Genomic DNA, 144,179 nt, shown 5'->3' with positions numbered 1-144,179 from the left:
GCCTTTAAAACATCTGAGTACACAAAACAGGAGATTAATTCAAGCTTGATCAAATATCATAACGAAGCTTATATGCTGATAAATTCATAATGTGAGTACACACAAATAACATTACCATTAGTTTTATTAAAATATAAGCACAGGAGAAGGAAAAGTGTTATACTGGAGGATTTTTATTATCATCATTATTTGAAGTACTTAGTAAATGATATGTAATACTACTGCAGCTAAGTTATTATCAGGAACTGAGGGAATTAGGTTGGAAACAACAAATGTTCAAGTCTTAGTGCCTCAGGATTCAAGATATATACAACTATTTTCCCTCATTTTGAACTGTATTGAAGATGCATTACAATGCCTATATTTTACATGATGTAACTGTCAAAAATTGTTTCCTTAAAGACAATAGGAAGACAGTATTTTCAGACTGTCTTGTTTACCCTCATAAAACATGATAGGACCAAATAGTGAGATGTATGCCAGTTTATTGCTGAGTCAGATACTTTCTTTCTTTAATAACACAAAGGCAGCCCTTTGTGTTATTAATAACACAATTGCTATGTTTTAATAACATAGCAATTAAAACACTAAAACAAATAATACAACTAGCAGGACAAAGATTGCTAAGGCTTAAAAGTTCACCCAATGTTATGACTGTAAACATTACAGCCATAAAGTCAGGAGAAGCTGCCACACTTCAGTTATAAAGCAGGAGTCCCGATTTTGGGGTGGGTGGGTTGGTGGCCACATCTGAAATTTTGAAAGAGTGTCATAGGAGCTCTCACAAAATGATTGCCCAGGGCACCTTGTCCATTCACAAAATGGCTGAGATGGTGGGTGTGGCTCATCAGAAAACATCCATTTCCTGGATGGCAAATTGGTGAGGCTAAAAGAAAAGTAATTTGCCTAAGAACCTAGGTACATGGGAGAAAGTGAGGACTGAGCTCCACTGTACCCACAGTTTTCTACTGCAACACCCATTTCACAGAAAGCAAACTGATGGGGCTCAGAGACAAGTAGCTTGGCCAAGAAACAAAGTACAAGGCAGAGGTGGGGTCTGAGCTCCAAATGCCAAATCACATATTCAGTCCTTCTTTGCCATTTCAAAGAAGGTAAACTGGTTATGATCAGAAACACACAAAAGCAAAATGCACACATAGCAATAATGCTAAAAAACACAGGACAATCGCACACCTTTACACCTTTGCACTTTTACATTTCATTCATCTTTACACCTCTCCTCTCCTGAGCACCAGCGTATCATTGTTGTTCCGTTGAGATGCACTCCCCAGATCTCCTTTGTACCTCCACCTACAGTTCATTGGTTGGTGGTAGTTGGGCACCTCACCCTCCCAAGTAATCAACATGGGGCACTCTTGGTCTTCAGTAACAAGAAAAGGAAGTAGCTTCTCTTGTTACTGAACTCACTTCGGGAAAACTCTGGCCTTAGCTAGGCAGGGCTGTATCCTGGGGCGATCCCTTGGATCGTCCTTGTGCATCCACATGATGCACAGGGGATCCCGAGATCAAGGAGGGATGATCCCTCCCTTGCCCTGGTATCTCACCCTCCACTTTAGGCCCGTGTGGCCGGGCGTTGTGGTTCCTCTGGCTCCTTGTGGTTTCTCACCCACACCCGTCAGGGATGGAGTGGGGGGATTTTTTTTTTTAAAGGACTTCTCTTTTGCGCATGAGTGCTTGTGCGTCCTGTCGCTTAAAAAACCCCAAAATGGCGGTCGTGACACCTCTCCTTCTGAGGCCATCACATGCCACATGTGAACAGAAGGGGAGATCTCCCGATAAAAATATTGTGGGATCTTCACCCCTCCATCACGCTACACTGCTAGGTCTAGCTGAGCCTCTGTCTCTCTCCTATGTACTTTTGTGGTTATTCCCTGTTGCCTAGGCTATGCCCATTCCCTTCACCCTGCCTGGAGGCTTTGGAGCATGGACTGGAGAGGGTTGCAGGGTTGTGTAAATCCCATTGATTTCAACTGCATTTACATCCAATTCATACTAAAATCCCATGCATACTAACCTTTGAGTAAACCCCATTGAACAGAGACAGACTTACTAAAATGGGGTTTACTCAAAGGTAAGCATGCATGTGAATTGGATGTAAATGCAGTTGAAATCAATGGGATTTACTCTTGGGTAAGGGAACCAGCAGGTCGCTATTCTATAAACTTGGAAATGCACAGTTAGCATGATCAAAGGATTGATCCTTAGCACTTGCAGACTACCAGGAAAAGGACAAGGGGGAATTTTAAAAATCCTAAAAAATCAAGGGATTTTTAAACTTGGCATGCTCATTTAAACTTGGCATGCTGCAGACTCTACTTGAGAGCTATCACTGTGCCAATTTTGATATCTTTATCTTTAAAAATGAGGGTGCTGTGGGCAAGGAGGGTGCATTTTCCACATTTCTTTTAAGGTGAAAATGTACCCCTGGTAATGCATACTCAGGAGGAAGAAGGTAAGAGTTAAATGGAACCTCCCTCCCCCTTCATGGTTGAGTGGAGAATCACACCGCCCTTCCCTATTGTTAGCAAGACAGACACACACACCCCAACAAAGAACGGGATGGTCAATAGAACGCAGCGACAGAAAAACACAGGAGGGAGGAGAGCATTTATTTCACAGGGAGGGAAAATAATCCAGACTTTCTGCACTCCAAAAAGAAATGAAACATGGAGGATAAGAGCTGAAATGAGTGCAGGACGTGGAAGACATCATGTGGGTATTGGGCGGCAAAACTTCATACTAGGCATGGAGAGTGTGCGTTAAATCACTGGCGTGGTGAAGCCCCCCCCCTCTCTCTCTCACACACACACACACACAACACAGGGCCTGTTCATACAACACACTAAGCCATGGTTAGGCTGCTAACCCTTTTGCAGCAAATGGTTAGTGAGCATGTTTAAATTGTGGTTATGTAGCCACTATGGTTGGGAATGGTTCACATGACACTTTAGGAATGGCTCACATGACACTTTATGCCACAATGTTTAGCTCAACATGCTTAACCACTGTGGCTTAGCTGGTCATCTGAGAGAATCATAGAGAAAGCACGGTCAAAGCATCCCCCTGCTCCAGCTACTCCCTGCCACCTACAACTTCCCTTTTCCTTTACATACTGGACTATGGCTACCCAACTTTTTTTCTTTTCTTTTCTAAGAATACCTCTGGAGGTTGACACTTCATTTTGCAGATGCTAATTCAAAGGAAAAATAAAAACAGGTCTTTAAAGATGAAATAAAAGCCATGGAGGTCCTGGAGGTGTCCATGGTTGGAGATCCCCAAGTATAGACTCTAAAGCGGGGTAGCAATATTACTGAGCCTGTGGAAGCATTTGGCAATTTGAGAAACTGTCCTGGGCACCACTACAAAACGTCTGCCATAGGAGGCATGGCTAGTCACAAAGGACAAGTAAACAGAACGACTCCTTTGAACCCACCATTGTCAGTGCCAAGTGCTATTTCATAGAAGTTCTTTATTTCTTCCCCTTCTGCCAGCCAATTGATTCCCCGCGTCTCTTTTTCAATCTAATTCTGGACCACCACTGATTCTCTCTCTCTCTCTCTCTCTCTCTCTCTCTCTCTCTCTCTCTCTCTCTCTCTCTCTCACACACACACACACACACACACACACACAGCACATTTCCCCAGAATTTCTCTGAGCTCCACTGAGTAGCCCAGAAGCATTCATGGCACATAAACTTGGCAGTGGCTGGAGGTAATGAAGTAATTGAAGTAATTCTAGCTTCTTATAAGAAAAATTATAAATTTTCTTATAAATTTTGTAAACAAAAATTTAAAAAACTAGGATAGGTAAGGCACCACGCCAGGCACCAGCTAAGGTGTCTAGCACATTGGTGCCTGTGGGTGGGGGTGGAAGAACTCATCCGCCTGCTCCTCAGCGGGCGCTCACCCCATCACCACTGTCCACCTTCACTCACCAGGGTTGCCCGCCCTCCTGCTAAAATTGTGCACTTCTGCCCCTGCGTCAATGGCGGGGGGAATTGCATAATTTCTGTAGCCTCCATAAATTGCACATTTCCTTCCCCCCCACACCCCACTGTGCAGTCATAATGGCCCCATTTATACAAGGGTAAAGACGCAAAAACCAGGAGTGCCCAACTAAGTCCAGGGGGCACAGAAGTGTGTGTGTGGGCGGGGGGGTCCACCAGGCGAGTGAGTATATCACTGACTTGTGTTATGTTTCAGTACCTGTACGCAAGCTTTCTTCATGCATTCACCTGAAAGCATGAGGGTTTTCTGGGTGAAGGGCTGCACATGCTGTCTCTTTTGCACACGTTCAGCTTGTCCTGACTTACTTAACAAAACTAGCTCTTCCCGACCAACGTCTCATCCATATACTGATACTCTCCATCTTTGCCCATCTAGTTAGCTCTGTGGATGGAACAACTAGCCCTTCTGAAAAGCATTCCATGGATATTTTGGACTTCCGATGTAAATGTGGCTTCCAACATCACTCCCATGCAATTTCACTCCCATGCAAGAACTAACAGCACATCTTCATGATGCATGATGTCCGCGAACTTCCCTCCAGGCAAGCAACTCATCATGCGGTCAACAGGCCTGTCACGAACCCACTTTCTAAGTAATCACATCTTCCCACAAACAAAATAAGAAATAACTCTGAAAACATGATATAGTGATCCTGGTTAATACAATTTCTTAAGATGGATATAGATTCTGTGCATGTGGGTAATATAAAGAAATAACCTAATATTTTTATATATATATAATTTGCTGCCTGTATTTTAATCATATTGATCTAGCTTCACTATATGCAAAACAATGCCCTGAATACTGTGCAAGAATGACCTCTCCAACTGATTAATGACCAATGTTGATCGTAGCAGGCATAGTTCCATCTGGTTGTCATGGTGGCAGGAAGTCAGGGACTGACCTCAGTGGTCAAATGATAAAGGCATTTAAGAAACGGTGTCTGTCTGAGTATCCTGAAAATGAAATAGAGAAATTCTTGGGAGAAAACAAAAAGATGTGGAGAACTAATTAGATTCAGTTGCGCTATAGCTGGGCTTAGCTATATATGCTGTTTTCTTAAACCTTGTGCTTTTCTAAAGAAAATCGGCACTCTTGCTGTGTAGCATCACACAGCTGAGCCTGGAATGGCGCATGAAAGGGCTTTCAGTACAGGAATACTTTAGGGGCATGTCTAGACCAGGGGGGTGGAGGGGGAGGATCTCGTGATATGCTGAGTGCAAGATCCTCCCCCTCAGTCTACATGTGGTGCATGACGTCCCGGGAGGAAGAGGATGTTGTGCCCGCCAGTTTGTTTGTTTGTTTTTTCCGAAAATGAGCGCAGGAGCGCTCCACCAAAAAAGGTAATTTAATTTTAAAAAAAAACACCTCCCACTCCCCCACCCCTCCCCCGATGGACACAGTTCCTGGCTCCTCACAGTTACTTGCGAGGAGCTGGGACAGACTGAGACGGTCGCCCACACATCCTGCGGTCTTGGGACCATTCTGGGACCACGGGAAAAAATGGGACAAAAGTGTAGGGCAATCTCCCAGGGAAATGCAGGGATCTTCCCTCCCTGTCCTCGGGATCCTCTGTGCATCATGTGGACACACAGGGATGATCCCAGGGCGATACCCAGGATATTGCCCCATCTAGCCATGCCCTAGGTCAGCCTTTCCCAACTTGGTGCTCTCCAGATGATTTGGGCTCCAGGCAGTTTGGAGCTCCACCTACTTTAAATAAGACAAAGCCTGGACCTATCCCACTATTTCTATTGTATTCATCAGTGGGGTTATTGAAGTGAGCAGGGCTCCCTGAGAAGAAAAGGAAAAGGGGTTGGATAAAAGAAGCAGGTTTCATCTCCTATTTCTTCAGTCACTGTAAAAAGGCAGGGTAAATCTTCAGGTTGCAACCTGGTATCATTATTCTTCAAAAGGAGTTTACCAAAGTACACTTAATCGACAAACTAGAAAAGAGGGAATACCCACTAGCAGAATCTCTGAGAATCACACACAATACTTCAAATTCTGGTGCTAATCACTCTTAATTCTAAACAGTCAATGAAATGCCACAAAAGAGTTGTCTTTTGTTTGAACTTCCATTACGTCAGTACAAATGCATAAAGTATTAACTGAGTGCAATCCTATACATGTCAACTCAGAAGTAAGACCCATTTGAGAGCTACTTTGGCTCCAAGCCTATACCTATTTACCTGTGAGTAAGTCCCATTGAACTCAATGATGTCCCAATAAAATTCAGAAAACCCCTCCCAAACTGTAAAAAGAAAGAAAGAAAGAAAGAAAGAAAGAAAGAACCTGTAATTTGGCCCGCAGGCTTTTTCAATTTGTGAAATACAAACATCTTCAGTATCATGTGCTTCAATGCCATGTCCTAAAAATCTTCAAAACCATTCCAAATGCTCAGCAGGATGCTGGTCAGTAGACCCATTTATTTTAGTTTTATAATCAGCAACCAGAGAACTCAGTACAATAAACACAAAACACTTTCATTAAGCAGCATGACAAAACATACTGGTTTCCTGGTAATATGAAATCACCACATAAAATCAGCTGCAAATGCATTTCATCATCATCATCATCATCATAATTTCTTACCCACCTCTCCATTTTGATCAAGGTGGGGAACAACAGTAAATATAAAATAAATAAAACTGAATTAAGAACATAATATACATTGTTAAAACATCCTAAAAACATTCTAAAAAGTTCCTAAAATTCCACTGGATAGGCCTGCCGGATGAGATCAAACTTGAGAGCTTTCTTAAATGCCAATAGATTATCAAGTTGACCATTCCACAGTCTGGGAGCAGCAGAAGAGAAGGTCCTCTGGGTAATACCTGTCAGCCTAACTTTGACTGACTGAAGTAGATTCTTCCCAGAGGACCTGAGTATGTGGGGTGGATTGTATGGGAGAAGGCAATCCTGGGGGGAATCCGCATGTCATCCTGAGATCGCTTCTAAGCGACCCCAGTGCGGCGTGAAAGCGAGTGTGTAACTTGCCTTTTGAAGAGCCGATGAAGAGACGTCCTTCCCGCCCCCGCCCCCGCCGCCACCCAACTCCCTCCTCGCCGGCTGGGACGGAAAGCTCGGGGGAAGAAGGCGGCGGGGGCGGGAAGGACGTCTCTTCGTCAGCTCTTCAAAAGGCAAGTTACACGCTCGCTTTCACACCGCACTGGGGTCGCTTAGAAGCGATCTCTGAACGACGTGCGGATTCCCCCCTGCAGGTAGCCTGGACCCAAACCAAGCAAAATTTTTGTTCATATTACGTAGCTACTATACGTGACTATTTATAATACATTTGTTATGGGTGCATCCTATGCATGCTTAGACAGAAAAATGTCCTCCTGCATGCATGGAGTGGAATGTATCCTAAGCCTGATTAAATTTACTTAGAACTTTTTCATTACTGCCTTATCTTGAAAAGACTTCAAGGCAACTTTACCACATGTTGGTGCTCCATTTGGGGGTGGGGACATGTTATTATGCTGGGTGAGATTAATGCACAATTTAAATCCTATTCTTAAATCCTTAGAGTCTACTCTAAGTAGAACTAACATTGGATACAACTCTTTGTAGATATCTAATCACTGATAGTGGCTGGCAACGATATTACAAAGGAACAAAACATAAACTTATTGAGGAAGATGTGGAAGTTTTCAATGATATTATTGGAGATGTAAGGACAATTTGGCACTCTGTAGAAGACACTTGTTTTCATGGGGGCCTTTTTGTCCCATTCCCCTATTCTAAGAGGCCTGGATCCAAAGCCCAGATCCACCAGTCTCATGGATAAGGCAAAGGAAGTGCTCTGAATGACAAGCTGCCCTACAAGCTTCCATTCATTCCACATGAAGTTGTGGCCAATTTAATAACCCATTTAAGTTATTATTATTTATTTATTTATTTATTTATTTATTTATATAGCACCATCAATGTACATGGTGCTGTACAGAGTAAAACAGTAAATAGCAAGGCCCTGCCGCATAGGCTTACAATCTAATAAAATCATAGTAAAACAATAAGGAGGGGAAGAGAATGCCAACAGGCACAGGGTAGGGTAAGCAGGCACAGGGTAGGGTAAAACTAACAGTATAAAGTCCGCACAACATCAAGTTTTAAAAGCTTTAGGAAAAAGAAAAGTTGGTGTCCCTGCTTTGTTCCTTTCATCTGTTGCATTGACACAATTAGATGCTGCAACACACAAAAAGAATAATCTCTCTGCTGCCTCCGCCCTGCAGATTCCTTATTGTGCTAAATGCCATTTCATATCTGTTGCCCATTTTATTATTCAATGATGATATTAAAGGACAATGGGAAAAGAACCTACATACACTAAAACATCTTTTTTGGTCTATAACCACTGTATTAGTTAATGAAAAGAACCAAAGCAATTATATTCCCATAATTCAAGGCCAAAATTGCTTGGCTAGATGCTGTTATATATTTTTAAGTGCACTTTTAATCCACTGAGCATTAATGTGTTCCAGAGAACACTACTATTGATCACAATGTTTTATGCATGGTTCTGAAGCTACTTAAAACTCAGGTGCTTAAAAGAGTAATTGGGTTGGACAAGCCTGGCAATTTATACTGTATAATATACCTCTTTGGAGCTTCCTTCCATTCTGAACTCAAGTTTTATTTCTTTTTAAGGTTGCAATCCTACACACATTTACCTGGAATAAGTCCCATTGAGCACAATAGAATTTACATAGGATTGCACATTAAAATATGAACTTGATGTTCTCCACACTGTTTTAAAAAGAGACAATGTACTTTCCCCCTGTAATCCATTCAAGTATTGGGGGTGGGTGGGACTATTTAATTTGCTTTTTAACAGGAGATGTTACAGTCCCATTTACTTTAAAGGGGCTTTTAATAATTAACAGACCAATTAAATGCTCTGTATTGAGTCTTTACCAGTAATGATGAGGTTGGATGAGATATAATTATTGGGTTAGATCCAAAGTTTCCCTTTCTCTAACAGTGGGAGCACCTATTTGATGGAAAGAGTCTTTCTCACCCCCTCCTTCCTCCCGGGAGTCTCTGTGAGTCATTTGCATGCACAGGGACTCGGCCGTGACCAGCCCGGATTTTCAGGCTGGTGTTAAAACAGGCTAAGAAAAGGAACTTGAAAATAAAACTGCCAGTATCATACTGCCTTTATACAAATCTATGGTGTGAACACACTTAGAATACTGTGTGCAGTTCTGGTCACCAAACCTAAAAAAAGTTATAATAGATTGATTCAACAATATTTACATCTCGTATATACAATTCTCATATTAGGTCCTGGGCAGCACCATTTAGGATTAAGTCCAGGGTTGCCTCCCCTCTGGTCGGTTCCATGACCAACTGTTCCAGGGCACAGCCATTTAGGACATCAAGAAATTTAACCTCTTTGTCATGACTGGAATATGAATTTGTCCAGTCAATGTGAGGATAATTGAAGTCACCCATTATTACAACACTTCCTTGTTTGGAGGCCTCCCTGATTTCATTCTCCATCTCAAGGTCACTCTGAGCATTTTGGTCTGGGAGACGATAGCACGTTTTGGGGCCCTGCATTGTCACCCACAGCACTTCTGTGGAAGAGTCTTCCCCGTTTAGGTGCTTTAGTCTACTTGACATAATACCCTCTTTGACGTAGAGAGCAACACTGCCCCCAGTACGCCCTTCCCTGTCCTTCCTGTAAAGTTTGTATCCAGGGATGTATCCCACTGGTTCGCTCCATTCCACCAGGTTTCTGTAATGCCCACTATGTCCAGGTTCTCCTTTGAAACCAAGCACTCCAATTCTAACATTTTGGCTCGAAGGCTTCTAGCATTTGCTAGGACCTCATGACCTATACAGATATGTCTGCCATGTCCCTTTTTTCCTGTTGCACTTTAGCCTCTTTGATTGGCTATCATGTTCTATCGTGTACTCATGGCCTATTTGCTCCCCTTCTACATTGGGACAATCAAAAACATGTTCAGATTCATCTCCTTCAGATGATTTAACCCAAATCGGATGCTTCCCAGCTTCTGTTGGCTTTCCCCCAGGATTTAGTTTAAAAGCTGCTCTGCCACCTTTTTTATGTTTAGCGCCAGTAGTCTGGTTCCATTTTGGTTTAAGTGCAGCCTATCCCTCTTGTACAGGCCTGGCTTGTCCCAAAACATTACCCAGTGCCTAAAAAATCTGAACCCGTCCTCCCTGCACCATTGTCTCATCCACACATTGAGACTTCTCAGCTGTGCCTGTCTAGCTGGCCCTGCACATGGAACTGGTAGCATTTTGGAGAAAGCTACCTTGGTCGTCCTGGATTTCAACCTCCTGCCTAGCAACCTAAATTTGGCTTCCAGGACCTCACAACTACATTTCCCCACATTGTTGGTACCAACATGGACCATGACAACTGACGCCAACTCAGCACTGTCTACTATGCTATCTAGATGGTGTGTAATATCCACAACTTGATTCCCTCCCTGTTATTTAGCTCTCTACTGTAAGTTTGTAAGTGGTTACTCCTCTGCAATTTAGCTCCCTTTGCTGTGGCCTTGTTTTGGCTTCAGAAGCTGTTTATGAATTTTAGATTATAAATGATTACCTCAGATAATTAAATAGTTAGATAAATAAGTTCACTTACCTTTTCTTGTCCAGTTGCTTAACTCTCTTGTATCCTACACTTTGTCACTGGGGCTCCTTGTACTCAAAGAATACTTTTTTTTAGGGACCTTCCCCTTGACCTCCCCTGTTGAACTCCCCCTGACAAACTCCTGTTTGCCCTCCCTGTTCACTCGAACAGATCGCTAGCTCTCTGTGAGCTGGCTTCCTTTTGTTGCTTCTAGTTCAGATGGGGCAGCTCCTCTTCTCTGCTCAGCTAGGAGTCAGGAAGCAGAATGAGGCCCACTCAGTGTCTTACAGCAATCAGGCCAAACCCTTTCAGGCCCCTCAGGCACAGCAGCAGCTCTCAGGACACGCCCCTTGACTCAGCTCTCAGGAGCACACAGCAATAACACAGTCTCTTTGAATTGGCAGCCTCCTGGATTTACTTGAGGCCTCTCTCCTCCTGCTTTTGACTCCTTTTCCACTACCTTCCCCCTGACAAACTCCTGTTTGCCCTCCCTGGTCGCTCTCTCTCTGGGAGCTGGCTTCCTTTTCTAACTTCTAGTTCAGTGGGGCCCTTACCCCTGCAGACCCTAGAGAAACGCCCTTCCCCTATGTCCCTGCACATGGCCACAGGGAGGGAGTTGCAGGCGGGGCGGGGGGGGGAGGAGAGACATGCCTGATCACCATTGGCTGGTGAATACAGTGGCACCATCAGTGGGGTGGAATGGCAAAGCCTTTATTAGGCGGCCACACCCACTGTAATGCCTCGTCTCATTTGCAGCTCTCTCCCTGTATGCAGTGTGGGTTCATCTGGTCGCCCTTTTGGGGGAAGGGTAGGAATTTTTGGGCCACAGTCTGATTGGCCGGGGCTATGGGTCTTTTTGCCTACTTCACATTGTAAGTTGGGAGAGAGCGTCTTAGGAAAGATTCTTAATTTGGCGACAGGTTAATTTGGTCACAATTTTTAGGCAGGTAGGGGCAGGCACGCTTAGAGGAAAGGGATGGTGAACATTCTGTGGCACTGTTCTGGTGACAGATGATGCCTGAGGCCTTCCACTAAGGGTCGTGCGGGATAGGGCTTACCTGTGAGGCCAACTCAACTCACTCCACCCAGTTTTGGGTGGTGGTGGTGGGGTAGTGACGTGGGAAGGCCTGTACTCCCCAAAAGGGGTATGGCCTGGGGTGGCGATCGTAAGACACCACTCATCAGATATAGAATGTTTTCACCCAATACAATACCTAGCATAATTGCTGATGTAGATTAGGGCCCGCCCAGACTCCTTTTGCAGATCATCAATAAATGTGGCCCAAATTTTATACCATATATACTTGTCTCTTCTCTTTATTTCCCCCTCCCCCCTGCAAGTGTACACTCCACAAAGATTGGTAGTTTTGACATGAAAATTGAAAGTGGAAAATATTCTGCCCAGCCCTACCTATATGTCATTCGAAGACATCATTTATTTAGAAATACTATCCTGCTACTGGGATGACTCCAGTATGGGCAAGAAAGAGAAGCAAGCATAGGTTGAAGGGATAATTGATTTCAAATACTTGCAAGGGTATGCAAAATGATGAGTACAGTGTCATTTTTAAGAAAATCGAAGTAAAATAGACACTGAACAAATCTTCATTCACAAGCTTAGTTTCTTCACTGATCTATTGGTCCACAGTTTTCTCAGCCTTCCTTTTACTCTTGAACTATTGGTATATTGCTTTATAGAACAGACTCTGCTTAAGTGAACATTCAGAGTTGAATCCCTTCCACACTAACCGAGGCCATTTCTACACCTGCCTTTTCCCCCGGGATCGTCCCGGGATCATCCCTGTGCATGCAAATGACACACAGGGGATCCCGGGAGCATGCAGGGATGATCCCTCCATATGCCTGGGATAATCCTTAGGTGTAGAAAGGGCCTGAGTTAACTACCTTATCCATTTCTCCCACGTTTAACTGTAGGAAAATCTGTTAATGCTGTATATATTATTTCAGTATATTGTTGCTGTACTTCCTCCCTCCCCCTGCCTTGAAATTAACCAGTAAATCATTAATGAAATTAAATGTGCCAGTGCCTGATGAACTGCTAAGGCAGCTCTGCTGATTAATTTTTTGTCAGCATTGCTATTATAATCAACCAAGGTAGTAACATCAGATGGATTAAGGCTTGGAATGCAAGACTTGTGTTATTAATATTGTAAGCTACTCTGTGCTCTTTTTGGACCAAGGGTGGGGCATAAGAATACATGTATTTTGCATATAGCTGTCACACAGCCAGGTTCAGTAGGTATGGTTGGGCACTTCTCAACAATCCACACCCAGGCACGGGACCACTGACAAGATCCTCAATTTCTTTCCTCCTCTTTGCCATTGCAACCTGCCCGTTCATCTGACTCTTGCTCTGGAGCAGACAATGGTGGTGGTAAGAAAGAGGAGAAGGAGGTGGCACTGCCTACTCGCTCACTGGCTCTCTGCCTGTCAAGAAACTAAGTGGAGCAACGGTGAGAAAGTGGATGAGAAACAACAGCAGCTGATGAAACAGGTGTTGAGAAAGCAGACTCACTGGGGGAGGGGGCTTGTTGAGGGTGTGTTGCCCAAAGGTCCTCAAAACCTGGAGCTGGTACTGCACACAGCATCATAGGACTTATAGTGATTAAGTATGCAAAGCATTATTGTACACATGTAGTTCCAGTTTTTGTGCATGTGCCTGTCATCAGAGATCTGAGAATACAAATACCAGAAGGATACATCTATTTAGCATGAGAAAACTTTATTCTTCTTGGTGAAAATGACACAGTTGGGTGGAAGTATAATAATTTAAGAGCCCTGATGTGTCAGACAGTCATTCTTCTGAGTCCAGCATCCTCTTTCCAACCATACCCTACCAGATGTTTCTAATATGTCCACTAGCAGCACAAACAGACTGGAGATGGCCAAGCTGCAGGGCTTCTACCACACCTTGGATCGCTCCTTTAGAGGTTCTGACTGGTTCTGACTGAAACCTGGAGAAGATTAGTCACCCTACGGACATCTGAGCCACTAGCTTTCACTGTTAAATAGTCCACACAATATAAACCACAAAATATTTACATTTCAATTCAGTGTAAATTTATAAAATATAACACGCTATACTTTTCTGTTTTGCTGGAATCTAATAAAAGGAGCCAAAAGTTACAAAGAAATCTGATGCCTTCCTTCCTTTCTTCTCAAACAGTTTAGCCATCAATGCATAGTAACATGCATAACCATGTAAGCTACCAGCTCAAGGTCTCTAGTTTTTAAAATACATGGGTATGTTGACCAATGCTGCAGTCAAAATGAAATCTGCAGGGAAATTTTGCCAGCAAATTCTTCCCAGAGGGTATTGTCAAGAGCTTTAAGAGGAAGCAAGAGCCACTTTGAAAAGTCTTTGTCCCTCGTCCAAAGATAATTGCAAGTATCAGCAGAATAACAGAAAAGTCCAAACTTTTGCATTGAAAAAATTATCCAAATTCAACAGTAACTAGATGGATTTAGCTCTTTCCTTATAGCATTATATTTTGCTCTATATCTGAAGACAATCCTCAAACATCCACTGTCCATTTATCCATAAAACTTTGTTGTAGACTGTCCAATTTCTGATTACATCCAGAGCATCATTTCTCTATAAGAACAATCACTGTTTGTTTCGTGATATTATTTGAAAACATTTCTTCCCCGTTACATCTGAAGAGTTCTAGGCAGATGTGGTACAGTGCCTGCAACAGTACTGCATTAAGTGAGGAGTTAATATTTGTAGGAGGGGCCATGTGCCTTCCTGAGGTACTGTGGGAAGAATAACACTTTGTTGATGATCATTACTGTTCAGGTATCTCTAGGCCTCCATTTAGGAATGAACCAGTAACAAAATATATATATAATAAAAACCTTTCAATTACAAGTTAAATATTCTTTGCTTTTAATTGAAAGTTTTTTTATTATATACATTGCTTTTGTTACTGAATTATTCTTAAATTGGTTTTAAAATTAATTGATATTTTTATGAACTTTGTATTCTGATAAAATTGTATGTTTTACATTGTGAGCCTACAGTCTTGAATTGTAGACATTAATACATAAATAAATAAATAAATAAATAGGACCCTGATTGGAGCAGACATGCATAGGATTGCATGGTCAGTTAATTCCTAACTTGTCTGTTTTTACCAGAAGCCAGAGAGCACTACTGAATCTTTATTACAACAGCAGCTTACTGTGAAGTCAATTATTTAACAGTTAAAAACATCCCTCCAATTTACCACACAACATAACATAAAACAACATAACATAACATAAAACACCAATTAAAACCGCAAATTAAAATTACATACTGAATGCCTTCCTAAAATGGAAGGTTTCTACAAAGTTCTGGAAAGTCATTACTGAGAAAATGAGATGGGTGTCTTGCAAGAGAATTCCAGAGCTTAGGCAGAAAACCATCTCTGTTTCCCAAAAAAACACTTTAACAGACCTTCCTGTGTATAATTATGCAAGGAAGACAAAAAAGAGGATGACCAAGGAAGTGGAAGCAAAAATGTAGGTCATAACTGTAAAGTTGAATTTTGCATATATTGATTTATTCAAATTTAATGAACCCCAGAAAATACTTTTAATGTTTACTTTGCCCATGGCTGATTCTAATTAACCTTTCCCACATTCACATGTCTGACAAATGTAGAGAGCTACAGTGCTAAGTGCTTTCTCACCCATGATTGACTTTAATTAACTTGTTCCAGACTCAGAGTCCTGGTAAACTTGGAGGACTTTCATTTAATTGCCTTCTCCCAGATTTACTTATAACTAAGAGAAATATTGAAATGCAAACATTCTAACTGCATTGAAAAAAACCTAGAAAAATACAAATCACCGATTTGTTGCTTTATAATACAAACTGCACTAAAAGACAATAAAGTTCAACAAGGTTTCATGTTGTTGTTGTTGATGATAATGATTGTGGTGGTGATTATTATTATTTTAAAAAACACACCTTGGGATTCCCTTGACACTGAATTGTGCTTATTTTTAGAATTGGATCAGTCTTACTTGTAATAGACCCACTGAGATAAATGGGAGTTGTTAATCATGACTAACTTGTCCCATTTATTTTACTGGGTCTTTTCTAAGCATTAATAAATCTGAACAAACCAACAACATTGAATGGCAATTTCTATTTCTGATGAAAAACCATTTTAAAATCCACATTTTTCATGTGGGATATGGAATTGAATTGATTACCACCCTAAATAAGAAAATGAAATGAAAGATGTAAGAAGGAAAACTCTGTAATCGACCAAGTGTGTGGAGGGATATAGAATAATAATTTGTGTATAGTTTTATTTTTTTTTATTTTTTTCTTGTTTTTTGAGTTCATTGTATTGACAATAATAATGATGATGATGATGATAATGATAATGGGAAAACCTAAAATAAAATAAAGAATTGAACTGATTAATTGATATAGTTAAACTGCCTTCAAAAACATACTTCCTAAAGAGTTCATGAATTAATTGATATTTATTTATAAACATGTATATACCACCTTATCTGCTAAAAAGCTACCAAATTGGTATACAACAATTTAAAGCAATTTTAAAAAGAAAAAGAAAGTGCCTCTCCTGCATATTTCATTACCCAGGCAGGTTCATAATGAGACAGGTGGTTCTGCAGATAGCCAAATCCTAAGCTCTTTGGGGCTTTAAATGTTAATTAAAACCAATACATTGAATTGTGTCCAGAAAGCTATGGGCAACTAGTGCAGGTCTTTCAAGGCAGGTGTAATACATCCCGATGCATTGCACAATATAGATGAGGAGGGGCAAGGGATGCTTATCAAATCTGCAGATGACACAAAATTGGGTGGAATAGCCAATACCCTGGAAGACAGAAGCAAACTTCAAAGCGATTTTGATAGGCTGGAGTGCGGGCTGAAAACAACAGAATGACATTTAATAGGGATAAATGCCAAATTCTACACCTAGGAAAAAGAAACCAAATGCAGTTACAAGATGGGGGACACTTGGCTCAGCAATACTTCATGCAAGAAGGATCTTGAGGGATCTACACTACTGTTTTAAAGCGCTTTAAAGCACTTTGAAAACGTTTTGAAAACTGTTTATGCAGGGTGTCCTAGGCAGGATCTACACTACTGCTTATAATGGTTTAAAATGGTTACAACAACTGTTCAGGCCCAGGACACCTTACAGATACAGTTTTCACACAGTTTTAAAAGTGTTATATCCTGCTTGGTGTAGATCGGCCCCTGGGCCCCAACAGTTGTCAAAACTGTTATAAAGCACTTTAAAGGAGTAGTGTAGATTCTGCCTTGGAATTGTTGTAGATCACAAGCTGAATATGAGCCAGCAGTGTACTGTGGCTGCAAATAAACCAAATGCTATTTGGGCTGCATTAATAGTATAACTTACAAATTATGCGAAGTTCTGTTTCCCCTCTATTCAGCACTGGTTAGGTCTCATCTTGAGTATTGCGTCCAGTTCTGGGCACCACACTTCAAGAACGATGCAGACAAGTTGGAGGGGGTTCAGAGGAGGGCAATGAGGATGATCAGGGGTCTGGAAACAGGAGAGACTGAAAGAACTGGGCATGTTTAGTCTTGAGAAGAGAAGGCTGAGGGAAGACAAGATAGCACTCTTCAAATTCTTGAAAGGTTGTCACACAGAGGAGGGTCAGGATCTCTTCTCAGTCATCCCAGAGTGCAGGACATGAACTAATGGGTTCAAGTGACTGGAAGCTGTGACGCCCACTCTCCACTGGGTTTACTTCTGAATCACTTTACTTCTTTTGTGATTCCAAAGGACCCAGCTCAGGTATACTCATCAGGGCTAGAGATGCCAACTCTGTCCCTGTGGTGTGCCTACTTCTGCTTAGGCCCCCACAGCAGCACAGATCAGCACCTTTGACCCAATCTTCTCCCTTCCACTGCCACTATATGCTTACCTGTACCCTTCCCCAGGTATTCCAATGTCCACACCAGGTTTAAATGAACGTAATTTATTTAACAAGATTATTATGCAGGTTCAAAGCTTTTTGGTTTCTCTCAGTGATAAGTGTATGGTTTCAGAGCACAAAGCGTAATGGTTTCATAGGTTACTTCACTTTAATGTTTCACAATATATAACTTCAAGTACTCCTACCTACTCTACCCCTTTCCAAACTACACTGTTCTCATTCCCACACTCTACTCCACCAAAACAACAAACACGTAGACCCTTCCTATCTCTATCCCAAAGCATTCCATTCCATCTCTCCTCAGAAGCAGCCTATATATTCTCTACAGTCCTTCGACTCCTCCCCTTCTCACAGCCAATCCAGATGCTCTACACAAACATCCAATCAGTACTCTCCTTCCATCCAGCAATCGTTCTCCTCTCTATGGTTCATATTTACCAATCTGCAACAACCATACAGTGAGTACTTACTTAAAACTCTGCAAACCTTAATGAATTATTATATTTTATAACATAGGCACCAGCAGTAAAACATCACAGAAGCCAAATTCTGGCTTGACATCAGGAAAACTTCCCTAACTATAAGAGTAGTATGACAATGGGACCAATGGCCTAGGGAGGTTGTGGGCTCTCCCACACTAGAGGCATTCAAGAGGCAGATGGACAGCCGTCTGTCAGGAATGCTTTAAAGTGGATTACTACTTTGAGCTGGGGGTTGGACTCAATGGCCTAGTAGGTCCCTTCCAATTCTATGAGTCTATGGTTTTATGATTTATTTGTTATTTCTATTTAAATCCCACTCTTCATTAAAATCTATATCTTAGGATGGGTAATGACAACATCAAGTTGTACAAATCATAAATGTATGATTTAATCTTGTAGAATTGTTTAGGAATGGGGAATCTCGCATCATTGCTCAACATTGATCAAGATCATATTTGATTACTGAAACAACAGAAGGAATAGAAAAGAGCTTGGAATGGCTTAGATAACAGAATTCATTCTATGCCACAGAATAAAACAGTGAGACTAGATTTAATGGTTTTTACACTTGTGTGCCTCCTTCATTCAAGTTATTGATGACAAAAGCCTAGAGATATATCCTATATTTAATTAGTTCCATTTTATATTCTGACACTTTAACTTACAGTTGATCATTCTCTAAATGATCTTCCTTGTCTATCTTTAATGCAAGCAAATGGCTCCAACAGTTGGTAATTAATCAGAAGTTTGAAAAATGGAGGAAGGATACTTTTCTTTAAAGAAGAATAGTAATTTCAGTTGGCTGGAAAATGAAAGATAATGTCATTGTGTGAAATTTTCCAAGTAGAAAATGTAAAGTGTTATTTGCAATGAGAATATATAAGCATATTTCACTTTTGTAAATATAACAATGATCCATCCATGAACCAATATTTTGTTTGTTTAAGTACATTAAAAATATGTGCTCACCCTGGTGCATTGGAGAAAGGACTCATTAGCATGAAAGTGGGCAATACAAAGCACACAAAATAATTGACCATGGCTCCAGTGGAGGCTGGTGGCTCCGATGTAAACCTGCTCCAGGATACAGTCAGAAATAAGCAGAACTCTAAAGAAGCTATCCAAGGTGCTTTGCCCCACTGACATCAGAACCACTAGCCTCCATTGCATGGCTCACTTATGTTTCAGAAGTTAGTGCCTACCTCTGAACTAGGCAAAGGGCTCACAATTGCCAAATTATCATTTTTAGATTGGGACGTATTAGATCTGTAACATCTGAGTTGGTATATGTGGCATGAGTGTGGTTAGAAAAAACTACATAGCCTTATATTTTCTTGTTGATCCCATTCAAGGCAAGTGAGGAAGTGGTGGCAAAAATAGCTTAACAGAGGTCCTGTTCACATAACCATTTCAGACGATGTAGTCATAATTGTCTAACAGCTGTTGCTTCCATCTGCCTCAGCCAATGGAGTGAGAGTAGTGTGCATGAATTTAGGACTGAGTTCGACATGTTGAAGTGAAAAAGGCACTGTCATGCCTCTACAGACACTTCTAAAGTTACACCAGAAGCCAGACCAAGCTGAATTAAACATATTGGGCAGTATGAATGAATGAATAGTTTGTTTGTTTGTAGCACAAAGACCATTACAAAATATTTATTTATTTATTTATTTATTTATTATTTTTAATTACATTTATATACCGCCCCACAGCTGAAGCTCTCTGGGCGGTTTACAACAATTAAAAATAGTAAACATTAAAAGTATACAAAAATTTAAAAAACATAAAAACAGTATAAAAACAACAGTATCCATTTAAAGAATTGCTCACATATAGCAACACACATTATTTGAAATATTCAAAATATTCGAGGTACAATCCTTGCTCAACCAAGGAGTCAGTCAGTGGGTCACTCTAGGGGTGCTCCATTTATCTGTAGCACCCACCATTTGCTATCGTGACAGTAACATACATGCCAAAGTCACAAGGTTAATTTCAGTGATTACATTATAACCTAAAATACTAGCAGTCAATATCTGGCACTATCAGATAGGTGGGATCTCTGATGATAGTTTATACAATACTATTAAATTATTTGCCCCCCCTTACAATCTGCGCAGACTTCATTTAGAAAGTTATTTCTGATTTTTTGGGCAGCAGCCGCAAACTTTGCTACCTTGATTGTGATTACTTTACTATGGTCCGCCAGCAGATCGCAGACTGATCGTAGTGTGCCAACCCGCTCTTGCTAACAATAGTTCCTTTAAAAACACTTCTTGATTTCTTTGTACAGAGGGCAACGCAGAAGATAATGCACTATGGCCACAGCTAGACCTAAAGTTTATCCTGGGATCATCCAGGGTTCGCCCCTGCCTGAGCACTGGATCCCCTGTGTGTCACCTAGATGAACAGGTTTGACCCCTGGATGATCCAGGGATAAACCTTAGGTCTAGCTATGGCCTAGGTCTCCGATCTCCCCAGAGCCACAAAAACAGATCCGCTGGGCATGGAGGACTTTTTTATACTTCCCCTCCAAGAAAGCAGAGGGCATTGTCTGAAAACGAAGGGCAATAAAGGCCTTTCTTAGGGCAGCAAATATTTTGAAAGGTACTGTTCTTTCTTAATAAGACTAAACCATGGAGAGAAGGCCTGTAATTGACTAGCTATTGCATTTCCTTGGGCATCAGCCTCATAGATTCTATCTCCAATACTCCTTTTGTTATTAGCTAGCAGTACCTGCACCTCCTTGGCATAGAGCTGGGACAAAGTTAACCAGTTATGTGCCCATCCACCCTTTTTCAACTGTTCATTGAAACATTGTTTAGCTAAATTATTTTCATCTAGATTCATTAACTTTTTCCCATACAGTATAATACTCTTGTGGAGTCTTGACTTGAAGGAGGGCAAATCCACCTCCATTCTTAATAAGGCAGTGGTAACCCCTACTGGAAGAGCTAACAATTCCTTCAACACCATGTTCTCTATGGTCTCTACTGATGAAATAGAGTCTTGACCCCATAATTCCGCCCCATACAATAGTTGAGGGAGAACTTTGGCTACAAAAAGCTTCAGGCTAGGTGCAACCAAGGAGCCTCCTTTGTGTCTTCCATAAGATAATATTGCTTTAGCTGATCTTATAGCTGAGTACTTAGCTGCCTCCACTTGGGTTTTCCAACCCCCATTATAGGAGAAGTATATTCACATATTGGGCAGTATCCAATTGGACACTAGTGCTAATGAAGATTATGTTGCAATAGTTTAAGGGATATCTAGCACAATATCACAAGAGCGTTAGCTGGTGCAATGGTTCAACCCCCTCCCCCGGAGAAAATCTTGTCACATCAGCTAATACTATTAGCATTGCACTAGAGGTTCCTTATGCTGGTAAGACATAATTTTGTTTTTATGCTGTGTAGTTTTATTGATTGTTTTAGCTTTCTAAATTGTTTTTAACTTTTTTTTATGCTACCTATATTTTTTTAGTGAATGTTTTCATCTTGTTTAAATTGTTTTAAATTTGTATGCTATCTAGGGTATTTTTTTGATAGACGGGGTATAAATTGAAATCATCATCAACATCATCATCATCATCTTCCTTAATGCTCTTGACCAATTGGATACTACCTGTGACCATCTCATACTTGGAAGTCGGCAAGGAGACCTTTCACACTTTCTAGGAATTCCTGTGCCTAAACCTCTTAGTCAATTACTTCTTGTATGTTATGCTTATGGTCTTTTTCGATTCTGTTTTGTAACATGTCTTATAAGATTCTAGACTGATAAGATATCTTGCAGCTATTGTGTCAACACAACCCTATATTCAGATTTTTTTTTATTTTGTATGCTATTATATAATATTCAAAGGGAAGCTTGCTTGAGACAGGAGATCCTGATGTGTGTGCAGAACATTTCTCTATAGAAGAATGGGAAATTGCTGGCCATGCAGGACATTGCTGTTGCTATAATTGCAGGTTTAGATTCTGCCTCCTTGGGGGCAGAACTCAGCCCATAGTATGCTATGCTGGAGAAAGGAGAGAGGTGATTTTGTCATTCTTCTCCCTTATGCCCTGTGTGCACCCCAAAACAGTGCTCTGGAGAGTTTGGGGGACCCTCTGGAACAGTGTGGGGTTGCTGCTGCTGAGGGCATCAAGGGTCTGCAGGGGTAAGGAGGAATTGTCAAAAATTAGTTCCCACTTTCTTCCAGCAGGAGCCCCATTGGATCTTGGTCCCTTCTATGAACAGAAGAAGCCTCTCTATTCATGGAAGGGCAAATCTGGAACAAACCCACAGCCTTTTCTTGTAGCTATGGTGTTATTCTGATGATCCTGACCATCTGTCCGGTGAGGTGATGTTTGCCCTGTCCTGGACGGGGTTGCACTCTCCCTAAAGGATCGGGTCCATAGTTTGGGGGTGCTCTTGGATCCAGAACTGTCACTTGAGGCACATGTGAACTCAGTGACAAAGAGCACCTTTTATCAGCTTAAGCTGATATACCAACTACGCCCTTATCTGGACGGAGATAGCCTAGCTACAGTTATCCATGCTCTGATAACTTCTCGCTTGGATTACTGCAATGCGTTATACGTGGGGCTGCCTTTGAAAATGGGCCGGAAACTTCAGCTGGTACAAAACATGGCCGCCCGCCTACTAACAGGGACTGCCTGGCAAGAACATATCATGCCAGTCCTTCCACAACTTCATTGGCTACCAGTCCAGGTCCGGGCCCGATTCAAAGTGCTGGTATTGACATTCAAAGCACTAAGTGGTTTGGGGCCAGGTTATTTGAAGAAACGCCTCCTCCCATATGTGCCTGCCTGGACCTTAAGATCATCCACAGGGGTCCTTCTCCGTGAGCCCCTGCCAAAGGAAGTGAGGCAGGTGGCTACTAGGAGGAGGGCTTTCTCTGCTGTGGCACCCCGGCTGTGGAACGAGCTCCCCAGAGAGGTCCGCCTGGTGCCTACACTGTATTCCTTCTGTTGCCAGCTGAAGCCCTTTTTATTTTCTCAGTATTTTAACACCTATTAACTTAAATTTAAACTTTGCTGTTTTAATTCCATATTTTAACCTATATCAATTTTTGCTGTGTGGTTTTATCCTGGTTGTGCTTTTTATATTGTATTTTGTATTTGGGTTTTTAGATTGTTGGTTGTTTTTATGCTCTTCATGATTTTAATTTTTGTGAACCGCCCAGAGAGCTTCGGCTATTGGGCAGTATAAAAATGTAATAAATAAATTTAAAAAAAATTAAAATGGCATTGATGTAAGAAGGTACGCCAACCTGTCTGTTCAAAACACTCGGCTCACATAATGAAAATAAAGGATATGAAAATAGTCGGGGCTATTCTTAACAATTTTCTAGGGTCTCATCTCAACCTCATCTAGGGTTGTTTAAAACAACCACATTTTGATCTCTACCAGCAGTCTCACAAATAAATAATGCAGTCTTCTTACTAGCATAATAGTTAATTATGGTTAATCCAAATCTTCTGTAATTACCAATTAAGAATGATAAATCCCTTCATTTTCTTAACTGTGTAGGAAAAATATCAATGGGGATTGAAGTTCAACACCATCCACTTTTACAGTTGGATATAGCCTAAATGCATGTTCCTTTCCTTTACAGACTTTGCTCTGCTTGCCTAGACCAATTCAAGCATTCTAGAGCGCCATGCAATTAGATCTTGTGAGGGAGAGGTTTGCTCTGCCGCTCCATCGGTGGCCAGAGGGCAAATGTCTGCAGCAGTGAGCATGCTCTACTCATGTAGATTTAGAACCACATGATTTAGAACCATGATTGCCCAGAATTCAAAACTGCATGGGGAACTGCTTTGAGTAGGGAAGACTCCCTGCTGCAGACATTCAAACACATGAGTGGCAGGGCCAGTGAGAAAGATGCAATGGAAGGGGTGAAGCTAAAAGCTCATTCTCAGAACCATCATACTTGCCCCCACTTTACTGGAGGGGCTATAGCTCAGAGACAGAGCACATGCTTTGCCTGCAGATGATCCATAAGAACATAAGGAGTGCCATGCTGGATCAGACTGAGGGTCCATCTAGTCCAGCACTCTGTTCACACCATGGCCAACCAGCTGTTGACCAGGGACCAGCAAAGCAGGACATGGTGCAACAGCACCCTCCCACCCATGTCCCCCAGCAACTTGTGCAAATTTAGTGTTGACAATACTGGGCTAGATGGATGGTTTAAGGCAGCATGGCTGGTGTCAAGGGTAGGCCTGGTAGGGCACCAGCCAAGGGTCCACACTCCAGCAGGAACCCACTAACAAGACTCTCTTGGATTTATGCCTCCTCTTCACCATGGCAACCTGCTTGTTCACTTGCCTCTTGCTCTGGCCCAAACAATGGTGGTGGTGAGAAGGAGGAGTGAGAGATGCCATTGGCCTGGTTCAGACAACACGCTAAAAGCAGTATGGTTTAGCATGTTGTCTGAACCAGGCCACTGTCTACTTGCTCACCAGCTCTCTGCCTGTCAAGCAAGCAAGTGGTAGCAGTTTTGAGAAAGAGGATGAGAAACAATAGCAGCTGGTGACAATGGTGGCAAGAAGGTAGACTCACTGAGGGAAAGGGTTCATTGAGAATGTCTTGCTAAAGAGCCCTCAAAAACCTGGAGCCAGCACTGTAAGTCAGCTTCTTATGTTCCCAAGCTCCACCCTGCCTCATGTGCTTGTAATCATGTGGGAAACTTTAGTGACCAAATAGGGTACCAAATCTTGCCCTCCACTTTGGGCCCACTTTTTCTGCGGTCCAGGGCTGAGCCCAAGACTGTGGAATGTGTGACCCATTGCCACGGCTTGACCTAGCTCCGTGTGATTACTTGCCTGGAGCCGGGAGCTGCGCCCATCGGGAGTAGAGTGTGTGTGGGGGGGGGGAGCAGGAAAATTAAGTTAAAATTTTAAAAAAACTTACCTTTGCGCACAACTGTTCGTGCGCTCCGTCTTCTTTAAAAAAAAATTGGCGGGCGTGACACCTCTCCTCCTAAGGTTGTCGTGCCTTACGTGTAAACAGAGGAGGGATCTTGCGTTTATCGCAACGCGAGATCTTCCCTCCTCTGTCATGGGATAGAAGGTAGGTCTAGCTAAGGCCAGTGTCAGGCTGAGGGAGGGTGATAATTATCTGGATCACAGCAGGCACAGAGGAGGCATTTGACCCTTGCTTCTCCTACTGTGCTCCTGAGAAAAACTTCTTCCCTCAGGCTGGTATTTCCACAAGAAGGAAATCCCCCATTTGCAGTACACAAATAGTACATGGTGTGCAGTTATGGCATTAAAAAAGAAGAAAAGGAGAAGCCAGCCTTCTGTGTCTGGGCCATGTAGGTATATATTCCTTTTATTTTCAGATTGAAATATTATACGGATGTGCTATTTTCTCTCATATAGGGTAAAAAGAAGGAAGGCAGGCAGGCAGGCAGGCAGACAGACAGACTGACTCTAAGTTCTTCTCCTTTTGTCTGAAGAAATAGCTGTAGGGGTGCAGAGATGAATCGAATGGCTTGAAAGTACAAAAGTTCAGAGCATACTGGCGCCAAATGAAGCTGATGATTTATGAGCTGTGTAAGAACATACCCACATTCTCAGCTCGCTTGATAAATTTCCTCTGGTCACTGACTCACTGTTAAAGAGCTAATTTACAAACCTTGCCCAAAATGTGCAAATAGAAAATTATTCTGTTTGCTTTTCATCACAAGTAGCTAACTACTCTACTATAATTTCACACATTAGGAACTGAGTGTGAGGTATAGATAAATTAGCCATTTTATTAATATAGGAAGATATCCTCACAAAGGAACCAGATATGGAGTTATGTCAGCTAAAACATGCATCTTGCAAGAGCTGTTGGATTCCGTAGGACTGTTGGTGCCTAGACTTACAACACACGAGCCTAACACTGTGTTTCCAAGGTCACACACACACACACACACACACACACACACACACACACACACCATCTACCTTTTTTTCACCCTCACTCTTTGAGTAGATGAAGATAGATAGAGCCAGTGCGGTGTAGTGGCTAAAGTGTTGGATTGGGAGTCAGGAGATCTGGGTTCTAGTCCCCACTCAGCCATGGAAACCCACTGGGTGAGTTTGGGCCATTCACAGACTCTCAGCCCAACCTACCTCACAGGGTTGTTGTTGTTGTGAGGATAAATGGAGAGGAGGAGGATTATATACACTGCCTTGGATTCCTTGGAAGAAAAAAGGCAGGATACAACAACAACAACAACAACAACAACAACAAGGAAACAACAGACCTATGCAGGAAATGCCATCAATTCCAAGAAACAAGAAACCATGTAACAGGAGAATGTAATATTCTGGCAGGAATGGACTATATGGACAGACACAATACAGCTGTAAAAATAATTCACCAAAAACTAGCCATCAAATTCAACCTTGTCAAACAACCTACACCAAAATATACATACTCACTTGAAACAATCTTGGAAAATGCAGATAATAAAATACACTGGGACAGAACGATTCATACTGACAAAGCAATACCTTGCAACTGACCGGACATAATGGTCATAGACAAAAAAGAAAAACACACAGGCCAGATCTACACTAAGCAGGATATAACATTTTATAGGGAGTGTGTCCTGGGCCTCAACAGTTGTCACTACTGTTGTAAAGTGTTTTAAAGCAGTAGTGTAGGTCCTGCCACATACCTCATCAACATAGCAATACTGAATTACAAAAATGTTGTTGAAGGAAGAGGAAATGAGGAAAAAGATATACACCACTGGCCATGGATGTCAAAGAACTATGGCAACAGGAAAAAGTCACAATTATTTCATTAGTCACATCAGTCACCGGCACCACATCAAAAAACTATACAGAAAACCTTCAGAAACTGGACCTACCAAAATACATCCACACCAACATCCAGAAAGCAGTCATACTTAAAACATGCTCAATCGTCAGGAAATTCCTGAATCTGTAAAAGACAGCATGACTTGGCAATGCCCATCATGTCCATCTAGAAAAACCACCATGAGCAAGAAAGAGATGATGATGATGATGATGATGATGATGATGATGATGATGATTGAAGCTGTGTGGGTTAGACAGTGGAACAAACCACAGGATAAAGCACAAGAAAAACACTTCCACAACTCTCTGAATCTGAAATATTATCTTATATCAATCATATTAGTACATAACTTGGGTCAATTCATCCTATGCATTCACATATACATCACTTCACATATATACCACTTCAGTTTCCGCTTGCAAAAAATGGGCAGCTAGTTGCTATGTTGCCCCTTCAACTGCTGCAGTGCCAAGAGAGGGTTGTGCAGTTAAAATGGCATACTATGCTAGTCAATGGTGGGTGGCAGAGAAATCCAGCTGTGCCTCCTTCCTTGTCTTTCAAAAGCAATTGAAGGCCTTTCGGGGGCCCTTCCTCATTCTCCACACCATCACCTAGCAAAAAGTTCTGTGTGTGAGGCACAGAGTCCAGAGGACAAACCAACCAAGCTGTCTTGAAGCGCCATCCGATGAGTGTTTGATTGCACGCTCGTTACTGGGCACTCATGGAGTTTGCTCAGGTCCCTCACATGACATCATCTGCCTCCGCGCACCTTCCGCTCCTTCTGGCCTTCCTTGTGCGACAAAAAATACCCTCATTAAGTCCAACGTTTTTTAAACTTGGAATTGCTGCTCTCTCCTGCTGTGTGCAGGAGAAGCAGAACCATTAGAACAGCAGACTCAATGGGCCTCGTGCTCGTTGTGTACTTCCTCTTTTGAAAGAGGAAGTAACTGAGGAATGAAAACAAGGAAGGAGACGTGTGTAGGGAGCGTGTTTTCCCCCGGTGTGATGGAGCTCTTGGTATCCCCATGTGACTTGCTAAAGGTTTTGCAGCCTCTATTCTTATGCTTTGTAATATATGCAAATCCACTGAAAGGAGAATTTGTGTTGACAGGAACCAAGGAAAAAAAATGAATGTATGACTTTTCCAGCACATACATGTGTATTAATGTGCAAATGGAAAGATTTGCAAATGGAATAGGAAAGCCAGCAGGGGGTGGGGAGGGGTGATTTTGCTGATTGTCTGAACATATGTCCTGTTCTGGTTAAAGAAAATGCATAAATACATCTCCTATTTGTTTTAAAGGTGGAACCAGCCTTATATTTATACATTTGAATGTTCATCATAGTTTAATACTGTGAGAGCAGTATCCAATGCAGCACTCATGGCCCTGCTGATGGTTTTATACCCTGCCAATTCCCTTCGCCAAGCCGGACCCCTACTTACAGAATGGAGATCAAGGACCTTGCTACACAATGGGGTAGCCCAGTGCGAGCCCCAGCCCGGCCCCTGTGCATCCAGATGATGCACAGGGGATCCCGGGCTCAGGCAGGGGTAACCCTCCCTTGGCCCGGGATAACCGGCACCAGTAGTGGCCCGGTATTTCCCACAGTCTCGGGCCCGAGACCGCGGGCGTGTAGCCCGTTCTCCCGCTTTCCCCAGCTACCGCATTTACTCGTGAGTAGCCAGGAAAAGTAGCGGACGGCGCGCAGCACTCCACAGGAGCGCTGCAGCCGTCAGGGCAGGGTGGGGCGATGGAGGAAACGGACCCAGGGGGGATGGGGGCATCGGAGATCGCAGGTGGGCGGGAGGTATCGCTGCCAGGGGGGAATTGGGGGCAGGGGGGAACAGAGAACCCTTAAAAAAAAGCCTACCTTTATCGTTGGTGCGCTCCTGTGTGCATGGCTCCTTTAAGATATAAAACAAAATGGCCGACACAACATCCCAAACTGGGATTTTTTTTCCTGATTGTGTCCCCCCCGCTTTATTTTCTGATCTTTTTCTAGACCTTCATATCTCTACTGCTATATTTAAGTACCTGTGGATTGGGGTAGTTTTATCTCATACTGGCAGTAGAAGAAGAATAGAACAGATTATTTCTGATATCCTAACCCTAAAACTACACATAGGGAGACACATGAGCAAAATAGTAGATCTTTCTGAATTCCCTTTATACTAAATCACCTTCAAAGATGTAGTAGCAATGGTGCTGTCACTGCCAAAATCCCATATAACCACTGGAGGGGGAAGGTAGTGTCTGCCTCTGGATTCTATTCCTCCTCAGAACTTTCGCACACAGATTCCTGTCCATGTGCCCCATGGAGTCACCCACCCACACAGACACACAAAGAGAACCCACTCCATTATGTGAGAGTCACGGTGTTAAGTCCAATTAGAAGTAAACCCCTGGAGAACTACTGCTTTCAGAGCAGTTAGGACAAATGCTGTGCTACTCTGTTATCAAATAGAATGTAACAAGAAGGGCACAGTGCTCCGGCTTTCTAAGCATGTGCTTCAGCTTGGCGTGATGTGCCTGGGACTAGACATGCATTTCAGCATGCTTGGCAGCATCCATTGGCTGACAGTGACAGAGTGTTGAAGACAGCGGATGTATCACTTGATACATCTTGGTGGATTGAAACTCTTCTACCTTGACCCTAGATTTCTTGCATTCTTCCATTCCCATGTGAATTGATATTCTCATGGCAACACATATTTCAAGCAGTTGTGGGAAGCAAAAGCATTAAATCATCTAGATAACCGAAGTGCATGTAAAACACATGTCCCCAGGTCACCTTTATATCTTTGGTCAGTGGTGCATCCGTATCCCGTGGCAACAAGTATTGGATGTTTGCCGCATTATCTATAACGTCGAAGGTTACATTACATTACAATGCCGCTTTATTCGAGCAATATTTTTCACCGGCACTCCTGGGGCTTAAAAATATGTATGCAGCAGGCTTATTCCTTCAGAGCGGAGAAAGCCTTTAAGACAGACATTTAAATCATGCAAATATGCATCCCTTCTCTCCAGTCAAATAAATTAGCATTTCCCACACAGAGCCTTGCCTGTCATTTTGGCATTATACCTCTTTCATATATTCATGATGGATAGTAAACCTCTGTGAAATATTAATGCCCCAAACCATATCAGAATTCTGAACCTAAATAGGGTGATCATGTCAAAAGGTGCCTCTAGATGACACAAGCTGAATCACATTAGGCATTTCTGGGCTTGTTTGTGATTCAAAGTGCCAAGATCCAGAAAAGCAGCAGCTCCAAATTTCCAAAAGATAAGAGCTTCCAGATTGCACTATATTGGCCTAGACAGGCTCTGTGCACAAGGAAATAGTCACCGCTGACATTACCTTCATGTGCCAAGGTGTCTGAAGGGAAGGGGGGAAATCCCCATCTGACCCCATCAATTTATGTTTGACAGCCTGGGAGGTTTTCTTTCTCTCCCCCCCCCCTTTTTTTTAATGCGGTAACTTAAATGAGCATGTAAAGATTTCAGAATTATAGTCCTCACTGGGGTTTGAATATGCTTTAGGAAAAGCGGCTGCTCAAATTTGCCAAAGTTTAAACAAGATAATTCAAGAGATCGTAAAGAATTAATAGAATGTATGCAATTTAACGTATCACTCAACATAAAGGGGTCATGACAAAGGGGTTGTGAAGAAGCGTCCACAAGAGAAGACAGCGAGTGACAGTCCCTCACCCACACACCTCAACCCAAGCATTGGCAGCTTGCCCACTGCCAACCCAGAGGTGGAGCAGTGGAGGTGTGCTTGTCACAAATTGACTTGCCAACAGGAAACTTCTGAAAATGGAGATGCGGACATACCATGAAAAACCCCCATCACAGATGCAAACCCAGTTGCTGACCAGCAAGCATGAAAGGTAACATGCATAAATAAAGGTCATAAGATCGGCCCACATCTATGAAGAGAGAGGGGGGGGCTCATCAACACCAAGCAGGATATTCCACTATGAACGTGGTATGAAAGCAGTATATAAAAGGCAAGGAGCCACATGCCATATACCACTTTCATACCACTTTCATACCACTTTCATAGTGTTATATCCTGCTTGGTGTAGATGTGTCATGGGCCCCAACAGTTGTCAGTGCACTTCAGTACCAGTATAAAGCAGTAGTGTAGTTCCTGTACTGCACTTCAATACCACTAAAAAGCAGTAGTGTGGCTCCTGCCTTTTATATACTGCTTTCATAGTGGAATATCCTGCTTGGTGTAGATGAGCCCAGAGAGAGAGAGAGAGCGCTGTGGGGTTGCCAAACACTAGGGATAGTAACACAGGCAGGATCTACACTACTGCTTTAAAGTACAGCTGTGCACGGAACCCCCCCGATCCGCTCTGCACCCGATCCGCAAATTCTGGATCGGGCCCGCTCCGCCCCGCGTCAATCCGCCTACGGGCTGCTCTGCTCTGCTGCGGAGCTCCGGCTCCGAATCAGAGCTTTGCAGTGATGCCGGCAGCGCCAGGTAAGGCTCCCTCCCGCCTTACCTGCATCCATCGCATTCCGGCAGCAGCTTCACCTGAGGCCGAGGCTCAAAGTGGAAGGGCAGGCCATGGTAAGCCCCCTGCCTCTGCCCCCTTACCTGTCTCTGCCGCCGTCGCCGCACAGACTGCAGCAGCACCAGGTATGCCCCCACTTACCTTTTTTTTGGAGCTCCGAATCGAGGCGAAGGATCCGCTTGGTCTCAATCCTCTTCACCTTGATCCTCAGCCCCCCTGACCCGCTTCATTTCCACCTTTGTCAGAGACAAATCAGGCCGCCTTGCTATTGCTTCTATGCTCTGATGCGAAGCAGAGCACAGCCGTACTTTAAAGCACTTTATAACAGTTTTGACAACTGTTGGGGCCCAGGACACACTCCATATACAGTTGCCCAAACTGTTATAAAGCAGTTTAAAGCAGTAGTTTAGATCCGGCCACAGATCCAACATAAGCCCATTTTTCACATGAGCACATTTATATTTTTAAACTATAGTGGATAAGATCTGCTCATCTTGGCTGCTAATTGAGCAAGAAAACAGGAGCCAGTGCAATGTTTAGGACTAGGAATGGATGACACTGTCAATATCAGCTTCTCTCAGTTTTGTGGGTTTTTTTATTTAAAAAAAACTGCAGATAAAACCTCATATGTATTTTTGTGCAAATTTCTCCTAAAATATGCATTTTAACACAGTTTTGTCTATATTAGCACCTCCTCTTATCTAATGTACTTTGGATGTTATTTTGATGAATATATGTATTTCTGTGCACACAAAATTCAAAGAACTGCAGATACCAAAGAATAACTGCATTTCAGTTTGTGAATTGATTCAGGAAGTGTGAGTTAGGGAGGTTGACATTGATATGCAAATCAGATGAGTTTCCTTCCCCCATCCCTAGGGAAGATCACAATTCAAATCCCTAGTTAAGTATGGGTCTAACTGGATGATCTTGGCCCAGTCGCCTTAAACTCCACAAAAGGGTTCTTGTGACGATAAAGGTGGGTGGGAAAACCATGTACACAACATTATACACCCTGAAAGGGTAGGATAAAAATATAATACCTAACAGTTAAACAAGCTTATGCTTTAATGTATTGCAATAGAATGAAATATATTACAATTTTCATTGTTTTTAACCTTTTAATGATGTTCATAAAATATTTTTATTTTGTTAAAAAGACCGGCATGATCCTTAACTAAGGTTCAAAAAATTACCCTTATCCATGTTTTCCTGAACAATATCATAAAAAGTTGTGCCTTAGTAAATAAACCAATAATCCACTTCTTTCAAATGCAGCTTTGGCCTCTGATTAACATTGTGGGGTCATATCTTTGGTGTCAAGGAGAGTGATTTTGTCTGTCACTTAAGCATTCATCTCTCAAGATTTTACTATAGTATGGAAGGTCAGATGTTGTTCAAGGATATTTCATCACAACATTTTAATTTACTCCAAGAGAAAGCAATACATTTTTCTTTTATCCCTCTTTCTTGGAGCATAAAGGTACCATCTGTTCATATGCAATAAAAGCAAAGCACTATATTTTGTCATTGTGTTGTAAAACTGTAAAATAGGTAAGAATTACAGTTATAAATATCAATGATAAAAGTATACTTTTTGTATCACATCTACCATCTTTATGATGTATTGTTCTGCACATTGCTAAATACTTTTATTAAACTAAGCATCCAGCAATGACTGTGCACAATGGTCATGGCTAGACCAGGCCTATATCCCAGGATCGTCCTGAGATCATCCCTGTGCATCCAAATTACACACAGGGGATCCCGGGAGCAGGCAGGGATGACCCCTCCATTTGCCTGGGATAATCCTTAGGTCTAGCTAAGGCCTGGGAATTTTCTGATTTTTGATATATTTGTGTAGGATGAGATTTTCAAATCAAATTCTTTTATTCTTTCTCACTGTGAACTTCTATAAAATTCATAATATCCTGCTGATCACATATGATCCTCACCCTGTCCCCACCTGCATGATCTCTGTTTAAACTGCAAAGAGCTTATACTGTATAACACTATCGAAATTCTTGCCCATATCATACTAAGATCCATTACTTTGTTGGAACAGTTATGCACAGCAGGTATTCCTCTTTCCTTTCCAAACCCATGTGGGGTGCACTGTCCTGGGACCCGCAGTTTTGGGAATGGGGTGGTCTGATGGGTGTTAGTGTCCGGAGTCCCAAGATTATGTACCCTTAGGTTTCTAGACAGAAGGGTGTAAACAACATAGGGCTCATCTACACCAAGCAGATATTCCACTATGAAAGTGGTATGAAAGAGGTATATAAAAGGCAGGAACCACACTACTATTTTAAAGCAGTATTGAAGTGCACTGATGACTGTTGGGACCCATGACACATGCCATATACTGTTTTCATACCACTTTCATAGTATTATATCCTGCTTGGTGTAGATGTATCAATGGGCCCCAACAGTTGTCAGTGCACTTCATTACCACTATAAAGCAATTGCATAGATCCTGCAGTGCACTTCAATATCACTATAAACCAGTAGTGTGGCTCCTGCCTTTTATATACCGCTTTCATACTGCTTTCATTGTGGAATATCCTTCTTGGTGTAGATGAGCCCATACTCAGGTTCCTCTCTGTATTCTGGAGAAAGAGTGTTTTCTGCAAGTGCTCCCCTTGTTTGCAATGTGCTCCATCTCTGTAGTTTTCCCTCACCAGAGTTCCCTCTCAGGATCTTTCAGTGTGCATGACATGAGGCCAAAAAGTGATAGCCCATGCCAGAGTCATAGCCCATAGTTCCATCATCTGATTTGCAGTCTTCCTGTGTTTGGTTTATATATGGCAGGTGGTGCACTGGGATTATGAGCTGAGTTACAACATATCCTATGCCTGTGGATGGGGTGATCATCAATGCAGGAATGACTCTTTTTAATTGTCTCCACACACCCTGTCATTGAAGTCCATGGGAAGGGAATTACCAGTGCCAAAGCTGAGGCTAGCATAAAGTTGTGCCATGATGGAGGTGTGGCTATGCATTGAAGGGGTATAGGATGTGGTGTAAATGTAGTCCTTCTGTGTACCATTTATGTCCTGCTCACCACTCCACCTATATCATCCATCCTACAGGCAATTCTTCACTGGTGGAGTGGCTCTGGTAGTGGATTTGAGATGGGTCCACTGGAGTGGTTGGCATACTGGTGGTGTATCTGATATTTTGCTCAGTGGTAGAACACCTGCTCTGCATGCAAAAGGTACCCAGTTCAATCCCCAGCATAATTTCTGCTTGAATCCCCGGAAAGCCACTGCCAGTGTCAGTGCCCTGACTCAGCATAAGGCATCTTTCTATATCCCTATAGTGGGGTTTCCACAAAATTCTATATGTGTCAGGATCTCATCCAATCCAGGAGAAACCATTTCAGAGGATGAGGGTTATAGTTCAGCAGAAAATTCCACCTGCAGCAGTCCAAAGATAGGCTGAGGAGCTTAGTCATACAGATGTCTTATCACCCTTCTCCAATAATCCCTTTGACACTATCCTGAGACTTGCCTTGATTCCTGACTGTCCTCCCTCCTCTCCCGGGAGTCTGGAGCAAAAGCAATAGCAGATTGGGGCCTTAGTTAGACAGGGCTTTATCCTGGGGTGAACCCCGGGATCGTCCCTGTGCATCCACATGATGCACAGGGGATCCCGGGATCAGGGAGGGATCAACCCTCTACTTTGGCCCCGTTTCTTCTGCCCGTTAGTGTGGCCCATTAGAACGGGTTGACCTGCCTCCACACGATTCCTCACGCGGAGCCAGGAGCCACACATGGGGCGCAGCGCTCCTCAGGAGCAGTGGGTCCATCAGGAGTAGGGTGGGGGGAGCAAGAATTTAAATGACTTTTTTTTTAAAAAAAACTGCTTACCTTGAGCGCACGAGCATTCGTGTGCTCCTTCCTCTTTAAAAAATTTAAAATGGTGGATGCGACGCCCCCTTGTGAGGTCGTCGCATGTCATGTGTAAACGGAGGAGGTATCTTGCGTTAAACACGACATGAGATCTTCCCTCCTCCGTCGTGGGATAAAAGGTAGGTCTAGCTAAGGCTCCAGTAGGAAACTTAAAATTGCCAAAGGAATGCCCATTTGGCTGCCAGAAGGTCCTGTTGTCAGGGGGTTACTCAGGAGAAGAGAACTACTCAAGAGAAGGGAAAAGGCCCAGCTACAAGCAAGAATTAGCTGACAACCAGGAAGAGGAGAAGGTGGCAGTGTCTATATAAAACCTATGGTCTCCTGTAGACCTTTGCTGGGTTAACACCTTATTTTGAGCCCATTTGCTCTGATTTCCAAACCAGATGTGTGTCATTGAAACATCCATTCATCTAGTGGAGCTTCAGTGATGGTTTTCATCCTTAATATATTAAACTACTTTGCCACTCAAAAGTGTGCTAATCAAAATGTATAAGAGCAATCATGAGAAAAAGAATGTCCACTTGTAGTATTTGCTTGGGCGTATGAATAGCCACATCTACATCAAGGCTAGTTATTTTAAACTAAATTGTCTAATTATTACAATAATGTATAGGTTGATATTCACTTACTCTTCATGGGTATCCTGGGATCTCTTGATATGGACAAGAATCCTGAGAGTGAAAACAACAACAGTTCTTCTTTTAGATAGCTTTAGAAACATCATTACAGGTGTTTTGCATTTTACCCATCTGCTAAGCTATGTCCCTGAATCCAGCAAAATAAATTGTTAATTAGGCTCTCAGTGTTTGAGATGTTGTTGTGTTTTTACATCCTCTCAGGGTAAATGGTGGGTGGCAGGAGATGGAGCCTCCATCTGACAAGATTAATGGAATTTATAAGGCTAAAGAGTAGGAGCCTTCTCAGAACTAAGAAGTAAGGTGCAGCCCCCTCAGAAATAATGATGGATGAGAAATTCAATCCAGTCCATTTGTATCAGGATTCATCCAGTTCACACCTGCTGGACTGAACACAGACTCGGACACAATCTGTAGTCAAAATCTGTACAATCTTGCACTGTGATTGCATCCCCTTCCCACATCAAATGTGTCTGACAGCATGAGTACATTTGAAAAATATGCATGAAAAAAATGCATTCTTTTGAGAGAGAAAAAGTGTGCAAGCACACTTTAATCAATGGGTGATGCACATGCATGTAAAGAGAGCTTCAGCTATTGGGCGGTATAGAAATGCAATAAATAAAAATAAAATGTGTACTTTTCAAAGATGTGCACAATTAATGTAAATTTGGAAAAATCTGCATGTAAATACACACAGATTTTCATGAGGGGAAATAACAAAGCTCGCAATCTGATACGGACTCAAGTCAGAATGAGCTTCAAGATGGCATTCAAAGCACTTTGGCAAGCTTGAGTTTTGATGATTTGCACATCCTAACTCACAGGCCAGTGACATCTTAGAAGGCCGTGGAGAATCATCTGTTTTAAAGTCCTTCCTGCACAGGAGTATGTGTCAGGTAGAAGGCTTGCCAGCTGAATCTTTGTTTGTCACACAGCTGGGCAGGATCTACACTACTGCTTTAAAATGGCTTATAACAGTAGTGGCAACTCCATATACAGTTTTCAAAACATTTTCAAAGTGTCATATCCTGCTTTGTATAGATCTGGCCCTGCTCAAGGAGCTATTTCTATCGGGTGTTAGCTGCATTAGGCTGCTGCAGCAAAAAACAATGAAGGGCCTTGCGGGACCCTATCAAGGCATTTATGGCACAAGCTTTTAAAGACTAACGTTATCTTCAGTTGGAAGGTACATTATATGCACATGCATGTAAAGAAAAGTAAAAGTAAACCGTGATATCAGCTGGAATGAAACGCATTATGTGACAATTACCTTCAAACTGAAGCACATGGAAAAGAAACATTTAGTTGAATAGTCACTGTGCTTATTTTACATATATATAAGCTGTAACTTAATGATCACAGATATTTTTCTTCTTCATTTCATTCTATTTGACATCACGATTTACTACACACACACACACACACACACACACACACATTTTAAACCTATATAAATACTTCCAACGCAGGATAACACTTAATGCATCTGATGGAGTGGGCTTTAGTCATCAAAAGTTTATACCATACGCTAAAGAGCTGCAATTTACATAAAGGTTAGTGCTTTATAGATGCAAAGGGCATGACAGACAGCATTTATGACTGTAAGTTTCCAGCGATAGGCTAATGACTTCCTATCACATATTTTAGAAAGCCGGAGAGCCACTCCCATGACAGGGTTCCTTGGGTTTCCCTGCATCGCCCCCCCCCCCAGACCGGATGTTGGGGGGGTGTTCACCCATCCTTAGACAGGACATCAATATTTTAAATAAATAAGAAAGCAATATTGCCATCATGGTTTTCAACAGCTGAAAAATATATCCCTGTGCAATAGGCACTCTCCCTTTACAATCATCCAAAATATGATTAGAAAAAGAGAAATGAACAAGAAAAGCTTGTATTGAGACACACCACCTATTTGCTGTTTTCTATTTCATGCAGTGCCATGACTGCTGCATAACGATCTAACAAGGCAGTAGACTCTAATTTGGTCTGGTCACATAAAGGTCTCATTTAGCATCGGTTTATATCCTTGTAAATTCCACTGCTTCCCAACAGCACAATATTCCACTATATGGAGGTTTGAATTTCAAGCAAAGAAAATAAATTCATCATATGGGAATCTTACATTGTAATTAGTGTACACATGCATAGTTCAGAGTTGTGAGTTCAGAGTAGGGAGAGATGGATCTGTCTATTTCTGGTCTGTGTCATAAAATGCCTATAAAACACACTTGATAGGCATGTTGTCCTTTTTTTCTTTCTTTTTTTTTTTGAGCTGAGAATTGTATTACAAACTTCAGAGAAATGCAACACTGAAGGATAACCACTTTCCAATCCAGGTATTAGTTTGAGAAATGCAAATCAGGGCAGTTCAATCAACAACGTAAACTGAAAAAAATCCCTGACCCTCTCTTGTTCAGATTCCCAGATAAGTGTGCACAGGATTGCAGCCTTAGTTATCATATTGAACCTATGGAGTACAAAATAGAGATCAAGTGAGTGGATACTTTTCTTGGAACCAGAAGGCTGCCCATACTACACAGCAGAATAAAGAGGAAGCCAAATGTACTTGGCTGTTTGATAATTATCAACATTGGTTGGACAGTGATCATGAGTGAAACTTATGACATTATAGGAGTTATGTTCATAGCTAACTGCCTTCCTAGCAAGCCAACAGATAGGACTCCTTAACATTTGTCTGTATGCATTTAAAATAATCTAATTATATCATCATTATTTCTAACAGGGAGCTATGAAAGAATGAATAATGCCCTATAATTGTCTGCTACTTTTCTGAAAGACAGCATCTACATGCTTGTAGAAATGAAACATATGGTAATATAATGTGAAATGTGCATGTTAAGTATGGTGAGAAACAAACACATATTGTATCCAAATATATATAAATATTAAGACTGGTAATACAGCTAAAGAAAACACAAGGATGCATGTAAAAATAGCTTTCCTGTGTATGTTACCAATATATAAAATCATAATGAGAGACAGCTTTGATATGTTTAAGTTGTAAGTATTCCCGGGTGGCAGAGAGATATATGTAAGAATTCAGCATGATGATCCAAATAGTTTTAATGTAATTGTGTAAGATATTAGCTGAATCAATGAAACAATTCCTACAGTTGTTCAAAGTTGCCACACAACACTGTTGGTCCATATGTATAGCAATATGAGGATTACTCTATTGGTTAATCACAGTGGACAAATCGGTTGTATTAGATAGTATGTGTAATGACTGCCAAGCTTGTCAAGAGGTTATGGTGAAACATACATCTCAAGATATTAGACAGGGGAATTCTAATGCCATCCACCCTGGTAAGCAGAATAATCACCACATTACTTATTTGCTGCTCAAATAAAGACTCCTTTCTCTTAGGTAATGCCCAGATAGGTATTACACTATGCTGAACAGTTAATCTGATTAAAATCACCTTGTTCAATGAGCAGCTGCAGATTTTTATATGCTTAGTATGATTCTCTCACAAGAACATTTGAAAAATCTGATCTACCCTCTTAAAATAATGCTGAGTGGTACAGAGAGCCAGTGTGGTGTAGTGGCTAAAGTGTTGGACTGGGAGTTGGGAGACCCGGGTTCTAGTCCCCACTTGGCCATGGAAGCTCACTGGGTGACTTTGGCCAGTCACAGACTCTCAGCCCAACCTACGTCACAAGGTTGTTGTTGTTGTGAGGATAAAATGCAGAGGAGGAGGAGGATTACGTAAGCCACCTTGGGTTCCTTGGAGGAAAAAAGGCGGGATATAAATGCAATAAATAAATAAAAACCTCTTATTTCTTAGAACATGAAACATGTGTAGTATCACTTTCATTCTGAATGTTCACCTTGTCCTATAAATTGAAAATACATCCTGCTCATTTGTTTTGACCTCCCCCCCTCATTTGTATAATTACAGCATCCAAACTTAATTTAACTGTCCCACAAATATTTTCAAAACAAGAAAACCCAAATAATTAAAATGATCAGATTAGTGCCAAAAGGATACAAAGTAGGTACCTCTCTGGGAAGAGAATTCCATAGTTGAAATGCACCGCTGTCTCGGATTTTGAAAGGGTAGATGGTGTAGCTTTTCTGGGGGTGTTAAGAATAGTTACTGAGAAGCATGGTAAGATATCTCTAATAAGGAACAGAATGTGTCTTATTGTAAAAGGGCAAGTTGTAGGCAAATGGGAATTGTGCATAAGGAATAATTAAGACTTTAGAGAATTGAGTAGTTAAAGAATTGGTGCTTTTAGGGACAACACAACATAGTTCAAAATGTGTTCTGGATAGCTTATCAACTGATGAGCTTATATAGAGCTGCTTTAGTTCTGTGACTAGGGATGGATGAAAATTCCATTTCAGTTCATTTTAAATAAGAATCTATCAAAATTTACAAAGTTGTCTACATTTGGGAAAGAAAGAACTTAAGATTTATAAAGTTTAAATGTGGGAAGAGCCAAAACTGACAGATTCAGGCCCAGGGCTTTGAGTGCTTAGCTTTTAAAGTCTGGATTCTTTTTTTCGGACAGGTTTATCTTTTACAGCTAAATGGCAGAGAGATACATGGTGGCTCTCTCGATGCTGGCAATAGCTAGGTCTATTGAATTTAGCTGGTGTACATGCATGAGACTTTTGTTTCTGTTCGTTTTAGATAAGAATTTAGTAAAATTTGCAGTTACTCATATCTGGGGACAGAGAGAAAATGATATTTTAAAAATTCAAATGCAGGAGAAACCTAAACTGAGAAATTCACCCATCTTTAGTTGAGCCAGAAATATGTTCTGCATTATTTTGACCATTGTTATTCAATGTGATTGAAAAGAAAGTGCTTAAAAAAATAAACTCAAAGGAAAAGAAAATGTAGGTTACATTCTTTTGGGTGAGGTTATTGTACTTACCTTAGGTACAAAGTGGCCTGCGTGGGGGGGGTGCGTGTGAAAGAAAGAAAGATGGGCGGGAGAGAGAGATGGGGAGAGAGCAAGAGAGCACTGACTTCTATTGTAGAATCATCCCTTCAGCCGTCTCTAGCATTCCTTGGTGGATGCATTTCAATTAAATTCCAGGTAAAGACACCATGGTTACTCCTCCCATGAGGCTTTTTCTGATCAGGAAGTGTGTGCAGATGAAGAGACTGAAGAATGATGGAGCAGTGTGTGTATGTGTGTGTGTGTGTGTGTGTGTGTGTGTGTGTGAGAGAGAGAGAGAGAGAGAGAGAGAGCACAGTTTTAGATTTTGGAAAAACACATTTTGGATTTAGATAAAAAGTCTTATATTAAACTATTAAGATCTTGAAATCTTTAGTAATAAGAAATGTTCAGTAACTATTTTTTTTACCCTGGGCTATTTTATACATTTGTACTTATGTTTTTATTGGAAGTATATGTTTAGAAAAATGGATTCAAAGAAAAAGTGAAAAATGGATTCAAAGTTTTTCCTTTACTAATTTTTATTAGGAAAAAAAAGCCCTAACTGATAGGGGTGTGTGCTCTGCACTGGAAAGATCTGATAACAGCGAACATCTACGGAGCATTCAATCTTCCAGAGTTGAGGTTGGCTGCTTCTAAACCCATAGAATAATTTCAGAGTGGAGACGCAGCCAATCAAAGCTTCTAACATCTGAAATCATTCGACCGTTTAGTGTGTGTGTGGTGTGTCTAACTGAAAACCTCCCAATAAGGAACATGGGGTGGGGTAGTTTTGATAATTGATATTGACATCTGTGGCTAACCAAATAGGAATTGCCACAGCACTGTCCATGACAGTGCTCTCCTCCAATCACAGTATTTGGGGGAGGGAATGCCAATCATTTTTCTCATGTTGTCCTTGATTCTATGCTCATTGGGGTTCTCTGTCTGGTGGCAATCATTTTGGTCACAGAGAGAGAGAGAGCAAAGATACCATTTGTTTAACGTTTGTTGCAAATTGAATTTATTTAGGAGAGAGAGAGAGACCTGTTTTTCATTTGGCTGTCTTTAATGCTTCTTTCATTTGAACTGTTCCACCCCCAGCGTGTGTGTATCCAAAAATCTTAAGAAATCTTTTTAAAAGCCTTTTCTTTGAATTGTTCATTCAAATATTCTTTTAAGTCCATTCAAGGCAGTTGTGTGTGTGTGTCTGTTTTGTTCTTTAAATTAAAAATCAGAAAAAAGAAGCCCTTTCAATTTAAATCCTTCAAGGCAGCCCACTGTCTATGTGACTGTTGTTTGATTTGCTTCCCCCATTGAAAAATCTTCTTGTACTTGTATGTTTGTGAGTTTTAGAGTTGTGCAGTGCACACAAGCAGTACACAATAAAGCACACTTTGATAACATCCCACGAGGCATGGGAAACACTGGCTGCTGCTGCTTGTTCTGGCCATGGGGGGAGAGGGGGACTGCAAGGCTGTTTGGTTGCATGTTTCTGCTCGGACTCATAGAACTCATCCACAGTGTGAAAGTGCTGTTGGGCTGGCATTGTCAGTGAGAAAGCTTCTACACCTGAGTCAGGCAGGCTCTTTATTTCAGTTAAACTATTTCTCCTATTGGCTGGCTGGGCTTCCAGTGTGAGGGGGGCTCCTCATCATCGTTGTTGTCACTGTGTTTCCCCTCCAAGCCATTGTTGCCTTGCCTCGACTCACTCCAGTGTGCTCTACTAACAGTGGAGTGTGTGTGCCTCCTCCTCCTCCAAACCTCTTGTCCTCTGTGAGGATGGACAAGCTGTGTGCTGCTGTTGTGGCATTTATTAATTTATATCTACTTTTTTTATTATTGTACTAAGTGCTTTTAACCTGCTGCTTTGTTTCCCTCTCCCTCGCCATACAGACCAAGCCACGAGAGGTGCCTGAGAGGACATTTGAGTGCGGATTTTAAAAATTCTCTATAAATAACTATATGCAGGGAACTACTCCAAACTTGGCATGCCTAAAGACCTCCTTAAAAGCTGTAACGGTGCCAATTTCCATGTGTTTATCTTGAAAACTGAGGGAGCTGTAAGCATTTCTGTTAATTCCCATTAACAATAATTTATTTATTTATTTATTTATTTAAGGATTTTTATGCCACCATTCAGCCAAAAAAAGGCTCTCATGGCAGCTTACAAAAGTATTTCTTGACAGTCCCTGCCCACAGGCTTACAATCTAAAAGACATGACACAAAAGGAAAGGGGATTGGGAGGGAGGAGGAGGAGGGGGGAAAGGAAAGCAAATTCAGGCACTACAATCTTAGTTGGAAAGTTCAGCAGTTACAGGTGACAGCAGGAGGGAGGGGGTCTCTGAGCTGGAGCTGGACCCAGGCACGGTGGAGAGGTGCCTGGCTGCTGCTTCCTCCCTCACTGGTGGCCTCTCCAGAGACAGTAGGTAGCAGGAGGGAGGGGGCTCTCAGCTGGAGCTGGACCCAGGCACTGTGGAGAGGTGCCTGGCTGCTGCTTCCTCCCTCACTGGTGGCCTCTCCAGAGACAGTAGGTAGCAGGAGGGAGGGGGCTCTCAGCTGGAGCTGGACCCAGGCACGGTGGAGAGGTCCCTGGCTGCTGCTTCCTCCCTCACTGGTGGCCTCTCCAGAGACAGTAGGTAGCAGGAGGGAGGGGGCTCTCAGCTGGAGCTGGACCCAGGCACGGTGGAGAGGTGTCTGGCTGCTGCTTCCTCCCTCACTGGTGGCCTCTGCAGTGACAGTTGGTAGCAGGAGGGAGGGGGCTCTCAGCTGGAGCTGGACCAGGCACGGTGGAGAGGTGTCTGGCTGCTGCTTCCTCCCTCACTGGTGGCCTCTGCAGAGACAGTTGGTAGCAGGAGGGAGGGGGCTCTCAGCTGGAGCTGGACCAGGCACGGTGGAGAGGTGTCTGGCTGCTGCTTCCTCCCTCACTGGTGGCCTCTGCAGTCTACATTAACTCTACATAATGTAGCAGTTACCTGAAAATGGAACATTTCTCCAATGGGTAATTCGACAGGGTGGAGAGAGGGACCCGCTCTGGAAATCAGGGTAGAGAATCACCTCAATGGAGCTCCGCCCCAAATTTCGGGGCAGAGAATACCTGCTCTGCACTCCGGTTGAACTCACCAATACCATTACAGGAATATGCTTTATTGAAGTGTTTTAATCAGTTATAGGTTGTTAACCATAAACTACTTGTTAACCACCTATAGACTGATCACTAGCAAAGACTAAATATTTTATATCACCACTGAAAAGGCCCTCCACCTGAAACTACTACCTGCTCACCTGAGATGGCATTGCCATTCAGATGAGAGCCTCCCTTGAGTTTCAATGCAGGGACCGGCATTCCTTCAGGTGCTCAATCCTAAGGATGCAGAGATCAGTATTTTCCTATTCCATCTATGTCCCATATGTCTCAACAACTGTTCCATCCCCTGTATTTTTAATGCAGACATATAGGGCTAACATGGGAAGGGCAACATGAGCATGCATGTAAGCCCTGACTTCAATGTCCCTGCCAGTTAAATCTTTGCATGTTCAGCATGGAGGTCTGAGAAGGGCTTCATAAATGGGTTCAGCTGAACATGCTTACATTGCCCTGTTCAGAAGTTCACACTCAATGCAAAAGGGTCCAACCAGCAGCCAGGCACGCAAGGACAGTGAGGGAAGGACTTGCGAGTACGCCCATGTCCCCCTCCCCACTTTAGCCGTACACATGAGCAAGTGATTGCCTGCATAGAGCTAGAAGGATTTTCAAAGTAACTTCCTCAATTCTGTGAAAATAAGCAATAACTGTTTTCATTCTGTGATGTGTAGTTGTGGGCCTGAGTGCCATCCTAATGGAGGAATATCTACTTTTGTCGTGATGTGTTATTCCTGATGTTCTACAGTGTTGTTATTGTTTTAATATGGATGGTTTGTCATCATATTGGGTGGGTGCCCACATCTGAACCCTTTCTTCTCTCTTTTATCCTATCCCTTTCAAACATACTCTCCCCCCAACAGGGGCACACACATATCACATAGGAAGTGCTTGCAGTGTTCATGCCAATTAAGTATTATGCCCCGTAATAACCTGTCCCAATACAACTTGCAGGCTCATTTTACTTTCTTACACAGAATACCACTAGCACCAGTAAATACCCTTGTCGGTAAGTAGAAGCATTTATACTCTCTTGAGAACATTATTTTGTCAATTGCTTTTCCCACCATATCATGAGACACTCTATGAGATTGTGGTTGTCTGTGCACAAAGAAGTAGATCATGAAGTAATTAGGGACTGAGACATGATGATGTCATCATCATTGTTTTGTGTCAGTTCGGTCATGTCCAAACAGAAAAAGAAATACATAAAATTGAAGTCTGCATGTATATATTTTAAGTCTTTTAACAAAATTACCCTCACATTTGATTCCTATGGAAAGTGTCAAGAATTAAGCAGTTTGAGTCTGTGTCAGAATCCACAGAAAAAAAGGCATGAACTATACGCAGGTCTCAAATTGTGTAGGCACTAGTCTTTCTTCTTGACTAGATGACTCCCTGTGTTGCTTGCATGCCTACTCAACGGCTCCTGTGTTGGTGGAGACAGGACAGATGGGGCAGCACACATGGGGCGATGGTGTTCTTCTACATGAGGGAAGGCAACATGAGAATACCATTTCCAGAAGCACCCTGTGTTGAGAATACCATTTCCAGAAGCACCCTGTATTGAGAATAACCTATCTTGCAATTGCCCCCCTTTTTTTACATTATAAACCTAGGGTCCGAAACATGCATAAACCTATGCATGTTTAGACAGAAAAAAGTCCTACAGAGTCCTATGCTGGTTGGAGTGCATGCTGAGACTTGTAGGACTTTTTTTTGGGGGGGGGTGTCTAAATTCGCATGAGAAAGCACCACTAATGTATGATTGAATGAAACTCTTGTAGTATTTACATAAAAAGCATCTCTTGTACCTGTTGAAAAGTACTTATTTATAATTCCTTTTTTTGCAAACAAATGAGTTCCATTAAACATGATAGCATGAAGTCAGACAAATTTAATTAAAGTGCACTGGGCCTTCTACATAATAGGTTATAAAAGCTCTGGTGCTGTTTTATGTACATCCACTATTTTTAGAGGCTGTAGTGTGATAATAGATTTCATGTGCAAATTTACAACTAATCTTAGTATCTGAAGCGCAAACGGGAGAACAGAGATCAACAAAACCAAAGTTTAGGAAGCTCTAGGTTGTGATCATAGCATTGTTTACTAATTCCCTAGAAGAGTGGAAGTAAAAATTTGTGAACATTCAAATCAACTAAATCTATACACTGCCATTATATACCCATTGCAGAATCATTTAAGCAAGCCAAATACTTTGGGCATACTTTCTTTATAGAGGAATTTAAATAACCTACACCTGTTCCGATGACTCAGAGTGATAATGTTAAGATGCAGATTAAATCAGTAGTGAGATTAGTTAGAGAAATGTAAGAATGCGGCTAAAGTTCTCCTTGGGGGATTTCAAGTACCATTTTAGATAGTTCAAAATTTGGAGAACAATTATTTTAAACCCTCACCTGTTTAGAAGAACCTCCATAAGATATCCCATCTGGGGTTCCTCCTGCATATCGATCCTGCTCTTCCAAACAATGACTTGCCAAATTCTCACCTGGGTGGGACTGCTGGAGTAGCAGAACCATCGTTGGGATGATAGGGGCACCTGTCCAGGCATAATCAGAGCAGGTGTTTAAAAGTCTATTAAACTATGCTATGTAATGTTTTTTTGCTTCAATTTTAGCAGAGGTGGTGAATCAAAAGCCAAATATCAACTTGTGGGGAAGATTAATGAAGACAAAGGGCCTAACGTAGTGATATTTCTGCAGTTTCTTATTGAATCTGGGCCTGCAGTGTAATACAATGTTTGTGATCCACATTCTGCCATTAATACTATTAATGGGAATGGAGAAAATTGAAAACATGTGACTTTGAACAACAATTTCTGCTTAGACAGCAGTAGTCAAAAACAAGATCCACAGAGCTCAAGACAGCATACATGTTCTTTTGCTGGATAGGATTTGGGAGTTGTTTGGGTATTGTTTTTGTTATTGTTGTTGTTGTTACACCAATCCTCTGGACTTAGTAAGGACCAAAAGCAGAAGGAAAATCTCTCTGAGAACTTAAAATATCAGCAGCCCCACCCTAAAAGGTGCACAACTTTTCTTTATTGTCCTAGACACCCAATCACCTCTTTCCCTGAAGCCAATCATGTTTTATACTTTCAGCTTCTTTTTCTATTACCTATACAGGACTTCTCAGGAGAAAGGACTATGCTGTTGAATGTGTGGGACGCACTGTATCCTTATATTTTTCTGATATCCCTCCACCAGGTTGTCTGGTCCACATACTTCCTCCCTTGACACTTCCATTCTCCTCTCCAAGCTTTGGGTTTCATGGTAGATCTTCTCATATTCACCACCAGGAAGGCATCAGACCTATCTGAATGGAGGTTTACAAGATGTACTGATAAGCTGAGAAGTATATAGCTGTAATTTAATGGAACACAGGACAACTTAGGCCAGAACTACATTAAGCAGGATATAACACCATGAAAGAAGTTTGAAAATAGTATGGGCCATGGCCCCCAACAGTTGTCAGTATTCCTCAATACCATTATAAAGCAGTAGTGTAGATCCTGCCCTAGTCAATTTCATAGAAGCAAGAGGGAAAAAACGTTGTTAGTCAGTTGTCTATGCATTCACTCATAGCCACATGTGGACTTTTCATTTGTTCTTTAATGAAATGAAAACTTCAAATGACTTTTTCTTTACCCAAAAGAGAGCCTTGAAATGGAGATATTAAGAATGGGGATATGCAAAAAGGTGACTCATATTTGCCTGAAGTAAAAAAAATTGAAGATTTTGATGATGGCCATAAATATTTAACAGTACTATAATAATGATTTCACTGTCTACACATTTACATGCACAAAAGTTAGACAAGAGTAGCTCTTGCTTTGGAAACCCACTTCTTTTGAATGAAACCTGATACCAACATGCCTCATATTAATTGCAGTTAATTTTCTCAAGAACAGCTAGGCTATACCTTCATGCATCCTCTCCTTTTCAACAAATCAAAGTGTATAATATATTCCACCAGTATCTTAGAATTTGCCACCCGAATTGTTATGAGGGTCTTATTTTATTGTCTTACAGGTAGAGAGGAATCTTTAAAATACACAATGGGGAGCCCTACCTGTGAGAAATGTTGAGGTGTTCTTCTGCTCCTGGAAAAATTCGGTGGTGTTGTCTTCCAAAATTCTCTGTCCACAAATAAGGTGGAGAATTTCAAGAGGCAATTTGTGCACAGCTCTGCTCTTAAGCATGATAAAACATCACAGCAGCATCCTGCAATTTTTATTTCTGTGATGCTCCCATTTTTTCCTCTCTCTCCAGGCACAGCTCCTTCTTTCCATCTTCCCTTCTTTCTTAGGCTGTAATCCCATGCACCTTTACCTATGTCTACTTATGACTAGATAGAGATTCCAGATAACTTATTTTTGTCATACTCTCATTCACATACTTTAGCTCTCCAGTGCAACTAACCTTCAGGTAAGCGAATGGTTTTCCTGAAAATCCCTCTTGAAGAGCAGCTCCTGAGGCTCACCAGGGAAGAGGCTGGTGTATATCATGGTTTGGAGCCATCTCAAGAAGGAACTGCCCAAAGAAGTAATATGAAGAATGACAGGAATCTCTAAAATGTAACAGAGGAAGTATTTATAGCTTAAAAGGAGCAGCTTTGTAGGCAATTGATATTCAAAACATTTTAAAAAGTAATGGGTAGTTTTTGCAGAAGAACAGGTCTTGGATTATTCATGGTCCAATTCTTCCTAGTAATTCTAGGAAGGGCATAGTCTTCTTTAGCCCTCCGCTTCATGTGTTTATTGAGAGAGTTATGTATATTGAGCAACATCCAACATTACACATGCAGCCTTCTGCACATGCAATGGGATTTCCCATTCCTCTCATTCCATCTGCATTTCTCTTGCCCACCAATTATGCTCTGGAGGGTCACACCGGTGGGGTAGGGTGGCTTCTGCGGGATTGAGGGGAAATCTGTTCCACCAGCCCTGTCTATTCTGTGGATGGCAGACACAGTGGGATCCATCCCATTCTGTTTTGAGCAAATAGTCCTCTTTTTCATCAATAGGAATCATTCCGAATCTAGGAGTCACTCTGAATCCATGTTAAAATTGTGCTTGTCAAAGTGCTTTAAATAAAGCCATACTTGTCTAAAAATTGCTTTTTAATTTTTTGTAAATTTCCACTTTTGATTTTACATTGCTGTCTGGATTGCAGCTCACTGGAAGATTTATTTCCCTTCATAATAATTAGCAACTTTGCTATGTGCCCCAAATTATGGCCTCATTCTGATCAGGACTGTCATTAGAGGATCGAAATCTGCTAAAATTATATTTTTAAGTTGATTAACTTTCCACCTCTCATACCTGATGTGAAATGAGAATCCAATTATAATCCCTTTCAGTTCATAGCTCTGATACAGTATATGTCCTTAAATTACACACAAGGGAATGGCGTACAGGGATGGTACTGAATGACAAATTTCACAAGTGTCACACATGCTGTATAATGATTATTAAATTGTATTCTCTGGAGTGTTTGCAGTACCATCTGGGGTGGCTTCAGGCATTTGGAATTCCACTTCTATTACCTAGTCACCATGGTTTCAGACAACTAGAGTAAGACCATCTGTAAATTACTAAATGCCACCCTTCTGTGTTATTTCCTCTCAGTCTTTGTTATATCATGGCTTTCAGATCTGCAGCATTAGCTGAAAAAGTACTGCTTTTCTTGACTCTTTCTCTATTTCTAAACATAAAACTTTCCTGAGAAAGCTATGAATCAAATTATATGGTTAATTATAGCTCTTATTCCATTGTTTATTATGATACCAAACTACCAAATTCATTATGGGAATGTTAAGTATGAAGCAAGTGGCAGATTTGAATTTTATTTCCTTTCCAAAGATATTCTTTGGACTTCGTAAAGTTGAAGGTGAAGAGAACTTTTTGAGAATAGGTTTGCTATTACAAGTAATAAATTTCTTTTGGGGAGCATCATAAGCCAGGGGAAATCGCATTTCCCTACCATTGCTATGGCCTCCTGCTACTCTCCCACAATAGCAACAATGTCTTTACACCGGGAAAGAAAGAGGAAGCATCAGTGACCACATGGCCCATTCAGTGGGCGTTTTTATTGCACTTCTTTTCCTGCACACAGCAGGAAATGGTGGCAAGTTTCACTTCAAAAAAATAAGTTAGATTTACTGGGGTCTGTTTTGTCATGGAAAAACTACCAGAAGGGGCAGAAGATGTGCAGGAGGTAGATGGCATCATCAAAAGAACATGTGAAAACCATGAGTGGGCAGTAATGAGCATGTGATAAAACATTCATCTGATGAGGATCTAAGTGGCAGGGAAATTACTTATGTGTGAGTTTTTAGGTTTCAGATTGATGAAAGGAAACATTTTTAACTTTTGTAAACCACCCAGAGAGCTTCGGTTATGGGGCGGTATATAAATGTAATAAATAAATGTAATAGTAAATAAATCTCAAGTTATCAATATTAGATCCTTGTTGTATCAGACCAAAGGTCCATCTAGTTCAGCATTCTACAATGGCCAGTCAGATGTTGCTAGGGGAACAAATTGGGCATAGAGACAATAGCTTTTCCCCACTGCTTGTCCACAAAGAATGGCACGGAACTTGGAGTTGGCTCTATTTGGGAGGGTCTTATTTGCTGTTGCTTCTGCCAATTAATCTAAAACCTACCAGAGACCAGGAGGCACTCTGTCTTTGAACTTGGGGGTTCCACTTAGCTCTCATTGCTAACAGCCACTGATAGGCCTCTCCTTCGTTTATTTATCTAATCCATTTCCAAGCTCCTTAGGTCAAAGGAGCAAACTCCATTCATTATGTATTGTGGCTGCAGGCAGTAATGGGGTTGGACTGGGATGGGAGGGACCAACAGAGCACAAGTCTAGAGAGAAGACAGGCCACAGCTTTACTGGTTACAGAAGGGGTGGGCAACACATGGCCATGCCTTCCCCTGCCACTGTAGCTCCTAATGCGCCTGCTATACCGCTGCACTCAGCCGCAAAAGCAACAAGAACAAAAGAACACCACCCTTATATCAGCCATTTTAGGGCTATGGAACACTACAAAGGTCAAATTTAGCTTGTTGTTTTGCGCTTCTTATTTAGGATGAAAAGAAACTAAGGCCCTTTCCGCACCTAAGGGTTATCCCAGAAAAATGGAGGGATCGTCCCTGCCTGCTCCCAGGATCCACTGTGTGTCATTTGGATGCACAGGGATGATCCAGGGATGATCCCAGAAAAAAAAAGGCAGGTGTAAAAACAGCCAATATTTGACCTTTTTAATGATCCATCCTGGCTGAATTTTGATCCTACTGAATTTTGGTGGGAAACTGTCCTGCAGTGCCCCACAGAGTAGCTCCCAGAACACCCACATTTTCTCACCGCTGGGTTACAGTTTCACAGTAGAACTCAGTCGGAGAACCCAAAACTGCCTAATAATCTTTCTTTGAATGTTATAGGAATGTTGGCAGATTTTGCGCGCACACACACACACACACACACACACACACACACACACACCCTTGCTATAACTTTATGCTAAGTGCTATCATTAACCTACATTTTATTATATGGCCATGCCATATCCACAATGTTCCTGTGAAACACTTAATCCATAGCATGAATTATTTGTTGAGTAGTTCTAAAGACTTTCTTTGTATAAAACTAATAAATATACTTAGAAGAGAACCACCCATTTGATTCTCACAGGCAGAATCCGCTGACCATGATATATGCAAGTGATTTAAAAATATTTACGGCTCCACAAGAACGTAAATGTCTATGCTGAAGCTGCATTACTTATTTCCGCTGTAACTGAGGTTGCTCCCTTGATTTATTTCTAAACTCTGTGTACAGATGTGCAATCCATCTTCTGCATTAATTGCTCTGCAAAATAAAATGTCCACAACAGCAACAGCACAATGTTGTCTCCATAATTGGGCCCTGCTGCATTTTGTATCCCTTTTACCAAGATCATTTTTTACGTGAAGCTTTTAACCCACCACTTTATCAAGGCTTCTTTGTGGGATTAAGATCGGCTCCTTTACACATTTTTTTTCAAGTGGATTTCTTTCTCTGCCTTTCTATATGTTTCATTACACAACCACTATGTGGCACTGCAGTACTGCAGAACTGTGCAACTACACTAAGTTTTCAATCTGCCATTCACAGAAATACTAGATTTTCCTCATTAGAAAAAAAAAACAAAACCCACTGCTATAACGGTTGCAAAACACATGAGAGTCCTGGAGGAGGAGGAAGTCATCTAAAGCACCTGGAATCTCTCCGTGGCTGAATAAGGAATATTTCTTCAAAGTTAGGAATAGTTTCCCACCAAGCTTTCTTTAAGATCATTGCAAGTAAATGGAGGGTGGGAAATAACGAGACAAGACACAGATATGGAGTTTAAACTTCATCCACATTTATTGAAAGATCTGTGAAAGGGGGAAAAGACTAAGCAGTCATGTAATCTAATCCAGTATCTTGCTGTGCCATGAATCGGATGAGACATTAAATGCCTGTTGAGTGGCACCTGTGACATTGCCGCCCACAGGCTTGCCCCATTTTGGAAAGGGGGACCTTCTTATGTCACCTTCCCCCTGCCCCCCCGGATGGAAAATTCCAAGTGGGTGAGGTGAATTGGCCTTATCTCTCAACAGGGGTCGCAAAACCATGAGCTGGCAACTTCAGGCATTACCTGTCACCGGTGCCTCTGAATGCTCACCAACCCTGTCCCCACTAAAAGGTGCCCTCACATACCTGCCCACCTGTCAAATTTTATTTATTTATTTATTTATTACATTTATACCCTGCCTTTTTTCCCTCCAAGTAACCCAAGGTGGTATATATAATCCTCCCCCTCTCCATTTTATTCTCACAACAACAACCCTGGCCCAAAATCACCCAGTGAGCTTCCATGGCCAAGTGGGGACTAGAACCCAGATCTTCCGACTCCCAGTCCAACACTCTAGCCACCACACTGGCTCTCAAATGTAATCAAATTAACTGAAACAAAGGGTCTTTCTACACCTCCCAGCATTCTGGGAGGAACACGGGAGGCTCTCGTGATATCTTGATCACAAGAGCCTCCCCCAGTGTGCACACAAGGTGCGCAACATTCGAGGAAGAAGCAAGGACATCGTGGGTGTTTTTTTAAAAAAATCAGCAGTCAGGCCAGCTGCAGAAGAGCAAGGCCCTGCTCCATCAAAACTGTAAGTTAAAAACAAAACAAAATTGCCCCCTCCCACCCCTCCCTGTCATCCCAGGGGTGGTGAAATTGTTGCCACCCCCTCCCCTGATGGGCACAGAGCCATACTGTGTGGCCTGATGCCCATTTCCGGTGCTGTGCTTACTCGTGAGTAAGCGTGGCACCAGGCGGGACAGGCACCCACACCTCCTGTGGTCTCGGGACGATCCCAAGATTGTGGGAAGAATTGGGTTTTCCCAGGGTTTATTTAACCCTGGGAAAACCTGTGCTTGTCTCCCCCACCCCCGGGAGTCCCTGTGCATTATTTGGACACACAGGGACTCAGCTGTGACCAGCCCGGACTATCAGGCTGGTGAAGAAATGGCCAGTATCCCCCAGATCCATTTAAGGGCACCACCAGCTAAAAGCGCCTTTAGAGCCCCTTGCTCCGCCAGGGACACCACGCAGGGCTACTAATGGCAAGCCTCCCCCCCTCCATCCCCACAATGGCTTCCCAGCACCTAGGTGAGCCAAGCGTAAGGTAAGGTATATGATTCAGTATATACTATAAAATCATGGCTTTTTAATTGCTTTTGGATGCACCCAAATGGTAGCTGTCTCATTCCAATAGCCATTTGGCTTTGTGCTCTTGAGGAGAGATTTTGAGAGATGGCTCTCTAATGCAATTTTAGTTCTCGGTGGGGGATTGTGTCTCAGAATGTACACTTGCATATAGCACATGAAATGGCAATATTTCCTTTCTTTATTGTTAAACAAATAATAGTGAGATACAATAGTGGTGATGTCTCCCTTTCATGCACTCATCGGAATGTATGCTGGGAGAGACGAGATCATGCTTTTTTATGGGTTACACATCAACTAAGGAAAAGGTCATGCATCTCTCACAGCAGTTGCATTTATAATATTGTTCTCCTCCAAGGAAGCTCTTTAAGTAAAAATGGTACAACTGTTTCTTTATACAAATATTCTTCAATTGTATTTTCATCCAGACAAATAATGTGGTTGTTATCATTGTGTGTTGTTTCCCAGTCATTAATTTCTCTGTATGTGTGAATAGTGGGTTACATATTTTTAACTTCATACTATTTTTTTAAAAAAATATCCAAGTTTTATCACTGTGGATCTATGCATTCTTATATTTTTATGTCAGTTTTAGGGCATAATCTTATGCACGTTTGGACAGAAAGAAGTCCTATAATTCCCAGTGTTCCCCAGCTATCATGGCTGCCTGGGAGATGCTGGGAGCTGTAGAACTTTTTCCTGTTTAAACTTGCATAGGATGTGCCCTTAATGTCCTTACTTTGTCCTTTTAGGCTGCAATCCTATACCCATTTACCTGGAAGTAAACACCATTCAACTGAATGGCACTTTGCTCTCAGCCATAGTATTCAAATCAGTCTACAAAATTCATGTACATTTCAGAACCCATTTTTCTACAAAGGATCTGGAACTTGGTATCTCACCATTTCATTGGTGCTAGTGGGGGAATTGACAAAAATCCCTGATCAGTTCATCAGTGGGCTAGTTTGAACAGAAATAGGGTGGGTGAAGAGTCAGCCTTCTCATGTGGGAGTCAGGGAGAAGATGACTAGCAAGGAAAAGATTGATTTTGGTGCTTCAAAAACACACATAAAAACAGGGGCTCTCTTCCCACTTCTTTAAGCTGTTCTATCTCTCTCCCACTTCCTCGTTTCCCTTATGCCACATTTCCTTTAGTTAAAAATATTTCCATGTTCAGATTTTTGCTTCCTATTACTGTTATATTTCTGGATTTCATTATCTCATAATAATGGGCCTGTTCAGGTGGCACACTAAGCCATGGTTAGACTGCTAATGCTTTTGCAGCAAATGATTAGTGAGTGCTCCTGTTCAGAAGACACCTTAAACCACGGTTTTAACCCTGGTGAATAAGGCTTTTTGTGTTTAAACTGTGTTTATGTAGCCCCCTTGGCTAGGAATAGTTCACATGACACACTAAGGCCATAGCTAGACCTAAGGTTTATCCCTGGATCGTCCAGGGGTCAAACCTGTTCATCTAGGTGACACACAGGGGATCCAGTGCTCAGGCAGGGGCGAACCCTGGATGATCCCAGGATAAACCTTCGGTCTAGCTATGGCCTAAGTCATGGTTCACATGACACACTAAACCATAGTGTTTAGCTCAAAATGCCTAACCACTGTGGCTTAGCATGTTGTCTGAACAGGGCCTATCTCAGTTGACTAAATGTTCAAGGAGCTAGTTATTCTAGCACAATACTAGCAGTTTTTTTCTTGCTGGATGTCCAAAGTACTTTAGAAAGACGATCTGTTTTTTTTTGTTCGAAACCATGTCCTGAGATATTGGTTGAAAATATTGGATTATAGTATTTATCTCCCCTGGATTGCAACTATCAAAAGGTCTGGAGCACTGAGACCTTTCTGGCTTGTATGTCTCTGAAAATTTATAGGTTCTAATGTAGAAAGAAAAAATACCCTGGCTTTTTAACAATTAAGAAAAAAATCATTTTGACATGATCACTGCCAAGCATCTGAACTGCAGACAACCTTTGCCTTACAAAACAAAAGCAAGACAATGGGGTGAGAGCTGCCTCAGCTGTTTTCAGACACTGATTTTTTAAAATATGCCCCAAACGTGCCCATCTGCAAAGGATAGGTTACATTACAATTACAAGAAAATATCATTGAGTGTATGCTGTTTCTCTTATATCCTTTTGCAATAAATAAAGATGTCACAGAAAGATTTTTCCCCAACTGTGAAGATGCTCTGTCAGGCTCAAAGAAAAATAGCAGTGGTTCTGCCAGCTTTCATGATTTCTTGCTGCATCATTTCAAGTCATTTTCACATTATGCTTCAAAATGGTTGATAACATGATGAAAAGCTGTACTATTTTTATGCAAGTAAGATATCAAAACAGTCAAGCAAAATAAGCTGTAGGAGGATTCTTCCAAGACATGTTATTGCTTTATTTTAGGCTCCAATACATTATTAAAAAGCAGCACGTTTGGTTGTCTGAGTATTATGCAAACACTTCAACTGCTGTTCTAAGTTAACACTGTGAGATACATTCAGTCATTCAGAAATTAGATTCACAAGTAATTTATTCTCAAGGCCCGTTCTCTTTTGTGCAGCTTGACAAGAAAGAAACAGTGTTTTTGTTTTTAAAATGAGCATTTCTTAACTTATTAATAGCTCTCAGAGCACTGGAGGGGAAATTCTATGTACTCTTAAGACAGTAAGTAGTGTTAAACACAATAGGACTTAGCATCATTTAGATAAGATCATTTTCTGTCACAGAGATGGGCAATGTGTGGGCCTCCAAATGTTTTGGCCTACATACATGTACATCGATGGTGCTATATAAATAAATAATAATAATAATAATAATAATAATAATAATAATAATAATATAATCTGACCATTTCAAGATTTTAAGTAAGGGTTTTTCTTTGTTTTGTTTTTGGCAGCTAATTTTTAATATAACCAACCTTCTACCTGGAAGTAGTTGGTCAACTTCAGTTCCCATAGATACAGGAGCATTTCTCCAAGTGCTTCCATGTCTCTGGGATAAGACCTTCTTGCGAAACATATGCAAAATTCTTCAGACATGAGAACGTTCATGGCAGTGGGAAAGAAATGAAGCAGTGGGGACAAGGGAAATTCCTGCATTGGAAATTCTTTCCCTTTCTAGTCTTCATCTATACCAGCCACCCTTTCACCTTCTCCTTCACACACATGCTCCACATGCCTTTACTTCTACATAGGAATGGGAGATCTAGATGGCACCTCCAATTTTTGTAATCAACTTTTAAAACGGAAACATGTGACATGTTATGCACCAGGTTCCATTTCTTTTAAAAATTCTATGATCTACGCTTGAGAACTGACAGGGGGAATGTGTCCCTGCTGGTGCTTTTGGACCTCTCAGTGGCTTCCGATACCATCGACAATGGTATCTTTCTGGAATGCCTGGGAGGTTTGGGAATCAGGGGCACTGTGCTTTAGTGGTTCCGGTCCTATCTCTCAGGGAGGTTCCAGATGGTGATGCTTGGGGATAGCTGCTCCTCAAAGAAGGAGCTGCTGTGTGGCATACCACAGGGCGCCATCCTATCACAAATGCTGTTTAACATCTATGTGAAAACACTGGGAGAGATCATCCGGAGGCATGAGGCGGGGTGCTATCAGTATGCCAATGACACCCAAATATACTTCTCTATGCCTTCAACAACAGTGTCAGATAAGGATAGAGTGTCTCCTCTAGATGAATGCTTGGAGGCGGTAATGGGCTGGATGAGGAAAAACAAACTGAAGCTGAATCCAGACAAGACGGAGGTGCTTACTGTCAAAGGCCCCAACCTGGGATTGGAGGTGTGTCAACCAGTTCTGGATGAGGTTACACTCCCCCTGAAAGACTGCTGTGGCATCTTGGGAGTGCTCCTGGATCTGTCGCTCCAAATGGCAGCTCAAATAGATGCGACAGCCAGGAGTGCCTACTATCAGTTTCGGCTGATATGCCAGCTGCTCCCCTTCCCAGAGTTGGAAGACCTAAAGACAGTAGTGCATGTGCTGGTAATTTTGAGGCTCAACTTCTGCAATGCACTCTACATAAGGCTACCTTTGTGCCTAGTCCAAAAAACTTCAACTACTTTAAAATATGGCGGCCAGACCAGTACACATTCACTGGCTGCCAATTAGTTTGGCACAGGCGAACTATAAAGTGTTGTACAGGCGAACTATAAAGTGTTGGTTATTACCTTTAAAGGTCTACTTGGTTTGGGTCCAGGTTACCTGCAGGAACGCATTCTCCTGTACAATCTGCCCCACACACTCAGGTCCACTGGGAAGAATTTACTTCAGCCAGCCAAAACTAGATTGACAACTGTTACCCAAAGGACCTTTTCTTCTGCCACTCCCAGACTGTGGAATAGCTTGTCAGAAGATATTCAACAACTCAACAGTCTTTCTGAATATAAAACTCCCCCTTTAAAGACTGATCTCTTCTGGCAAGCCTACCTGGTTGAATTTTAAGAAGTATGGCTGTTATTTTAACAATGTATTAGTTTTATATGTTTTAATCAGTTTTATGTATTTTATAATATTTTTGTATTTTATGTTGTTCCGTGCCACGATCCAGAGGTGGGTAAGAAATAAATTTATCATCATTATTATTATTATTACTATCATCATCATCAGTCCAGGATGTCACTGCGTGGTATGTCATCATTTAATTTGTCTTAAATGTCTCCGCATATAGAATACTTTTATAATTTGTCCAACTATTGTCCATTTTGAGAATATATGCTCCAAATAGATGTTGCTAACAGGCACCATCACTGACAGCCACAAACTTGCAACACATTTTGTACAGAAACAGACCCTCATTTTTCAAACAGCACAATGAGACTGTCATTAATACCACTTCTATATAGAAGTAAACCCTATCTGCATTGTACAATGGCCCTGTAGACTGCATTGGCCCAAGTTACTTCCCATTGCCAGGAGAATCTTCACCCCTTCAATTTGAAGGAATTCATATTTGCATCTATTACGCAGCCTAACCCCACAGAGAAGGATTCTGAGCCAACCTAGGACCATGGAAGGTATATCTGCTTTTTAGCCACCTCCTTTTCTGTTAAAACCTATTAACATTTATATGCATGAGATAGCTGCTCTGGATGCTTTGCTTATGTGACCAAGGCAATTGCAGGATTTGGACAATTGTAAATAAAGTTCATTTTTCTAAACAAATCTCAAATGAGAATCAAAAATCCATTGATGTTGCATGAACTATGAGGTATGCATTTCACAAAAGTAAAAAACAAATTATTAAGTTAAAGGCATTTTGATTTAGGGCAGTTCTGTTTTGTTTGTTCTATAGAAGAAAGCTTTGGACAGAATCCAATGTGGCACTTCTGTGTCCACCGGTTCCCTTATGCCCCGTGAATTTCTGTCCACATGTGAGACCCACTGCTTGCAGAACAAAGATTTAGTGCTTCTGGGGCGAAGGAAATGAGCAAAAATGCTTGTTTCTGGTATGGGCCAATTGAGAAATGAGCATTTCAGCTCATTTCAGGCCTTCTTCAGGGAAGCACTAAATTGCTGTTGTGCAAGTGGTAGGTACCAGTACCAGTTTGATGCAAAAGTTTGATACACTCACAGCCATTACATGAGAGAAGAGGGCTAATGTAAACTCCTTCTTGCCCCTTCCACAACACTTTAGAACAGCCTTGGACATCCAGATATGTTGGACTACAACTTCCACATGGAAACTGACAGGAAGGAGCAAAAGGGCTCATTGTTGCGGATGGGTTGGAAAACTAAAGCTCCTATAGAAGGAATTGTCTTTCCAGAGGGCATTGCGGGTGGAATAAATGTTTCAGGCCCACTCACTTCTCTCTTGGTTTTGTGTGACATCATGTGCCTTTCCCTTTTGTTGTTTTTTGGGGATTACAACTTCCACCACTCCTAGCCATCATGGCCAGTGGTTGCAGAAGGCTGCTTGGGCTTTGCCCAAAGTCTACAGTATCACAGTGAGGTGACAGAAGCAGCAGCACGGTCCGACTTTTGTCTTATTTTGTCTTGAGCCCCAAACCAACAAAATGTGTCATGTACACGACGTTCTTACGAAGAGAACACTAAAGATGTTCTGTGCAGTGTCATTTTTGAATGGCTCCAGTTAGACTTACCCTAGCCATCCAAGCAGAGTTAGCGATCAGGATATTTAACAAGCACAAAGTAGCAGCCGAAATGCTCAGCTACACTCAACCAGGGTTTCCTTGTGCACCAGCCCTGCTTATTTTCCAAAATGAGAGGTGCTGTAGCCAAACCTGCCCATGAGTCAAAACCTTTGAAGTGGAGATGCTTCCCCAGTTGGGGATTAATTATTTCCAGAATGGACATCACTTAGCCTGAAGAATAGGCAGATGACAAGGGGGAGCTGACAGGAGTAAAGCTTTACCATGGGTGTTTGCCTGGTATAATGGGAATGGGAACTTAGTATCTGTAGGGACTCAGGGCTCTGTTCCTGTTCAGCTAGGGTGACCATATGAAAAGGAGGACAGGGCTCCTGTATCTTTAACAGTTGCATAGAAAAGGGAATTTCAGCAGGTGTCATTTGTATATATGGGGAACCTGGTGAAATTTCCTCTTCATCACCACAGTTAAAGCTGCAGGAGCTATACTAGAGTGACCAGATTTAAAAGAGGGCAGGGCACCTGCAGCTTTAACTGTTCTGATGAAGAGGAAATTTCACCAGGTTCCCCATATATACAAATGACACCTGCTGAAATTCCCTTTTCTATGCAACTTTTAAAGATACAGGATCCCTGTCCTCCTTTTTATATGGTCACCCTAGTTCAGCTTCTCCATTAAAATTGCCTATCATGCTGGAACTTAAAGACAAGTGTTGCCCCCACTCACCCCACCTCACCCCAGAGACACTTGGCCAATGAAATGCTAGGCTTCCCACAGCTTGATCTTGTTCATTGCTAATTATATGAATGTCAGAGTCAGGCTAACCTCCCGGTCTTTTTATGGATTGCACATAGCACTTGTTTCCTTTCTGGTCTCAGAGATCCCCATGAGGACCAAAATCGGCAGCAGGGTTGTTGCTCCACCAGAGGCTTGTCCCATAATATGCTGCTGCAACTTCTACATCTATTAGAATGACATTTATCGGGTGCAAAGCAGAAGCGGATAAATTCAATATTCAAACCCCTCTTGATTTTAATAAATCTAGTTTCCTCCCAGTTAAGAACAAGCCTTAAACAAACATCCACAAATAAGATTAAAGAGATTCTGTTGGAACTCAGGTGTTCATATTAGTTTCCAAAGAGATAATAAGAACTTGTTCAGAAAACTCAAAAAAGCTAGAAAAATAGAAGGCAACAGTATGACCTGAAATAAAACGTTGCAGCATGGAATACCTAGCCAATCATGCCATCTTCTAAGATATTCCATTCCATTCCCCTTCTCTTCCCCCTGCCAAGATTTAATTTTCTCCCACCACTCAATAGCCAGTCATCATTCTGTGGTTGCTGAGCATGCTCAGTCTTGGGGGGGGGGGTCTCCTTAATTCCCCCCTAAATTTTATTTTGTACTCTTGCAAACCTTGGGGTTCCCCTGACCCTCCTCAGGGTTCCCCTGACCCTTATGTGTGTGGTTGGTACTATTGTGGCTTCATAAAGATTCACATTCACAGAAGGAGCTGGCTATTAGCACTATCAGGCAAAGGCAGATACAACATTTTAAGTGATATGGATTGGTCTGAACATGCATTTGTTACCTTGAAACCAAATACCTCTGAATGTGGCACATGCATGTTCAAATCACCTCCACCACACTTATAAAATCATACCTATCTTCACCCTTGCACCTCCTCCAGGTGCCTACTCTGAGAGAAGCTCGGAGGACTGCAACAAGGGAGTGGGCCTTTCCTGTGTTGGCCCCCCAATTATGGAACAATCTCCCCAATGAGGCCTGCTTGGTGCCAACATAGTTCTCTTTTGGGCGCCTGGTTAAGACTTTTCTTTTCTCCCAGGTATTTAACAGCATATGTTGAGTTTTAACTGACTCGACTCCAAAACAATCTTTGGCCTGGCTGAGTGTTTAAAAATTGTTAAATGTTAGCTGTTTTTATGCTTTTGTTTTTAAATTTTGTATATTGATTTTTAATGTTTAGTCTTTTTAAGCTAATCTTTTTAATCTTTGTAAACCGCCCAGAAGGCTTCAGCTATGGGGCGGTATATAAATCATCATCATCATCATCATCATCATCATCATCATCATCATCATCATCCTATCCATCTCTCAGAAGTAAATTCCATTGAATTCAATGGTGCTTTCTCCCAGGTAAATTTGCATAGGACTGTAGTTTTAGTTCAGACATGAACTAAAGTTTTGAAATGGTTTTATTTAAACCAGTTTTGAAATGGTGTTATTGAAACTTTTTTATTCACCCATAACAAAGAAAAAGCCTGTCAGCTTTCACCTTCCAAAGGTTATATTTTGTTCATCCACTCCTTCTTCATGGAGGAATTAGAACTCTTTCTTGTCTTCCTCAAGGAACATTCAACCAGAGACATATTTATGGGTTTGTTTACTTAAGATTTATGTTTGACCTCTTGAGACGATCTGTGAAAGATGCTCGTTTTCAGAGCTACCTGCTCAATACATTAAATAGAAATATTAGCACTGATAGCTCCATTGCTCTGTCATGATAGCTAGTAATAAAAAGGTGACATGACTGTGCAGAACATTTAGCACAGTGCAGAAGAACTGAAACTGTTAATCTTGTAACTTGAAAAGCTCTTTTTTTAGAATGTGAAGGATACAGATGTTTGCTTCAGGAGCTGAACGGAGCTCTAATGGTTATTAATGAGAGTTGTCAGATGTATATCTATTGACAAATACGTGAGTCATACTGACCCTACGAAACTCGAGTTAACAAGGTTTCTCCCCGCAACACATACACACCACCTCAGTATTCATCTAGCAGCAGGATAATGAAATATCAGTGTTTACCTGTAATAGCCATTAGGACAAACTAATGAACTGGTTCTGAAGATATAAGCAGGTCTTCACCTGCTTTGTCAGTCAATCATACTGTTAAGGACATAATTTCCATCACTGTAGGTACTCACAAGTTAATTTAGAGCCGCCTAGACTCTAATTAGCTGCTGAGCTTACATACTGTGTGGCAAAATCGTACAGCAAATCATTTGTTCATTAAGATGTCACTTTTCATGACATTCTCTTCCTCGGAGTCCAAAGAATTGATAGATTGTGGAGGGATCAGTGAGACAGAAAATAGTTTAAAAGTAGAATAAATTTTAAAGACTGTCTCTCGGTTTTTCATCTTTTAACAGATGCACTTGCTTTTTCTTCCTCAGCTCCTGAAATTGCTTTCACTACTGGAGACTGCCTTCTAAAACTGTTTAGAACAATGTCGGCCTATTATTGTTGCAACCCATATGTTTGCCTCCATCCAGAGTGTGCACTTATTTTAACAGAGAAAACCAATCTACACATACAAAGAAGTCCATGTGTGGATTTGCTTTTTTAATCAATATGAATGTAGCAGGCTCCATTGGATGGCATATTGATGAAACTCAACTTGGTCATCATTAAATAAAATGCCATTGGGCAGTATACAGTGCTGTCATAGCGCTAGCACTAATGACGTTGCACTAGCACAATGCACAATGTCATTAGCACTTGCTAGGAAAAAATGGTGGCTTGCACCGAATTTCAGTGACAGCAAATTGGTGCTTATCCACTTTGCCTAGCAAGCACTAATGATGTTGCACTAGCATTAGTGCTGCAACAGCATTGGATATTGCCCATCGATTTCAATTGCTGTTGATGGCAATTGCAATTGTGGTGTGATTGTTTATTAAATCTAAAGACTGTGCCTATGTTTGTGAAATTAATATACCTGGAGAGGATGGGGATTTATATCCTAAGGAAGAAATGAATAACCTTTCACCTGTCTTCCAAGTTTGGGCATCCAAATAAAGAAATCAGACTGTGATAGTACAGCAAGAAGGAGGAGGAAACTAAGGACAAACCAGCAGGAAGTGAATCAACAGAATAGTGCAGAACTTGAGGGGGGGGGGGAAGAGAGAGCAAAGAAAGGAAAGAATCAAAAAGCAGGTTCAAGGAACAACCATGGGCTTGCCAAAAGCCTCTATCTGCTTATTTTTAATAGAGGCTTCTTGGAAGCTGGAGTGGATGAACACAGGGATCTCAGGTGAGAACCACAGAGCTTATTTTCTTAGACACAGCAGAGAGCTGGTCTTTATAACGTTGAAACAGTGAAAAGAAATGCCCACTCCATTTTCAAAGACTCCATTTTCAAATGGCTTTGATCCAGGCTATGGCATGCCTAGAGTAGACCCAATGGGGGTCTACTCTAGGCATGCCAACTTAGTCATGATTAAGGGTCTGTCTTCACAGTGCTGAAATCCCAGGGGTTTACTCACCTGCAGTGGCATTGGGGAATCTTGATGCCAAAGAGGGAACGTGATGTTTCCAGCAGCAATCTGGGTACTGGAGTTGCCCCCACCCCAGTAGGGACTGCCCTGGATTGACTCCGGGAATAAGGCCAGATGGCAGAAGAGCCATACTGATTTCACTCCATTGAAAATGTTGGGGTAAGTCCCTGACTTTTTCAATGCACAGCTTCATGGGAAAGGCCCATGGTCACTGCAAATCTGCGGCTGCATCATATAACTGATGCAGCACAGATTTGCAGCCACCGTGGAGCTTTCTCCGCATATAATCAGACCCTAAATTAAGTCTCAGTGATTTCAATAGGCCTGTTCTAAGCATGCCGCAGGCTGGATCCAACCCTATTATCATAAAGTGGTAGGTGGGTGTTTTTCTACCTCAAATGTAATTTTAAAACTCCACATACAATGAGGGCAAATTTTAAACAAAAATGTTTTGAAACAATTGGAAAAAGTTCTCATGGATCCAAAAGCATTAGCTATTTTTAACACAATGGGACTGCAAGTGAACAAGAATTCTGATTCTTCATGAGGCTTTTCCCCTTCTGGATCTTTGATGTATATGGCCTGTAACACTTTCTTCCAGAAGTATGTTCAACTAGCCTACTTCATGGGTTGCCTTATTAATACATCTTCAAAGTTACTAGTCCTTAACACAATTTCATACGAAGTGTTAAGATGAGCAAGAGTTCACAGGCATTCTAGACTTAAGAACAGCAAAATAAATAAGGTGCTTCAGTGGAGATATTTCACACATTAAATTCTGTATCTTTCTGAATTCCCCCCAAAGTAGATATTTTTCCTTGCAATTTTTATGGCACAGGGGAGTCAATGGCTTTATAGTCTCAGATTTGTCACACTTAATCAAGTTCACACTCTTCCTTTCCTTTGCCAAGGTGTAGTTTCACAACAAATTTAATTTACTGTTATAAGTATAATAAGTATCCTCAGTGACAAGAGCCATCCATCTGGAGGCCATTATCTCTACCATTGACTATAGCCCTGTTGCTATAGCTTGATTTTAACTGAATGACTGGGTAGATTCCTGTTTTGTTTTATTTTAACACATTCTGTTATACAGCAGCTTATATGCAGGTATATGATTTATGCTAAACAGGACAGATGGGTGATGAAAGATTGGCTAGATAATAGACCAACAGAAACTTTTTATCTAGAAAATAGAAAGGCAAAATTTTATGAGTATGGTTAAAAATTAACAAGGACTTTTAAAAGTCATTGAGGCAAATACTACATTCTGTATTCTGAAAATGTCTTTGAAGATGCAGGATTGCCAAAAATCAATCACAATGTGGAATGAGCGCCTGTCTTGATATTAAACCACTTCCTGAAATTCAGTTGTATCAGCATTGATTCTAGTGAATCTAAGAAACTCTTCATGAGTGATTTATTGCATGCTCATGATTGCCCACTCACGGAGGTTTGCAGGTCATTTACATGACACTGTAAATCTCCAGGATGTCTCCTGTACCTTCCTTTAATCTTGCTTTTAAAAAGTTCAGAGATAATGCACTATTTAAAATTATCACAGGATATCGTGGTGTGTCAACTCGTCATTGAACTAGAATACAGCCACTAGATGGTGGTGTTTCATTGAATTTTCTAGAGCACTGCCTAATTGAGGGGCTTCAGTTACAAACCACATGGTCACCATTGATCACAGTCTAAAGGAGCTGTAGTAAACATGGAAAGGCCCCAGAATAAGAAAACCGGGAAAGGGTGCAGCTTTTTCCCTTAATTCAGAGATGCTCTTACGGGCATTAGGGCCAGCTACTTATTTTTGCATCTCCCTAGTTGGTATGAATGCAGAACATAAGAAGTGCCATGCTGATCAGACCGAGGATCCATCTAGTCCAGCACTCTGTTCATACAGTGGCCAATGAGCCGTCAACCAGGGACCAACAAAGCAGGACATGGTGCAGCAGCACCCTCCCACCCATGTTCCCCCAGCACCTGGTGCATACAGGCTTACTGCCTTGGATACTGGAGGTAGCACATAACCATCAGGGTTAGTAGCCATTGATAGCCTTCTACTCCAGTAATTTATCTAACCCCCTTTTAAAGCCATCCAAATTGGTGGCCATCAACCTGCTTTGTGGTAGTGAATTCCATAATTTAACTATGTGGTCTGGGAAGAAGTACTTCTTTTTATTTGTCCTGGATCACCCACCAATCAGCTTCATGGGATGACCCCAGGTTCTAGTATTTTGAGAGAAGGAGAAAAATGTCTCCCTATTCACATTCTCCATACCATGCATAATTTTGTACACCTCAATCTTGTCTCCCTTTTAGACTCCTTTTTCCCAAGCTAAACAATCCCAGCTGTTGTAACCTTCCCTCAAAGGGGAGATGCTTTATCATTTTAGTTGCCCTTTTCTGCACTTTTTCCAGCTCTATAATAACTTTTGTTTAGGTGTGGTGACCAGAACTGCACACAGTATTCTAAGTGTGGTTGCACCATAGATTTATATAAAGGCAATATGATGCTGGCACTTTTATTCTCAATTCCTTTTCTTATAGTGCCTAACATGGAGTTTGCCTTCTTTACAGCAGCCGCACATTGGGTTGGCATTATCATCGAGCTGTCCACCATGACCCCAAGATCTCTTTCTTGTTCAGTCACCGCCAGCTCAGATCCCACCAGGTTATACTTGATGTTGGGGTTTTCTTTCATGCATTTCCATTTCAGAAGATGGGAACCTCTCATAACTTTTCAGCATGTTGGATAGGGAATGGTAAATTACTAAAGTTGAAGCAATTTGATGGACAGTCCACATTTTACCCAAGACATTTGATAATTGATGCCCATTTCAAACCAGTTCTTAAATCATTTCTTTAATATATTTAGATTACAAAATGACTGGGAAGTAACATTTGGTGTCTGACATGGGGTACATGTTACCCTGCCCTGCAAGCTGTAAAAAATAAAAAAAAATAAAACACATATCTATAAAATAGAAATATACTACCTGCAGATAACCCAAATGGATTCTATAGGGCTCATTTATTTGCAAGCAAATTCCATTGTTTTCAGTGGAACATACTTTGAATCAAGTGTGCTGCTTAGACACAAATGATTCTTGACCCTAATACCAAAGGGCCCCTTCATTTTAATGAAGCAGAATTTATGTTGGGAGTCCAAATGCTGTCGCAAACCAAGGTACAACCGGTGCACTAGGCACTGCTGTAACTGTAGCCCACATACTGCTGTGAATCAGTGTAACCACACAAGACAACTGGTATATTTTAAACGGACATGGATTTTCTCTTGTAATTAATTTGAGATGCCCCAGAGATGTGGCAGAGCAGGTGTTATGTCAATGCCAGAGCATCCCTTGTTTGCAAGTGAATGTAGCGGGTGCTCAACCCTTCACTAGGGATTCATGTAATGCAATTTAAGGGTCATTGTGTTTTTGGTTTTAAATGACCGAATGGAGAAGCAGATTTTAATCCTGAAAAATTGGCAGGAACTGTAAAGGAGTGTTTGAAGATGAGAGTTGAATTGTAAATATTAAAGAATAATGGTTTCTTTTTGTAGCAGCTTCTTGGGTCCCACAAGCATTCAGGTGTTGGTTTGCCACGTCCCCTTTGCCCTATTCTTTCTTTGATAACAAAATGAAGGGGAAGCGACATCTGTTAGATTTTCCATATTTGATTCACTCCAGTTCTTTCTTTTTCTTTTTTAAAATGGGCTAGCTTTCCCAGAGGATCCTTGTTCCGTATCATTTAACCATGAGCACAACAAAAATGATTATCCATTTGCTAATCCTCCATTTTGGTTTTCTGTGACTAGAGGTACAAGCTTCTGATGAAAATAGATGTAGGGTTGAATCCAGACTTATTTATACAGTGTGACATAAGTTAGTCATGGGTAACTTCAGTACAATTGACTTATCTACTCTAAATGCAATTAGGTCTGGATCCAAAGAAGAGGAGAAGGCTATCAATGGCTACTAGTCCTGATGCCTTTATGCTACCTCCTACAATCAGAGGAAGTAAGCCTATGTTGCTGGGGAACATGGGGGGATGGTGGTGTTGCACTCTGGTCCTGCTTGTGGGTCTCCTGTTGACAGCTGGTTGGCCACTGTGTGAACAGAATGCTGGATTAGATGGACCCTTGGTCTAATGCAGCATGGCTCTTATTTTCTTATGACTGTGATGAGAGTAATTTGTCCTACATTAACTGAAATGCCTTCTGCTAGATTTGCTTTATATAGTCACCTCACATAACTCTATATGAGAACCTCTGGATTAGAGAAGAATACCAGTGCACAGTGTCCAGATAGAATCAAGTATGAAGCCACCAAGCTTCAGAATTCATTGGATCAGAATCTCATCATTGGCAGCTTGTAATGTTTGCCTGAAATACAGTGTGAGAATTACGAGGTGAGAATTTGCAATTGTTTGAGTGGAGTCTTTCATTTTATCAGTGATGTATATTTGTCCCCATTGGCAGTGTGTAGAGCAGCCCCTTGAGCCCACCTGCCTCTATGTGTCCCCCCCACAACCCCCCCAAAAAACTGGTGGATTCCACAAATAAAAAAGGGCTTTACTTCAGAACTCTTCTTCATTCAAAGAAATAAGCTATGATTTACAGCACCAACAAGTATGTGATAATTAAGTTAAAGAAGGCTGCCTTAATTTTCCAGTATCAGAGGTGGTATGCTTCTGTATACCAGTTGCTGGAGAACATGAGTGGGGAGGTGCTGTTGTTCTCATGTCCTATTTGTGGGCTTCCCCAGGCAGCTCCTGGGCCACTCCTCTGTGGCACCCTTTATCTGGTCCATCATAGCTCTTCTCATGTTCTTATTTGATGAATCTGGCTATGAGAGCAATATTTGTGATGAGATTGGGCCAGGTAAGTAGAGTCAGGTAAGATGGTTCCTTTTATTTCTCATTCTCTTTGCAAGATCAGGACTGCAGATGGCTGCCTTGGAACTAAGCTAGGGAAGACTCTTTCTGGCCCCTGAAGTCTGTTCCAAGCCTGAGAAAAAACAGATGTCTCTCAATGCCTTGGGTCAGCCCTCTCAGTTGTCCAAGCCCTCTTTTCCCAACAACTTCCTCCTCCCCACAATGCAAGGGCCTTTTAGGAACTTTGCCTAACATCACTACCATCCTCCTCCACAGCAGGGCTAGCTCAAGACATTTTGCTGCTTGAGAGAAAAGCAAATGCTGACCCTTTTCCACACCAAAGTCAAGATGCATGGTACCCAAGAACAGCCAGGATATTTTTTTTACTAGAGGCAGAAAATCTCACTGAAGTCTCTCCTTCTTCATAGCAGTAAAAATAGAAAATAAATTAAATTACTAAGAATTTGCTGCCATTTCATGACACCCACCGAATCAGCTGCCTCCAGCAGACAACACACTTTGCCTAATGACAGGGCTGGCCCAAAGTCCCTGGCTACTGCTGGCTGGCAGATTTTACAAAGGAAAGAAAAAGGAACGAAGAACTGCCCTATACACCATTTAAGCCCCTCTTCTCCCCTGAAATGGCAGGAAATGATTTGTGCTGTCTCGCTTCTCCTCATTTTGGGATTCCCCTAAAATTCCCATCTCCACAGCAAGCAAATCCTGAAATGGGTAGAAGAAATGCCAGTCCTATTATGGACTGCAGCCAATATACCTTCCAGAAAAACAAGCTGCATGCAAAACAGGAGAAGGACGGGTTAACTGACAAGAATCCAGTACCAAAACCACTGTTGAGGCTGTTGAGGCAGGCCAAGGAATGAAACAACGTCAGCACGGAGACAAGAAGAAGGCAGGCCCCTTGGGAAGGCCGAAAGTCTAAAGACAAACTTCCCAGACAGGGAAAGCAGTTCCATGCTTGGACTGGAGAGTGGAAGAAAGTCCTAAATACCACTGAAATGGCCTTCCCCAATTGGCCACCTGTCAATGTGATGGTGAATCAGGAGTTGCCTTTTCAGTCCTAAATGCCAGAAAGGAACTTCGCAGAACAGAGTGGGATGCTCTGTAATGGGACATAGATGGTTTAGGATAGCCATTCATGATAGAGTGCACTCTTCAAATACGATGTATCAGCCCTCCCCAATCTGGTGGCCTCCAGCTGTTTTGGACATCTATTCCCATGATGCCCAGCCAGCATGGCCAGTGGTGAGCAATGCTGGGAGTTGTGGCCCAAAACATCTGGAGAGCACCAGGTTGGGGAATGCTGCCATGTATCCTTTGTGCGCTTCAGTCTTTAGGCTTGCAGCTGACCCAAGGTTTTCGGGGACTATTGCATGAACTGTTATTGCCAGCCTCTATGGTGGCTGCTGACCATGATGGTTCAATCAAATTCCTCTAAAGTCAGCTCACACCATTATTTCTTATCTCATAAAAAGCTTATTTGATTGGAGCAAAGGTTACAGGGATATGATTTTTAGTCCAGTAGGTCAAACCGTAGAATTCTCAACAAAAGGAACAAAGAGCCGCATCATATTTTTCTAAACAGCGTGCAGTGATGATGTAGTATTTTACAGAAACGTGTATGTGGTTAATACTGTAACGTACAGGGCCAATAAAAAATAAACATGTAAGGGTCTAATGCACACTGCGAGAGTAATTCCTATAGGGTTTACTTAAACTAATGAACTAAACCGCATAGCTGGACTGTAAAGCCCTTATAAACCCCAAACGGAAATAGTCGCATCAGGGCCATCAGCCACAAGCAGGGGCCTTGACTCGATTAGCAGTTTTTTCAGGTGTTGCCTTCCGGGCATAATGAGCGGCAGCAGCCCCATTCATCACCACCGCCGCAAAGCCTGGCATCTGAGTCATCACAGCAGCGTCTTGTTCACTGAAGATGTGAAAGGGGGAAACTCTTCCATTCAGCAGTCAGAGAGATAACTGCAGCACTTGCCAGGGCTGAGTCATTTTGTATTTGTGTTGAATGATCCAATAAGTTAAGTCCCAAAGTCTTTCAGAGTATAACAAGATCAACGATGGTAGTTTTCACCCAATACCTTCTGAGAGCCCGGCATCAGGTGCTCAGTCAGGGCTGACCTGCGGCAAGTCCCTGAAGCACATGAGCAAGTGGGCCTGGCAAGCATGGCTGTGGCATAGAGCACGGGTGCACAACTGGTTTGGGCCAGAGGGCCACATCTGAGGCTGCCTCAAGGGGTGCATGTGCACGCACACACCTAGACGTGCACACATATCCCAGCAATCCTGACACAAATCACTCTTTCCTCATTGCTACTAGAGTGATATGTGTGAGGATTGCTGGAGGAGGCAGTAGAGAGCCGTCACTCCCCCAGCAATCCCAGCTGTCACCTGTTCCTCACTGCTGCTACCAGCGAGGAATGAGCCATCTGTATCAGGATCACTGGGAGGGCAGGGGTGGGGTGGGGAGAAGGCGAATAATCCATGGCAGCTGTGACTACAATCAGAAGGAAATCGGTGGCAGCGGAGGGGGGAGGTTTGGCAGCTGTAGGGGGGTCAGGGCACCCTGGGGTCACAGTTAAGGACTTGGGAGCCTTAACTGGTATAGTGAAATAGCTTGAGGCCTCCCTTGGCGACAAGTTGCCCAAACCAAGGGAGCACAGAGGCCCTGGATTTATTATTGTATGCAGCATTATTGGCTCTTTGGAATCACCTGATTTCCAGAGCCGGAAGGATCCTTGGTGGCAACACTTGATACTAGGGATAGGTAAGGACGAGTGCTGTGCTGAGAATTTCTTCCACATTTTTTTTAACCATTCACATTCAATTTGATAGAAAAGAAATTCATTTCAAAAAGGAATTCAAAGGAAAGGAAAACTCTCATGGGTTGGGTTGAGGGTTCTTGTGCTTACCTATGTCATAGCTGAGGAGTGGGTGTAAGTGTCCTGTTTTCCATTGTACAATTATCTCTCCGGCAGCCTAGAGCCTCCTCAGCCTCCCACACTTCAGCTAAAGCCCAGAAGATGACAGTGTGAGGTAACTCCTTCCATCTGCCTTTTTTTAGATCAGGAAGTGCAGGCAGGCTGGGAGGCTGGAGAGCAATGGAGAGCAATGTGACAGAAAATTCACACAGCACCATATTCTGGAGAAAAAGAACTTGAGATTTTTTAAAAAAAAAATAAAATGGAATGTGTGACAGTCTCCGATTCAGCCATCCAGACCCAGTGCTTTGCTCAGAAAAGGCTGGGTTTGAATCCCTATGTATTCAACCATGTAAGCTCTAAATTAGTGCACCGTCTCTTTTTTAAATAGGCCCCTCATCTTTAACAGCTCTATGGCAGGCAAGTGTATCAAGATCTTCTCTATGCTGAGAATAGCTGTCCATCTTGAATTCGGTTAGTGCAAATGGGTGAGAATTTTGTTTTAGTTCATTTTTAATAAGAATTTACCAAAATCCTCAAAGCTTTTCATATCTGGGAGAGAAAGAACTAAAGTTCTTTTAAAAAAACTAATGTAGGAGAAAGTGAAACTGACTGATTTACCCATCCCTACACTCGATCCACCTCTTCCCTAGAGCGGGACACAACATTGCCCTGCTCACACCTGGGCGGGATCTACACTACTACTTTAGAATGGTTTATAACAGTAGTGACAACTGCTGGGGCCCAGGACACACTCCATATAGTTTTCAAACCGTTTTCAAAGTGGCATACTGTGGTTGGTGTAGATGTGGCCCTGCATTGTGGAGGATGCAAAATGGGATCCCACCTGCGCGTGCGCACACACACACACACACACACACACAGAGAAGAAAACCCTTAGGAATAAAAGAAAGGCACTATGCTACAACCCCTGACAATGGTTAGCCCTTCCTATGAGAAATGTTGGAGAATTTCTCCTCACCCTGGAGAAGTTTGGTGAAATTCCCCCCCCCATCCAGTTTCCTGCCCACAAATAGGGTGGAGAATTTCGAAAGGCCATCTGTGCACAGCTCTACTAAGCACCTACTTGCTACGCCCAAAAATCAGTTGGAGTGCTGAATGGTTTGAGTCAAACTCTCAGCTTGATTGCTTGAGCAGCCAAATTCCTCCCCATCTCCTGTACTCCCCTACCAGTGTCCCCTTTCTTCTAGAAAAAGACATCCTTTCCTTGGAAAAGAAGGGGAAGAAGGAGGACAGGCAGCTCCACACAGCCCAGGAACTTTGTGTCCCTCTCCTATGTTGTGCAGTGTTGCCAAACTTTTGCAGCCAGACATCATGGACTCTTGTCAGTTCTGGGTCACACAAGAGATACTCTGCAGAGATGTCACATGTAGCCAAGTATGATGGGATGGGCAATCTCTGGCTGTAGGACAACTCCATGCAACTCAGGAGAGCCCCTACACAGCCTCTTGAGAGCTGTGTGGAGTTTGTGCAGGAAGTGGGCAACCCACCCACTCCATTTGAGTCAAGGGAAGCTAAAGCAGAGGTTGTGTCCACCTCAAATAGTGGATACTTTACTTTAAGCATGGGCGCTTGCATTTCTGAACATCCCTGCTTTGAATAATTACTCCATCTCTAGTCCTGGATACAATTCCTTCCATTGGGGTCCTGGCTGGGCATGGAATAGTGCTTTATATACATTAATCCTGGTCAATCCTGTGTCAACTGACATTTAAATGCTATACAAAAATAGCTGTTCATGGGGTCAAACACAACAAATGTGATTCCCAAGCACTCACAATCATAGAACAGTAAGCTCTGAACAACAAATTATCCTCCTCCTCCTCCTCCTCATCATCATCATCCACATTTTGGTACCATTGCATAGACAAAGCTCTCTGGGTGGTTTATAAAGATTAAAACCCATTAAAAATACAGTATAAAAAGCTTTAAAACCATTTACATAATAACACACAAACAGAAAGAGACAATGAGCATCATCAGATGGGGGAAATTGTGTTTCCTTCCCATTGTTCTCCCCCTGCTTTTGTCCCATGATACTTCCTCTTTCTTTACACAGGGGAAGAAAGAGGAAGTAAACAATGACCATATGGTCCATTCAGTGGACATTTTTATCTAGCTGCTTTTCCTGCACAGAGCAGGAAATGGTGGCACATTTCACTCCCCCACCCCCCAATTGGATTTACCGAGGTCTTATTTGTGGCAGAATCATAGAATAGTAGAGTTGGAAGAGGCCTATAAGGCCATTGAGTCCAACCCCCCACTCAATGCTGGAATCCACCCTAAAGCAGAAAGAAGACCAGAACGAGTGGGAGATGCACAGGACACAGATGGCGTCATCAAAAGGATCCACACAAAAAACATGAATGGGCAGTAACAAGTAGGGGTGTGCATGGACCCCCCACTCCGCCCCGTGGGCCGATCAGAAAATTTCGGATTGGCCCGCGCCGCTCCGCACCGCTCCGCCCATACTCCGCTCCTCTTCGCCGCGGAGCTCCGGCTCCGAATCGGAGCTCCGCAGTGGAGGGGAGTGGCGCTAGGTAAGGCTGGGAGAGGAGGGCGGGGGGGTATCGGGCCCTGCCGCCATCGCCGCCCGTGCGGCCACGGCGGCAGAGCCCGATAAGGGACCAAGGGGGAGGGGGGCCTTACCTGCCTCCGTCCACGGTCCGTCGGCTTCTTCAACTGAGTCCGCGGTTCAACCAGGAAGTCTGGGCTGCAAGTGCGGCCTAGACTTCCTGGTTGAACCACAGGCTCAATTGAAGAAGCCGACAGACCGTGGATGGAGGCAGGTAAGGGAGAGGAGGGCGGGGGGGTTACCGGGCCCTGCCGCCCGTGCGGCGACAGCGGCAGAGCCCGGTAAGGGACCAAGGGGGATGGGGGCCTTACCTGCCTCCGTCCGCGGTCCATCAGCTTCTTCAATTGAGCCCGCGGTTCAACCAGGAAGTCTGGGCCGCAAATGCGGCCTAGACTTCCTGGTTGAAAAGCGGGCTCAATTGAAGAAGCCGACGGACCGCGGATGGACGCTGGTAAGGGGGAGGGGGGTTACCGGGCCCTGCTGCTGTCGCTGCATGGGCGACAGCGACAGCGGCAGGGCCCGGTAAACCCCACTTACCTTTCCGTCGGAGCTCCGGATCGAGGTGAAGGATCCGCCTTCACCTCCATCCTCTTCGCCACGCTCCGCCGGCCCCCCAATCCTCTTCGCCTCCGCCTTAAGGGCAGGCGAAGCCCCCCACTCCGCTTCTAATTCGCTGGTCCGATTAGAAGCGGAGCACATCCCTAGTAACAAGCATGCAATAAAACGCTCAACTGATGATGCTCAACATATATCTAAAAACAGCTTTGATCAATCAACCATAAGTCAAATTCAGGACCTGATTAAAACATATCGTATGCTGTCAAATGCCTGAGGAAAAAAAGAGAAAATAATCACATGTGTGAACAAAACTCCAGAGCCTGAAGATGTGTATTACCAAGCAAGACATCTTGTATAGCTACAAACTTTTGTATAGGAATATCCTCAATACACTTAAGTATCATTACAAATCAGTTGCTTGCTTGTTACCTGAGCTTTCTTGAGCTGCAAGCCACTTGAGACAAGCAAATAACTACATGATACAGCTTGAAGGTGAAGACAGCACTTGCCATGGCTATCTAAAGAAATGGAGACGTGTCTCCATCCATACAGCCCAGTTCTAATGATCCAAAGGTGCACTTTTGCACACAGAAGGAGGCCTTCCATTTGTGGCAGGAGCTTGGATTCCATAGAGGCTTCCATGAATGAAAGTGAGCTGTTTTGCTGACCTCCCCTTCTCCAGCAGTTTCCCAGGCTACTTCTCATACCGTTCCAGAAGGTTCCACAACACTCTGGAGCAGGTTTTTAGGAGGTTCATTCAAGGGGCTGCAGGGGAAAACTGAGATCCAAGAAGACCATCTTCCATGATATGTTCTATTATCTACAGCTACAATCCTTATTGTATGGCCTTTCTTATAGTGGATGTGAAGCATTAGGTGTAAGATAAAGAGAATATATATTTGGGTGCTCCACTCATTGTACCTTGTATTGTAGAGGCTGACATGCCACGCTTTGGAGGATATTTCTACTCCAGTTGGGGGATAGGTCCATTCATTAGCTTACATTTTGTGAAGACTACTGAGAATACTTCACTGCCATGTAGTTAATAGAAATTATTTGATTGTTAAAGGGTCTTAGTGGCCCTCAATGGATCTAGTGGTACATTATGTTTTTACACTATATTATTTTCGGCTCACTTTCCCCCCCTCCCCAGAAGGTTTCAAATAGCAACATAAGGAACAAAGTTACAACAGTAGTTATTAATCTACCTATTATAGATTTATTTTTAGGTGCTGTAGTAATACACTCTTTAATTGAAGCCCCCCAAAAAGTATAAGTATGATGTCTATGAATATCTCAAGATTCCATCTTTCCCGTGATAATAAAATAAAATCCTTCTGGGTTCTTGAGTGACAAGTTCATGCTCTCCTGCTAATAGCTTTTTTTCCTTTTCTGAGCTACTGCATCATATTTTTAGCAGTGGCATACAAAGGTGTAGTGGCGGAAAGGATAATAATGCCTCTTTCACTTAAAGACACCCCTCTCCCAAAAAAGGACACATCTCTGCAATCACAAAGAGCCTTTGAAGATTTTCAAAAACAAATTTCTCATACATCCCTATGTGAAAGTGAATAGGCCAGATATTTTCCAGACCAAAAGTATGGAGTGTGTATGCGTTCTGGGTATAAACATGTGCATGCACGGGTGTTTAAGAACATGACTGCCTCTTGCATCAAATAATGTCTATGTTGCATAGCCTTTGTTTATGTATTTAATACTTAATAAACATTTTAAATACATAAGACATTTAATGCATAATAAATAAATGATGTATATGTTGTCTAGCCCTTGTTTATGAATTTAATAGAAACTGTTCATAATATATATGATGGCTACAGCTGTAGCCCCAATATGAAATGCTGATTGCAGAATCTAACTTTTATTGTAGATGCTGCTGAATAAGCCATTGTTCTATGTCAAAGCCAAAATGGAATTATTAGTTACACTTCACCAAAACAGCACTGTGGGGAGCTAATTACTATTCTGTATTTTGAAGGCCTTCTTCCAAAGGAGTCTCAGGTTAACAAGATCAGTCTGTTCAATCCCACAGCTCCTATTATCAATGATAAATGCTGTTTAAATAGAAATTGTTAGCAATTTTCAAAAGCAACAACCTCTTTGAAAAGTTGTTCTCATCCTATTCTTTTAGCATTGTGCTTCGGCTGGGAGAAGAAAAATAATTAGTAAAACTTGCCATGGATTTCTTCTGCCTTTTGAGTAAAGGCTTTTGCGCATTGTCCTGGTAGGCCATGTGGCTGCTATGCCTAGACTAGCCTTCCCCAACCTGGTGCCTTCCAGATGTTTTGGACTACAGCTCCCATCAACCCTGTCAATTGGCCATCCTGGGTAGGGCTGATTGGAAGAGCCATGCCTCATTAGTAGAGCACATACTTGGCATGGAGAAGGTTCCAGGTTTAATCCTTGGCATCTCTGGCAATACCACTGCCTGAAACCCTGGAGAGCCGCTCCTGGTCAGTGTTGACATTCCTGGGCTAGATGGACCAATGATCCTATGTTCCTATAAGTTGCAGTCCAAAACATCTGGAGGGTACCACTTTGGGGAAGGCTGGCCTGGGCTAATACTTGGCATAACGTGGCTGTGGTCCCATTATTAAAGACATTATTAAAAACAGTGCCCTTTCCCAAAGGCAAACCACCACAATGCAATGACCAGGAGGACATCAACTGACACCTGTATCTAAGCACTCTTTGTGTTGCTCCTTATAGACAGGGAAACAACTCCTCTGGCAGCACAAACACAGACAACTTGGAAACATACCACCATTTGCCAGGCAGATAGCCAAGCCCAGAAAAAATAGAAAGGACTATTATTCCAGTTACAGCAACGCCAAGGTAGTTCCATAGCCCAGTGGGTGGTGATGCATAGAAAGCCACAGGCTTTCCAGGATAACGGTTCAACCTGATATAAAAAAAATGCTTCCACACACCTCTCAGAGTACTCCAAGCAGTTCTGTTTCATTCTGCTGGTGTGAGGATCATGTCCCTTGCAAAAGAGCATCACATGGACAAGGATCAGTGGCAACCATAAGAGGAACCTCACTCATGCCAGGAGCTGGCTGGTAATCTACTGGGAAAGAGGAGATGTGGTTTTGAGAGTTGACAGAGAGAGGCTGAAGTGAATTCTCCAAGGCAAATCTTACCATTATGGTATTCTTCTAACAATAATTGTTTTAAATACAAGGAGGTGCAGCTGATCAATCAAGGCTTGCGTCCCCGTGGAAGGAGCCATGCACCTGTACATCTGCAGGCCCCTTCAGACTGATGCCAATCACAGATCAGCTGGAGTATGTCATCAGTGGGGGTTAGAGCTGGTAGGTACTTTCTTGGAAGTACCTTCAAGCATTCAGTACACATGAGCTTTTGACACACAGCTCTCTCCTCCTTCACCCACCACTTCTACCAGAGAACTCAATGACAGTGGCCACCACTAAAGTCCCCCACTGTGGAGCTACTACAAACCAAAAGAACAGCACAAACTCAACCACATGACCGCAGTTTCAGTCCCTGGACATGATATTTTCTCTATCATAGAGAAAAGGGCTGTGCAACCCTGAAGCAGTGATAGCCAAAAGATCATAGCACAAGCTCCACTTGCCGCAATCACAGCTGCGATTTGCGGTCTGTCAAGGACTAGAACTAAAAATTAAGCCGAGTTTTACTGGAGGGATTGTTTCCCTGAGATAGAAACAGCTCTATACCTGATATGGCGTTGAGTCCGAAGAAGCTGGAACAGCGAAAACGGGAAGTTTATTTGCAAATTCCTGTCATTCAATGTATTGACAACGCAGCAAAGATTAGAAAATGAGAAGAAACCCTATTTTTGTATATATATTATTCTGATGGTATTGTCTCAAGTGCCAAATGTTATAATTGCCTATTATATTGTTGGACTGTATTAGAAATGTACTTGTGTATATATGATGTATATTATTTGTTATTACAGTACCGAACATTGTGATTGTTAACCACTTTGAGACACATCAGTTGTTTTTATACATCTTTATAAATTGTAAATAAATGGGTTATTTGATAATTATCACCTTTTATTGGTGTTTGGAGTAGTTGTGTGCCTTTTTGGCACTTTATATAGTTCTACTTAATAACTACTACCTTCTATCACTTGTACAAACTTTAAACCCCAGCCAGGAAGGAATACTATGTTGGAGAATCTACTGCCGCTCTCCTAATATGTGGGCCTATCAGAAAGACATCTGAGCTGGGTAAAAAGGTGTGACTTCCCTATCTAATAAACATAAAAATATTGTGTATTTGTTATGATGCCTTTAATATTGATACTACATTTGATTCTCCACTGCACTTAACAAGCAATAGTTTCTCTCGCTTTAATATCCACAATACAGTTCCTTGTGCTAATAATTTTGACCTAGATAGAGTGTGCATTGTTAATAATAATAATAATAATAATAATAATAATAATAATAATAATTTTATTTAGTTATTACCCGCCTCTCCCTCTGAATCGAGGCAGGGTACAACACAAATAAAAACACCATAAAATACACACAACTAATTCAAACGTTTAAAACGTTTGAATTATTAAAAATCATTAAAAGCAGCACACCATTAAAAAAGGCATCTTAAAATTCAGCTGGGTACGCTTGCCGGAAGAGACAAGCAAGGCAGGTTTTCCAATCCAGCTGTGATCAGTCTGTATATTTGTAAATAAATGCAAATATTGCAAAGTATCCAATAGGCCTCTAGTAGCCTCCTTCCAAAAGAAACCAAACCTAGATAAGTGCTGCAGTTGGAGAAATGACGTGAATGGAACAATTGTTTGCCAGAAGAGTTCTTGGGGTGAGTTCATTTGGTTTACTCACTGGCATATTATGAACTCCCCTTATTAACATAAAGCATCATGGGATGGGCCATAGGTTTATAGGGATATATGCGAAATTCATTTCAATTTGTTTTTTTTTTTACCAGAATTTACCAGTTTCTATCTGCAAGAATTAAACATAGGCCTGAATGCAAAGTCCATGCATTTCCATGCTTGCAATGCGATTTATGGAACAAACAAACAAAAATGTGTTCAGAAATCTATAATTTGAAAAAGTGTGCATGAAGGCATGCCTACTTTTGGGGAAAATGTGCATAAACACGCTTTACACAACGGGAGAAGAATACATACCATTCAAAAATGCACACAGCTGATGTGTACATTTGGGGAAATGTGCATGAAAAATTTCCATGTGGAAAACAACAATAGCAGCAGCAATGACAACACTCACCATCTGATATGGACACAAGTCAGAACAAGCATCAAGATGGAATTTGAAGAACCTCGACAAGCTCAAGTTTTGCCCAGTTGCACATCCTTATAGATTAGTGCAAGAACACATGCATTGCATGTAGAAGATCTCAGGCTCAGTCCCAGATATCTTTAGCTGAAGGATCTCATGAAGGATCTTTAGAGTCCTCTGCTAAAGACCGTGGAGAGCCTTTACTGGACTAGATGAACGAATGTTCTGTTTCAGCTTCATATATTTCTCATTGAGATGTTGAAGGCGATATACAGAGAAAGAAGAAGCGGTTGCCATGGAGCGCACTGGTAACACCTATGTAAGAAAGAAGCCTGGTTAGATTTTTTAAACCCTATTAAATTACACGCCCCGCCCCACTTTCCACATTTTCAAAAGAGACAAATTGATATAATCACTTGTGCTTCAGTAAAATAAAGGTTACCCCCACTGAAATCTGTTGTAAAGCTATCTGGATGTTAAGATTTCCAGAGGGTAGCTGTGTTAGTCTATTGCAGCGAAAACAACCGAGCCTTTGTAGCACCTCAGCCAATTTATTCTGACATATGGTTTTGTGGACCATAGGCCGCTTCACCAGATGTTAGTCTTGTAGGTGCCACAAGACTCTTCATTGTCTCTGGTGTGAAGAAAGGCTCAAGATCATGTGGTATAAAAATCACCAGCCACCAGAAGAGACCCAGTATGGTGTAATGACTGGACTGTTGGATTTTGAGGGCAACTAGTTTCAAATGCCTGCTCAGTCAGCCAGAAGCCTTGTGGCCATCAATATGTTTCATCCAACATTGTTATCTTTTCTCTTCTCCCAGGCATTTAACAGCATTTAACAACATATGTTAAGTTTGTTTTTTAATGGACCCCAGAACTGTTGTTGTTTAAAATGATTACTGTTTTATACTGTTGTTTATTACTGTTTATACTGTTGTTTGATGGTTTTAAATCGGCTATGGGATGGCATGTAAATTTAATAAATAAATAAATAAATAAATAAATAAATAAATAAATAAATCCTATTCTACCTTGTGCAATTATTCTGAGCTCAGATCACAAATGGCATATATATTTCAGTATATGAACATTATTACATACAATATACAAATGGCATATATATTTCAGTATATTATATGTATATTATTATCTGATTGAGCTTTTATATTGTATTTTATATTATGGTTTTATACTGTTGTTTTATACTTTGAATGTTTTTAATTTTTGTGAACCGCCCAGAGAGCTCCGGCTATTGGGCGGTATAGAAATGTAATTAATTAATTAATTAATACATATTTATTTCCATTTAGGTGGACCCTGGACTCTTCTTTCATTTCTTTTCTCTAGAATAATGGTATGAAAAGAATTTTAAAGACAGAGCAAATTCAGAGCTACATGCTGGAAATGAACTTTAAATTATGGAAGGAAATAATTTTTAAGGCACTTAAGTCAAAAAGCAAGAAGAGCACCAACTAAAACCATTTCCCATCGGATAGTTAAATTCAACTGGCCATTAAATATCCAGGCAATGTGGAGGAAAGCAACAAAAAGTACTTTTTTGTCACTATATTATTCTGAGTTTGCAACATTATGGGCAGTGCTTATGCAGAGAGCAGATGAGTCATCCGTGTTGAAAGTTTTTGTCCCCACTGACTTTCTCAAAGCTTCACTATTCAGTATTTCCTTTACTAAAAAGATAAAAAGGGGGGAATAGCTTCATTTGCTCTAAGGTGACAGCATCTGGATGAGTGCACCATTTCAGTTCCTGGCTTACCAGTACAATTGAGCTGCAAATGGCACTGCTTGACAAAGATCACCATTAAAGAATCACGAAGAAGCAGTGGTATGGCTAACAAAATGCAGAACTCTTTCAAAGAGAAATTCTGGTGTGTGTTTTTAAAGAAGTTTTTGATCTCTGCCCCAGCATTTCTAAAAATATTGAACATCTTTTACAGAATTGTAATGCACACATATTTAGAGCGAAAGTATAGGAATTGTATTTTCTTTTGCTTTTATTCACTCAAACAACAGAAAAGTCATTATTCTTAAACTTTGAATGTTATTTCAAGACATATTTATGTTTAATACAAAGTATGCTAGTACTTATACTCCAGAAATCAGCTAAGAGCCAATGGCGATATCTAAATCGCAGTGAAAAATTAAGTCTGCAGTTGTACACAAGTATGTGTAATAATTAATTGCTCACTTCTACCACCTTGTGGACGAACAATATCCATTAGAATTTCTAATGAATGTAGTAAAGGCAAATCTCTTGTTATTGCTCCACAACCCTCATTCATGGGCCTGATTCCTCCTAAATATTTATTTGTTTATTTATTTATTTATTACATTTTTATACCGCCCAATAGCCGAAGCTCTCTGGGCGGTTCATAGAGATATTCTGTAGAAAAGCACCCCAATAAACTATAGCACAAATGGAACAGAAAATATTGTGGAAATCTTCCCATCATCATACTAAATGGATCATCAGTAATGTATATTCTGCTGCAGTGCTCTAATATTGGTAGTGCTGCAGCAGCTAGGATTGGACTTTGAAGTGAAAGTCCAGGGACCAACAGCTGACACACACACACACATACATGAGCACCCAGATAGCAGCAGGCTATGATGGCATCAGGGCAGGAGAAGCAAGCTCCATTTTATTCCTTTAGCCATGATGGTGCAATGATTTAAGTAAGCTTAAAATCTAAAATTAAAAAACAAAACAGGACCAGCAAACACTTTTTGTTGTTGTTATTGTTCAAACATATCAGGAACATGGCAGCTGTAAAGCATGGAATGGTTGTTGGGAGGCAAAAAGAACTGTTAGTTGTGTGTGTCACAACTAAAATAATACACATGACTGCCTAAAGGAAGATCCCATAAGACCATTAAGTTCTAAAATTACCTAGCTGCACCACTGAGTACCAGGTTCCCAACATCTGATTTGCACTACTAGGCCTGAGAGGGCTTGTGATCTATTATTATTATTATTATTATTATTATTATTTATTTATATAGCACCATCAATGTACATGGTGCTGTACAGATAACACAGTAAATAGCAAGACCCTGCCGCATAGGCTTACAATCTAATAAGTTGTAGTAAACAATAAAGAGGGAAGGAGAATGCAAACAGGCACAGGGAAGTGTAAACAGGCACCGGGTAGGGTGAAGCTAACAGTATAGAGTCAGAACAAACTCAATATTTGAAGGCTATAGGGAAAAGAAAAGTTTTTAGCTGAGTTTTAAAAGCGGTGATTGAGTTTGTAGTTCTCAAGTGTTCTGGAAGAGCGTTCCAGGCGTGAGGGGCAGCAGAAGAAAAAGGACGAAGCCGAGTAAGGGAAGTGGAGGTCCTTGGGCAGGCGAGAAGCATGGCATCAGAGGAGCGGAGAGCCCGAGCGGGGCGATAGTGTGAGATGAGAGAGGAGAGATAGGCAGGAGCTAGACCGTGAAGAGCATTGAAGGTCAGCAGGAGAAGTTTATATTGGATTCTGGAGTGAATTGGAAGCCAATGAAGAGATTTCAGAAGTGGAGTGACATGGTCAGAGCGGCGGGCCAGGAAGATGATCTTAGCGGCAGAGTGGTGGACAGAGACCAGCGGACTGATGTGAGACGAAGGAAGGCCAGAGAGAAGAAGGTTGCAGTAGTCCAGCCGAGAGATAACCAGTGCGTGAACGAGAGTCTTGGCAGAAGAGACAGACAAAAATGGTCGAATCCTGGCAATATTATATAGGAAGAAACGACAGGATTTAGCTACTGCCTCGATGTGAGAAGTAAAGGAGAGCGAGGAGTCAAATATAAAGCCAAGACTACGAGCTTCCTTGACCGGAGTAAGCGTGACATCGTTGACAGTAAGAGAGAATGAGAGGTGAGGAGAAGGTTTAGGAGGAAAAACAAGCAATTCAGTCTTTGCCATGTTAAGTTTCAAACGACGATGAAGCAGCCAGGCTGAGATATCTGAAAGACATGCTGAGATACGATCGTGAACATCTGGAGAAAGTTCTGGAGATGAAAGATATAATTGTGTATCATCGGCATACAGGTGATATTGGAGGCCGTGAGATTGAATAAGCTTGCCCAAGGGCAGCATGTATAGAGAGAACAACAACGGGCCAAGCACCGAGCCTTGAGGAACCCCAACTAAAAGGGGAAAAGAGGAGGACGAGCTGCCGTTAGCAGACACGCTGAAAGAGCGACCCTCTAGATAGGAGGCAAACCAGTTATAGACAGAGCCACAGAGTCCAAGGTCATGGAGGGAATCTAAGAGAAGATCGTGATCGACCGTGTCAAAGGCTGCGGTTAGATCAAGGAGAATAAGAACGGAATAATGGCCTTTAGACTTGGCAGTAAGAAGATCATTGGTGATCTTGGTAAGGGCTGTTTCAGTGGAATGCAAAGGACGGAAGCCAGATTGAAAGGGATCCAGAGCAGAGTTATTAGAGAGAAAGTCAAGACAACGAGAGTAGACCAGACGTTCCAGGATCTTTGAGACAAAGGGCAGGAGGGAGACAGGTCGGTAGTTAGACAGGGATAGTCGATCAAGAGTGGGTTTTTTGAGAATGGGAGAGACTGTAGCATGTTTAAAAGCAGAAGGAAATGAACCAGAGGACAGAGATCTATTCTGTAGCAGTACATAGGTACCACCAAGTACAAGACACTAGAGTTTCCTCTTCGATCACACCTGCAATAATATCTCCAAATGGCAAGGGAAGCGATATATAGGCTTTAGATAGACCTAAGGTTTATCCTGGGATCATCCCGGGGTTGTCCCTGCCTGCTCCTGGGATATCCTGTATGTCATTTACATGAACAGAGATGACCCTGGGATAATCCTGGGATAAACCTTAGGTCTAGCTAAGGCCATAGACAGTTTAGAAACCCATATATAGATACCACTTGCAGGATCAAAAAAGGAGGTTCATATTTGCCCCTACCACACAGCACCACTCTTAAACCTCCTGAAATCCTGCAAGATTTGGAACTGAAGAAAAGAAGGGCTCTTTCGTATTCTATCCAAAAACCAGCACCAAGACAACAATTCACCAAATATTCAAGTAATCATACTCCTGATCTAATCCACCAATCTACTGTATATTATATATTGGGAATTCCTTCCCTTCCCCTTGAAGTTCACACTTCAAGGGGGAGGAACTCTCTGGGCAGTTTGTGAATCGCCCAGAGAGCCCCGGCTATTGGGCGGTATAGAAATGTAATAAATAATAAATAAGTGTTCATAAACTCAAACAAGGAAGAGTACTTATCACAGAGGAAGATTTGTCAATACGTTATTTTCTAAAAGTATAGGACTAATGTTGCAGCCTAGTGAGTCCATTTTTTCCCATCAGCTTGCATTTATATATAGCAGAATGTTATAAGACTTTGAGGAATGAAGAAATTGGGAGGTGGCATGCTAAAAAGACATTATTAAAAATAATGGGATCATATAATCAGAAGAATATGAAATGATAATGAAACTTAAACCTTGTTATATTATGAATATTTTCAAGCTAGGTCATTTTTCATTGTCTTGGTTAAGAAATCATTCAGTTAGGACAAAGACTGATTTTCAGAATCTCTTCTAATGGATCAAATGGATTGTTGAAAAAAATATTGATGTTTGTATCATAAGTCAAAAGGGGGGGGGGAAGCTTGGTCAAATACAAATACGACTTGCAGAGATTTGATGTGCTGATTACGTACATCCAATCTTCCAGAAAAGTCCCATGTAGACATGCCCTCAAACCAAATAAAAACAATGGATTTCTGCCAGCATGACAGTTCTTACATAAGCAGAATTTATAACCACACACGTTTCATTAGGCTGATAACATCACTGACCTTTCAGTTCAATAGAGTTAGAGCTTAATTAATTGTGTAATCCAAGCCAGATTTTCTCTCTTCAAAAAAAAGAAGAGGAAGCACATATCAGCTTTTGGAACATCATCATGGTGTTTAAACACTATGGGTTGGATCGAACTGTACCCCAACACTAGTGCTAATGACATTTGTGGTAGTGGAAACCAATGTTTGGGCAATATATCTAGCACTTGTTCTGGCAATGGGAAAGAGTCGCAAATTGCTACTGAAGTTCAGTAGTGGCACTGAACTTCATTAGAAGACACCACTTTTTTCCATTGCCCTAGCAAATAAATAAATATAATAATAAATAATAATGTCATTAGCACAAGCACAGGGGCACAACTGGATTCTACCCTCACCATGGCCATTCTTATGAGGACCTGCAATTTAAAGCAGCCCTGCTCAATTTATGCCCCCCTCCAGTCAAAGGCTACGCCCCAGTCATTAATTGTTTGAACCATTACTATCCCCATTTATTTAGTCCTAGATTGACCATTATTCATAGCTGGTAGATTGTGTTTAGTTCGGTGGGTAACAAATTTTGTATGGCTGATATATTCCATACCATTCCCACACATCATAGTCCACACCATTCCCAAGGTCCCTGAACATCAGACTTTCAGAAAGGGCTACAGAAGGAAATGAAAAAGTCGTATTCCCAGATCAGAATGGGGCCTCTGTTCATGGAATTCCCATTCGAACCAAGTCATTAGTGGTTAGAATACAAAGATCCTTGAGCATGCATCCAAACACTTTGGCATGTTCACAGGAGCTCTCTCCATTTCCAGTTCCAATGGCAGTTTCTCAACCTACATCAGAGGTTGGTTCCAAGGGACACTGGCTTTCAGGGCAGCTTTTGGGGGAACATGGGGACTACTGTGCTCTGAGGAGTTTTGGTACATGGCCAGCAAGAAGGGTAGGCATGATTGGGCACAAGCCAAGGGCCCACAGCCCAGCAGGGGCCCACTGAGAAGAGCTCCCTGGAATTGCTTCTCCTCTCGAAAAGAGAATGAGGAATAATCGCAGCTAGTGACCATGATGGTGAGAAGGTAGCCTCACTGAGGAAGGAGGCCCAATGAGGTAGTCATGCCCAAGGGACTCAAAAACCTGGAACTTGCTCTACCCTGCTACATATGCAGAAGCCCCGATGCAAAAGTTTCACATTTGGCCCTTTGCATCACCACCGTTACTTCATCTATTAAAAACAAACAAACAATAAAAAAACCAAGAAAACAAATCAACCATATTTTAAAAAAGAAACACAATATTTTCCCTTTGTTTTAAAAGGTAAAAAATGAATAAATATGCAATTCCCTTTCAAAATACTTGCAGTGGTTTAAAACATAATATAGGCAAGAAGATTTAGAACTTGTGGCCAATTTCAATGCTTAAAATCAATTCTGCTATGAATTGGTATGTATATTAGGGAGTTATTGTTTGTTTGTAACTCTAATATTCATAACAAGGATTTTGTCCTGTGCAGATAGCAGGCTCTGGCAAGCAAGCTAATTTCAAGTATGTCCAATTTGAACATTAGAAGGTGGCTTAGGAAGCATTTTCCTAATGGAATTCATTAGATAGGCCCCTGAAATGATATAAATGAAGTGTTTTACTTCAAGCTTCCTAAAGGATCTGGTTTTTCTTTTTCTTTCATAAGGTCTGCCTGTGCAAATCTCCTCTTGAAAGCATGCTGATTTGGGTAAGGAGCCAGAATCATATCAAGATGATGATGATGATGCTCTGTAGAACTGGAAAAACTGGAAGGAGGTGTTAGTGGGATGGACCCTAAAGAGACTAATCCTATGGCTCCTAGTGACTAAGATGCCATAGGATGCTGCAGATCTCCTCCTCTGCCACCTGCTTGGACAATGGAGGAGATCTGATCATGGATAATTGTCCCCTCTCCATCCGCTCTCACCTGCCCTGGAAAACTTAGCAATGGGTTCCTCTTTTGAGTGGGGAGGGGAGGGGAGGGGAGAGGCAGTGGATCTACTGGACTGACAAGCCTCTCAGCTCCAATCCCAACCCCTAGCCAGGAATTGAGCTAGACGAGCACAGAGACACATCTAGCTCAAATGCTTTAATCAGAAGAACAGACAGTGAAAACACCTCTGTCATTCCTTTCCCCCACCCCCCTTGCCTGGCTCTTGCCAGCAGGGCTTTGGCTGGATGGAGGACCTGTAGGGTTACAAGCTAACATATTATTGCAGAAGGATTTTTTTTGTTTCCATCAAGATCTAACAAGGCATGCACAAAGGGTGTACTGGGTGTGCCCAGGCACACCCTAATGGCTCAAGCAATAAGCACTGAATTGAGTGGGGCATTGAATGGGGACCCAGGAGGGGGATCCAGACCCAGAAATCACTTTGCTGGAAGCCTCTTTGCCGGGAGCTGCACTTCAAAGAGTCCAGGAGGAGGGCCCCCTAAGGCTAATATCACCTCACTGGCAAACGTAACCACAAAGTCCTACCAATACTAGGGCCATCTCCTCACCCCTCCACCCACCCCTCACCTGTAATGGCCCTCCTGTGATCAGGCAAGCCGAACGTGGAGTAGAGCATCAGTTTCTACAGTGTTTAATAAATAAATAAATAAAAATAATGTCCTTTATGACTGAGTATTCAATAAATGTTCACCTTTGGGGGGGAAACCTAAAAACCTCTGGCTGCACGCCCTAATGAAATGTGCTGCACATGCCTATGAGTTTGCTTTTTGCTGAGGTAGCAAAAATAAAATGAGAGCATACCTTCCTCAATATCAGCAGTGAGGGAGATTTCTCATGTTTTGAGGCTCTTTGAACTGTTGGACCTAAAACGTAAGTGAACCAGTCTCCAAACATGTATTCCTCGATCCACCAATCATTACAACACATACAAATTTAAAATTTTGCAATACTGTTAAAACTGAAATACTATACTTTGGTGCTGACCCTTAAACCAAGGGTAGCAGCCAAGAAGGGTGACTCCAACCGCACAACAGCATAAACTCACATTGGCCACAGGAAGCTTCTCTCAACCTTCCCTAGAAAAAGAAGAAGTCATTCTTCATCTCCTACATTCTTCTAATTAGAGATGGCTCATTCTTTATTATCTGATCTCTGGTAGAATTCTTGCTCTCTGGGTTTGCTTACGCAGCACCCAGGTTTCATATGTCAATTTAAAATTTTAAGTAGCTCCCAATAACCATTTGCTACTAATGAAACAATTGTTGTTCTTTATTCCTCTTGAGTACCTTCAAATATTGCAAGCAGTCTGCTTCTGAATTTACTTCTAATGACATTTGTCAAGTAACATGATAATCAATCCACGTATTTTTATCAAGTAGAATGCAGAAGAAAGGTTACTACTTACATTTTTTATCTTTTAAAGATCTCTACATTGCAATTAATTTTCATTGGCCTGTCCCATTAGGCAATGCCATTGGGTATTGGAGGATGAAATTCTACCTAGTTATCATTCATTGTATTGAACTATTCTTGGGGTAAGTGATTTCAGTGACAGCAGATATGAATGTGCAATTGAACTCTTGGCAATTTAAATTTTCAGTGGCATCTAACAAACAAAGTTTGGGTGGTCTCTCATTAAGTATACAGCCTTATGCATTAAAAATCTTAACATTTTTTAAAAGTCTAAATTATTAATACTGCCATTACAATTAACTCCTAGGATCTGCCATAGTACTTGCCCCACCACCATGCCTCTCCCTTCTCCTCCCACTTAGGATGTCATGCTTGTCATGGCCAAGGACCAGCAGTCTTCAGAGAATGAAGCTAAAGTTATAGATAGAAGAAGAGCACCTGGATCTGCAAATAAAATCAATGAGAAATAAAAATAAATTAGTAATAAATTAGTAATAAATTAGGGTGACCATATTTTGGAAACCAAAAAGGAGGACAACATGGTCGCCCCCAAGGGGGCATGTCCAGTACCAAGGGGGCATGCCCACCCAAACATAGCCTTGGTCACATGTCTGATTTTACAGCACACATTTAAGACAGATCTGTTCTACATAACATCTTAATGTTAAAACCACTGAAATAAAGAACAAGTGAGAGATTCAATGTATCTGAAATTAACTTCACTCACTCCTACTTTTGTAGGTTTTGCTGTACTTTGAAGCTTTCGCTATACTTTGTGTGTTACATTCTCCCCTTCCCTCAAATATCTTTTCTGACTGTGTCTTCACTCATTGCAAGCTGCTGTTGTTGTTAACAGGGTTTGCTACTGGCCCCAGATCTGTTTCAAATTTGTCATGGCTAAAGCTCTACCTAAAAGATATCATGGTGCCAACTTTCAGCTCTTTATCTTTAAAAAAGACGATTTTAAAAATAATAATTTTAAAACCTCAATTTTAAAAAAAATTCCTAAAAAATCAATGGATGAACGGATCTGTTTCAAATTTGGTGTGGCTAAAGCTCTACCTAAATCCTTTCAAGGTGCTTGGTTTCATCTCTTTATCTTTAAAAATGACAATTTAAAAATAATAATTTTAAAACCTCAATTTTTAAAAAATTCCTAAAAAATCAATGGATGAACGGATCTGTTTCAAATTTGGTATGACTAAAGCCCTTCCTAAGAGCTACCATTGTGCCATGTTTCATGTCTTTATCTTAAAAAATGATGGAGTTATAAGCATTTTTGTTAATTCCCATTAGAGCTGCTCTTTGAAAAAAAATCCGGATTTCCCCTTCCCCTCCCGGATTTGCCATCAAAAACCCAGGCATATGGTCACCCTAAATAAATTAGTAATTAGTAAATTACTAATTTCTAGTAAATTAAAAATGAAATGAATGAAGGTTTTAAGTAGATTTTAGGAACAGAAATACTTCCACACACCCTTTGCCCCCAGTGTAAATAAAGTGCCTTTACGTGAGACATGGAGATATAGATTGGATAATAAATGTTTGTTTTTGTTTTATCCTGCCTTTTTATAAGAAAATACTTAACGCAGGAAATGAATTCAGAGATGTTAGGGCAAAAAATAAAACGCTATTGGGTGCCACTAACTTCTGTAGAAGGTGATCACCTGTGCATTCAATCAGTTAAACTTGATACAGTATGCTGATTCTTCACCTAGTGCTGAGGAAGCCCCACTCTGGTGTATGATCCAGGTCGGGCACTAACATGAGTTGCTTTCCTGACCCCCACCCCAAGTCCCAAAGCACTGAGTAGCAGTTCTGTTCACTACCTAGTTGCCTCTATCTGCTCATCACTGATCCTGTTTGTGACTTTTGTAACAGCATCCCCCAGCACTGATTCCTATAGTCCACATCATGAGAGAGAATAGGAATGAAAAATCCTGTCTCCCTTCTCCAGTTTGGATGATGGGCAAAAACACCCTCCCACTTGTCCTTAATGTTACCAGAGATTTCTGCACAGTGACCTTGGTGAGGGGATATTGAGTTAATTGCAGATTAAGCTGGCCAGGGTGGGTGGTAGGCTTACATAGTCCCTCTCTCACTCCAACCCCCAACCAGCCAATATGCATGTGTGGCATCCATTTGCACACTGATGCCTGCATGTACCATCCCTATCCAACAATGCCACCTCACCCTCGGAATGCCACCAAGAATGCCCATTCCACCCTCAGTCAGGAGAATGACCAGGAATTGTTCATGCTATGACTTTAGATCCTCTTTGTGTTCATTTAGTTTTAAATGAACCAAAACACTTGAGTAAGTCTTCCCCCATCCGTTTCTGACTTACATCAGAGTCAAGTTTGAAAAGCTCCAAGGTTTTGCTATGAAAGAGCCACTTTTATAATCAACAGAGAAATCTCTTTGTAGCGACCATCCAACCTATTATATTTTTTTCCTCTTATTAAACATTCACATATGCTGAGTTCCTGAGAAAATCTGGAACAAAAAGAAAAAGAAACACCCCTGAGGAAAAAAGATGCCATTCCTGGCTAACACACACACACACACACACACACACACACACACACACCATTCTTTATGCATTTTTCTTCTAGTGGAAAAGTCAGAAAAGCACACCGTGACATTGCGGCAAATATTCTTTTGTGACTCACTCATTGCTAAACTTAGAAATGAGGGGACTCAAATTATAAGCTTCATCCTTCTGTTCCTCCAGAATATGGGTTATATCCAACAGAGGCTTTGTTTTAGCAAGTTGGGGCACCCATGTTTTGCTGATCCTCCCAACCCACTTCAGCCCTCCATTCCTTCCCAAAAGATGCTCTTTGGGGTTGAGGGGCAGGGAGGCTCCAGAACAGAATAGGGTATGGTGAAAAGGGGATTGATGAAAATTGGGGTGTCCTGCTGGAAGCACTTTCTGCTAAGGCAAAGCTACCCTCAGTTCCAACCCTCTTAATGTTCCAGCATAGGGCATACTACTATCACACTGCCCAAAACCCAATCAGATGTAGTTATTTGGTGACACAATAACGCCAAATCAGAATATACCAATATTTTGTATCCTCATTCTGAACGGAAGAACATTTTCACCAAGAGGGAAGCTCATTTGGGGGGAGCAATTTTGTGTGTAAAACAGAAACACCCATCTTTCATCCCAGTTTATTAGTGAATATGTATACTTTTTTTTCTTATTCAGTTCTTCATCGATTGAGCAAACTTGGAATCAATAGAGTGACCCCTTCACAATACAACTGACTTAAACAGATCAGTTTAGCTCTATTCCAGCTTAAATGATTGTGAAAACAACCATTCGAGAAGTTCAAGAAGTTAGACACTGAAAACTGAAAGTTTTTATATTGCATTTTATATCATGTTTTGTTTGTTTTATATTTTGAATGGTTTTTAATTTGTGTGAACCACCCAGACAGCTACGGCTATTGGGCAGTATAAAAATGAAATAAATACATAAATTCCTGAACTAGGGGAAAGCAATGTGGAGTAGAACAGAACAGGCAACCTGATGAATTAGAATGAGATCTTTCATTTATTAGGAAATCCTGTCAACAGGGTCATTTGTTCCTTTGGCAAGAAAGAAAAATGACTTTTGTCAAATGAATTCTGAAGTGAAGGGACATAAACTTAATTGATTCTTTAACAACACAACAACAAGGTAATAGGAAAGCACAGAAAGAAAACATTAAATAATGGATTTAGTAAAAGCAATAAACAGAAAACCAAAGAACAGAAGAAATTCTCTACAAAAAGATTACTAGCATTTTAATTACTTGGGTAATATAATATATGTTGCAGACAGGAGGATGACAAAACTCAATAGGGTGACCATATGACCGGATTTGCCAGGATTTGTCCGGGAGGGGAGAGGAAATCTGGATTTTTTTTAAAGAGCAGCTCTAATGGGAATTAACAAAAATGCATTGTTTTTTTTAGGATTTTTAAAAAAGTTTAACGTTTTAAAATTATTGTGTTTTAAAACTGCTGGAGCCATATCCTTCAAACTCAGGTTGTCAAACCTCCTCTTTGGGGTGTTGCACAGTGAGCAGTTTCAGCCCTTGGCATTAAGGGGATCTCTAGTCTTTAGGTAAGAAGTCCTGGGCAATCAGGGCACCTTTCCTGTTGCAGATTTGGTGTGCAGTCAGGTAACTGGAGCTCAGCAGAGGCAAGGCATCCACAAATCAAAATGTGGGAAAGGAGAGGTCAGTCAAAGCTGCCCACAGGGCAAAACAGAATGGGCCAGAGGCCTTTTTCTCAAATTTCCACATCATGGGCGATGAAGGGTCATCTTTAGAGAAAAACTCTCACGACCAACAGTAGGGTGCCAGTCGAGAGAGAGGCTCTCTTCTTTGTGGATGCCCTGTTGCTGCAAATGTTGGAACCTGGCATATCATTGCTTTGCTTCGCTACCACTTCCCTTCCACTTTGTACACTTCACTTTGTACACTTGTGAGCTAGGATCTGACTGCACTGCTGGGATGCAATGCAGAACATTTGAAATGCATACCAGAGAAGAATAGATAGATTTGTGGCTTTGGCTGGCTGGCATATCTCTTAGAGACAGAGTTAGACTGAAGCCACAACTCAGAGATGGCTGTAGCTTAGCCCTGAGAGGCTGCTGTACCACACAGAGCCTTTGAAAGAGTGTCTCAGAGCCTAGTTTTGGTGCAGGCAGAGGCAGCTGGCAGTGGAGTTTTTTTAAAAAAAACAAGAGTCACCGGATGCAACCAAGCCATAAGCTGTTCCCCTACCCCCAGCCACAGGGTACAAGTGCACAGCCTGGCTGGACCATTGGGAGACTTTGGCAGAGAGAGAGGGGGTGGGGGATTATTTGAGGCTGGAAATGTTGGCAGGCTGGCATAAGGCAGAGAGAGGCTTAAGGCAACCCAGTTGCCCCTGTAGCTTGGCCCTGAGGCTGGCTTGCCACGCAGAGTGTTTTAAGAGTGCATCAAAGTTGTGCAAAAGGAAAGGAGGTGGAGGTGGCTGGTGGCAGAGGTTTTTAAAGTATTGGGCAAAAGGCGGGATATAATAATAATAATAATAATAATAATAATAATAATAATAATAATAATGTAAGAGTCACCAGACATGACCAAGCAATAACCTGCAATAAGCAATATCCCAAGCCACAAGTGTGCAGCCTAGCTGGACCATTGGGAGACTTTGGGGGGGTGGGGGGAGAGAGAGATTGTTTGAGGCTGGAGGCTTTGGTTTGTCTGCAATGACTTAGAGTGAGAGACAACAGAGGCTGCACAGACAACCCAGAGACATCTATTGTAACTTAGCCCCATGGTGCTGGCATGAAACGCAGGGCGTTAGGAAGAGGGTCTCAGAGTCGCATGTTTGTGCAGGAAGTAGACAGGAGCGCTAAGTCTGGATGTGCAAAGTGGTGCCAACACACAAGCCTTGAGAAGCTAATGTATATAAGTGAGAAGTGTGAATGGGCAAAGTAGTGTTCACTGCCACAACACCCACCCTAATGTTAGAGTAGAGAAACTTGTGACAATTATACACAAGATTTTTTTAAAAAATGAAATTTTAAAAAGCCAGCCATCCGGCCGGCCAGTAGCAAACCCTGTTAACAACAACAGCAGCTTGCAATGAGTGAAGATACAGTCAGAAAAGATATTTGAGGGAAGGGGAGAATGTAACACACAGAGTACAGCAAAAGCTTCAAAGTACTGCAAAACCTACAAAAGTAGGAGTGAATGAAGTTAATTTCAGATACATTGAATCTCTCACTTGTTCTTTATTTCTGTGATTTTAACATTAAGATGTTATGTAGAACAGATTTGTCTTAAATGTGTGCTATAAAATCAGACATGTGACTAAGGCTATGTTCTTGGTGCTGGACACGCCCCCTTGGGGGGCGACCATGTTGTCCTCCTTTTTGGTTTCCAAAATATGGTCACCCTAGTCTAAACAAAAGAATGTAGAAATGTCCAGAGAAATGCCCAGAGAATATACATGGAGACCTCAGCCTTTTCACTAGCCAGATGTTCAAGACAGAATGTTCCATCCCACTTTATCTGCAGTCATTAGAACAGTGGTGGGCAGAAGGTAGATCAGAATCTACTGGTAGATCTGTGAGGTGACTTGTAGTACCCAGGCAAGGCTAAAGGCCTACTAACTGGCTAACAATAGGAACAACAACAAAAGTTTTTCTCCCCTAAAATAGATCACTGAAAAAGAATACTTGGGGAAAACTCAGGAGTGGATTTTGAAGTGAAAGGACTTGTTTCTGGAACTGAACACAAATTTCTGAGTTTAGCAAAAAAGCACCCTGTTCCTTCTTACCATATGCCTGCCTGGCATATTGAGCCAATAATTTGCACCTTGCTATAGTTGATGGACTTTAGGATTCTGGTAAAAATCAAAATAGATCCCAAATGCCTGAAGTCTTTTCCTCCTTGCATTGGAATATCTGTAAAGGGACCTTGGCATACAGCTCTATGTAATGCTTTCTACAGATTTTCTAATGCATGTCTTTATGTTATGGGCAGACCCTGCCAATGTCCATACAAAGCCCTCACCACCACCACAGACACCACACACACTCACATATAATATCTGTAAGGGACTCTGTCTTGCTTTTAAAGCAGTTCTAAGAAATCTAAGATAAGGAGCGCCATCACATGGGGGGAAATTCAGTTTCCTTACCATCACTTCTCTGCCCCTGCTTTTGTCCCTCATTACTTCCTCTTTCTGCCTAGAGGGGAAAGAGGAAGTAAACAAAGACCATATGGCCCATTCAGAGGCTGTTTTTATTGCATTGCTTTTCCTGCACACAGCAGGAGGTTCCAGCACATTCCATATTTTTTATAAAGTTAGATTAAAATAGGGGCTATTTTGAGATGCAAAATGAGCAGAAGGAGTGGGAGGTGTGTAGGAGGCAGATGATGTCCTCTAAAGAATGCACGCACATCCATAAGTGGTCAGTAGTGAGTGTGTGATAAAACCCTTGTCTGATGAACACACAGATAATGTTGTCTGAGCTGGCAAACTAGTGTGTTTGAACAGGTCTGTTTCTAATAAGAGAGCTCTTACCACGATGCATGCTGACTTCTTCCTTCCTCTTTCTATGTTTCCTCCTCAGATCTATACCTTGGGCACGTCTACACCATGCATACATCCTTGGGTCATCTCTAGGTAATCCCTGTGCATCCAAATGACACAGAGGGGTTCCCGGGGTCAACCAGGAATGACCAGAGACTTTCCCTGGGATAATTGGGACCATGGATTTCCTGGTTTTCCATGGTACTGGCACAACCCTGAGGACGGCAGCTGATGTGGGGCAGCATCCCAGGTCCTCAAATGGGCACATAACCATGGAGGTGGGGGGCAGCAATTTCTCCATCTCTGGGATGGCGAGGGGGTTGGACGCGGGGGGGCTGGACGCAGGGGGGTCTTACTTTGTTGCTACCCAACCAGCTCCTCTTTTTAAAAAAGAAAAAAGAAAAGAAAAAAGGTGCCCGTGATGTCCCTCTTCCCTTCCGGGATGTCGCACAGCCATATAGCCACTGGTAGAGGATCATGGAAGCAGCTAAGTCTGCAATCCTCCCCACTCCCTCCCACTACACTCTTAGGTGTAGATGAACCCCTTGTGTCAAATCATTATGAATGTAGAATAAAAAGCAGGAAATAACACTATGAAAGTGGTATATGGAATGTGGGATGTGCCCCAACAGTTATCAGTGCACTTCAGTACCACTATAAACTATAGTATAGATCTAGCCCCAGAGACTCAGCAAGCAATGGTATTAGATTTGCTTCCATTCATTTTTGGTCACCTCATGTCATCTCTACACATCCAGAGCTATCCCCTTGTCCATACGTAAGATGGATGGAAATGAATCTTTTTCTTTCTTTCTTTTTTTTAGAACTTAGTCTCTAATCTGATCGCTTGGGAATGTCCCTTGGCACTTTGCTGCTGCATAAATTGTCTAAAATCTGGACAGTCATTGCAATATCCTTTGAGTCTGCTAATTATTTGTACTGTTTATGACAAGTGTGCTCCATTGGGTACAATTATGAATGTTTATTAAATAATTGCTGTCCTTGTCAAATGTTTGATTGAATATTTGCCCACTCTCCATAATATTTTTACTGAGTAATTGTCTGCAGTGAATAATATCTTCACTCAGTAATTGCCTACTCTGAATAAAATTTTCATTGAATCATTTCCCATTTAATTCAATATTGTATAGTGAATGGTTATTTGTTGTGACTCATTGGAAGTTTGCTGCAATGTGTAAGTTTGCTTCTATATCCCATTTGTTTAAATCTGTCAAAGAGGGAATCCATATTCATGTAAAAATATTTGGGGGAGTATTTTTTGTTTTGCTTTTGCTAATTCATATTTAAATATAATATGATGTTTCAACTTTCCCAGCTGATTAGAGGATGGTATCAATTGGAAATAACAGTTGGGAATGTACTGAGGAAAATGAATATTGATTTAAAAGTAGCAAACTAGATCAGTATTGCTTTGGAAAGTGAAAAGCAAAAACGATTGAACGAAAAGACTATGAAAAAGTAGAATTATAATAGCTGGGATCAAAAGAACCATGGGACATTTACTGATGACAACACTGGGATGTTCACAGTTGATAGCAAATGTTTTCTATTTTCTACTCTCATGTCAAAAGTGTGTTGGCCAGATTAAACAAACCACTAAATGAACCAATATCACCCAGTGGATAAAGTTTAGGACCTGGGCCTATGCCTATACACCTAGCCGACTTTAATGAGAAACTCAGGCCTAATCTATACCAAGCAGGATATTTCACTATAAAAGTGGTATGAAAGCAGTATATAAAAGACAGGAGCCACATCAAGCAGGATGAAGCGGTATGAAAGTGGTATATGGTATGTGTCAATAGGCCCCAACAGTTGTCAATGCACTTCAATGCCACTATAAAGCATAAGTATGACTCCTGCCTTTTTGGAATATGTTTAATATACTTTTAACTTTTGTATATCTCTATTTATAGGTTTTTAATGTATATGTTTTAAACTTTGTAATGCCACCTTGAGGCCCAGCATTGGTCAAAAACCGGAATAATAATAATAATAATAATAATAATAATAATAATAATAATAATAATAATACCACTTTCATACCTGTTTCATAGTGCAATATCCTCCTTATGAGTGGAGAAGGAAGCATGGAATAAAGACACAGTCACCAGAGCTTGGGATAAACTAGGGCCTCTTTAGTTTAAAAAAGGGAACTTTACCCTTCCATGGATCTGCATGTGTAAGTGCGTAAATCTATTAGACCTTTTCTTCAGGCACCTAGCCTGCCATTACGGGTGAGCCAATCCCCAAAGCCAGGAGTCGGGTAAACCCAGCCCCTCTCTTATGTGACACTTTGAAAGTGTGGGGAAACCAGCCTGCGTCATCCCCACTCAGTGCCACAGAGCTCCAAGTAGATGAGACAGGAAGGTCCCCAAAGGCAAACCATATCCTGACACAAGTGCTGCACAGCCCCCAAGGAGCAGGACCTCTGGATATGCCAATCACCAAAAGGTACCAGAGTGCTCACCATCCCTATTGTAATATCGTGCAAATTCCCACACACCCCTGTCAATCTAATCCACCTATTTACTCACCCTTTGCTAATCATAATTCCAGTATGGAGTAGGCAAAAAAACTGTACACAACTGTGAATTCATGGCAGGTAAAATTCCTACTCAACCCCCTCTTCAAAGGAGGCGACTGGCTAATGCCATACTAGTTAAAAGGAGGGAGGGTGGGAGCCAGAAACAAAAGAGGCTGAGCTTCAGTGGGGCTGGCCTTGCACGTGCAACATCTATCCTCTGCTCCTTCCCACCCACAAAAGTCGCCCTCCACCCAAGCCATTCCGGATGGGCAAGAAGAAGGCTTAGTGTAGATTAGTCAGCTCCCATTCAGATAATACCACTTCTGTATCATTACTTCATGCCCAAACAATTATCAGGTGGGAAGAATCCATGCAGCTGGTTCTGATATAGCTCTCTGCTCGCCTTTAGTTAGTTATTTAAATTTTATATCTCCGCCTTTCTTCCAATGGGCTGTATCTAATGTTAGTCCTACACAGAGTATACCCATTGAAATGAATGAGATTTAAGTGACACTAACATCAGATATTAATGAGCTCAATTAACTTTCTGAATACGTTTGGTACAAATAAAAGTAAGAAGTGTAAGTGATTAAAATATGCAAATTTTGCAAAAATGTCACTGCTTAAGCGGTTTCGCTAGGCTCTTTTTGAACAATTTCAATTTACCTCTTGACTTCTCATGCATGTAGTGACTCTCCCCCATGTTCCACCAGAATTGCATAAGTTCCATCATGTCTCTACAATACCTAGAATTACTTCATTAGTAATTGACTCTAATTCAATTCAGCCAGTGTGGTGTAGTGGCTCGTCTGTTGGACTGGGAGTTGGGAGATCCAGGTTCTAGTTTCCGCTCAGTCATGAAACCTCACTGGGTGACTTTGGGTCAGTCACAGACTCTCAGCCCAACCTACCTCACAGGGTTGTTGGTGTGAGGATAAAATGGATAGGAAAACAATTATGTACACTGCCTTGGGTTCCTTGGAGGAAAAAAAGATGTCATATAAATGCAATAAATAAATATAATAAATAAATATACATCTGAATGCATTAGCATCTTGACAGGGTAAGTCTTCTGTATATTTTTGAGATCTCACATCACTTTGCATAATGAACACAAGTTACTCCTGTGGTACATGCTAAAAGAAGATAGCTATTGTATGCTGCAGCTCATGTTGTCCTGTATGTCTAATCTTTTGTTTTGTATACCTTCCCTAGAGGTTTCTGGAATTAAGGAGATAAGATGGAAGTGAGGCTGAGGTCCACTGTAACATAGTGTACTTAAATTTAAATGTTTATATTGGATCAATGATAATTCTTGACAAATATTTCATACTATTTACATCCACATCAAATATTAGAGGGAGGACTTAACGGGGTGAGGGAAGAAGTATTTTTCTTGGAAGGTGATTCTGTCTTTAGCCACTATTCCTTTGCTTCTTTCCCATAAATAACCTAAGTCCTCTATAACTCTTTCCACGAAGACACTAGTCTTTCCCTGATGTGATAGCATTAACAAAGGTGAATGTTCCTGTTAACATTTGACTAAGTTTGTGATACAGTTCCATTTTTTCTCTGTTTTGATCAGTGACTTAGAAAACCATTTGTGGCATTTTAATTTCTCCAGCGTGTGATGCGTAGGCCTCTGACTTAGGAAAGAGAATATTGATCTTTATTTTGAAATTAATGAAAACAGGAAGGAAGAAATGGCTCTACCTGAACTGGAATACTCAGTATTCTAAAAGCCAGCTGTGAGGTTTAGCTTGACATCCTGGCAGGAACTGTAAGCATGGGATAATGACAGATTGGCCTGGGAAACAGTGGTGTGAACTTGGCTCAAATTGGTTGTTCAGTTTATTTAGATTTATTTTTCATCGAGGGACAGATTGAGAAAACTTTACTCATGGTAAATACCCTAATCAAACTTAATATTTATATATTCTGCTTCCATTGTATTTCTACCCCACTGATCCTAAACATTTAGGACACAATCCTGTGCATGTTTAGACCGAAAAAAAGGTCTTGATATGGGTATGGATATATACTTGTGAAGGGATATAAGCAGTTTAACAAATTGTTCCTCTTATTTATTAGCCAGCTGCAAAATTCTCAAAACTTTAAACAGTTTCAGTAAATAGCACACAGTTACAAAAAATAGTAAAATATCAACAAATATTTATTTATTTATATACTGCCCAATAACCAAAACTCTATGCTTGATTCTAATTTGGAAAACATACCAGATATTGGAGAGGATGTTATATTGGAAACAAGCAGTCATAGTAACCTGCCCGTAATTTAACATCACTGCTGTTTTTCCTGATCACAGTGGATAAGGCAAACAACTAAAGGACTTACTTTCCTTTTTTTGAAGACCTTTAGAAAATTTTTAGACTTAGTATGTCACACTCCTTTGCTCTAGGCTAAACACAGCCAGCTTTCCCCTTCCCACATCCTTCATCATCTTCATAGCTCTTTTCTTTTCCTTTTTTTTAAATTTCTCAATATCCTTCTTGTACTACTGATGGTACACAGAAATGAACACAGTATTCCATAAGAGTCTGGTGACCAATGCTAAGTTAAAGTAATGCTTTTATGCTCTGAGGCGTGTTGACACAATCTCAAATAACATTGGCCTTTTGTGACACAGCTTGACACGGTACCCTTTTTATCCACAGTACATTGTAGATTTGGCTTAGAAGTGCTGCTGCTAGGTCATTTTTCAACTTAGGCTTTTGAATCTTCTTTCCTATATGTAAAACTCATTGTTTCATTTCATGATCTCAGTGTTTAGTGTCTTAAGATCATTTTAAATCTCTAACCTGTCCTCAAGACAATTTTGTCATCACACACAGTTCTCTAGTATCCATGAACTTTATAAGACCATTTTTATGGTGTCTGTTTATCCTGCATTCTACACCTGCTGTGTTACTTTGATTTGAGATTGGTGGTAAAGTAGTAGTGCAAACCCAGTTCACTGTAGAGCTATTAATGTCTGGTTAAAAATCCAGAAAAGGGGTGAAACATCATTGGTTCATCTATATCAGAATGCACAATCCACAACTCCAAGGGCTTGTGTGCAGCCAAGGGGCAGAATGTCAAACCACTGCCCAATTTACCACTGATTTCATCACTAGAGACATTACCGCTGTTTTAGCTGCTGCTAAAATCTCCTATGCTCTCTCCCTTTCCACTTCTGATTTGTCTCTGATTCTGATCATTTCACACAATGCAAACTGCTACTCACCTCCTCTGTCCCCTACTTCCTATCCCCTCCAATACTAAGCTCTGCTTCCAGGATGAAGCTCTGGCAGGTGGTCTCAGAGAGTCTGCCTTTGAAATGCTGAGGGACTGAACATCTTCTAGAAGACACTTTGGTAGCTGGTCTCAGAGGCCTCTATGGTCTTCTAAGTGTTCTGGTCAATGCTGCTGCTGCTGCTGACAGGAGACAATAACTAGGGTGACCATATGAAAAGGAGGACAGGGCTCCTGTATCTTTAACAGTTACATAGAAAAGGGAATTTCAGCAGGTGTCATTTGTATATATGGAGAACCTGGTAAAATTCCTTTTTCATCACCACAGTTAAAGCTGCTGGAGCTATACTAGAGTGCCCAGATTTAAAAGAGGGCAGGGCACCTGCAGCTTTAACTGGTGTGATGAATAGGAAATTTCACCAGGTTCTCCATATATACAAATTACACCTGCTGAAATTTCTTTTTCAGTACAGCTGATAAATATACAGGAGCCCTGTCCTCCTTTTCATATGGTCACCCTACAATAACGAGGCCTGCTAAGTAATCCACAAAGCTTTATTTCAGCAATAAACGTCTCTTCCCACCTGAAGAGAATCTAATCTCTTGGAAACTTCCCCTTAGGCAAAACTGTGTAAACTAAGTGAGACAATTGTCCTTTCAAGGAGAATGGAAAGCTTTTTCTCAAGATGTGTTAACTTCAGTGACACTAGCTTTCTCTCGCCTTCCTTTTGCTCTGTCTGTTTTAGCCTGTAGTGCCCTCTAGGATCAGTTAGCCTGTTGGTGCTCTCTCCTTTGGAAGAATGTTGGCTTCCTACTGACTGTGTATGATTTGATCTTGATGAGATAAACTCTGGAGAGAGTTCACCACCAGCTGGTGAAGAAACAGTGAGAGCTGTCTCCCCCACTGGTACAGGCTGGCCTGTGTCTGGTGCCGACTCATCTACTTCCGAGTCTGAGTCTGATTCTGATTGATTACTTGAAACACTTTCTTCTAAAACAGGGGGAGCAGGGCTAGACATGACAGGTATTCTTACTCTTCAAAAAGTAAGTTGAAAATGGCTGGATGGTTGAGGTGGATGGTTGTCAAATTACACTAAAATTACACTAAGGTGTTTGAAAGAAAGCCATGTTACAATAAATTTAATACTCGAAACTTGAATAAATTAAATTAATTGAGGTGGCAAATGTGTGGGGTGGGTGGGAAGTTGGAGGAAAGGAAAGCAGTGGAAAATACGAGAATGTTTTTGCTACATGGAAAATGTGTGGGTGTGGGTGTGTGCGCACATGCATGGACTTGGGGCCAAAAATGTTCGGCACACATAATCTTTGTTTAAGAGAGTAAATTGCTAACTCTGTTCTAGAACATTCCTTGGTATATGAAGGTAATACAACTAATTGCCTCAGTGCAATGAGATACTCAAAAATCTTGTGGCTTCTTATGTCAACTATGCCAAAGCAGAAAGTAAACAAACAGTATTTCATATTAGCAATCAGAGTGATAATGACCATCTTAAATGGTTCTAATTCCTCTCCATCAGAATAAGCCTAAAGATATTTCTATTTTAAGCCATTTCTCACCATTCTAAGGGGTTGCTCTTCGAAGATCTGTTTTCAGAGCCCCAGATGCCAGACAATGGATTATGACTTTTTACAGGGTTGATTTGTGGGGTTCCTTGGAAAGATAGTGTGGGCTGAAGGTGGTGAAAGATCTTTCCCATTATTTGTGTGGAGTGAAGATGGTAGAAGATCTTTCTCATGATTTCACACTATGGCCATTGCAAGACCTACCTGATAATCCGGTGGTGAGGAGGGGCCAGACCACGCTAGAAGTAGCGTGGGCTGTCGCTCCAATCCACACATCAGACGTGATGAGCTGCAGGAAAACCCTGTCGCATCCGCCATTTTGTTTGTCGTGTTAAAGGGCTGGGTGCGCAGGAGCACACCAGCAGCAAAGATAAGTCTTAAAAAAAAAACTTCTCCCCACTCCCCCCCTGCCCTGACCTCCCCCCCTGGCTCTGATCTACCTCCCCCCCCAGCTTCGATCTTCCTGCCCCCCCCCAGCTCTGATCTCGCTGACCCCCCTGGCTCCGATCTCCCAGCCCTCTGGTTCCGATCTCCCAGCCCTCTGGTTCCGATCTCCCTGCCCCCCGGCTCCGATCTCCCTGCCCTGCCCTGATGGCCACAGTGCTCCTGCAGAGTGCTCTGCCCTATCTGCCGCTTTCCCCAGCGATTCGCGAGTAATTGCGGTAGCCAGGAAAAGCGGCAGACTGGTCTACATGCTCGCGGTCTCGGGCTCAGCCTGAGACCTCAGGAAATACCGGGTTACAACTGTAGCCAAATACCCCTGGGCAAGGGAGGGTTACCCCTGCCTGACCCCGGGATCCCCTGTGCATCAACTGGACGCACAGGGGCGAGCCCGGGATTCACCCCAGGCTAAACCCTGGTCTAGCAATGGCCTATGTGAACGAGCCACAGCAAATGCCAAGCTTCCATGTGCCCCTCTCCTCCTCATTCACACTTGTGAGAAGATTCGAAGCTTTCACTTACTCTGTTATGAAAGCCACATTTCCCAATGCTGTCCAAACTCAGGGGACTACGGTTTGTTTGAACTATGGTTAGTTTCAGATCCTGGCATGTTTTCAGACCATAGTTTAAACAAACCATAGTTCCCCAAGTCTAGGCATCATAGGGAATTGTATATTCAAAACAAAGAGCAGAACCTCCAAATTTCAGAAAGCTCCCAAACTGCAAAAAGAGATGGGGGGGGGGGGTGGACAAGTAAGTGGCTGTGAATCTTTCCCATCACCTGCTATTCAATTCTTTTCACAGGGACTGATCTGGGGCCTTCTGCATGCCATGCATATGCTCCTCTTTATTGGGGATTAAACTACACATTACTTTACAGAAGCACCTAGTAATTATAGCTTTATTTTTACAGTTCGGGATCATATCTTTTTATTAGGACCCCCTCCATGTATAAGGAGGGGAGTTCTAATTCTTCCCACCCCAGCTGTAATTTTATTGATAATGCGACACACACACACACAGGGGGAGGCATTTTCCAAGCTTTGTACACATGGGGGATACTTACTGGCAAAATCGCTGCTGGAAAAGGTTAAACCCCTCCTCCTCATGTCATGTGTGTGTGCGGGGGGGGGGGAGATTGTATCTCCTCAACTGTAAAAAAAGATAAAGAAAAATATAGATCTTCCTTGGTATAGCTTGCTAGCAATGAGTTTATAATGACGCGTATTTTGACCACCAGAAAGATGGGATGAAAGAAGTGAACTATGTTCTAGATGAAAGGGGGGCAGATGCAAAGAGTCTTGGTGTGTGTGGTGGAGAGATTGAAGGTATAGGAGCACAGCTTTTCTCCAATTGTGAATAACATTCATCGCAGAGCAACATTAATTACTGATTTGATAATAAGGAAGGTCACATCATATGGTGATGCATGAAGGTAGTAGCGTGGGAAGATTCATTAAATAGCACTTATTCCCAACAGAGTACAAAAGCCTTTTACCTTTATAATTAAGTATTCTCTTTACAAAAAGCAGCCAATTAATGACACATATGTTGCAGCTTGTCTATAAAAACTAAATGGCAAATGTTCTCTGGGCAGATCCTTTATTTTAAAAGAAGGCCGTCTTTAGTTTTGTCATGAAAAATGGCTTCAGCATCATGTTTAATTTGGAGGCATTCCTTTCAAGATAGAAATATAATCACAACTCAAGTATAAGAAACCTCAATTAAAAAGAATCTCCTTTCTAGAGAGGCAAGGGAAATAAAACAATGGGCTATTCTGAAGGGAAGCAAATGAATTCGCCATAAATAACCCTTTAAGACATAGCTTCAAAGAAGGGCTTGATAATTAAAACTTATTTTAGCTTTTCAGAATAAATAACAATAAAAACATTTTGCTTTTACTAGAATTTACTAATACAAGATGTGGTTATGGGCACTAACCATTGGTTATTATGTCATCTGTCAGAACGTTTTCACACCATGGTTGCTTATTCAGCCGAAATAACTAACTCAAATAACCAACACTGTGCAGAGTTGATTATTTGAACAACTGTTGTTAATACAAAGCCACACACACACACACATCTGGGCAGGATCTACACTACTGCTTTACAGCACTTTAAAGCGTTTTAGAACAGTTTTGACAACTGTTGGAGCCCAGGACACAATCCATGTACAGTTGTCAAAATTGTTATAAAGTGCTTTAAAGCAGTAGTGTAGATCCGGCCCTGGTCATTATAAATATCTTGAATATCTGTAAGGGACTCTGTAGCCTTAGCTAGACCTACCGGAAAGTCCGCGACAGAAAGGGGGAGAGCCCGCGATGCAAGTATTGTGGGCTGTCACCCTAGTACAAACATCAGGCAAGGCGACTCAAGGAGAGAGCCATCACGTCTGGCTTCCCCCCCCCTTAAAGGGACAATGTGCACGAATGCTCATGCGCACAGGTAAGGTTTTTTTAAAAAACTTAAATTCATTTCCCCGCTTCCCCCACCCTGCTCCCAATGGGTGCAGTGCTCGGCTTCTCCTGGCTCCTCGTGAGTAATTGCGCGTGGAGCCGGGAAAACCGCTTACACGGGCCACACCCTCGACCACAGGAAATACCGGGCCAAAAGTGGTGACCATTATCCCAGGGCAAAGGAAGGTTGATCCCTCCCTGAGCCCAGGATCCCCTGTACATCATCTGGATGCACAGGGGCAATCCCGGGTATCAGCCCAGGATAACCCCTCGTCTAGCTAAGGCCTGTGTTGCTCTTAAAGGGGTTCTAAGGAACTTAAGATAAGATTGTCTGAACTGGCAAAGTTGTGTGGTTGAACAGGTTTGCTTCAATTAAATGAGCTCTTACCATGACGCATGCGGACTTCTTCTTTCCTCTTTCTATACGACTAGTTCCTCCTCAGAGCTACACCCTGTGTCAAATCATTATGAATGTGGAATGAAAAGCAGGAAATATCACTATGACTGGGTTCCAATGGCACGAAAACCAATGCTGGGTTAAATAGTCAACGGTGGGTTAAATAGTCAATGTTTGGTTATTGTGTCATCTGTCAGGGCTTTTTCACGCCACGATTGGTTATTAGGCTGAAATAACCAATGCAAATAATCAACGCTGTGTAGAGTTGATTGTTTGAACAACCGTTGGTTATGGTGTCATGTGTCTGGCACCGTTGACTATTTCATTGCACACAGTTGGTTATTTTCGGTGACTACAGAATCTCCTGGCAAAAGCAACCAAAGCAACAGCTGCCACTCTAGTCCAGCCTGCAGAACTCACAATGGCTGTTGGGATAGCATTGGGAGGACTGAAGGAGGAAGAAAGGGTCCGGGATGTGTCAATCATACACACCATTGAGTAACACTCAACTCGACGCTGGCCTGAATTCACACCACAGTTGATTATAATCATGTTGTGTGGGGAGTACTCCCTCGATAATCAACCGTGGAGTTGACTATTAACCCATTATTGACTATTGTGTTGTTCGAATGCAGCCAAATTCATGTATGGTAAGGCTCTCAGTGGCCGCCCTGAGATCCTTGTGATATAGGGCAGGATATAAATGTTTTAATTAATAAATAAATAATGATCTGTTTCACTGTTGGCTGTTTTACATTTAGGCTGTTTTAATTTTGTTGTAAATTGTCTTGAGTCTTTTTTTGTTTTGTTTTGTTTTGTTTTTGTGAAAGGCATCTCAGAAATCATCAGCATTATCATTACTATCATCTGCCTATATGTGGTATCTCCAGGACCTGTGAATACCAGTTGCGGGAGGAAAACAGGGGGAGAGGGTTATTTCCACTATGTCTGCTTGTAGGCTTCCCAGAGACATCTGATTGGCAACTAGGTGCCCACAGGATGCTGCTCTAGCTAGGCCTTTGGACAGATCTAGCAGGGCTCTTTGACTGTTCTTATTTTCAGTACCAGGCTGTGATTTGTTGAGGAGAGTTGGGTTTTTACAAATTAGTTTTATTTTTAAGAATAAGAATGGCCTGACTGGGATTAAGTCAGGGTCCCAGAGATTGCCCTGAGATATTGAGAAGATAATAAAAAAGGTAATCCACAATGTATAAGATGTATCAATTAACAGCTATTATAGCACTGTGACAGGGAGGAAAAGAATACCAAATCTGTCCCCTGTATTGCATGGATTGTGTGGGGGTGTCTGTTCACAGTAAGATTCAAATATTCCCTCCCCCCACTGTTATGTGGAAAAATACACACACACAAAACATAAGATGGTTAGCAACAATTTACATAATTTATCTTAGTATGGAACATTTAGCTTATTGCACCCCATTCAACTTGCATATTTCCCTACAAATAATTTTACGGAGATTTTGGGAAAGTTTAAAAAAAAAAAAAGATCTGAAAGTTCAAGGACTTCTCACGGCCCCTAGGAAGCCCATCCACAGTGGATTCTGCAGGTTGGATTCTTACAAATCCAAACACATTTTAGTCTGTCAGGAATTTCTCCAGCATTTCCACTCAAGTACTTGCTTCTCCAGCATAATCTAGAACATTCTCTAGCACAATTTAACAGTACATTATTCTTCTGTGTGGTGCCTCCCCCAGTTCTTCCTCTTCGCACATGGCCTCCCTGTTGCTTAACCTTTTCCATCTTCATTCTTTGCAGCCCCCTTTTGGGCTGGCTCTAGGTTTGAGGGGGCCCTAAAGAAAGTGTCCTTGGATGGGCTCGTGCTCTATCAATGGGACCTGGCTACACTGGCGGTGTAGTGTGAAGAAGAGTTGTATGGCTGTATCTAGCCACCCTTTTGGTTTCCTACTATGCCCCAGAGCAATACTAGGTTTGAGGCATTCTGGGAAATTGAAAGGGTGGCTCTGAGCCACTGTGCAGAGTGCCAAGCCCAGAGGAAAAAGACACATTTAGAGGGCACTGCTAGCTGACGGATACCAGTTGCAAACACCAGTCCTACCCCCTCATCCTGAGAAAAAAGTGCCTGCATCTTTAAAAACTTAAAGTAATTTCTACATTTCCTTGCCATCTGTCACATTTCATTTTTCCTCATTCACACAGACATGATTCTCCCCATGATTTTCCAAGAGTAGATTGGAAATCTCTCCCATTTCTCACCTTTGTATGCACCTTATTCCCAACCCATCTCCCTGGGTGCTCTACTCCATACATGATGGGCCTGCCTAGGGTAACCATATGAAAAGGAGGACAGGGCTCCTGTATCTTTAACAGCTGTACTGAAAAAGAAATTTCAGCAGGTGTCATTTGTATATATGGAGAACCTGGTGAAATTTCCTATTCATCACACCAGTTAAAGCTGCAGGTGCCCTGCCCTCTTTTAAATCTGGTCACTCTAGTATAGCTCCGGCAGCTTTAACTGTGGTGATGAAAAAGGAATTTTATCAGGTTCTCCATATATACAAATGACACCTGCTGAAATTCCCTTTTCTATGTAACTGTTAAAGATACAGGAGTCCTGTCCTCCTTTTCATATGGTCACCCTAGGCCTGCCAGGTCCCTCATGTAAAAACCCTGCCCCAAGAGATGTATTCAGACTCACATGGTTATGTATGATTGGTGGATCCAACAGCAACCCAGCTGAAAGAATTCTTAAGTCCAATGTTGTGCTATGCAAAAATGTCAGCTGCTGAACTTGCTCTGCACAAGTAAGTTTGTCTTGCCTATCTATTTCTCCTCTTCTTCCCATATAATTCCATCCTTGACCTTAATAAAACCACTTAATTTGAAACTTGGGATTTTACATTTTCAGATTTAAATTTTTGAGGACCATCTGGACAGCTTCAGCTACAGAGTGGTATAGGAATGTAAGCAATCAATCAATGAAAGACTGAACAATTTGGAAAGAAGAAATGTTCTTGTGTGCCTGGCTATTGTTTTATGCTACATACGTAGACTGAGGGTAAGAAAAGCATAGGCCAGCTGCATTCTGCCTCCTCATAACAAAGAGAGACAGTTGGATGTCATGTCTGTCCTGTCTGAAATTCACCTGAAAGCTCTTGTAATTCTTCCAACACAAGAGTTATAATCAAAAATTGGGGAGTGGTGGCCCAAGAAATGGGGAGACTTGGACTTGCCATGGCCCCGTAATGGCTCACTTTCTCCTTTGTGTCTATGCATTAGTATTTCTAGATCCACCATTTGTTTTTCATCATTTTAGTGCAGTTGCAGGAAAAGTGATTTTCATCTCTGCAGGCAATGCTACATTTTCTTTTCCAGGCTACCTGATGCTTCCTTGATACATACCTGATGCACAGTAACAGCAAACAAATAACCCCTGGTAATATAGCTGTCTTATGCCCATTTATTATATCTATCTATCTATCTATACTTTTAAAATGTTGTGCAGTGTTTCTTTTTCTTAAAAAAAATTAATTGGGAAGAAGAGGTTGGATTTTTCTAGATGCTGCTTATAAATGAGGAGGAGATGTGAAAGGCAGCAGTATTCAAAGTGCCAGTCGCATATGTCAGATAAAACTGAAGCAAGAAAATCGGATGTTGGATGAAGTATTCATAGGGTTATTCTTGGCCCATGGATAGCACATCCTTAAAGGCAGAAATTCCCCCAGGATGGCAGAAACTGAACCCCAGGCCTTAAGTTCATAACAATAATTGGCACTGGCAGCAAATTCAGAGCCTGCCAAGGCAGAGGGTGAAATATAAAGAAGGAGCTGAGATCAGTTGTTCCTGCTGGACGATGGTCTTTGGAATATAAACTAGATGAGGCTATTTTAGATTTGACATCACTGTTGGTGCAGGAACATGCACACACATTTCAGGATGCAGGATGCTCAAAATTGTCACCTTACAGAGCAAGGGTTGTCGGTCTGCCAGCACAATTAAAGCGATGGATATAATTTCAATGGCTTATACCAAATATCACCTTTGGGGACAGGCTGTGGAGCACTGCAGAACTCCTATACCCTTTCAAACATAATGATATATTGCCATATATTTACCATACCAGTTTGAGTTTTATTTGCTATGCGTGGCAACGAGAGAGAACCCTGCAATCAGCCTCTGAACCTGAATCCCATTGCACAACATATCCAGGCACATCCCAAAGCACTTTCTAGAATCCAACAAGTTTAAATGAAGTCATGTTAATGTGCAACCAGGAGGACCACACTAACAAGCTCAGCTTCAAGCTCGGCTTACCTTGCAGGAGGATGTGCAAGAATCCTTGTATACACGTGTGAAGTGGGGGGAGAGGGTGTTTCATGTCAACTGGCCATGCTAGCTGGGGGTGGTAAAAGTTGTAGACTGACACATCTGGAGGATCCCAGGCTGGAGAAAGGCTGATTCTGGTTATATTAGACATTTCATGGTGATGGTTTTGCGGACAATTGGACGTGTACTCTAAAAAGAGTAAACATTGTCATTACCACATGACATACCTAAGGAAAGCCACGTGCCTCACAAATACATCCTGCCTTCTAGCCTTGGTTTCCTTTTTTAAACCTGTCATGTGCATAAATAAAGCTAAATAAGATAACAAATTATTTTAAGTCAAATGGTACGTACATTAATTTACAAGTCCCACTGGCATCTTTTTCTGTACATCCTTGGTAAGCCAAAAATAGCATGGGTAGCATGTGATGTTTACATCGTGAGAAACAATTTGTCAGTGTGGTCCTCCTGATTGCACGTTAACATGACTTCATTTTAACTTGTTGGATTCTAGAAAGTGCTTTGGGATGTGCCTGGATATGTCGTGCAATGGGATTCAGGTTCAGAGGCTGATTGCAGGGCTCGCTCTCATTACCACCCACAGCAAATAAAACTCTGCAATTCCCAAGGGCTCTTTCCTCTGCCACAGCCAGGAATGGTAAATGCCTACTTGCACACATGGGCTAGACTTGGGCCTTAGCTAAACCTACCGGTTAGCCTGCGACGGAGGAGGGAAGATCCCGCTATGTGTTTATCACGAGTTCCCTCCTCTGTTTACACACAACGCACGATAACCTCAGAAGGCGAGGCATCGCACCCACCATTTTTTTTATTAAAGGGGCAGAAGCACACAAACGCTCATGCGCAAAAGGTAAGATTTTTTTAATTTAAATTATTTTCCTCGCTCCCCCCACCCTACCCCCGATGGGCGCAGCGCTCCTGAGGAATGCTGCATCCTGTGCATGGCTCTCGGCTCCTCGTGAGGAATCGCAAGGAGCTGGGTCAACCCGCAGCGCCCAGCCACACGCCAGGACTAAATGGGAGGGTGAGATCCTGGGGCAAGGGAGGGATGTGGATGCACAGGGACAATCCCGGGGATCACCCCGGGATTTTGTCCCATTTAGCTATGGCCGTGCTTTCCCAGTGCTAGGTGCTCTAATCCCATGGATTTTGTGGATGAGATCCATACACAGTCTTCCTCAGTGTGTTGACCTGCAGTTTGCTAGTTTTGCCACCACACACAAGCAACCTGGGTGAGAGCTGCTACTGAGGAGAAGCCTGTACTATCAGGATCACTGTACAGCAGTGACCATGGCTTTTCCCTGGCATAATATTCAAGTCCCAAGAGGCAATGACCTCTAAACCTAAATCACTTGCCATAACACGGTCAGTCATAATCTAAATATTGGTACATTCAGACAAAACCAAAATGATCAGTGCTGATGGAGCTCAATGTCAGATATCATGTCCATGTCCAGTAGAGGGTGAAAGGCAGGTGAGCATCCAAGATGAATGCAAAAAGAGAGAATAGTCTCAGGGTGCTGTAATGAATTCAGACCAATGAATTTGTTTACAGCATTGTGACACTATTCGGACCAATAAATTCAGACCATTAAATTCATTCGCAGCATCCTGAGACTTTTCTCTCTTTTGGTGTTCATGTCCAGTAGAGCCAATATGGATTATTCCATGGATTAGCAATAACTGCCTTGCAAGTCAAATAAAGCCATCCCAGTCCTTTCAGCCAGAGATGCTTCCCCCAGTTTTCTCTCGGAAAGATTGGCCCTTAGGAGAGCAATCCCATTCAGTGAGAGGCTGCAGATGCTGATTGCAAGACTAACAGGAATAGTGCAAGCATTGGAGCTTTTGTGTGCACCCTGATTGGGAGCAGGGTTGAGACAGGCAGGGTCCCACTGGGAGAACCAACACTTGTCTTGATGCTTCCCGTGTGTAATCTCAGCCTGGGTGGGTCCTATGGGGCTTTGCTGGAATCAAACTTTCAAGGATTTGAATTAAGCAAACTTTCTTTGGTTAGAACCACGTTTATACATAAAACAATATAGCAACAGTTGGCCACATAGAGCTAAATACAATCATCCCTCTTAGTCCAGAGAGAACTGTGCAAGTTCTGCTTGCAAAACATAATAGTTAGCCTCACCAATACTCCTCTGCAGAGAGCTTTATTCCTAAAGCAACAGAACAACAGCAGAAAACAGCCACGAATAAACTGCAGCATGAAGGTCACAGGCCTGCAATAACAATGTGAACATAACAAATGCCTGAGATGCAAAAATGGATTCTCCATTCCCTTGAATGTCAACTATGCACATATATGAAACCAATTGCCCTTATACAAGGTGATAAGAACTCATAAATATTATTCAGCTCCCCTGCAGAACAAGCTGACTGTTTTCCTCCTTGCTTTCTCCTGAATGATGACTGCACTTCTACTGGGCTAAACCAACCACTACATGGGAGTTAGAAGTGTGGCTGCCATTTCCCCCTTCCCTGCCCGCAAGGGTTAAGAACAGTCCTATGTACATTTAGACAGAAATACGTCCTCCACCACCAAGCAAATGCTGGGAATTGTAGGACTTTTTTTCTATTTAAACTTGCATAGGATTGCACCCTTAATAACTTAGTTCAGGTCATGGGAAGTAGGTGGGCAGTGACTGATCCTCTCCAGGCCCTAGTGAAGCATTTTTTTCTAAATTTGGGCACTAACTGAAACATTTCGACTGGGAGACACCCCTCTTGAGGGCCTGGGGAATACCTGCCCCAACCTGCCTCTTTCCAATGCTCCAAGGGAAGTAACTTGGTTTGGGGGCAGGGAAAGGCAGCAGTGGAGACCACTTTCCAAGTGCCTTCCAAGGTTTTTGTGAGCATTGAAATGGAATAGTTGCAAAAAGAACAAGCCCTTGTGAGCATTCAAATTGAAAACTCATAAAGGCCCAATGTCTTTTGGGGCAAGCAATAAGATGTCCATGCATCCCTAAAGACAGTAATAGATATTGCTTTATGACCCATTCTATTGCTCTCAGCATATACCCAGGAAAGACCAGCATTGCACATTTGTTTTTTAATGGTTTAAAAACTGTTAGTATTGGAAATTGAGTGTTCATCATTTGTGCAAGCAGTTTTTCACATGAGGATGATTATTCCCTGGGAATGTGTGTTGCTTGCATCAAAAACAATAACACTTCTCTGGCATTTTAAAGGCATTTATTTTAAAACACATTTATTACATTGTAAACTTTCATGGGATCGTGCCCACTTCAGAGCCTTTACTTGACACAATGTAGTTCCCAGTATCCAATGTCCCTTGTTTCTTATGTGCTCACTGTTTCTTCTTAGTGGCTTTCTGACTGGTTTTGTTTCCTTTTATGTATTACAAGAGCGAAGTGGTCCCATGCCAAGCATCTTGACATATCTGCACTGTCCCTTGTTGCTAGTTACATGTACCGCCTGTGGATGGGGGTGGGGAGAGAGAGAGACCTTCAATGATTGTCTCTCATATTTCAGGCTAGTGCATTAAATTCTATCTGCTTGCATCACAGCAAGCTCTAGTGGCAAGAAATGTGGGAGAAATGTAATAAAGTGAAGGTAAGTTAAGTGTAACATCCATTTGCGAAACAGTTTGAAATAGCAGGCCAAGACTGTACTAATCTCAGCTACAATTACATTGCCATTCTCTGTTTTCTCAGGTCCAATGAATTAGAGTAACTACCACTCAAAATTAAGGGCACGTCAGGAATGACATCTTAGTTATGTTTTTGATGACTCTGGAGTCATGACTGAATTTCGTTTCCCTCCTACACTTTCATAATTTTAATTGGTTTTCTCAAAAGGTACAGCAACGTTTTATAGGACCATAAGGCTCAGGTTATTGCTTGGGAAAACGCTAACAAAGGAAGTGGAATTGCACATAGCATGCATGCATACATGAAGATAAGAAAGGTTCTGAGGAATGAAGTAAGTACGTTTTTATTAAACATTCTCCAAAGTCTTCAGAAAGTCCATATCCCTCTGCTTTAGCCTGGCATCCAAGAGGGTCACTATATAGGTCAATTTAAATGGCTTTGGGATGGATCCTGCTTCACCACTGGGACTAAATCTATGTCCAAAATATCCCGACAAATTAGTAGCTGTACCATCTGCTGAATTAACAGAACAGCAGAATTTTAAATATATTGGGAGAGACATCTGACTGGGGTACCAAGTCACAACAGTACCAGCTCCCAATCTCTGCTTCTACACTCTCTTGTAGGGTTAATACACAACTGTGCAATAGCTTGGCTTAGATTTCCCAAAACAACAATGTGGGACAAGATGCATGGATTCAGAATCTACCTAGATCAGAACATATTAAATTAGTTTAACTAAAAGTGGTAGAGTAGCAAGACTATACAGATCAAAAACACTGGAGCCAATTTAATCAACAAACTATTACAGTTTAGGCACATTCTGAAAACCCTTTTATTGACCCCAGTTTTTGTTGAACCACGACACCTGTCTTTTGATTTTTAATTCATGGCTGCTGGTTTTATTGTACATCCAGATGTTTTGGTCTACAACTCCTAGCATCCCTGACAATTGGCCATGGTGTCTAGGGCTAATGAGAGTTGAAGTCCAAAAGATCTGGCAGGCACTAGGTTGGTGGAAACTGGGTTAGAGTGTTGAACTAGGAAGCCAGGTTCAAGTGCCTTGTCACTCAGGAAACTCCTTGAGTGTCCTTGGCCCAATCACTATCTCTCAGCCATTTACCAGGAAGTCAGTGTTGTTGTATAATACTTTTAAATGTCCTTTCTATATGTACACAGTCCTGGCTTGGGAGGGGAAATAGTAAGCTGCAGAACTGTGATCCACATATATTTGCAGAGAGCAGAGCAGAATGTTAGCACTCTTACATTCCTATTTCTCTGTATATTCCGGACCAGATGGATTGTGTCCAGAGTGAAAATAATTAACAAAACTGGCAGATCGATCCACTAGCGTATTTGGGGTAGCATCAACCATCTGTCGAGGACCATTTGGGCATAGTTATTTTCATGTAAGGAAAGCCCTAGTAAAACCATTATATTGAATAAGCTAGGGTCACCATATGAAAAGGAGGACAGGGCTCCTGTATCTTTAACAGTTGTATTGAAAAGGGAATTTCAGCAGGTGTCATTTGTATATATGGGAAACCTGTTGAAATTTCCTCTTCATGACTACAGTTAAAGGTGCAGGTGCCCTGCCCTCTGTTAAATCTGGTCACTCTAGTATAGCTCCTGCAGCTTTAACTGGTGTGATGAAGAGGGAATTTCACCAGGTTCCCCATATATACAAACGACACCTGCAGAAATTCCCTTTTCTATGCAACTGTTAAAGATACAGGAGCCCTGTCCTCTTTTTCATATGGTCACCCTAGAATAAGCAAAAGAACTACCTGTTTCCCATCATTACCAACTGCTCTTTAGGTGTTGGAACTCTCTGTGTACTTAATAGCTCTGTTACATCAATACATTAAGAATGATCAATTTCCCAAATAGCCAGCCTAGCAATTGCAGAAGCTGCATGTGACACATATCTAAGCTTGTTCTAGATGGATAGGATAGGATAGTTCCCACATAGAGCTACTGATATTACATTACTTTGAAAAGTAATTAAGACTGCATCACAGACCACAACAGGAGAGGCCTTTGAAGCCTCTTGGTATAAAGATAATGAAAAATGTATTTTATCAAGAATATCTGCCAGTTACCCTGAATTGGGTGCTACAGTTAAATCTGCTATTGTAGAAGTAGTCTTTGAATTATGCTTTTTACCCACATAAAAAGACAGTGTTATCCAGTGGATAGTTTGCAACCTGAGAGATTTGTGATCAAATGGGTTTTCTACTTTTGATAGTATTCACCAGGGAGCTGACTAATCTCTGAGGTCCACACCCAGAGGTAAATCTAAGAGAGAGAGAGAGAGAGAGAGAGAGAGAGAGAGAGAGAGAGAGAGATTACTATATTTCTGCTTTCGTGATCCTTGAGATGCCTTGTTAAAATTATGTCACATATATAGATTATGAACAAGCTTCTGATTGATACTACTAGAGAATGTAACACTGAGCAGAAAAGAATATTGTTAAAAGCTAAAACAAGGACTAGGAAACAATGCAGCAGTCCAGGACTGAGCCAGAGATTATAGGGAGCTAGAGGAGAAATATAGTAGAGAGTAGAGACTAAGGGCTTTGCTAGATGAGGGGTTAGCCTGGGCTGATACCCGGGATCACCCCTGTGCATCCAGATGATGCACAGGGGATCCCTGGCTCAGGCAGGGGTCAACCCTCCCTTGCCCCGGGGTAATGGGCTCCACTTTGGGTGCAGTATTTCCACAGTTCTGGGCTGAGCCCAGGACCGTGGAAGGTGTAGACCGGTCTGCGGCTTCCTCGGCTACGTGCGCTTACTTGCACGTAGCGGAGAGAAGCCGCACATGGTCCGCAGCACTCCCCACAAGCGCTGTGCCCATTGGGGGCAGGGGGAGAGATCAGGGGCAGGGGGGAGATGGGGGCAGGGGGGAGCGGGAAAGCTTTTTTTAAAAAAAAAACTTACCTTTGGCCGTTCGTGCACTCCTGCGCACCTGGCCCTTTAATTTTTTTTTAAATGGTGGACGCGACAGGTCTTTCCTTTAGCCCGTCACGTCTGACATTAAGACTAGGGCAACAGTATCGCGGGCTCACCCCTCCTGCTGCCCGGATTCCAAGGTAGGTCTAGCAAAGGCCTAAGAACCAGAGGACTAGAAAACATACTATGGTGCATTGCTTCCATTAGATCCCATCAATTTCGGTGAACTTATATGCACGTAACATATGTGAAGGATAGCAGGCAAGGTAGAATTCTCCTTAGAGGTTCACTACATCTGGTGCTAGCTAGATGGAGGATGTATGGGCTATTTAGGATGATTGTACTCCTAGCCCACCTTATATGCAGCTGTTTCAGTGCCAGAGACGTGACAGCTCAGAGTGGGAGGAGTGGTGAAGGCCCAGGAGTGGAGTTGAGGAGGGTGGCCTGATGATGAGGACGTAGTAAACACCTTACTCCACCTGAACTCATGAGCAAGCTAGGTTCACTCTAACAAGGCTGGGATAGTCACAAGTCACTTCCTGCATTATTAGTAATATCTCCACAGTTGAAGGATTGCATGTTAAAATTAAATAAAGCTGTGAATCTAGTTATCCTGACACATCTTCTCTTATTATTCCAGGTGGGGCACATATGTATACAGAAGGCGCTATCCGCTCTGCATGTGATGTGGGAAAAGTGATCAAGTAGGGTTTGTTAATCATTGAGTAGTTCATGTTTCTATTAATATAGAATTTATTCCTTTATGCCCTTTTAAGTGTGTTTTACAAATGTCACTTTAAACAAAAGGCTTAATTAGACCCACTTTTGACATTTTGAAAAACATTCTTCAATTTTGGTATTGTAACCATTGTTACTGGCTTTCTGTTTTTTCCATCCTTCCAAGTTATAATCTTTGTACCACTCTTGTGTAACTTCACTTCTTTTTCTTTAATTTCACAAAACTCTGACATTTTAATGTCTTCATTAATGAGATGTGGCTACCAGGGTACAAAATGTAATCATATTCAGGGTTTTATTTATTATTGGATATTAACCAAAATTGAATTAGACATATCTCAGATGATTTACACTTGTATCCTAAAGGCCTTTTCTCACAATAATAATTATAATATTATGCAACCAACTGTCATACATTGTGTGATGTTCCAATAGGCCTGATCCATCAAAAGTATCCCCTTGCTGTAAAATGGATGGGATGCTGGGGAGACAGTAGCTCTTCTGCTGTTTTTAAACCTGGCTGAAGCAAAAGAGGACAAAGGTGTACAACCTTCAGACAATAAAATAAGACCTTCTCACAGTGTGACCCACAAAGCCAAATACAGGCCACCAGAGGCTTGATAAAACCGTTTTGGCTACCTGCCTGAGAATGCAAAAAAGAGGAAAGGTTGCCAATCAACAAATGTCAGGCCACAAGATGTGGCTTGTAAGCTATGTTCAGTTTGGTGGGTCCCTACTTAAGCAGGTCTGAATGCAAAGAACAATTACACTAAAAAATCAAAGAACTAGGAAGGGAAGAGTTTGCACCCACAGACACATATTTCCAGTGAGGATGCCGCAAAGAAGAAAGCTAGCCACATAAGGATTTTTTAAGACTTAACAAAACAGAAGGCTTTTGCGCAAAAGCATAGGCATGGCGTTGCAGGAGTATCACATAGTTCATGATCTGGGCACAATCGCATTGCATGCCAGAGTGACAACCGCAAATTATCTATGGGAAGCACTACTTTTTCCTAGGTACAAAATCTGGCACTTTGATGTGAGTTTTCTGCGACACAAATGTGAAGCCTGTAAGGGAGGGTGGAAGCTATTCAACAAGTGAGTAACAGGTGTGCATTTAATGCACACATACACACACACACACACACACACACACACACAAACCGATTGCGCAGAAAAGCTACGTGTTAAGGGTGAAACACGGTAATTAGACCCATCTCATTAGCAGCAGCTTGGCAGATGTCCCAAAATCCATTATCATTGGCAACTGGACCTTTTATATGAAAGGCCTGTTATGTAATTTCCTCATTAACCAATTACAAAGCATAATTATTATTTTTATGCTCACATTTGCCAGTGAAAAGAATAGTATTTATTGTTACTCTTTGAAGGAATTGTGAAAATAATGCATGAAACCCTGTCTGTCAAAACATCTCCAGGCACCATTGTGGATAAAGAATGGTACAGTTAGTAACCTAAGCATAGTTCTCTTTAAAAAAAAAAGCTTGCTAACAATTGTAATATGCTCAGCTCCAAAGCAATAGAACCATCTATGACCAATAAAGAGATAAGTCCTTCTATCAAGACAACTCAGGAAATATACTCAAGGCAAAATGGACACTGAAAGGCATATGCTGTCTTGCTATCAATGTCCTAGTTGGAAAAAGCATAGCTTTTAGCATTCCTACTGGTAAGTTTGGTAATTAAAGTCATAGGCATTTTCATCCACATTTTATTTTTATTTTATTTTTTTCTTCCAGTGTGCCCTGACAAATATATGAAGCACCACATCATTTTATTATCTCCAAAGAATGCACTAAACAGCTTGTATTCAAGATTAGTCCTACGTAAAGTAGATCCACCAAAATGAATGGGACTTAACATTACACAGAGTTGTAACATTGGATACAACTCTGTGAACTTGAGGTTAGTTCACACATGCATGCAATGACCATGTTTAGGCAACATGCTAAGCCATGGTGGTTAAGTATTTTGAAATAAACATAAGTGTGTCCTGTGAACCATTCCTAACCATGGTGGCTACATAACCTACTTTAAACATGGTCACTAACCATTTGCTACAAAAGGGTTAGCAGCTGAACCATGGCTTAGTGTGTTGTCTGAACAGGCTCTCTGATAATTTGTAAATGGGTCATCATGAGTCCAACACTGCATATAGAGTTTTTGTATCCCCTCCCATTACCTCAAATACAGTGCTTTTTAATGGAGTCCCTTTGCACATTCAGTCATGAGTCATTAAGTGCCTGTGTGAACATGGAATCTTCCCTTAGTTAGGTCAACATGTAGACTTCTTGGAAGGAATACTGCAAACCAAATCAAGGATACGATAGTTGCAAACTCTGACCAGTATCAGCCAACAATTGCATCATTAATTTGGCTTGTAGTATTTGTTTTCTCCCTCGGCAAATCCCAGAATAGTAGATACACTTAGGCATTTTCCTTCAAGTCTTCCATCTACCTCCTCCTGTTTCCAAAGTAATCCTTCAACCAAAATATTAAAATATTCTCTTCAATAAAACTTCTAGTAAACATTCATGAATGTTTTTCATATTGATGTTATTGATACGACTGTCAATCTGTTTACTATTTTGGTGGTTGTTCTTGTCATGCTTTGCTATGAATTGCTTTGAGCATAATGGATATGGAAGCGCAGTGATTATGACTCTACCCATCTTCCCTGACATGTAAATGAACAAGATTCACATGCAGGGAGAACTTGTACATCTCACTGCTGGATGAATTTCAGATGTTCAGTGTCTCATGTGTGAAGGGACAGGAAATGACAGCATTTCCTGTTCTCTTTATATCATGGCAAAATTCTACACTTACTCTGTGATGGTACAATGACACAAGGTGGCAGGTGACTTGTGAATGGTTTTCACATGAATCATCCTATTTCAGCCAGAGTCCTAGCTGTGTATGTAACGACAACTTTCCTTTATACTTCTGGTGTTATTCAGATTTTATGCACATTCAGCATCGCCAACAAATTGATTGTTGCCCCTTTTACAAGCTTGTCTATTGATTTTCCTTCACGACTCAGCCACTGAGTTCATCGTTCATTGTCATAAATAATTTCCAAAAGTAGTAGCCTAAGAAATCCTTGTTACAGGCATTACAGTGATTCAGGGAGCTCCTGGTCTGTGGGGCAAGGATCTTCAGTTGTTTTGGGGCAGGGTGATCCCAGCCATGCTGTCAACTACCCTTAAAATTTGACTGAAGCTTGCATGCTGTGATCAGCTTGCCAATCCTTCTGTCTTCTTCCTTCCTTCCTTCCTTCCTTCCTTCCTTCCTTCCTTCCTTCCTTTCGGGGCTTCTCTGCTTTCGATGGGCCTGTTCAAATGACATGCCAACCCATGGTTAGGCTGCTAACCTTTCTGCAGCAAATGGTTAGTAAGCATGATTAAACCATGGTTATGTAGCCACCATGATTAGGAATGGTTCACACGACATGCTAAGTCATGGTTCATATGACACACAAAGCCGTAATGTTTAGCTCAACATGCTTAACCACCATGGCTTAGCATGTCTTTAGGATCTACCATGGCCCATTAGTTTACCACAAGTAAAACACCATGCAGTGTTGAAATTAAAATACATTGGATTGGTGATAATTAGGTAGTAATTAAACTCTGAAATGTGCTAGAAGAGCATTAGCACTATTGGTCCTCCTGACAACACTTTTTAGAAGGGAAAAAAGCACAAGTTTTAAATTAGGCAACTATGCTGATATCCTAAAGTCTGCTATTTCAGTTGGAAGCTGGATGCAACATTATGATACTTAAAATGCAGACAGATAAAATGCAAACTATTTTGGGGAGGCTATGTGCCTGATACTATTGACTGAAATTTATGCTAATCAAAATACTGGTGCATTTAAGGCAAGGATGCCAATAATGGAAAGTACATATATAATTCCAACTGTGTAGCGTCTAGAATATCTACTCATGTATTGACAACATGGCTTTTCACTACACCACTTCCACTATTGGTAGCCAATGAGGGGCAACTTCTCATCAACTTCAGTGATCAGCTCATTGATGTTGCTGTGCCTGTTCCTGCAGGATAAAAAAGTGGGTTGCCCTCACTGGCCGACAACCCAAAGAACAACCCTTTGGTGTCACCCATTCAGTGGTAACCCACCACCAGTGGCAGGCCTCTCAGGTGGCCTCTGCTATGGTAGAAGTTAGATTTGCTCAAGGTATGGGGCTAATGTGGCCAGTTCACCAATCTGTTTGCTGCTGATCTTGCTCCTCCCAAAATAGCAGACAAGGCTGGGAAGGAATAAGGAACTGTTGTTGTTTTAATTATTAATTTATTAATTAAATTTATGCATGGACAATGCAGAAATCCATGATTAAGAGGAGGAAGAGGAAGAGGAAGAGGAAGGAGGGAAAGAAATGTTACACTCTTCATTGTAGTGTCTGGTTATTTTGAATCTCCTCTATCCACAACCTCGTGCCTTCCAGACATACTCTTGTCCCTGCTAGATTGTAGCAGTACATATTGTGAACTATTGTATAGTAAACAACAACAACATTTGCTTTACAAATCAGCCCTGTTTGTGAGCCTATCATTTGGCTTGATTTTATCACCAGCAGTTATACACAACACTTCCCAGCCCTGGACTTTTCCTCCCTCCAGAGGTCCACTAGTGCCTGGGCTTCTGTCCAGGGTATTAATATAGAATTGCTTCACAGAGGCAATAGTCTCGATATTCTCATCCAGACCTGCCAGCTTTCACACTTTCTGCATGGAAGTGCCATTTTTCTTTCACTGTGTTCACCCATCCTGCCATCTGCAGTGATGCAAACATTTTTCCATTGCCAGTGGTGATTCCGAAAATTTGGCCAAGAATTTCTCTGATGTTTGTCTTAATACCACACAAAGCAAGCATCCATTGAAATGTGAAAGCATCCATTAAAATTAAAATATGATCAGGGGAAGGACCATTGCTCAGTGGTAGAGCACATGGATTGCATGCAAAAGATCCCAGCTTCAATATTCAACATCTCCAGGTAGAACTTTCTATATTCCTGCCTGAAACCCTGGAGAGCTGCTGTCAATCAGTGTCGACAATACTGGGCTAGATGGTCCCATTGTCTGACTCAGTATACGATTCGCTTCCCTAATCTCTAAGTAAATTATGGACAAAATTTTGGCTCAGCTATATTTCAAAACAGACATGGATTCTTTATTTTACAATTAATCCAGAAAGAAACCGAACATTAATTTGCAGACAAGAAGCTGGGTTGCTTAAAGTGGGTAGACCAGCTCAAAAAAGCAATCCATTTTGTAACTGGGATGCTTTTCCCTTAACAGCATGATGGCACTGTCTGGATTTGTTTCCCAAGGAGACAGGAGACATTTTAAGAAGGCTGTCAAACTCTGAAATAGCTGTGAGAAATATATGCTATATCTTGAGGGAACTGCTATCCCATCATAAGGGAATATACTGGTTTTTCCTTTATTGTTCTTTGCACCTAACGGAAAATCCCCTATGGGATAATGTATGGCCTCTTGATTTGGGAGAGGAGTGGTGGAACATGTGACAAAGGTTTATTTGTTTTCATTTTAACTGCAAGTAAAATTTTCTTGCTAATGCAAAGTGGACTTGACTGCTATTCTCAAAGGAATCAGACCTCTGTCCTCTCAAAGCAGGCTGAAAAATCTGTAGTATAAGTGACAGCCTGTGTGATTCTCTTGGCATGGATATTTCCCCCCTTAACTCTGGCAGAATACCAAGGATGAGATATAGCCAGACAGTGGTAGGTGGAAGGCTCCATGCTCTTGTAAATAAATAAATACAATGAATAAAAGAAATAGACATAGGCGTCATTTCCTAACTTCTTTTTTTAACAAGTGACACCCACTTTTACTTTTTCTTCTGGCTGTGCATCTTTTGCCCATGACCCAGGTTCCTCTCAGATGGTCCCTGTGGCAGAGACATTGCACTGTCTTTGCCACATCGACCATCATCTCATCCAGCCTAGTGTAATTGCAAAATCCGCCCCCTAGTGCTTGTGTAATGGAACATAAGGCAAGGAAGAGAAAGAAAGAAAGAAACCTGGGGTGGGGGGACACGTGTTAAAGAACCCATTTCAGTCCTGCAAAGAATCTGAAAACAGAAGCCTCCAGGCTGAAGACCTCATGTCGATTTCTTTTAATTCACAAATTTATGTACTCCTGTTTACCTAGGGTTTCCCCTGAGATGATGATGATGATTTATTTATTTATTTATTTATTTATTTATATAGCACCATTAATGTACATGGTGCTGTACAGAGTAAAACAATAAATAGCAAGACCCTGCCGCATAGGCTTACATTCTAATAAAATCATAATAAAGCAATAAGGAGGGTAAGAGAATGCACCAAACAGGCAGTATAAAAGTCAGAACAATTCAAGTTTTAAAAGCTTTAGGAAAAAGAAAAGTTTTTAGCTGAGCTTTAAAAGCTGCGATTGAACTTGTAGTTCTCAAATGTTCTGGAAGAGCGTTCCAGGCGTAAGGGGCAGCTGAAGAGAATGGACGAAGCCGAGCAAGGGAAGTGGAGACCCTTGGGCAGGTGAGAAACATGACATCAGAGGAGTGAAGAGCACGAGCGGGGCAATAGTGTGAGATGAGAGAGGAAAGATAGGAAGGAGCTAGACAGTGAAAAGCTTTGTAGGTCAACAGGAGAAGTTTATATTGGATTCTGAAGTTAATTGGACGCCAATGAAGAGATTTCAGAAGTGGAATAACATGGTCAGAGCGGCGAGCCAGGAAGATGATCTTAGCGGCAGAGTGGTGAACAGAAACCAATGGACTGATGTGAGAAGAAGGAAGGCCAGTGAGAAGAAGGTTGCAGTAGTCCAACCGAGAAATAACCAATGCATGAACAAGAGTCTTGGCAGAAGAGACAGACAAAAATGATCGAATCCTGGCAATATTATACAGGAAAAAATGACAGGATTTAGCTACTGCCCCAATATGAGGAATAAAGGAGAACAAGGAATCAAATATAAAGCCAAGACTACGAGCTTCCTTGACTGGAGTAAGTGTAACATTATTGACAGTATCTTTGGGATGCCTGCTTTTGCTTCTATACTCGTAGGCACTCAAACACCCAAGTCCACTACTTTACTATAAATCTGTGATTTCATTTGATTTATGACCAAAGTGAGGTCGTATTAAACAAACTAAAGTCTTGCTGGAGAGATGTATTTAATTAAATAACATTTCAGATTAAAAATTACACTTATTTTGCTTCCAAGGGTGTATACCTGAAATGTTCATTTCTTTTCCTTTCAGGAGCCCCACAATGCATTTTGTAACAATTATCATTTTTAGAAACTGGTACTAAAAACATTCCCCTAACTTTCTTTTAAACAACATTAAAGCCCGCTAGATATAGATACATTATTCCTTTGAAATTAAAATGACCCCAGAAAAGAATAGTCATCACACAATGCAGTCAATTAGCACTTGTTTCTATAAATACAACTATTTCCAGGGTTGCCAACTCTTGTGATTATTTTTTTGTCTCTGAATAATTGGATGTTTTACAATCTCTCTATTGAACCAACAAAAATGTGCAAACCTTGCTATGAGCCATAAGCTGTTAAATCTAAACGATACAGAATGATAAACCTGAGAGGCCACCATTTAACTTTACAGATTACAAATGGTTAACTAAAGCTCTGGATCTGCAGCCATATGGTTTACAAACTCCACATGAGGCATCGTTATGTAATTTCCTGCCCAATTCTACATTATTTTTGCTGGTAATGTGCAATGCCATGGGTTGTATCTGATGATATGTCCATCCCTAGGCACTCAGATCATTCCATCCCAATACTTAACAGTTAGTCATCCTAATTTCAGATAAATGATTGGGTATCCCAAGCAAAAATATAATTAGATTAGGCCTCAAGCCAAGTTGTAATTGAAATTGCACTCACAGGATGGGAACAATTCTGCTACCAAGGAAGTGATGATAACCTGGTCTTCATTTTCTTTCATGTTACCTGTACTCAGCAAAATTGCATCTTCAAAATAATGGATGAGGTTCTTTTCTGGAAACAGGTCTTTCATTTTTCAATAAAAATGTCCTCCCACCAACTTCACCCACATCAAACAATCAATTGGAATGAAATTGCAAGCTATACAGGCTAAAAATACAGTAGGCAGGTCTGCATGAAGTTTTTTTTCACAAAAAAAAAGATGTAAGAGAAAGAGGAGGGGGAGGGATAGAAATGATAAAGGCTTCCTAGCATCTCACTTGGGGGGGGGATCCATTTTTGTATGTTTAATTTATGTTTAATTCATTGTAAATTAGCGGTATAGGAAGAGTAATCCCAACCCCTAACCCCCCTTGGGCAGCCATCTAATCCTTTTGGTAGTTGGCATTAGGAGGCCCCAAAATATGGCACTCTGGTGGAAGCTTTGGATCAGCTGGATCCAAAACCCCTCTGTTTCTCCATACATGCCCAGGATTGGGCTTCTTGCCTATACCAGCTTCAGGCTGCCCTGGACCTTTCCCCACTGTGCAAACCAATAAGAGAAGAAATTTAATGCCAGGGAAAGTAAGTCTGCCCCTACACCCACACCCACAAGTCAGTGCAACCCAACAGGGCTTTGGAAGTGATAGAGGATCTATGACTTCACTCTCCCATACTCCATTTAGGATTGTTCTGTAAGGCTGCACTCCAACACATACACAACTGTAAATAAGTTACATCAAATGAAATAGGATATACTACTGAGTAGACAGGTGCAGAATCAGACTATAATTTATTAGGCACAGTATTTCATTCTGTTAGTGTTTAGATATGTGAACTGCTTGGATATTTTTTAATATTAAGCAGTATTACTTAATGAGGGTAGGGTCATTAAATGCATTGTCATCATTGATGGTAATGTTTTTATGTGATATCATGTTTATGAAGAATCATAGTTTTAAAGAAAGAAAAACTATCTGGAGACAGTTGAATGTGATAGTTGGTCTGGAAAACTGCAGCTAACCCTTCATTCCAATTGCAGGAAGATATTTTAAAGGACAGCAGAAAGATTAGCTTTGTGAATTGATTGACTGTCTGGATGGGAGCAGGCAGGGGACAATCTCAAATCTTTCTTTTTCTTCTGTCAGTTGTTTAGTGCTTGCTCCTTTCCCTTTGCATCTCTACTTCTGCTGACTTTCTCCATTTGCCATCCCCACTTGCAACTGGATTTCTCTCTTGGGGCCTTGCTAGACCAGGCCTTAGCGCGCCTTCCGACCCGGTTTCCCTGCTGTGCGTCCACATGACGCACAGGGGAATCCGGCGGCAGGCCGCGCTGAGGCCTGGTCTAACGCGCCATAAGCAACTTCCGCGGCTACTCGCTTACTCGCGAGTAGCCGCAAAAAGCCGCGGACCTGCCTGGCACAGCGCTCATACGAGCGCTGTGCCCATCGGCCCAGGGGGGGGAGAGAGGGGAGGGGGAAGGATGGCAGGGTGGGTGGCACGGGGGCAGGGCAGGTGCGATCGCGCTGCTCACCGCCCGAGCAAGCAGGCAAGCGGCACTTGCCCGGGCAATGCCGCCCCATGCCAGGCATTGCCCGCCCTGCCCCCGTGCCACCCACCCTGCCATCCTTCCCCCCCCCGTTAAAAAACCCCACTTACCTTCTCCGACTTCGGGCCGCACCCGGCCCCTTTAACAAAAAAATATTAAAAATGGCGGACGCCGCAGGGACTCGACGTCCCTGCGCGTCGTGTGTGTGGAAGCCTGGGGGCCCCGCCTCCCTGCTGGTGTAAGCCGGCAGGTCTAGCAAAGCCCTTGGTCTCTATTTCCACACCAGAAAAGGGAAAAATAGAATTTTGCTTTGTGTTCTGGAGGCTGATTAAGATAAGAAACAAACAACAGCAAAAAGACTGGGTTGTGAAGGGGAGCTGCTGCAGGGAAGGAGGAAAAATCGGGGGTAGAATTTCTTTGGGAGAGAGGGAAAGGCTTATTTTTCTAACCTTTTTATCACTGGTTTTAAAACAGGTGTTTGTTTTGCTGTGCTGGTGCTTGCCAGGGAGATGGTGGCAACGTTTATTTTCCAGAACGAGATCTGCAGTGCACTCAACCTTATGGGGAACAATGTCAGCTGTGCTGCTATTCTTTCCCATTATGCTGTGGAAGGAGCAGAACGTCAGTTGCTGGGTGAAAATGGAAAAGCCAGTGCTGGCTCCAGGTTTTTTGAGAGCTCATGGACAAGACACTTAATGGGCTCCTTTTATCAGTGATTCTCTCTTCCATGGTCATTGTCACCAGCTGCTACTGATCCTCATCTTGTTTCTCATAATTGCTTCCCATTGTTTGTTTGACAGGCAGAGAGACAATGAGCAAGCACAGGCAGTGGCTCTTACTTCTTCTCCTTCTCATCACCACCATTGTCTTGACCATAGTGAGGGGCAGGTGAACTAGTTGGTTGCAACCAATGATGAAGAAAGGTCTTGCGGGGGAGTTATCAGTGGTCCCCTGCTGTGGTGTAGGCCCTCAACAGGTGCCCAACTGTGCCTACCCTTGATGCCAGCCCTGGGACAGACATTCTGCATGTATTCAGAGACACATTTCTGTATTATTGCTGGTTACTAGGTTGCTAAGCCTGGACATAATAAGTGGATCCCTGGGTTTGCATGATTTCTTCCTTCAAAAACAGGAGGAAAGAATCATGTAAACCTTTCTGTGATCTGGTAGTCATGTATACAGCCTGGTTCCCAATGGTCTATCTGCAGGGTGAGGAGAGGGACTTATGCCATTTGTTCATCTTACTATTTCAGTGCCACTTCTGCCTGAATGTAGCAACCAAGGTTGTTTTCAGATCTCGTGGTAACTACATGTTAAGAAAGCCACATTCTCTTCCCACTCCAGATGGAAATAAATAGCTTTGTTGTGTTTTCAGGTGCATTGTATTTGTGCTAGGGAGTTCTCAAGATAATACCCTTCTGTAGTGAATTTCCTGCTAATCACTGAAAAGACAAACATGCACACATACAGCAGGATTCAAGAACACTTGGTGAAGGATTTTGATCAGGTAACACTCAACAAAGTAAAATTAGATCCCTGGTCTGCAAACCCTATGCATGCAGGGGCTAGCGCATGAGTTAGGGAGCCATTAAGCATAATCCAGGGTGGATAGAACCCTACATGGATAACTGTACTTTTTAAATCACCCTAAGTCACCGCTGCTGTTTATATCACAGCCTTGAACACTAGCCCCAAAGAAGTCCGGTACTGTCACTTTGGGTCACATCCAGTCACAGCTAATTCACCCATGCTTTGATAGTGCATTCTGCATTCTGATGTATTGCTACTGAATCAATAGGGCTGGTGCTAGATTTGCCAATAAAATACGGAAGGATGCGACTGGCTTGCTAAAGGTCTGGCAAGCCTGAAATCCCATTGAAGACCTCAGGGACACCATATGGAATCTGGGGTTGAATATCCATAAATATTACAACAATTTCTTAAGATCTCAGGTTGTCTATAGCAGGGATGATAATGTCTGTATGCTCAGGTCTAAGTTTTACCTGAGATCAAGGAGCTGGAATTACAATTTAGCAGACAAACTAAAACCTTAATATCACTCCTTAATAAAATTGGGGCCATCTAGCAGTAAGGTCTTGGTGGTTAGGGATGGGTGAATCAATCAGTTTCACTTTCTCCTGCATTTGATTTTTAAAATCTCAAGTTCTTTTTCTCTCAGATATGAAAAGCCTTGTGGAGTTTGGAAAATTCTTATTAAAATGAAATAAAACAAAATTCTCACCCATCTGCACCAACTGAATTCAAGAGGACATCTATTCCCAGCATGGAGAATAGACCATGATATACCTGCCTGTCATATAGCTGTTGAAGAGGAGGAGCCTATTAAAAAAAGGTGGTATCCTAATTACGAGCTTACATGTTTGAATACACAGGGATTCAAACCCAGAGTTTTCTGAGCAAAGCACTTGGAGCCCTGGGTCTGGATGGCCAAATCTGAGCATGTCAGGTTCTTGCACATTCCATTTTTGCTAAAAATAAATAAATAAATAAATCTCAAGTTCTTTTTCTCCAAAATATGGAGAACTTTGTGAATTTTGCTAGATTCTTATCAAAACCAAATAGAAACTAAATTCTCATCCATCTCTAGTTATAGAGCACTGTGCTTTGGCATTGCCAGACCACTACAAACAAAACCAAGAAGAGAGATGAATAGATGAGTAGAGTAACATTATTTCCTTCAACTTGAAATTATTTTTCTCTTTTTTACACATGAACTTGTGGGCAAAGGTGGCACAAGTGAAATTGCTTCAGGTGGACTGCGGGAATGCTATGGACTTAATATAGCTTGCCTTCAGCAAAGCTTTTGACAAAGTGCCCCATGATATTCTAATTAACAAACTAGCTTAAAGTGGGCTAGATGGAACAACTATTAGGTGGATTCACAGTTGGCTACAGAACTGGACTCATAAGAGTGCTTATCAATGGAACCTTCTCAAACTGGGGAGAGGCAACGAGTGGGATACCGCAGGGATCAGTCCTGGGCCCCATGCTCTTCAACATTTTTATTAATGATTTGGACGAGGAGGTGCAGGCAACACTTATCAAATTTGCAGATGACACAAAACTGGGTTGGATAGCTAATACCCTGGAAGACAAAAACAAACTTCAAAGCGATCTTGATAGGCTGGAGTGCTGGGCTGAAAACAACAGAATGAAATTTAATAGGGATAAATGCCAAGTTCTACATCTAGGAAATAGAAACCAAATGCACAGTTACAAGATGGGGGATACTTGGCTCAGCAATACTACAAACGAGAAGGATCTTGGAATTGTTGTAGATCACAAGCTGAATATGAGCCAACAGTGTGACATGGCTGAAAAAAAGGCAAGTTCTATTTTGGGCTGCATTAATAGAAGTATAGCTTCCAAATCGCGTGAGGTACTGGTTCCTCTCTATTCGGCCCTGGTTAGGCCTCATCTTGAGTATTGCATCCAATTCTGGGAACCACACTTCAAGAAGGATGCAGACAAGCTGGAGCGTGTTCAGAGGAGGGCAACCAGGATGATCAGGGGTCTGGAAACAAAGCCCTATGAAGAGAGACTGAAACAACTGGGTATGTTTAGCCTAGAGAAGAGAAGATTGAGGGGAGACATGAAAGCACTCTTCAAGTACTTAAAAGGTTGTCACACAGAGGAGGGCCAGGATCTCTTCTCAATCATCCCAGAGTGCAGGACACGGAATGATGGGCTCAAGTTACAGGAAGCCAGATCCTGGCTGGACATCAGAAAAAACTTCCTGACTGTTAGAGCCGTATGACAATGGAACCAGTTACCTAGGGAGGTTGTGGGCTCTCCCACACAAGAGGCCTTCAAGAGGCAGCTGGACAACCATCTGTCAGGTATGCTTTAGGGCGGGTTCCTGCATTGAGCAGGGGGTTGGGCTCAATGGCTTTAGAGGTCCCTTCCAACTCTACTATTCTATGATTCTAGGTATGCAATCTGGTTGATGGGTTAAGATTTGACCATGGGTGATCTATAGGAGAGCACAAGTATAATCAAGTCCATGTAATCATAAGTTATAGCACTCCAGTGAGATCCTCCTGAGACGACTAAGCTACTCTATTATTTTTCTTTTGCCCACCAATGACAATTAGTTTTGCTTATTACACTAAGCGAATGAATCTGCTATAACAGTATGGTAATATTCTGTGAACAAGCCCCAAAGATTAAGCAAGATATCAGCTCACTCCATGAGGTCAGGCTTTGCTTAGAATCTCAAGTGATGCAATATTAATGTCTATCTAATTAGAGAATTTATCAGCACTGTCTTACCAGTAAACAACCTGCCATCTGGACACAAGAGGTTTATGTGATCACTGTTGATTATCAAAACAGTGGCATTTTACTGACCTTAAGAAATTTAATTTAAAAATACTGTATTCCTTACCACATGGTATGAAACACACAGAGTATTCTAAGTGAGATTCCTTAACAGGCTGCTCTACTTTATTCTTTAACAGTGTTTGTTAACCAAATATATTTTTGAACTATTAATGCCAAGAATATATTGAGTAGCATGTGCAACACAGAGCATTGGCCTTCAACTGATGGGTCAGAACCCAACCTAAGATACACCACACCAGGGACATGAACACCATTTTGCCTTAATAATAATAATAAAACAATTTAAGTAGGCAGAAAAAAAATTCTGGGTTCCAACTCTGGGTTACAACACAGGGTTGTCTTCCCCCCATCAACCAATAAATCCCAGTTTGCACTTCACACTTAACCTAGGAGGAAGTGTCCCTGGTTGTGTATTGCCAGTGGAGTGACTGGGTGGAGGGAACCAGTCCACTCACTCACTCCCACTTCATTTACAACCCAGGGTACCAAAAACAAACAAAAAATGTAGATTGTTGTGATGTATGAACCAGACTGAACCAGACCATATAGTGAAAAATGAAAACTGGGTCCCATATAGTACAGCGGGCTTAAAGGTGGGTTCTGGTCCGAAAAGAGTCTTCCAGCACTCTGAAATATGCTTTCATTAAAAATCAAAGAAAAATAATGCATCAGTCACAGTAAAAACGTTAAATACTGGCATGATGTTGGGTATGGTACATTTTTTAGGTAGAGAGTACCACAAACAAGTTTTAAGAAGCACGGAGTTCAGACAGTTCCTCATCCAAGTATCGCAAGCATTTCTCACATGACTTGGAGTAGTATCACCATCCAGGTACAGAGCAATTTCAAAAGTCTCACTTCTGAGGCAATATTCTACCACCCATTTAATCTTCCTAAGACTGGAGATAATCATCATATGTTAAATACAGACATTTATCTGGACAACGTTGAAGTGATACATCTCCTGCAGAAGACCCGTTGAAATGCAACGGTCATAGGAACATAGGAAACTGCCTTATACTGTGTCAAATCATTGGTCATGTATCCCAGTATTGTCAACAATACTGGCAGTAGCTCTTCAGAGTTTCAGGTGAGAGTTTCGCCAGCCCTACCTAGAGATGGCAGGGATCAAACCTTTTGCATGTAAATAATGGGCTCTAACACTGAGCTACAACGCAGGAGGATTTAGATCATAGCCCTTGACATCTAGGTTTACTTTCATCAATGTAATCTCAGGCACATTAATGCTGGAGTTAATACTGAAGACAGGGGAAACACTTTGATTTATCCTTAAATAGGTCCTGCAGTGGCAGATTGTTTTTCCCCTGAAGATTATTAAAAGGCTAGGGAAGTTGAAATTCAGATCATTTAGAAGTCAACAACCATAACTCAATGAAAACTCCTCCTAGAGAGCAAGCCCTATTAAATAAATGAATACAAGAAGACTATATTATTTCAAATGGACTTTCCTAGGAGATGATTCTACTCAACTGGAGCCAGAGAACTGCCTCTATTTGTCATACTATTTTTGTGTGACATGCTGAGTTTAGAGCTCACACATCACTAACCAGAACTAGTTTCTGGGAAAGGGTTATAGAAAGAACTAATCTAAGTATTAACAAATAAAGTTCTCGGGCATACTGATGAATTACAAATTAACAAATCACCAGGTCCGGACAGCATATCCCCAAACATCCTTGTAGACATAAGAGTATAACGTAAGAAGAGCTGTGCTGGCCTTTCTAGTCCAGAATCCTGTTCCTACAGTGGCTAACCAGGTGCCTATGGGAAGCTCATAAGGAGGACATGAGAACAATAGCATCCTTCTGCTTGTGGTCCTTAGTAACTGGTATTCAGAGGCATACTGCCTCAGATGCTGAAGGGAACACCAAGGGATCATGACAAAAAGCCATGGGTAGCCTCAACCTCTAATCTCCTTTTAAGGCTGTCCAAGCTGGTAGCTGTGAAGGACAGGGGTGCAAACTTGCACCTCTAAACTGTTGCTATGTGATTGTGAAATCTGCCTTCTATGTATGCTCTATTGTGTTTCAAATCTGTTGTGCCAGGCTCAGGTGGGGAGGGTGAGAGCTGGTGGCTGCCAGCCAAGGTCATTCCTGCCTTGAGCCAGTCTGACTCCCACTAGCACCTGGAGACTATCAGGGTGGTGGAGAAGCTAACTGGAATCAGCTGTGGGAAAAGGAGGTGGGCCTGGCCCCTGTGGGAAGGGGTAGGCAAACACCCAGGAAGGGCACTGGTTGGTTAGCAAGGGTCATGGGGCAGGGGGTCCAATGAGGAGATAAAATGCCCCATGAAGAAGACCCTCCATCTTCCTTGGAGGTGCGTGCGTATATCAAGTGGAAAGATCAGGTCCGAGGCAACCAGGAGGGGATTGCTCGAAGTTAGAGAGGTTTTTTATGTTTTAACGTGTAGGTATCCTGGAGAAGGCCAGCCGTCATTTTGGCTGGGTGTGGGGTCGTATGATTGTTTATTGGGGTAATGGCTAAGTGTTAGAGCTTTTCCTCACCTTCCTTCCTCACTCCCTTTTCCTCATCTCCCATCCCCTTTTCCCTTTCCCTTTTTAAGAGGCTTTTTACCGACCAAAGCCTTACGTGTTAGTTTTAGTGATTGCAATAAATTTGCTTTGGTCCCTAAATGTGTGTCTGTGTGTTATTCCCTGAACATCTGGCTCGTCCCAGTTGTGGACAAGGCTAGGGAGGTGGGTTGCCTGGGAGTTCAGGACGTTTGGTCCAGGAGCCTACCTTGCAGGGGTGTCAGGTGGACCCTGACATCCATTACAGTACCATTACTACATTTTGTGGTAGCAAATTCCGTAATTTAACTAAGCATAGTGTGGAGAAGTACTTCCTTTTATCTGTCCATTATATGACCCCAGGTTCAAAGATCTCATTTTTCCCTGTGAGAACCATTCCAGCCATAGTTATAAAATATGGGGTTCATATATGTGGCACCACAATACCTGGGGCTCATGGCTTGAGACCACAATCCCTGATAGAGTGCATCTTCAGGTATAAACCAACTCATACACTATGATCAACTTCTAACACCCACTTCCAGGTACCTCCTCCAAGGGAGGTTTGAAGGGTAACAAGGGTGAAGGCCTTGTCAATGGTGGGTGTCATGACTTGTCCTGTTCCCCTTAGGCTGGAGGAAGGAGTTTCAGGCAATCAGAATCAGATTCTGAAGCAGAAGAGATGGTGCCAGAAACATACCAACCTATATGGGGAGTGGGGGAGGTGACTCTCACAGGCTCTTCACCAGCTGCAAATGAACTTTCGCCAGACTGTATCTCTGAAAGTGTGGGAAATCAGTATTCTTCTGATGGGAAGAACACTGAAAGGCTAGCTGATCCTAGAATATGCCACAGACTAAAATGGGCAGAGCTAAAGGAAGGTGAGAGAAGGTCAGCCCGGCTAGCTGCACACCAAAGGCTTCTTCAGAACTAGGCTCCCTGAAGTTAAAGCTTTCTTCTTGAAATTACAAGCTGTTGTGTTTTCCAATACCCCCAGCCTTATTGGGAGACAATAAAAAGGTCTCCTACATAATGCACAAAGCTGTATTCAGGCAATAAACATCTCTTCCCACCTGAAGGGAGTCCAACCTCTAGGAACTTTCCTCTAGGTAAAACCATGCAAACTAAGTGAGACAATTGTCCTTTCAAGAAGAATGCTTTAACATCAGGGAGGCTGGTTCTGAAGAAGCCTTTCGAGTGCAGCTAGCCAGCAGAGTCACCTCCCCCACTCCCCCACTCCCCATATAGGTTAGTGGCACCATCTCTACTGCTTCAGAATCTGATTCTGATTGATTGCCCGAAACTCCTTCCGCCAGCCTAAGGTAGGATGACCATATGAAAAGGAGGACATGGCTCCTGTATCTTTAACAGTTGTATTGAAAAGGGAATTTCAGCAGGTGTCATTTGTATATATGGAGAACCTGGTGAAATTCCCTCTTCATCACAACAGTTAAAGCTGCAGGAGCTATACTAGAGTGACCAGATTTAAAAGAGGGCAGGGCACCTGCAGCTTTAACTGGTGTGATGAAGAGGAAATTTCACCAGGTTCCCCATATATACAAATGACACCTGCTGAAATTCCCTTTTCAATACAACTGTTAAAGATACAGGAGCCATGTCCTCCTTTTCATATGGTCACCCTACCTAAGGGGAACAGGCCTAGTCATTATTTATTTATTTATTTATTTATTTATATAGCACCGTCATTGTACATGGTGCTGTACATAGTTAAACAATAACATAGTAAAACCCTGCCGCATAGGCTTACATTCTAATAAAATTGTAATAAAACAATAAGAAAGGGAAGGAAATGGACAGGGTTTTGCTATTTTATTGTTTTACTCTGTACAGCACCATGTACACTGATGGTGCTATATAAATAAATAAATAAATAAATAAATAAATAAATAATAGGCCCCAGTTGTGGGATGCTCTCCCCAGTGAACATTGTCATCTCTTCAACCCCAGGTTAAGACTTTCCTCTACTCCCAGCCATTTGACAGAATATGATGAGACTTTTTAATATTTTGGTTCCTTTAAACCAGAGCCTGGTATTTTTATTGTTAATTGCTTAAATACAGGTTTTATATTATGATTTAGCATGTTGTGAACTGCACAGAGAGCTTTGGCTATTGGGTGGTTTAGAGCTGCAATGAATGAATGAATGAATAATTGCTTTCTTTTACTAGTGACTCCATAGACCCTTGCTCAGAGTGCACATTCTGACTCCACCCAACCTTCATGTTAATTTTGCATTCTTGGTCTTTTGGTCTCCAGGCATTTGCTGAGGCACCCTTGACTATCTTATTACAGAAGCAATTAAGTAGTTAAAGCTCTGTCTGAGCCACAGTGTAAAACATAAGAAGTGAGAAAGAACATTTTATGGAACAAAAGCAATAAACAAGAAAATTCTTAGAAGGAAACAAAAAAAGTACTTAGTGCAAGCACCACAACTTTCAGCAATGAGTCTCTGGAGGGTAATGTTCTGAAGGAAGCTTCTTGTTGTGATATAAAGTATTTATGTCCATCTAACTGGCATAATGTTGTGAACGTCCACAGAACAGAAAATATACTCTTCATATGGCACCACCTACTTTATAGAATTCAAAGTAAAGAGCCCAGTAAAATTGCTGCATTCCAACTGTGAGTTTTCACATAAGAAGCAGAACATCAGGGAAATGGGAATAGGAACAGGCTCATCAGCTAATGCTGCTCATCAGGTTGTTGCATCATGCAGAACAGGGTGAGTCTGGGGCCAAGGAGAGAATCCTAGAACTGCAGGCCCGACGCAATCAAATCAGATACATTACAAGGGCCAATGCAGTGGGGAAATATCAAAGAAAGCTAGGAGAAGAGGGACATGCCAAGAGGGAACAACCCAACGGAAGGTGAATTATCACTATGGGGAAAAACCAGCATACTAACTGACTTTGTCTATTAAATAGATCTGGGAAATTCCAAAGCCATAGGCCTTAGCTAGACCAGGCGAAATCCTGGGGCGAACCCCAGGATCGTCCCTGTGCATCCACATGACGCACCGGGGATCCTGGGATCAGGGAGGGATGATCCCTCCCTTGCCCCGGGATCTCACCTTCACCTTTGGGCCCGCTTTTTCTGTGGTTCCAGGCTGAGCCAGAGACTGCGGAACATGTGGCCCGTTGCTGCGGCTTGACCTGGCTCCGCGCACGGGGCACAGCACTCCTCAGGAGTTCTGTGTCCATCGGGGGCAGAGTGGGGGGAGCGGGGGAATTAAATTATTTTTTAAAAAAGGACCTACCTTTTTGCACAACCGTTTGTGCGCTCCTGTTTCTTTAAAAATAAAAATGGAGGGCGCGACACCTCTCTTCCTGAGGTCGTCGCGCCTCACGTGTAAATGGAGGAGGGATCTCACGTTAATCACAATGCGAGATCTTCCCTCCTCCATCGCGGACTATAAGGTAGGTCTAGCTAAGGCCTTAGAAGTGGCAAAGATTCTGGGATTCTGGAAGATAGAACCATTTCACACAAGAGAACTTCAACAAACCATGAAAAAAGTAGGGGGGAAACTGCTAATCTGGGCCATTGGAATGAAAACAATATGACAAATTATCAACTTTATTCTATGTATATGATTAATCTCTAATCCAGATTAACGCTACAATTAATATTGTAATATTTGCTTCAATTTATATGCCTGCAGGTTTATGGTAACATTGTTCTCACACCATTGTATTCCATGTGTGGCTGGATGCTATCTATTCAGCAGAGGAATGTGTGAGAAAAGAAGTTAAATGTGCGCTTGCAAAATTAATTTAAAAGTAAATTATTATACACGATGTGTTACATAAATGTTATGATGGTGAAAATATTGACATTAAAAGGAGAGAAATATAATTGCTGTTTGGTACAAAATATGCCAATCTTCTATCATCAACCTCTGCTATTGATATTCAGGATGACTAAGAAATTGGCTCAGAACTAGAACTGAAAGTAATTTAAATAAAATATGCATTGATTTGCATATTCAGATTACATCAACAGCCAACAGCAAAATCTAATTTATGAATGATATAGATGGCTTGGTGTGTGTGTGTTTTATTTTCCTTTGTTTTCTATGTTTTCTTTTGCTTTATTTCGCCATATGGCTGCACAAAGACAAGAAAGATTTTGTAGACATGTGAAGGACATGTTATAAAATTAGTTGTTTTCAGTGCTGGGAAAGCCAACCAGAAAAAAAAACACCTAATTGATGTATTCAGGCACAGCAACTGCACCTAATACTGTAATTAAAGACCTATATTTTTTAGAAGAAGGCTGTTCAATTTTGAAATAAATGTAGAGCCATTTTCAAAACCTCACCATTGTGGGACTGGTGGAGCACAGCATGTCAGTCAGGGGTCCCTCCCATATCCCACACAAACATGCAACTCGCATTATGACACCTATGGCCTGAAAACGTTTAGCACTTGATTCTGTTGAATGTTCAGTGCAAAGCCAAAAAATGAAATCCCACCTCGCCTCTGTTCCGAGTCAGTTCTGGGGTGGCCTGAGGTGGCCTGAGGCTGAAGCAGATTGGTATCGAAGCTTCGGGATACCTCAGCCACTTCGGGTGGAATTGAACTCACCTCCCTCTCCCCATTCACCTGCTGCCGCCACTGCATCACTGCTGCCACCGCATTGCTGCCGCGACCAGGAAAACACAGCATCCTCCTGAGAGCCAGGCCACGATATCATGGGGTCTCTGGGCCGCAAACTATGGCAGCCATAAAGGGAAAATGACCCTTCAGGGCCACCATAGTTTGCAGCTGTAGATGTACTAAAACAGAGCCCCGCAATATCTTGAAATCATGGCCTGGCTCTCAGGAGCAGGACACATTTCCTGGTTGTGGCAGCAATGAGGCGATGGTGGAAGCGATGGGGCGACGCAGCAGCGAGGTTGCAACCGCAGTAGTACAGTGGCAGCAGGTGAGCAGGTAAGCATGGAGTTGGGAGTCCAATGGATTCCTACCCAGACTTCCTCCTGGCTTTCATGGGTGCCGGCTGCACAGCTGGCACCCAGAGACCTACAAGGCCGAGTTGCCTGGGGCGGGGGGGAAGAATCTCACCTCAGGTGCAGCACTGAGTTGAAGCGGCAACTCCCAAAGCACCCGGAGGCAAATTGGGGGCATTTTGGGGGCTCCAAAACAGCCTCTGAGGCAAATCGGGGGGGTCATGCATAGGCCCATTAAGGTATATCATCTACTTCATAACCTGCAGTCTCCTATGCTCTATATAATACAGCCTGGTGCCTTCCAGATGTGATGTGAACTCCTAGAATTCCCCAGCTAGTATTTTCCACAATCTTCAGGAGCAGGTTTTTGGGGAGGTCAGATGGCTGCAAAAGGAAGGATGAGGCAGGAAAGCCTCATTTTGTAAACATTAACTCTCTTCCATTCACAGAAGGAAAGTCAGGATCCTAGCCTATATGTCTTTATTAGTATTTTCCAAAGAGGATTCACAAGCTTTGCAGACTATTATAGTTTTTACATTTTGAGACTGCTACAGAGAATTCTGGATATATTACTGCTGCCCTCTTCCATTCATGTCCTTAGAGGGTACCAATGGCACATGCATTGCCCCTTCTTTAATATCAGTAGGAAAGCCCACATGCCACAAAGGGGGCAATGGCATTTGTGACCGTTAAGAACAGATTTACGGGGCTTCACTTTGTATCGGCTGATTCTGGCTGGCTCTGAAGTCAGAATACTGCAGCTGCACAGGAGGAGTTGGGATGGGATCTGACCTTTCACCTTTCAGTTTATGCCTTCAGTCTGCCATTAGCCTCTGACACCACCTGCCCAAAAGACAGAATCTGCCATTCATTGCCACCATCCAAAGATCAAAACAGGAGCTGCCCCTGCCCTCTTCTTGGTGAAAAGTGATCAATCACAGATCACCTTCCACCAGGTCCCACCTGGCCATGCCTCCACTGCAACTCCACAGCGAGGCTTTCAAGCTGTCTTGATGCCATTTTGCACATCCTCACCTCGCTCTGGAGGAAAATGTCAGGAAAAGCCCCCAACTTTTTTTCTCTGCCACTTCAGCAGAAAACCCCGGGGTGGGTGCACAATTCCAGCAGCATCATATAATTACCACTGTGCCAACTCACACCCACCCCGGGGCTTTCCGAGTGTTTAGACAGCCCCTTTCTGAAGAAGAGAGCCTTCTGCATCCATGAAGGCTCTCCATAACAATTTTGAATGCTGGTTTCCCAGTGTTCCTTCCAGATCATTTGTAGTGGGAAAACAAAAGCAATGAGAACCGGGGTCAGGGCTAGCAATTTCCCTCTCCTTACATGTTTATTATACTCAGATGTAGAATATATCTGAACAGGTCTTATGTCTGTGCCACTTTGAAAAACAAAAACAAGTTCCAATGTAGAGCAGGTGGCATCCTTTCAACATTGCATTTCAGATGCAAAACTATGGCACTGGGAGAAGTCATCCCCACTTCAACAAACAGCTCATGCTGCTTTGGCCTATCTAATGGTCTCTCTGGTTCCCACTACTGAGGAGCCAGCTCAATGCAAGATCAGCCTTGAGCCTCTGGTGCTCAGATAATCCGTACTGCTAGACTTCAGCAGTGTATCAGAATTAACTGTCTCTTTGCCCCCATCCTCTTGTTCACTGTTTTCAGCCAATGATGTCACCAGCTCAGGTGGGCATTCTGCCTGTCCCAATTCACTGCACGGATTCTAGAACATTCTGTTTTGGTGAGCAAATCCCCACAAGAAGAGAGTGTACATGCTTCCATGAAGTGTGCCCTTTCAGCAAAGGAATTTCTGTCTACGTGATTGCAAAATCTAATCCTACCACACAATTTTAAGTCACTGAGGAAAGTGATTATGACACTTTTCTGCTCTCCGCTTGGATAATGAACACACAACATAAACTTGATGTATCAAGGAGAAAGGATATTCTGTCAAGGGGAAATCCTCATGTAGTTTACCAATTTATTCTTTTACGTTGGATGCATCCTCCCTCAACAACCTACAGAGAAATAATAATCCATTTTCACTCACTGCCTCAGAAGCTGAGTGAATAACATTGTTAATCTTTTGGCATAAGGAAAGAAAATAAGCCTTGGGCATTTGCACGAAGTCTATGTTCCTTGGAGCTGCCCACACAAGTGCATAATTCTAGCCAATCCGTCCCAGTTACCACTGAATTCCATAGAACTGCTATATTTCTTCCAACTACTTAACCAGTGCATTTCTATTCACATTCCAAGCTGAGCCCTAAAAATGGCATCAAGATATAGATGCAATGTTCCTTGTGATGCTAAGAAGCCTGTAGCCAATGTATTTAATGCTATTGACCCCCATTAACTCTTTATGAGCATGGGTTTTTTAAAACCCCTTATTTGTCTTTTCAATACCTCAGGGAATCAGTTGGGCAGTGCTTATCAGTGAGACTTTGAAATCAACAGGTAGTATTGTGATAGGGCAATTGATAGCAAAACAAATTCTTTTCACTAGCCTGTGAGTATTTTGATAGCTTTATTGAATTTATTTATTTATTTATTACATTTCTATACTGCCCAATAGCCGGAGCTCTCTGGGTGGTTCACAAAAATTTCTGGGCGATTCACAAAAATAAACTTGTCCATTGTTCAATGTAGTACTCTTCTAATTGTGCTATTCCAAATCTGAGACTTTTAGACTTATGGGAGTCACACTATCACTCCCAGATCAAATCTGTCCCACGATCAGGTTAGGATATTTTCTGTTGGTGTATGTGACTCCTCATGCCCCACTCCATTGTGACAAGCAGTGGAAGGAGATGCTACACGGCACTTCATATCTTACAATGCAGAAATGGGGTGAGATGAGATGGCCCAGCAGTACTTGGGCCCAAATATAAGAGCTGGAGAATGGGTTTCTAGAGCTCAGCCTCTCCATAGGGTCCACCAACACTTCACTTAATTGTTGGCATCTCTTTCTAAGCAAAACATTTCCAGAAGAAGAGAGACGGAAAAGAACTATAACATTTCATATCATGAATGGGAGGACAGCAACTTGTTGTGTGAGCCAGAGGTGGGGGGTGGGGGAGAGAGAGTAGGTCTCCATTAGTACTTTATTTCCAAGGAGTCAACATTCCTTTCTAACAACCTAGCATTGACACCACTCTAGATGTCAAGCAGATTCCAGAAGAGCTGTTCCACTATCAATCCATTGCATCTGGTGTTGGATCCCATTGGTATTTATTTCTGATTACTTATTATTAACATTTAATTTATATGCCACCTTATCTGCTAAAAAAAAAAGCCATAAAAGTGTTGTACAACCATTGAAAACAATAAAACCTCAAACAATAAAAACAAGAACATTAAAAACAGTATTAAAACATTAAAAAAAATGGCTAAATTGAAAAGACACATCTTTACACCCTTTCTAAAGACCAAGAAAGTGGAGGGACCATTGTAGTTCTTGAGGGGATGCATTCTATAGTTTGGGGACAAATGGGCCTCTGTGGATAATGGCACTTTCAGAAGCACCTGTCCTGCAGATTTTAGTACTTTAGCAGGTCCATTGTGAGAA

The sequence above is a fragment of the Elgaria multicarinata genome, chromosome 7 (assembly GCF_023053635.1).
Source record: "Elgaria multicarinata webbii isolate HBS135686 ecotype San Diego chromosome 7, rElgMul1.1.pri, whole genome shotgun sequence".
Taxonomy (NCBI): Eukaryota; Metazoa; Chordata; class Lepidosauria; order Squamata; family Anguidae; genus Elgaria; species Elgaria multicarinata.
This window is presented reverse-complemented; position numbering follows the sequence as displayed.